General features: G+C 42.4%; 6 protein-coding genes across 10 annotated transcripts; 5 read left to right on the top strand and 1 right to left on the bottom strand.

Annotated features, from left to right (window-relative positions):
• Positions 1-24717: 24717 nt before the first annotated feature.
• Positions 24718-36668, top strand: LOC311139784 (uncharacterized protein). Its single transcript, XM_084174733.1, has 8 exons — positions 24718-24767; positions 30482-30659; positions 30891-31009; positions 31270-31411; positions 32105-32168; positions 32411-32552; positions 33173-33280; positions 34016-36668. Exons 1-8 carry the CDS (start codon positions 24744-24746, stop codon positions 35282-35284), a joined length of 2046 nt encoding a protein of 681 aa, XP_084030859.1. The 5' UTR covers positions 24718-24743; the 3' UTR covers positions 35285-36668.
• A 7434-nt stretch (positions 36669-44102) lies between these two features.
• LOC311139889 (transmembrane 7 superfamily member 3-like) lies at positions 44103-61265 on the top strand. The gene is made up of 12 exons (XM_084174886.1): positions 44103-44373; positions 50852-51006; positions 52283-52433; positions 52954-53074; positions 54387-54558; positions 54692-54869; positions 56561-56647; positions 57083-57163; positions 58316-58468; positions 58615-58712; positions 58889-59051; positions 59144-61265. Exons 1-12 carry the CDS (start codon positions 44301-44303, stop codon positions 59395-59397), a joined length of 1686 nt encoding a protein of 561 aa, XP_084031012.1. The 5' UTR covers positions 44103-44300; the 3' UTR covers positions 59398-61265.
• Positions 61266-61323: 58 nt separating this feature from the next.
• On the bottom strand, positions 61324-63947 carry LOC311139890 (FGFR1 oncogene partner 2 homolog). Its single transcript, XM_084174887.1, has 6 exons — positions 63898-63947; positions 62814-62967; positions 62572-62689; positions 62201-62343; positions 61974-62087; positions 61324-61879 (listed from the first exon to the last, which is right to left on the bottom strand). The coding sequence occupies exons 2-6, from the start codon at positions 62946-62948 to the stop codon at positions 61742-61744; spliced, it is 648 nt and encodes a 215-aa protein (XP_084031013.1). The 5' UTR covers positions 62949-62967; positions 63898-63947; the 3' UTR covers positions 61324-61741.
• A 150-nt stretch (positions 63948-64097) lies between these two features.
• LOC311139892 (mediator of RNA polymerase II transcription subunit 21) lies at positions 64098-66688 on the top strand. Its single transcript, XM_084174889.1, has 4 exons — positions 64098-64283; positions 64562-64676; positions 65260-65360; positions 65860-66688. The coding sequence occupies exons 1-4, from the start codon at positions 64242-64244 to the stop codon at positions 66037-66039; spliced, it is 438 nt and encodes a 145-aa protein (XP_084031015.1). The 5' UTR covers positions 64098-64241; the 3' UTR covers positions 66040-66688.
• A 2129-nt stretch (positions 66689-68817) lies between these two features.
• On the top strand, positions 68818-80434 carry LOC311139888 (serine/threonine-protein kinase 38-like). Its single transcript, XM_084174885.1, has 13 exons — positions 68818-69200; positions 70919-71058; positions 73621-73672; positions 73833-73955; positions 74151-74358; positions 76750-76904; positions 77013-77115; positions 77242-77303; positions 77528-77645; positions 77803-77926; positions 78448-78543; positions 78748-78839; positions 79194-80434. Exons 2-13 carry the CDS (start codon positions 70925-70927, stop codon positions 79316-79318), a joined length of 1392 nt encoding a protein of 463 aa, XP_084031011.1. The 5' UTR covers positions 68818-69200; positions 70919-70924; the 3' UTR covers positions 79319-80434.
• Positions 80435-87639: 7205 nt separating this feature from the next.
• Positions 87640-111956, top strand: LOC311140835 (basic helix-loop-helix ARNT-like protein 2). 5 transcript variants are annotated; one of them, XM_084176090.1, is made up of 18 exons: positions 87640-87655; positions 87762-87901; positions 99311-99473; positions 99583-99621; positions 99735-99776; positions 100571-100728; positions 101071-101159; positions 102189-102281; positions 103171-103288; positions 103648-103794; positions 104001-104232; positions 105666-105772; positions 108439-108586; positions 108818-108870; positions 108971-109082; positions 109401-109485; positions 109859-109964; positions 110172-111956. In XM_084176090.1, the coding sequence occupies exons 2-18, from the start codon at positions 87844-87846 to the stop codon at positions 110327-110329; spliced, it is 1908 nt and encodes a 635-aa protein (XP_084032216.1). In that variant the 5' UTR covers positions 87640-87655; positions 87762-87843; the 3' UTR covers positions 110330-111956. The 5 variants fall into 5 exon arrangements, with proteins under 5 accessions (XP_084032216.1, XP_084032217.1, XP_084032218.1 ...); XM_084176091.1 differs by having other exon boundaries at positions 87646-87901; positions 101074-101159; XM_084176092.1 differs by having other exon boundaries at positions 87646-87901; positions 103651-103794.
• The last annotated feature ends 30936 nt before the right edge of the window (positions 111957-142892 follow it).

Raw genomic sequence — 142892 nt, 5'->3', positions numbered from 1 at the left:
CCGTTTTGCCTCCGATGAGCAGAAGGGTCTTATTTGTTTACATGGTGGCAACGTAGCTAGCTACTAAGATGGCTAGATGTAACGGTACCTATTTTGCGAGCCAAATCTGAGGTATTTTGGTTTTGAACAGCTAGCTAACTACGTTAACGTCGTTCCTGAAAATTCAACTAATAATCCCCCACCCAGGGTTAGTTTGCTAACCCCGAGGGTTTATTTAAATAGTCTACCCATTATTTCAACTGTCCAGCTAATTTATCTAACAAGCAATTCGACTTTACTCACCAGAAGCTCTAGCTAACGTTAGCTAGTTAACGTTACGTAGCTGGCTAACGTTCGCTGAAGCTGGGATGGGCGTATTCGTAGTAATTTGTTAACTATAATCTCACAATGAATATTAACAACTTTAGCTAATAATGTCACTGTTTGACACAGACAGTTGCTAGTTACAACATGGAAGTGCCCTCCCACAGGCTGGCTAGCTAAAGATAAACTGAAAGGCAAAGTTTCGCGCGGTTAGCTAGCAGTACGTTCTCTGTTGAAATGGAACACATGGCCCTGGATTCGGATACAATTTGTAGTAAAATCTAGCTACTTGGAAGGCCTGCTAAAAATGTGTACTGGTGGCTGCATTGTAAACCATTCACAAAACTGATGGATCAGTATTGGAATTTACTTTTAGATACTGTATCAAGCTCAAATACAGACAGAAAAAAAATAGTCATAGCAAATGTGCATTAATTGTGTTAGCTTGGGGGGCTCAGGTCAGGATAATGTCATAAAAACATTTTCAAGAGGAATTGAACATGTGCAGATTTTTTCTCCTGTAAGGCCATTTAAACATGTATTGTAAAGTCTGTGTTGGCCCCCAATCACTGTTATAAAAAAAAATAATGTAAAGAAGCAGCCTTATAGTCAAGCCAAACAGACAAGGAAGGCACCGTAAGACCTTCATGTTGGCACCACCCATTTCACTACAGTACATTTTATTTCATTTAACCTTTATTTACAGTAAATGTTATCATATTATTTCTCAGTAACTTCTTTATAGCACAGTACTTTTGTAATGCAATGTCTGTGACATGTAGGCACGCATTGTAGGGTTTATAACATGTAATTATATATATAAAAAAATGCATATATCCAGTCAAACAACTGCCTGTTATCCTAGGCATGAACGTTTTAAACAATCATGTCCTCTTTGTTGAACAGGATACTGCTTAAAAAGAGATTTCAGATGCCAATATCATTTTATAAGCGAATACAGACAGTGATACAGTCCCCAGCCATTTTATATGTTCACCATTAAATAAATAAATACAATTCTCCTCAAAATCCCTGACAAATTGTAAACTTCACATGAATGGACTAGTCAAGGTAGTAATATTGGCCAATTACCAACGTTTCTAATGTCATTATTTACTGTATGAGCACTGCTTTCTAGCTTTGTATGGGTTTCAATAAATAAATTCAGGTGCAATATTTTGCCTGACATTAAAAAGCAGTACAGCCATCACTGGTGTGAGACATGAAGATGAAAGCAGTGTCCATCCAGTGGTGAACTGCATGCATGGTCAGTTGTGATGTCACATTTTGGTCTTCATTAGGTCTGACAGGCCTTTTATATCACATAGCGTAAATGGAGACAATGGCCCACGCTGCCTCTGCACACCTAGACAAAAGATCTCAGCAGGGTTCTAATTGCATGTAACGTCCTTCTGGTCTTCCAGGTCCTTGACATTTCCTGGATCTCAACTGGAATAGATTTGATTAGTGCTGGTAAACCCATAACGTGGAAAATAGCTCCCCCTTGTGGAGATCTTACTTGTACGAGATTACTTGAATATTTTGTAATATGTTGTGTTTCATGTTTACATTTACATTTACATTTTAGTCATTTAGCAGACGCTCTTATCCAGAGCGACTTACAGTTAGATGTTGTATGTTCAAAAATATGAGGAGTTCTATGTCCTATGTAAGAAACGTTACTGACAAAGATCAAACCAATACATTATCAGAAAACAAAGAGAATGAGCAAACATTTATTGATTTGTTTTAGACATACCAGGAAAATGTACAGTTACAAAGGCCATCTGTCATTTAAGAAAAGGGTGCACTGCATAGATCAGAAATGTATGAACGGGACATACAGTCCCAGTCAAAAGTTTGGACACACCTACTCATTCCAGAGTTTTTCTTTATTTTTACTATTTTCTACATTGTAGAATAATAGTGAAGACATCAAAACTATGAAATAACACATATGGAATCATGTAGTAACCAAAAACATGTTAAACAAATTAAAATATATTTGAGATTCTTCAAAGTAGCCACCCTTTGCCTTGATGACAGCTTTGCACACTCTTGGCATTCTCTCAACCAGCTTCATGAGGTAGTAACCTGGAATGCATTTAAATTAACAGGTGTGCCTTGTTAAAAGTTAATGCGTTTGAGCCAATCAGTTGTGTTGTGACAAGGTAGGGGTGGTATACAGAAGATAGCCCTATTTGGTAAAAGACCAAGTCCATATTATGGCAAGAACAGCTCAAATAAGCAAAGAGAAACGACAGTCCATCATTGCTTTAAGATATGAAGGTCAGTCAATCCGGAAAATTACAAGAACTTTGAAAGTTTCTTCAAGTGCAGTCACAAAAACCATAATGTGCTATGATGAAACTGGCTCTCATGAGGACTGCCACAGGAAAGGAAGACCCAGAGTTACCCCTGCTGCAGAGGATAAGTTCATTAGAGTTAACTGCACCTCAGATTGCAGCCCAAATAAATGCTTCACAGAGTTCAAGTAACAGACACATCTCAACATCAGCTGTTCAGAGGAGACTGCGTTAATCAGGCCTTCATGGTCAAATTGCTGCAAAGAAACCACTACTAAAGGACACCAATGATAAGAAGAGACTTGCTTGTGCCAAGAAACACGAGCAATGGACATTAGACTGGTGGAAATATGTCCTTTGGTCTGATGAGTCCAAATGTGAGAATTTTGGTTCCAACCGCCGTGTCTTTGTGAGACACAGAGTAGGTGAATGGATGAACTCCACATGTGTGATTCCCACCGTGAAGCAGGAGGAGGAGGTGTGATGGTGTGGGGGTGCTTTGCTGGTGACAATGACAGTGATTTATTAAGAATTCAAGGCACACTTAACCAGCATGGCTACCACAGCATTCTGCAGTGATACGCCATCCCATCTGGTTTGCGCTTAATGGGACTGTCATTTGCTTTTCAACAGGACAATGACCCAACACACCTCTAGGCAGAGTAAGGGCTATTTGACCAAGAAGGAGAGTGATGGAGTGCTGCATCAGATGACCTGGCCTCCACAATCACCCAACCTCAACCCAATTGAGATGGTTTGGGATGAGTTGGACTGCAGAGTGAAGGAAAAGCAGGCAACAAGTGCTCAGCATATGTTGGAACTCCTTCAAGACTGTTGCAAAAGCATTCCAGATTAAGCTGGTTGAGAGAATGCCAAGAGTGTGCAATGCTGTCATCAAGGCAAATGGTGGCTACTTTGAAGAATCTCAAATATAAAATATATTTTGATTTGTTTAACACTTTTTTGGTTACTACATAATTCCGTATGTGTCATTTCATAGTTTTGATGTCTTCACTATTATTGTACATTGTAGAAAATTGTAAAAAAATAAAGAAAAACCCTGGAATGAGTAGGTGTGTCCAAACTTGTGACTGGTACTGTATATTTTCAAGTCCTTCAGCACCTGATTCCCTTTTTGTTCAAGCTGGGCTGAAGAGTGTTTGGGTATACTTTCTTTACACTATATTTCATGTTATGTATAGAATTAAATTTTGACATATTTTATGGGAAATCAAATGTATCTTCTTATTTCTCGTGTTTTTGTATTTTTTTGTATTGCATTGTTATTGATTATTGCATTGTTGGGGTTTGAGTTTGCAAGAAAGGAATTTCACTGTACTTGTACATGTAACATAAAAACTTGAAACTATTCAGAAAAAACATGTTTCATGTTTTGCATAAGGGTGAAGGATGCTGCTTTTGTATGGGTGTTTGTGGAGACATAGCCCAACCTGTATCATTTTACAGACAGTACACCATCTAGAATCATTGTGTCTGCAGTCTGCACTGTGTGAGAGTGCTCATTGCCCATCCAGCCACACTGGCCCAATTCCCTGTCCAAATTAGGTCTCCCACAAACCAGATGTCTGCTGAACCTGATTCAAGTCCCAGTAGTTGTTCCAGTGGTCTCTCTCTCTCTCTCTCTCTCTCTCTCTCTCTCTCTCTCTCTCTCTCTCTCTCTCTCTCTCTCTCTCTCTCTCTCTCTCTCTCTCTCTCTCTCTCTCTCTCTCTCTCTCTCTCTCTCTCTCTCTCTCTCTCTCTCTCTCTCTCTCTCTCTCTCTCTCTCTCTCTCTCTCTCTCTCTCTCTCTCTCTCTCTCTCTCATTTAAGGGCTTCATTGGCATGGGAAACGTATGTTAACATTGCCAAAGCAAGTGAAGTAGATAGTAAATAAAAGTGAAATATACAATAAATATTAACAGTAAACATTACACTCAGAAGTTCCAAAAGAATAAAGACATTTCAAATGTCATATTATGTATATATACATTGTTCTAACAATGTGCAAATAGTTAAAGTACAAATGGGAAAATAAATAAACATAAATATGGGTTGTATTTACAATGGTGTTTGTTCTTCACTGGTTGCCCTTTTCTTGTGGCAACAGGTCACAAATATTGCAGCTGTGATGGAACACTGTGGTTTTTCACCCAGTAGATAAGGGAGTTTATCAAAATTGGGTTTGTTTTCGAATTCTTTGTGGATCGCTGTAATCTGAGGGAAATATGTCTCTAATATGATCATACATTTGGCAGGAGGTTAGGAAGTGCAGCTCAGTTTCCACCTCATTTTGTGGGCAGTGTGCACATAGCCTGTCTTCTCTTGAGAGCCAGGTCTGCCTACGGTGGCCTTTCTCAATAGCAAGGCTATGCTCACTGAGTCTGTACATAGTCAAAGCTTTCCTTAAGTTTGGGTCAGTCACAGTGGTCAGGTATTCTGCCACTGTGTACTCTCTGTTTAGGGCCAAATAACATTCTAGTTTGCTCTGTTTTTTTGTTTGTTCTTTCCAATGTGTCAAGTAATTCTCTTTTTGTTTTCTAATGATTTGGTTGGGTCTAATTGTGTTGTTGTTGTTGTCCTGGGGCTCTGTGGGGTATGTTTGTGTTTGTGAACAGAGCAAATTTTTATAATTAGCGGATATTAGCCTAAATCTGCTTTGCATGCATTATTTTGTGTTTTTCGTTGTACACAGAGGATGTTTTTGCAGAATTCTGCATGCAGAGTCTCAATTTGGTGTTTGTCCCATTTTGTGAATTCTTGGTTGGTGAGCGGACCCCAGACCTCACAACCATAAAGGGCAATGGATTCTATAACTGATTCAAGTATTTTTAGCCAGATCCTAATTGGTATGTCGAATTTTATGTTCCTTTTGATGGCATAGAAGGCCCTTCTTGCCTTGTCTCTCAGATCGTTCACAGATTTGTGGAAGTTACCTGTGGCGCTGATGTTTAGGCTGAGGTATGTGTCGTTTTTTGTGTGCTCTAGGGCAACGGTGTCTAGATGGAATTTGTATTTGTGGTCCTGGCAACTGGACCTTTTTTGGAACACCATTATTTTTGTCTTACTGAGATTTACTGTCAGGGCCCAGGTCTGACATAATCTGTGCAGAAGATCTAGATGCTGCTGTAGGCCCTCCTTGGTTGGTGACAGAAGCACCAGATCATCAGCAAACAGTAGACATTTGACTTCAGATTCTAGTAGGGTGAGGCCGGGTGCTGCAGACTGTTCTAGTGCCCTTGCCAATTTGTTGATATATATGTTGAAGAGGTTGGGGCTTAAACTGCATCCCTGTCTCACCCCACGGCCCTGTGGAAAGAAATGTGTGTGTTTTTTGCCAATTTTAACCGCACACTTGTTGTTTGTGTACATGGATTTTATAATGTTGTATGTTTTTACCCCAACCCCACTTTCCATCAATTTGTATAGCAGACCCTCATGCCAAATTGAGTCAAAAGCTTTTTTGAAATCAACAAAGCATGAGAAGACTTTGCCTTTGTTTTGGTTTGTTTGTTTGTCAATTAGGGTGTGCAGGGTGAATACGTGGTCTATCGTACGGTAATTTGGTAAAAAGCCAATTTGACATTTGCTCAGTACATTGTTTTCACTGAGGAAATGAACTAGTCTGCTGTTAAAGATAATGCAGAGGATTTTCCCAAGGTTGCTGTTGACGCATATCCCACGATAGTTATTGGGGTCAAATTTGTCTCCACTTTTGTGGATTGGGGTGATCAGTCCTTGGTTCTAAATATTGGGGAAGATGCCAGAGCTAAGGATGATGTTAAAGAGTTTAAGTATAGCTAATTGAAATTTGTGGTCTGTATATTTTATAATTTCTTTGAGGATACCATCAACACCACAGGCCTTTTTGGGTTGGAGGGTTTGTATTTTGTCCTGTAGTTCATTCAATGTAATTGGAGAATCAAGTGGGTTCTGGTAGTCTTTAATAGTTGATTCTAAGATTTGCATTTGATCATATATATATATATATTTTTTTTTTGCTGTTTGTTCTCTGTTATAGGGCCAAAAAGATTGGAGAAGTGGTTTACCCATACATCTCAGTTTTGGATAGATAGCTCTTCGTGTTGTTGTTTGTTTAGTGTTTTCCAATTTTCCCAGAAGTGGTTAGAGTCTATGGATTCTTCAATTACATTGAGCTGATTTCTGACATGCTGTTCCTTCTTTTCCATAGTGTATTTCTGTATTGATTCACCATAGTGAAGGCGTAGGCTCAGGTTTTCTGGGTCTCTATGTTTTTGGTTGGATAGGTTTCTCAATTTCTTTCTTAGGTTTTTGCATTCTTCATCAAACCATTTATCACTGTTGTTACTTTTCTTCGGTTTTCTGTTAGAGATTTTTAGATTTAATAGGGAAGCTGAGAGGTCAAATATACTGTTTAGGTTTTCTACTGCCAAGTTTACACCTTCACTATTACAGTGGAACGTTTTGTCCAGGAAGTTGTCTAGAATCGATTGAATTTGTTGTTGCCTAATTGTGTTTTGCTAGGTTTCAACACTACTTTCCTTCCATCTATAGCATTTCTTAATATTATTCAGTTCCTTTGGCTTTGATGCCTCATGATTGAGTATTGCTCTGTTCAAGTAGACTGTGATTTTGCTGTGGTCTGATAGGGGTGTCAGTGGGCTGACTGTGAACACTCTGAGAGACTCTGGGTTGAGGTCAGTGATAAAGTAGTCTACAGTACTACTGCCAAGAGATGAGCTATAGGTGTACCTACCATAGGAGTCCCCTCGAAGCCTACCATTGACTATGTACATACCCAGTGTGCGACAGAGCTGAAGGAGTCGTGACCCGTTTTTGTTGGTTATGTTGTCGTAGTTGTGCCTAGGGGGGCATATGGAGGAGGGAATGCTGTCACCTCCAGGTAGGTGTTTGTCCCCCTGTGTGCTGAGGGTGTCAGGTTCTTGTCCAGTTCTGGCATTTAGGTTGCCACAGACTAGTACATGTCCCTGGGTCTGGAAATGATTGATTTTCTCCTCCAGGATGGAGAAGCTGTCTTCATTAAAGTATGGGGATTCTAGTGGGGGGATATAGGTAGCACACAGGAGGACATTTTTCTCTGTTGAGATAATTTCCTTTTGAATTTCTAACCAAATGTAAAATGTTCCTGTTTTGATTAATTTAATAGAGTGAGTTAGGTCTGCTCTATACCAAATTAGCATACCCCCTGAGTCCCTTCCCTGTTTCACACCTGGTAGTTTGGTGGATGGGACTACCAGCTCTCTGTAACCTAGAGGGCAACCAGTGGGTCCGTCTCCTCTATACCATGTTTCTTGTAGGATGACAATGTCTGTATTTCCGATTTCTTTGGTGAAGTCCAGATTCCTGCTCTTTAGGCCAAAGGCAGATGACCTCAGGCCTTGGATATTCCAGGATGAAATAGTGAACGCTTTGTGTTCCATAAAGTGTCTAATGCTGTTGGTTGTGTGGTTTGGCCTCAGTAATTGTGAGCAGAGCCTGCTGAGCATCTGGTACATGCCATTGGCTTGGGATAGTGTAAGAGTGGGTGTTGGGCCTGTTTGCCTGCTCACGGCCTGGGCGTATGTGTGACTTTCATGTTGAGGCCCTCTTTGTGGGAGTGGGGGGCTTGGGGTGGGTAGGAGGGGCATAGGTCTGATCTGAGGGGGCCTAAATGGGATGTGGGCATGGTTGACTTGGGGGGGAGTTAATTGGTGGGGGTGGGGGTGTAGATGTGGCGGATGGTGCTGTGGTCTGGATGTAGGTCCTCTCTGCGGGGGTCCTCTATGTGTAGGTCCTGGGGGGGGGGGTCCCGCAGATCTGGGAGAGTGTCTCGCTGGTCTGGGCGGGGTGTCTGTTGATCTGTTGCTCCTGTGTGAGGTGTTGGGTCTGCGGTTTAGGGCGATATCCTTTAGGGTCCGGGCGAAGGTGGGCACTGCTGCCTTGTCTAGGTGGACCTGGTCATAAAGGCTGTTCACGTCCAGGGTGGAGTGGTGGGCCAGGTAGACATTTGGTTTTGATGCACAGTCACGGGAAATACTTGCGTTTACCCGCTGTATGGTAGTAGGGTGGAAGTATTTTCGTGGTAACAGGGTTGAGATAACCACTTGTGCGTTGGGGAAAGTAGAAGAAGCTTTTTCTATCACTCCCTTGAGTGCTGTGGCCACCCTTTCCTGCTGTGTTCTCAGGTCGTTTGTGCCTGTGTGTATTATTATGTGGCTGGGTGATCCTAGTCGGCGCGCTGGGTGTTTGGACACCAGAGTTTAAACACTGTGTGTTTTGGAAAAAGTTTATTTTCTTGTATGTATTTCCCGTTTGAGTCCATAAGGAGTACAATCTGTTGCTTGTGTATGTCCTCAGTGGGTGTGGGGGGGTCGTCATGAGGGCTATCAGGGTGTCTGACAGGGGGGTTGCTCAGAGGGGTTAGGGTCCCCAGGGCTTGGGGTTCTTCATTTGTTTGTCTGGCTGTGATGTCGAGGCTAGGGTCTAGGGTGTACTGTTCTGCTGCGGTGTCGAGACTTTGGCCAGGATCTGAGGTGAGTTGTTCTGCTGGCTTCTCTGCGGGGGTGGCCAGCTCTCTAATAGGTTGTTCTATGTCACCTGTCATCGTTCTCACCTTCTCATTTTACATTTTACATTTTAGTCATTTAGCAGACGCTCTTATCCAGAGCGACTTACAGGAGCAATTAGGGTTTGGTTCAAGGCAGCACCAAACAGTTCCACCTTCTCCTCCAGCACTTTGATCCTCTCCTCTAGTGCTCTGTTCTTCTCCTGCTCCTTCTCTTTCTCCTGTTGATGTTGTCTCACCACAGTCCAGAGTGCAGACATGTCTCTCTCTACCTCCAGCTCTCCAGGTCTAGTTAAGGGGGTGTTGTTGTGCTGGACTGTTGTCTGGGTCTGTGCTGACTGGAGTGTGTTCACCTGCTGTTCCAGCTCCACCTGCCTTACCTCCAGCTGGGTGAATTTATCCTTCATTTCAATGAGGGAGTAGTACTCTGTGCTGGGAAGTTGACTTTCTGCTTGGGGTTGCTCTGTGGGGTTATTTAATGAAGAGGTCTGGTCTGACCCGCTCGGGGTGGGGGTATCTTTCTCAAGGGAGAGCTTCTCCTGCTGAGCTATTTCTTTGATTAGGCGAAAGTCCAGGTGGAACTGTTTGGTGCTGCCTTGAACCAAAACGGTTCCAGATTTATAGAGATTAATATTAGACGACTCAGAGTCCTCGTTGTCCAGTATCCTGAGTTTCCACCCATCGCTAACACCCCCCCCCCCTCTTAAAAGAGGGATAGTGTGCTAGTATAGCACTGTGCCACGCCAGGGGATGGTCTGTGTGGAAGATAAGGTTGCTTATGTTCCCATTTTTATAAAAATCAGCAAAAAGTGTCTCCTGATTCCCCATAAGGAGTTTCATTTTGTACTCTTTTTGTGTCTTGTTGTTTTTTACATTCAGAGGGTACTGTATTTTAATTACCTCTGAACAGCGGGGGGTGCTTCTAAGGCCTCTCCATTTGGTTGGGGTAGACTGTGCTACTCTCCTGCCATTGTTGGGCTCAAGGGCTTTGACACCTCTCACTTCACACGTCAGTGCTCATTGAAATTGTATCTCTTTGTACTAGCAAGCTTGGTAGCCTTAGCATTCAGTCCTTATAAAGTAAAATATATCATTGTAATGTATTTTTCTTCTTGGTTTTTGAAAGTAAAAAATTGCTTCATACTAAACATTACTCACTCAGTTCCAGGTTGGATGGTGTTTTCAGGTTTCTGTTTGTTTGCCAGAGCATTTGCTGTATAGTTTGGGAATAGTAATCCTTGGTAGTAGAAAGCCTTCCAGGTAATTCCGTCCAAAATCAGGTTGTAGGTTTGGAGTTTTGGTTTGGAATGAAGGTTATGTTGTGGAGGGTAGCATCCTGTATATGTCCCTGCCAAAAAATCCTACTTTATCTAACTCTAAATCTATATTTTTTGTTAAAAATGCAGGAGCAGTGTCTTTGAGCTCTCTCTCTCTCTCTCTCTCTCTCTCTCTCTGTCTCACTCACACACACACCAATATTGAAATTGGTGGGCCCAATTTCAATATATTTTATCTTAGCCTATCTTTAACCAAGAGCACATATTTTATTTTGGTTGACTTAATAAAACGACATATGAATCTAATACTGCAAGAAGTAGAGAATATGTCATTTGTTAATTGAGTTCACTCAATTGAAATTACCCCCAGAAAACATAGGTCTTTAGCCTGCAGTAACGACTAACAGCCTGGCAGGGGCAGTATATTTCTGCTGTTTGATCCAGAGACAGAGATGAGGAACTTTGGCCACTTTCTCTCTCTCTCTTTCTCTCAATTCAGTTTAATTAAAAGGGATTTATTGGCATGGGAAACATATGTTTACATTGCCAAAGCAGGTGAAATAGATAATAAACAAAAGTGAAATAAACAATGTAAAATTAACAGTAAACAGTATACTCACAAAAGTTCCAAAGGAAAAGCGACATTTCAAATATCAGATTCTCTCTCTCTCTCTCTCTCTCTCTCTCAATGCAATTAATTCAATTTAAGGGCTTTTTTGGCATGGGAAACGTATGTTAACATTGCCAAAGTAAGTGAAGTAGATAGTAAACAAAAGTGAAATATACAATAAATATTAACAGTAAACATTACATTACTCAGAAGTTCCAAAAGAATAAAGACATTTCAAATGTCATTATGTATATATATACAGTGTTGTAACAATGTGCAAATAGTTAAAGTACAAATGGGAAAATAAATAAAAATAAATATGGGTTGTATTTACAATGGTGTTTGTTCTTCACTGGTTGCCCTTTTCTTGTGGCAACAGGTCACAAATCTTGCTGCTGTAATGGCACACTGTGGTATTTTACCCAGTAGATAAGGGAGCTGTAATCTGAGGGAATTATGTGTCTCTAATATGGTCATACATTTGGCAGGAGGTTAGGAAGTGCAGCTCAGTTTCCACCTCATTTTGTGGGCAGTGTGCACATAGCCTGTCTTCTCTTGAGAGCCAGGTCTGCCTACGGCGGCCTTTCTCAATAGCAAGGCTATTCTCACTGAGTCTGTACATAGTCAACGCTTTCCTTAAGTTTGGGTCAGTCACAGTGGTCAGGTATTCTGCCACTGTGTACTCTCTGTTTAGGGCCAAATAGCATTCTAGTTTGCTCAGTTTTTTTGTTAATTCTTTCCAATGTGTCAAGTAATTCTCTTTTTGTTTTCTCGTGATTTGGTTGGGTCTAATTGTGTTGTTGTTGTTGTCCTGGGGCTCTGTGGGGTATGTTTGTGTTTGTGAACAGAGCCCCAGGACCATCTTACTTAGGGGACTCTTCTCCAAGTTCATCTCTCTGTAGGTGATGGCATTGTTATGGAAGGTTTGGGAATTGCTTCCTTTTAAGTGGTTATAGAATTTAATGGCTCTTTTCTGGACTTTGATAATTAGCAGGTATCGGCCTAATTCTGCTATGCATGCATTATTTGGTGTTTTTCGATGTACACAGAGGATATTTTTGCAGAATTCTGCATGCAGTCTCAATTTGGTGTTTGTCCCATTTTGTGAATTCTTGGTGCTCTCTCTCTCTCTTGCACACACACACACACACACACACACACACACACACACACACACACACAAGTATGTGTGTAATTTACAGTATTCAAATCAAACCAGATCTGTGACAACTTGTCGATATCAATATTGATAGCGTATTTGTGAGTTAAACTCTACCTGGAGCGTAATTCGGATCCCCCTTCCTGCACTTCCCGCGGGAGCTTCACCACGCCTCTTTTCCATGAAGAGCTTCGTCTGTGCTCTGGTTGGCTGTTTCGAACAGTGCAGGACAAAAACACGTTTGGAGAGAACGATAACTGACAACTAATGACAGAGAACTCAACCTTTTGGACACTTCAAAGAAAACTATACGAGAGACGGAACCTGTAACTTCTATGCTGGTGAGTTAACTCTAGACATCATTGTTTCCGTGGCGTGAACGAATGTGTCGTTTCTTCTCTCCAGCCCACGAGGAAGCAACAAGTGCCCCGTGGCTGATCACTCTCCCGAGTGGAAGACTATTTCATGTAGTTTCTAAGTTCGTAAACCCCTATTATAGTCTACACAATAGACTAGATTTTGCTGCATGGTTTTTAATGATAGGCGTGTATTTTGGTAGCATGCTTAGATGACTGAACTTGTTTTACATTTAATGTACAATTAGGCCTACACCTCTGAAAAACCGTGGTAAAGGGCTTCAAACAAAAAACGTATCGGTGTGTCCATGTATGAAGCTGCATAATGACCATCATCATGTCACACACAGGTGATAGACGCGCTACTAATGACTGCGTGTTTGTAAATGTAGGCATGGATACAAACTGCAAGGGACAGACATGCTTGGCCTTGGACAACCACCCACCTTGCCAGAAGATACCGACCCTACCGTTATGTTTGTTTACACTGAACTGCACTGAGGTCGGAACACAATCATGGTTACATTAAGTATGGAAGTCAAACTTTCATCCTGCTACACAGACCCAATGGACGCTCTAGTCTAGAGTGCCTTGTTAAATTGTGTTGAGGAGTATTTTTAAATGCTCTCCATGGTTAAAGTAGTATGATCATTTATGAAAGTATTGAATTACTTTGACATATTGAATTATGTTATATTACGCTAATTTACCCATGGTGGACATAATGTGTTAATACATTATAAGACTAACGTTTTCACCACACAAGAATTACAGGAAATACCCATCCTTCTTACCTCAGATTGGTGATGTTAGTATTAAAGTTTATAGTCAATAAAGAAATCACAACATCTATTGATTAAAAGAGATCAATGTCTGTATTTGTCATAAGCGCCAGTCCATAGTGGGACTTAGAACGTAGCTGTCATTTTCAGGCCATGGTGGCTAGAAAAAAAATTGCGCGCTCCTCCCATAAGTCTGGCCTCAAATGAATTAATGGATTTGAGGGTTAAGCTATCATTGAAATGAAAGCCAACCCCTGTCTCTATTTAGAAACCGATGTGAGGTGGTGATTCGTTGACATTATCCAGTCAAACATGTTTGTTTTTCTCCTTCTCTGTATAGGCCATCTACCAAAATCATTTTCTCACAGAGATGTTGATAAATGGCTACGACGGGGGGGGGGGGGGACTAGGTCAAATCATGTCAGTGAACTTCAGGTCGGAAAGTCGGAGCTCTATAAAGATGCCAGAGTTTCCGAGTTGGATGACCGTTCAAAGACTATTTTCCCCAGTCTGATCTTTTTTATTTTTTTCAGAATTCCCAGTTGTCTTAAACGCGCTGAAGTCTGAGATTTCCGAGTTCCCAGTTGTTTCGAATATGACATTAGTCTCAGCGGAGGGAGGGAGAGAGCAGCAGAGGGTCCGCCTCTCACGGTCCCTGCTCTCTCCTTCCTCCAGTGAGACTGACCAGAGAGAGGGGACAGGCTTCCACCTGATGGCGAAACTCGATTCGCACCGCATCTGCCTCAGGCACAAATTAATGTTGTTCCTATGACCATAGAAAGTTAAATACTCCTCAATATTAAATAGACACAATGAGCTGCTAATAATAATAAAAATGCAGGGCTATCGATACACTTGGCTACTTATTCATTGCAGCTGCAGCTCGAGTGGAAGTAGAGAGCGCGTTTTATGTTTTGTAATATTGTTGAATAAAACTTAGACATGAACTCATAAAAACAGCAGCTCTATGCTCTATTCTTTGACAGTCTCTCTCTCTGGTCAGGGTTTTAAAAGTTATGAAGTCTCACGTAGGCTAGTATAAACATTTTCTGTGGCAGAGGTCATGGAAGCTGTAGGTAGACAGTGATTTGATCTATCGGATTGGTCAGCACAGTAGGCACACTTGATTTAGCCACAGATCTTTTCAGACAAATAAAATGGAAACACTTTGCCTACCTGGTGCGGAGGGCTCTTGAATCAAGTGCACCTGCCACCAACAGCGCAACACGAAGAGTGCAAGCCTTTATACCTTTATTGTTAGCTTTTCTACAGAAATGACCACTGTTTTAGGAATATAAATGGTACTTTCGACATAATTATACTTTATCAGGTAAAAACTACTGAATAAGCCCAAAACTGTGCTATGATTTATTGATTTCGATGATATTAGTGAAATCGTGAAAATCTCTTTGTCCTGGCTACATTCATGACCCTGAAGAAGGCACAGTGATGCAGAAACATTGCTGGTTTACCCAATACATTACTGGGAGCTTCTATATCGAGTGTGCGACTCTCTTTTATTAATATTTATGTCCTGGCTACATTGACACAGTGGCGTGTGATATGTGTCGGAAAACGTACCTCAATGCAGGAATGGGATATGCCACTGTACTCCAAATTGTACCTTTATCCACACTGCTCCACTGAGAAGATTGAAATACTACTTGTGTTCCTGGAAAACTGCCCTTTTCGTGGTCATGCTAGCTACCAGTAGTCACAGCAGCCATTATGGAATGGCACATCATGTTGAACAAGAAAGGACTTGGGAGCTGATTGGCTGACACTGCCATTTCAAAATGGCTGCTGTGACTACTGGTAGCTAGCATGAGGATGAAAAGGGCAGTTTTCCGCAGTATTTCTATCTGCTCGATGTATCATTGTGTTCGTCAGCATGCTTCAGTTCGATGTATAATTGTGTTCGTCAGCATGCTTCAGTTCGATGTATCATTGTGTTCGTCAGCATGCTTCAGTTCGGCTAACAGAACAAGTGTGCTCGCATACTCCCTTAAAAGACCTTCGCTTGAAAAACGAGAAAACAGAGAAAAAAGTGACAGTAGTACTTTGTCCATTTTGAGATGCTGTAGCCACTTCCTCAAAAGAGTCAGAATTAATCTAAGATAACTGAATAAATCTGTTATTAATTTTGACGTTTTTGTCGAAGATTTTACATCTAACTAAGCTGTTTGGAGTATTTTTCAATGGAAACAATGTGCATGAAAACGAGTCGTCTCTCATTAAATGACAAAAAAATACTTTATTGAAGAGTCCGTACTGTTGACCAGTCACAGACGAAGGGACGTAGACTTCGGCTCCGAACTTTGGCTTGCCTCCAGAAAATGTTTTGTGTGCCCGAACTGCCAGAAAAAACTCACGGAAGTCTAAAACTGAAAAAAACCACCACAAAATGTCATCATAATATATGCACAAACTCTACCGAATTGTTTCGGCTGGGAAGCATGTGGACACCTTTAGGAAGCTGTTGCGCCCTCTTGGCAAGAGAGGTGGTGGTGTTGGTCCATGACAAGTCCTCAGTGATGTGCACTCTGAGGAACTTAAAACTCGTGACTGTCTCTACTGCAGTTCCATTGATGTGGATCGGGGCATGTTCCCCCCTCTGCTTCCTGAAGTCAACAATTAACTCCTTTGTTTTGCTGACGTTGAGTGAGAGGTTGTTATCACGATGCCACAATGCCAGTTCACTTACCTCCTCCCTATTGGCTGACTCGTTGTTGTTTATCAGGCCTACAACCATGGTGTCGTCAGCAAACTTGATGGCGTTGGTGTCGTGCAACCATGCAGTTGTGGGTGAAGAGGGAGTACAGCAGAGGACTGAGGACACACCCCTGGGGGGCCCCTGTGTTAAGAGTCAGAGAGGAGGAGGTGTTGTTGCCAATCCTCACAGCCTGTGGTCTACCCATCAGGAAGTCCAGGATCCAGTTGCAGAGGGTGGTGTCCAGACCCAGGGCTTTGAGCCTTGGGTCGATATCTTCTGGCAACCATCCACCCATCATGTCTGGAAATGAGATGCCCTTGATTTTATGGCTTACTTTTAGGCTACATGATGTTAGGCTGTACCAGAAAATATATGGCTCTGGCTATGTAGCCTACCGTTACAACTTGAGATGGATAGAACATGTTTGACTATAGACTGATTTATGTCCATTTAAATCTCCTGTTCCTGGTTTCCTGCTACAGGAATACCATAAAATCAAGGTTGTGCAGGTGCTTCCCTTTGCTTAAGTCTGTGCTGCTACCACATAGGAAGACAATTTCCCCAGCAGAAAAAGGGATCCAAAATACTTTTCATTCATGGATAAGGGATATACCTATTTTAGAAACTCAAGTAGACCTGCCCATTGTTTCTTTAACATACCAATTTCTACATCTGAAGTGAGCTGTAACATCAAAACAAATCATTTTCATAGGCATTTCTCATAATTTGTAGGCCGTCCACACAAAGATTGGTATTTTTTCCCTTTGTGCTGCTTTTGTCAGACAACTGTATTTACCATCTTGTGGTAGCTTTTGTGACAGAAATAATACAAATCAGGCATAGGGTCATACTTGAGCTCTGGACTGGATCCGACTGAATGAAGGCATGCATGCGTGAGGAGGAGTGCGCCCCCAAAACAGCCCTGATACTGCCCCTCTACCCGCTAATCACCATCTGGCTGATCTCTGGCATTATGCCTCACATTTTGGGGAAGTGGAGTCTCCAGAAGGAGGCCAAACCAAATAAAACCCTGTGCCACAGATAAGATATGAACAGCTTAATGGGTTAAACCCCCACGTGAGCCCATATGTGCTGCTATCTCGCCCGTGGACACAATGGAGATCATAATGACATCTTGGTTTTCCCCTCATTCATTTAGGGTAAAAATGACTAAGGGACAGACTGGGACCAGTGGGAGAGGGGCAGAGGAATGGTTACAGGAGAGGGAGAATGGACTGAAGGAATAAAATCATACACATATTTTGCAGGTGCAGTGAAATGCTTATGTTTCTAGCTCCAACAGTGCAATAATACCTAACAATACACACATTAATTAAGAAATATCAGCATGTGCAATGTCCGAGTCTGGAATATATACACTGAGTATACCAAACATTAATATTGAATTGCACCACCCTTTTTGCCCTCAGAACAACCTCATTTTGTCTGGGCATGTACTCTACAAGGTGTCGAAAGCGTTCCACAGGGATGCTGGCCAATGTTGACTCCAATGCTTCCCACAGTTGTGAAGTTGGATGGATGTCCTTTGGGTGGTGGACCATTCTTGATACACACGGGAAAATGTTTAGCATAGAAAAACCCAGCAGCGTTGCAGATCTTGACACAAACCGGTGCGCCTGGCACCTACTACCATACCCTGTTCAAAGGCATTTAAATATTTTGTCTTGCCCATTCACCCTGCACTGAGAGCTTTGATGCACCTGTCTCCGTATTCTATATGGTAGCGGGTTGAACAGGCCGTCGCTCGGGTGGCTGAGGTCCTTGATGATCTTCTTGGCCTTCCTGTGACACTGGGTGCTGTAGATGTCCTGGAGGGCAGGTAGTGTACATGCATACATTCATGATTATTAAATTTTTTCATAGCCAGGATGGGTTTTGGTGTGATAACTCGGGTGTGTTGCCCTAGGGCAGTCATTTAAGGGCACTTTGTTCAGCAGCAGTTATTCTCTTTCTGCCAAACATATGCATGCCAGACTACTGGTTCTCAAAAAAAGCACACATTCAAAGGATGCATTCACCAAGGGTTTGAATATTTCATAGCGTCGCCAGCACAAACGTTCCTCTGTTGGCTTAAATGTCTTCTCCATTGGCCAGGTTTCAGCCAGGCTGTGGCCTGTCTGGCTAACAACGAACGTCTCCATTGTCTCACCCTCCACCTGCCGAACCCTCTCATGGCTAATGACCTCATTCAATATTAGATTTCTCAGTTCTGATATAAAAACATTATGAGTCAGTCGTATTTTCCTAGAGTCTTCTATTACAAGAGTTGACATACTTGTATAGGTAGGGCCTTACAGAAATTACCTCGCTGACCTGAATCAATGAAAATTGACTAATTGACTGAGAGTGAGAGGGGTCTATCTTTTATGCATCCTGTGAATATTTCCAGTTTAATTCTAGATGTCTTTGGACTCTTACGATAGTTGATGATGAGTCCCAGTTGTAAAACAAAGAACAGGATGAGAGGAGGATGCTGAAAGGGTGTTTGTAGGTCTTCGTTAATGACAGCAGGTCATTAGTGAATGACAACAGGATCTATGGTAGCTTTTGTTTTTACTGAGGGCTGAGGTCTTATGTTATTAAGGTGAAACCTTTACCCACTCCCCTCCTCTCTATCCCAGGGATTATAATACAGGCAAGTCACCCTCCTTACCTCTCCTTGACCTGACCTTCTGTGAGGGTCTTCTTCAGGGGCTCGGACGTCTAGCAGCTTATCTGACCACTTTGATAAAGCCGGTTACAAATTAGCCTACACGACTTAGGCCCATATTTGGTATTCGCATTGTGTTCCAATTTCATTTAGGATTTTCTTTTTTTGAGATTGAGGACAATGGAGAACACAAGTCATACAATATGAAAGGTACAACTAGTCTTGTTTACCAGCAGATAAAATAAATATGTCTGTGTTCCTGTCATAAGAGGATTTCAGCGTACCCTACTACACACAGAACATTTTCTCAACACCCTCTTTAAGCCAAATCCTTTTTTTATTCTGTTGACATCCAGTCGCAGTTTCAGATGAGGTCATTAACGGCCTTGTCCTTACAACTGACCCATTTATGAATACAGCAGCTTCTGCGGTTGTTGCCATCACAGCAATGATCAGATCACAACCCTCTCCTCGATAATCAAAGACGCTCTTCCTGATGATGACTTTGTCAGTATGGCAATTCATTCTGGAAAATGTATTTAAAGCAAACGTCAATCTTTATGACGCTATCAGGTTAGATCAGTGCTCTTGGCGGTCTTTGGGCCATTCTTAGGTACTTCAGTTGGGACTGTTGGGATATTGTTTTCTGAAGGGATGATGTCATCTGCGTTGGCTTGCAATTCTGTGGCCTAGCCTATGTTAATCAGCGAGAGAACTCCCACAAGGAATGGGAAAGCTACCAGCCCTGCCTGCCGCAGGCACCATCACTCTATAGGAGACTTAACTCAATGCCAGCTCCCTTTGACAACTTTTATTTGGTTCCCTCAATTTCAGACTTCAATAAATCCACTCGTTTTTTTACACCTTACCAGAAGTGTTGACTGTTTCCAAAATACCGTTGTTTTTTTAACAAGACAAACTTCCCAGCAGCCTCGTGAAATGCGTGTTGTGGAGCAGTAATAGACTAATCAAACCAGGATGAAGTGGGATTGGCAGGCGTCTCCTCAGTTCACACCTAAAAGCCGATGAGGGGCTTTCCTGGCAACCCGTCATTCAGGACAACTCCTCTTGAAGGACATGGGTTGAGCCTAAATTATGTACGCTATGCTTAGGCCTAATCCTGCCTGAATGCACCTACTCCCATAATGTATACAAGGTCCATTTCCAATGGAGAGGCACCAAATGAAACATTCAACTGACAGGCCAATTAAGTTGAGACACAAAGGGCTCAGCAGGAGAAGTTAAATGAAGGAGGAGTTGGTATTCTCTGGGAAGAGTGGAGCAGACCCCATTTGGCAGGAGGGCAGGGTAAAAAAAAAAAAAAAGAAACGCCTGGCTTACAGCCCTTTTACACTCCTACGTTAGACTCGTGCAGCTGTTCCATGCTATTGGTAAATAAGCGAATCATCCCCCCCAACTCACTAAATTGCACTGGAAAACAAATGAACACGCAACCCACTGACATTGTGTGGTCTCTCGCTGTGCGCTTGAATGCACATCAGACACATGATGTACACATCGACTGCAGCTCCATTCATGTGCCACGAGCTATCTGTAGTGTTGTGATCGGTGAGGGTGGGTTGTCAATGTCTGGAATAGCCCCTGATCCTCTTAAATGATTACGGAGGCAAGATGATGACCTGCGTGGGGAACATGTGGCCAGTCTCCCCCTGCTCCCTCATCCTCTGTGTGTTTATCTTCAGGACTATAGAGGCTTGGCTAATGTCCCTCTACTTCATTAACCTCTTAAGGATCGGACCCTTTTTTTCAATTTTCGCCTAAAATGACATACCCAAATCTAACTGCCTGTAGCTCAGGACCTGAAGCAAGGATATGCATATTCTTGGTACCATTTGAAAGGAAACAGTTTGTGGAAATGTGAAATTAATGTAGGAGAATATAACACATATAGATGGCCGGGCGGGGTGGGTGTGGAGCCAGAGATAGCAGGGGTTCAAACTGTAGAAACCAGTTATTTTGAATATAAAAATGGATTTTATCAAACAAAACTATGCTACATTTGATCTCTGGGACCCTTAGGATGACAAATCAGAGCAAGATTACTGAATGTAAGTTCATTATTTACCTTCAGAGGTGAATGTATCAAACCAGTTGCCGTGATAAGTGTTTTGTTGTTGTGCACTCTCCTCAAACATAGCATGGTATTTTTTCACTGTAATAGCTACAGTAAATTGGACGGTGCAGTTAGATTAACAATAATTTAGGCTTTCTGCCCGTTGAAGACATGTCAATGTCCTGGAAAGTTTGCTGTTACTTACAACAGTCATGCTAATCACATTTGCGCACGTTAGCTCAACCGTCCCATATACGGGACACCGATCCCGTAGAGGTTAAACCTTCCCATTACTCCCTCACAAAGGGAGACCCACTATTTCAATTCATTTAAAGGGCCGTCTTGGCAGGAAGCCAATAAAATTGTATTTGTCATATGCTTCGTAGACAACCGGTGTAGACTAACAGTGAAATGCTTACTTACGGGTCCTGTTCCAACAATGCGGAGTTAAAGATTAGATCAAAATATATATATATTTGCGACGCAGTGAACAATGAGTAAAAATAACATGGCTGTATATAGGGAGTAGAAAATAACATTGCTATATACAGGGAGTACCAGTACCGAGTCAATGTGCAGGGGTATGAGGTAATTGAGGTAGCAATGTACTGTACATATAGGTAGGGGTAAAGTGACTAGCAGCAGCGTGTGTGTGTGTGTGTTAGGGTGTGGGTAGAGTCCAGTGTGTGTGCATAGAGTCAGTGCAAAAAAGGGTCAATGCAGGTAGTCCGGGTAGCCATTTGATTAGCTATTTAGCAGTCTTGCTTAGAAGTCTTATGGCTTGGGGGTAGAAGCTGTTCAGGGTCCTGTTAGTTCCAGACTTGCCGTACGGTAGCAGGGAGAACAGTCTTGGCCCTTCCTCTGACACTGCCTGGTATAGAGGTCCTGGATGGCTGGGAGCTCAGCCCCAGTAATGTACTGGGCTGTACGCACTACCCTCTGTAGCGCCTTGCGGTTGGTGCCAAGCAGTTGCCATACCAAGCGGTGATGTAGCCAGTCAAGATGGTGCAGCTGTAGAACATTTAGAGGATCTGAGGGCCCATTCCAAATATTTTCAGCCACCTGAGGGGGAAGAGGCGTTGTCGTACCCTCTTCACGATTCCCATTGAGAACTTGTAGTCAATCCTCAAGAGGCGGGTGGACAAACAAAAACCCACAAATTCTGACAAACTCCAAGCATTGATTATGCAAGAATGGGCTGCGATCTGTCAGGATGTGGCCCAGAAGTTAATTGACAGCATGCCAGGGCAGATTGCAGAGGTCTTGGAAAAAGAAGGGTCAACACTGCAAATATTGACTCTTTGCATAAACTTAATGTAATTGTCAATAAAAGCCTTTGAAACTTATGGAATGCTTGTAATTATACTTCAGTATACCATAGTAACATCTGACAAAAATATCTAAACACTAAGCAGCAAACTTTGTGAAGACCAATACTTGTGTCATTCTCAAAACTTTTGACCACGACTGTACAGTACCCTTGGAAGAATGTACACTATGTAGGAAGATTTTCCTTAAAAATAACACAATTCAAACATTGGCTTAAAAAAAAGGCCACAAAACAACTTGGGGTGGTCAGTCCATTGGTTAGACTTTATTGAAAAGAGCCCACACTTAAACCAATCTGCTAACCAGGATTAATAACTGAGCTAGAAGATTGTTGATTTGGATTAATTTACCCAATGTACCATGTACAATAATGTACCAAACAAGGTTTACATTGTGAAGCAAAAACAAGCTTGACTGCATATTCATTCCAACATTAATTTTTGCAGGACCCAAAGGTCATTGTTGGAAGACTTGTCCATGAAACTCTGTAACCGGTTTTGATTGGACAGGGCTGCCAAGAGAGAACGGGCATTGTTCGAGTCTTTCAGCAACCGCTGGAGAATGTGCGTGGCAGCGCCCCATGTCAAGTGTCGAGCCTTGCCATTTCCTCAGTGACACTTGCACATTCATATCAGCCAACCCAGCAGCATAAAACACATTCTGTTTTTCAACTCCTCTCTTTTCATTTCTCTCTCCCTCCCTCGCATTGACATTTGGTGGTGGTGTGAACGCGCATGCTGCCCTTTTGGTCCCCACAGGGAGGCATTCTCTCAGCTTGCGCATTGGGGCCCCAGATGCAGTGCATTCTAGAGACGAGTGCTCATTTTGTTCACTGCTGTCAGCCCCATACGCCTCCCTACTCAAATAAAAAATAAACCCCTTCTCTCTTTCTCCCCCTCTTTGTTGTATACTGTCCACAAGTTTAAGTCTACTGATCTCCTCCAGGAGCAAGTCTTGCCAAGGTTCCAACTATGGCAGTGCTTGTCACCTTTTTAGCAAATCAGGACATGTGCACTGGCCTGGGAACCCAGATAAGCATTAGACAATACTAACTTTGGTCCAGCCACTACTCTGAAGGAATCCCAGATCAGGGACAGTCACAATGTGTCATTTGAACCCTGGCCCTTGCCCTTTTCTCTTCAGGCTTCCCCACACCAAACTTTCCCTTTGGGTTCATGTTTTTTTTGGGGGGTTGGGGAAGGAGGATGAGATGAGGAAGTGGCTGGTTCCCCTGCCCCCTAGCCCTCTCCATTTCCACTAGCTCCTCGCAGGGAGCTCCCAGGGCAGGCTGCAGAGTTGGGGGATGACGGACGCAAGGGGGGTGGTGTGTGTAACAATGGGCGCTTTGTGAGAGGGGGACTGGCCGTGGCAGGAGTGGGGGGCCTCCGCAGCGCTGAGCTGAGCAGAGCCACTTCATTAGTCAAGGCTCTCCCTCCTCCTCCCTCTATTCTCTCTCTCCTCCCTCTGTCATTCTCTCCCTCGCTGTCGACATAACACACTCTGAAGTCTGAAACCAGCCAGTAGGAGCCTGCCTGGTTTGCGCTGCGCTTTCTGCTTTCCGGTCAGAAGCAGGGTGGAGACTAGTTTTTCAGACTATCTGGGGGTTCTACGCAGCTCTTTTCGTACATGACTACTGTCTTCCTCCTGTCCTAAGGTAATTCTGCTTGTCTGCACTGCTGTCATCCTGTCCTCTGCCGAGAGCAAAGCATCACAGATGAGACATGGATTGATTTCTTTCACGTGTCAGAGTAACTGAATGCAATTTTTTTTGTGCACGTAAAGAGCTGTCTATCAAATGACAACGGCGTATTAAGTAGCTGAAATGTGGATCTATGATTAGGGTTGCAAAATTCCGGGAACTTTCAATAAATTCCCTAGTTTTTCAGAAATCCTGGTGGAGGATTCTGGCTTTTCTGCTTCTTCCCTTCTGAATTCTATATATATGCTTAGTCATAACATAAACATGTAGATCTTTGAGTTGTCATCTCTTTTAAGTTACAGTGCTTTACGGCTAATCTAGATCGTTTCATTCGTTTGTCACTAACCTATATCATGTCATTTACTTGACACATGGTCCCTGGCTCATGTCCTTTTGTTCTGGCTGGAAGGTGCAATAGATAACATGGACTGATGCTGAATCAATATTGTCCCATCCCATTCCGGAACTTTGCAGACTACATGCTAAACAGCCCTTTAGCAGAATGCATTTCAAAAGGGTTCTTTCCTAGACGAGAGAGAACCTCTACTGTTAACTGGGCAAAGTTACAATGATGAATGATATGGAGATGGTTGCTACTGCCAGATGTTTCTCAGCCCTGTGGACTGTATCATCCTCACCATGTGTGTCAGCTGCAGATGAATCCGATGTTCTGGTAGTGCTGTCTTTGTTAGCACGTGGTGGATAGGACATGATGATGCGTGTGGATGCCTGAATGTGTTGCTATAACGGGTATATAATCACAAAGCAAGATCAAGGAGCCAGCGAACTCTCCTTAATGTTCTTCTCAAACAACTCCTATATTTCCTATAAGAATGGTGATTTGATACCCTTAGTACTGTAGCCCATGTTCCAATGCTGTCTGTTTCAGGATGAAGAGGTGAATCTCCTCTGATTGCAGTGATGGCAGTGCAGGCTGGCATACAGGTAAGGATATTACTTATTATCATGAACATACAAGGATTTTTGGAATGTTTTGTTTTTTGTTCAGAAGGGGTAACTCCTTTTCCCTCAAAGGGCCAGTCCAAATACCGTGGCCCCTATCCCTCCTGTATTTGCATATCTAAAGGATAGGAGTAGCAGTCAGGTGGAAACAAAGTGGCTCGGCTACAATGGCAAAGCAAAATCGTGACCTTCCCGTCAGTTTATGACCCCTCACGAGTCATTTAAAACCTCTAATGCTTTCCTGGTTTAGCTAGTCTATTCAGGAGGCGGATTGACACCAATCCAATTGATTTACTGGTTTTCCTGGTCTATTATCTCCAGCAACATAATCTGTTTGCTCTCAAGGCTGTCTGATATCTGAGGAGGCCAATAAGACGCTGTGGGCTGGGCCGTAACTACATATGAGTACACCGAGGTCTGGATCTCGTATAAATAAAAATACTAATATTTTATTTTCTTGAACTCAGTCAGGGTCTCAACTAACTGTTGAGTTAGAATAGTAGAATACACAAGGTGTAATTTCGAAACTTGGTTGTGCATCAGCAGTTTTCCAGTTATGTTCTCCTGAGTGGCGCAGTGGTCTAAGGCACTGCATCGCAGTGCTAGCTGTGCCACTAGAGATCCTGGTTTGAATCCAGGCTCTGTTGTAGCCGGCCGCGACCAGGAGACCCATGGGGCGGCGCACAATTGGCCCAGCATGTCCAGGGTAGGGGAGAGAATGGCCGGCAGGGATGTAGCTCAGTTGGTAGAGCATGGCGTTTGCAACGGCAGGGTTGTGGGTTCGATTCCCACGGGGGGCCAGTATGATTTTAAAAAATAAAATAAAAATCTAAGTCGCTCTGGATAAGAGCGTCTGCTAAATGACTAAAATGTAAATGTATGTTACTCAATGATAGTCACTCAATTAGCCCATGTCAGTATTTTTTAATTTTTTTATTGGATAAGTCTAGTTCGTTTAGCCAACTATCTAATCATGGCCGAATTACCGACTGGGCACGCAGGGCACGTGCCCAGGGGCCCTGACTTCCAGGGGGCCCCCATAGATTTGGTTAGTCACTCTCACTAAGATATTATATTAAGATGGCATAAATTATGGCAAAATGTGTATAATTGCAGGAAATTTGTAAATCTGCCCAAAAATCCTCCCCACCCCATGGCAAAATGTGTAGAATTGCAGGAAAGTGCCTGTAAAACTAAAATATTAATTCTGTACAGTAAACTAATTGGGTGAGTGGTAGCCTAGCGGTTAAGAGGTTGGGCCAGTAACCGAAAGGTTGCTGGTTCGAATCCCCTAGCTGACCAGGCGAAATCTGTCTGTGCCCTTGAGCAAGGCACTTAACCCTAATTGCTCCTGTAAGTCGCTCTGGATAAGAGTGTCTGCTAAATGACAAAAATGTTTACTTTTTGTTAATAAAATACTTTTGCTGCTGATAGTTTTTAATCCCAAGGCTGAGTTAATGTGTAGGGGCTAATTGTATAGCTAATAGGCTATGTGTTTGTAGATCGACTGAGGTGAATGAAGCTACAGCAACCAATGTGATAATGGCTGGGGTCATTTTTGCTGTTCTTCAAATAGCATTTTTGAGTTTTTAAATGGTATAGAAATGCAGTAAATGAGCTTCAACTTTCCCCCCTGTCCGGACCTCACTAAAACCCAGAACCTGGTTACGGCCCTGCCTGTGGGGTTTCTGCTCTCTGTTTTCTAAAAGGGTCAAAGGTCAACACGAACCATGGGAAGATTTCACAACTAGGAGGAGCATAAAGAACTAGCAGGCGTAGCTCTGGCCCTGTTTGAATCCTTCCTTCTCTTCCTTGAAGTTAGCACTGATCTGATGTAGGGCTGGGAATTGCCAGGGATCTCGTGATACGATATTATCATGATACTTCGGTGCCGATACGATATGTATTGCGATTCTCACGATTCTATATGTATTGGGATTCGATACTGTGATTTTATTATGCTTTGATGTTCCAAACATATTGCTCACTATAATTCTGCTGCAGAGGGACAAGAGAGCCATGAGAAAAGAACTGTTGGTCAGTCATTTAAATAAAAGTTCTGAAAACATGTTGGCTTACCGGAGTTTTGGTGCAGGTACAGCTAAAATATACAGTGCATTCAGAAAGTATTGAGACATCGTTTTTTTCCTCAATCTACACACAATACCCCATAATGACAAAGCAAAAACAGGTTTTTAGAACTTTTTGCAAATGTGTGTGTGTGTGTATATAAAATAACTGAAATCACCTTTACATAAGTATTCAGACCCTTTACTCAGTACTTTGTTGAAGCACCTTTGGCAGCAATTACAGCCTCGCGTCGTCTTGGGTATGAAGCTACAAGCTTGGCACACCTGTATTTGGGGAGTTCTCCCATTCTTCTCTGCAGATCCTCTCAAGCTCTGTCAGGTTGGATGGGGAGCGACGCTGCACAGCTATTTTCAGGTCTCTCCCGAGATGTTCAATCAGGTTCAAGTCCGGGCTCTGGCTGGGCCACTCAAGGACATTCAGAAGCCACTCCTGCGTTGTCTTGGCTGTGTGCTTAGGGTCGTTGTCCTGTTGGAACCTTCGCCCCAGTCTGAGGTCCTGAGCGCTCTGGAGCAGGTTTTCATCAAGGATCTCTCTGTACTTTGTTCCGTTCATCTTTCCCTCGATCCTGACTAGTCTCGCAGTCCCTGCCGCTGAAAAACATCCCCACAGTGTGATGCTTCACCGTAGGGAAGGTGCCAGGTTTCCTCCAGACGTGACGCTTGGCATTCAGGCCAAAGAGTTCAATATTGGTTTCATCGACCAGAGAATCTTGTTTCTCATGGTCTGAGAGTCCTTTGGGTGCCTTTTGGCAAACTCCAAGCGGGCTATCATGTGCCTTTTACTGAGGAGTGGCTTCCGTCTGGCCACTCTACCATAAAGGCCTGATTGTTGGAGTGCTGCAGAGATGGTTGTCCTTCTGGAAGGTTCCACATATTCACAGAGGAACTCTGAAGTTCTGTCAGAGTGACCATCGTGTTCTTGGTCACCTCCCTGACCAAGGCCCTTCTCCCCCAATTGCTCAGTTTGGCCGGGCGGCCAGCTCTAGGAAGAGTCTTGGTGGTTCCAAACTTCTTCCATTTAAGAATGATGGAGGCCACTGTGTTCTTGGACTTTCAATGCTGCAGAAATGTTTTGGTACCCTTCCCCAGATCTGTGCCTCGACACAATCCTGTCTCTGAGCTCTACGGACAATTCCTTTGACCTCATGGCTTGGTTTTTGCTCCGACATGCACTGTCACCTGTGGGACCTTTATATTGACAGGTGTGTGCCTTTCCAAATCATGTCCAATCAATTGAATTTACCACAGGGTGGACTCCAATCAAGTTGTAGAAACATCTCAAGGATGATCAATGGAAACAGGATGCACCTGAGCTCAATTTTGAATCTCATAGCAAAGGGTCTGAATACTTATGTAAATAAGGTATTTCTGTTTTTTATTTGTAATAAATGTGCAAACATTTCTAAACCTGTTTTCACTTTGTCATTATTTTACATTTTAGTCATTTAGCAGACACTCTTATCCAGAGCGACTTACAGTTAGTGAGTGCATACATTTTTCAAACTGGCCCCCCGTGGGAAACGAACCGACAACCCTGGCGTTGCAAGCGCCATGCTCTACCAACTGAGCTACAGGGGAGTTTTGTGTGTAGATTGAGGGGCAACAATTATTTAATCAATTTTAGAATAAGGCTGTAACGTAACAATGTGGAAAAAGGGAAGCGGTCTGAATACTTTCCGAATGCACTGTATATACATCGATACTTGGAGTCAAAGTATTGATATAATATCGTCCAAAATATTATCGCGGTATGTAACTGTATCCATTTTTCTGATGCGACATGATTAGTCAAAGTAGTGGGAATGTTGTTTTTTGCACTCAAATCATGTCATGTGATTACGTTAAGGAAGGGTGAAAGTATTCAAACTCATTGGCTTGGTGTCTGTCTTGTGATCACACCAACAAACAATCGAGAGGCTTAGTATCTGTACATGTATGCGAGCCACATCATCCTAAATGGCTATTTGGTGGATTCATTAAGAATGTGTTGGGAATGTAGATTTGCTGTGTTAAATCCCTTAACTAACTATGTTCCAGTAAGAAGGAGCTTTAAAGTCCAATGTTTAAAACTCTTACAATCTCCCCTATGTACCAGATTTACCATGATTATGCTGTATTTGTTTACACAATTCGTCTACTTGCCTGTACACAGGCTACCCCTACACCGTTATTCTGAAAACTTTAGTCTCCTCTCAAGTATAAATGTAGTTTTCATAGTACCCAAAACCATTTCAAAATTGTATTTGAACACAGGAAAGGTGGTAGGTAATCTACTGCACAAATACTACCATAAAGGATCAGTTGAATTGATGTCTAACTAGTATAAGCCCACGAGGGCTACTAAAGCTTTCATTTCTGTGAAACCTGCATCTAGTCAGGTGACGCTGGAGAGGCCACCATGGGTCATCTCCAATGGTATGGTGGTAATCTCCACATGTTTCTGTAACTCAAACACTCCCCTCCTCCTCGCCTTTTCTCTAATTAGCTGTATTTGGTGCGAGTAAGGCGGGAAACAACATATGTTGTGGGGTTGCCTTGCCCAGAGCGCCTGCCAGGCTCCTTATCCTTAGAACACAGTTATGTAAGGGAGAGGGGGTTGGGGAGGAGGAGTTGTGAGAATTTCTTCTAATTTTGTAGGCCTATTTCTGTGTTTTAATTAAATGCATCCCCTTTTGAGAACCAGGCAGAATTGTAAGTACTTTCTACTGTGCAGGGCCTTTTACGATCTCTCACACCCTCTTTCCATCACTCTCACATCTTCTTTCTCTCTCACATCTTCTTTCTCTCTCACACATTCTTTCTTGTCAGTCTGGGATGTTTTCTCCAACAATGATAACTTGACTCAGCCCCATTCTCTACCGCCACTGAAGTTAGGGAGTCACTAAAACGGGGTCGAGGAAAACTCCCAAAGAACAACCAAGACCTTTCTGTGAGGCTAAACCCAGGGAAAGTCTCAATCTTGATATGCAAATGAGAGTGTGGGAGAGAGGAAGCGATAGCGGATATACTGTCAGCTGTGTGTATGATTGGAGGTTAATCTGATACGACATCAATGGCCACTGTAGGATACAAGGCTTGTTCCAGCCTCCAGGCATTCTCCTCCCCTCAGCTGATTTTCTTTCCCTCACTGCGAGTGGAATATCAAAACAGACTAGTAGGCAGTCTCAGAGGACTTGGTTGTCTCCACAATATTCTGTTTCTATTCTTCTTCCATTTTAGAGTCCTACACAAAACGCTTCTCATTCTCCAAGGCAACCTTTTCTCAATCTATTTACACTTCAATCTTATTAGTGTAGCTGTATAGGGTTTTTGGGCCAAAGGTCGAAATTGTATACTGATGAATATTAACATGTTTTTGAAAATTGATACACTTGAATCATGTTATTCTTGCCCTGACGAAGGCATAGTCTGTGTGCCAGGGGCTGAACTGTAGTAGCCTGTGTGAGTGAAGGATTTCTCCCTCCCCCCGTCCTATCCCACTGCCAACAGAGCCTAAACCCACTTCCAGTGATCCGTGCAGCTCCTCTGGTCTACGGCCATTTGAATACACTCTCTCTCTCTCTCTCTCCCTCACTCCCTCTCTCCCTCTCTCTCTCTCCCCTGCAGGTGTGGTTCGGGGAGAAGTTTGACGCACCCCTGCAGAGTCCACGCAGCCCTTTGACGCTGCGCCATGGGCCGGGCTTGGCCGATGTCTTCCAGTATGACCAGTGGCTGGCCGTGCGCCACGAGGCAACGCTGGTACCCATGCAGGAGGACCTGGCCATCTGGCTCACCGGAATGCTGGGTAAGACCAGGAGGGTGATGGGGGGGGGGGGGGGGGGAATAATTCAAACAGTATGTCGTTGTCTTGTTCCTGTGGCATTATTTGTTTGTTTGATGTGCAGGCTAGAATTCTTCCTTCTTGTTATTCATTTGGCCTCAAATGTCTCGCCCTGTCACTCACTCCCCATTCCCAACAATACACACTAACACACTTGTGCTAATCTTTTCCTCTCGGTCTTTCTCTGATACACAGGAGACGAGGTGAGAGCGGAGTGCTTCATGGCGGAGCTGAACAACGGGGTGAAGCTGTGTCGGCTAATCGGAGCTCTGCAGAGCAGGATCTCTCAGAGCGGGGCCTCTGATATGGGCAAGGTGAGCTGAGGGGAGAGGAATGGCAGGGAGAATGGGATATTAAGGGGAAATAGGCTAGTGGGTACAGAATGGTAAGGATGGGGGAGTTTGAGTTGGCGGTCTGTTTCCCATCTGAAACGAGTTGGTGCGTTTGGTTCTGATGTGATTTGTTTTTCTGTCCATTTGAAAATATCACCTAGCCAAGAATGCTCATATGTCAACTGTGATGCAATGCATGTGTGGTTAATTTGTAATACTTTTTTGAATGCCTTTCCCTGCAGTTGTTTCCCATGAAGAAGGTGGCATGTAAGTGCAATGCCTCTCCAGGGTCCTTTTTCGCCCGCGACAACACTGCCAACTTCCTGGGCTGGTGTCGCCACATAGGTGTGGAGGAAACGTACCTGTTTGAGTCGGAGGGCCTAGGTACGTGTTTTAGTTTGGTGGGGAGACCGTACTGACAAGTAGGCACAGCAAGTAGGAGTCCATCACAAATGGCCATCGCTCCAGACAGTTTTGAAGTGCATATTTGGGTTATTTATTTTGTCTCAGCATCCTCTAGTTAGCTTAGCATTCTAGCGCAAATGTCCACAAGTATCAATCAAACCAAAACCCATTCAGTCTTGTGTAATCAGTGGAGCAGTACCATGGTAGTACAGTTGAGGTAGGGTCCGACTCATACCCATCCCACCACTATTGTAACATTACTACATTATCCTTGGAGTTGATTAACACATTACTACATTACCCTGGGAGTTGGTTAATACATTACTATGTTGCCCTTGGAGTTGATCAATACATTACCCATTGAGTTGTTTGATACATTACTACATTACCCTTGGAGTTGGTTAATGGCTCTTTACCTTAATCGGTTCAAAAGAACATGGGCTGAGTTGTAAGCCTTTAAAGACTGAACGGAGCAGATGCCTCCACTATAGCCATTGTCTGGCTTTTGTTTAAGCCATCCTCCTTAATGACATAATAGGATCCACCATAGAGAGAAATTAACGTAAGTTCTCTATGTGGACACCTCCTCATTATAAGTAATGGGTTTGTGACACTGCTGCTATAGTGTACAACCATGTCTTCTCTCTACAGTATGTATTTTCTGTCTCTCAGTTCTGCACAAGGATCCCAGGCAGGTGTGTCTGTGTCTGCTAGAGATCGGCCGCATCGTCTCCAAGTAAGTTTCCCTTCGTAGAGAGATGGTGTTGCACTATGACAAATGTAAGATGAGATCATTCTAGAACATGACCACCACGTTTTGTTTTGACCTTTCACTGATCCTGTAGTTATGCAATGTGGTATGTTGCAGCTGTGTTGGGGTAGAAAGATGGACCAGGCAGCAAAAGTGAATGTGTGGTATCTTTTTTCCAATCCTAACAGTCACTTTAGAGCACTGAGCTGATCTGTTTTTCTCCATAGGTATGGGGTGGAGCCTCCGGTGCTGGTGAAACTAGAGAAGGAGATTGAGCTGGAGGAGACCTTGCTGAAGTCGACAGAGCCTGCTCCTGCAGTCAAAACCTTCACTGTGTGCTGCCAGCATGGGGGACTCTATCAGCCTGGGGTAAGTCACTCCAGGAATTAGAACTGTGCTATCGTCAAACTTGTACTGACCAAATGGAGACTTGACTCTCCACTTCCCTCTCATCTCTCTTGTTGTTCTATTCAGGCTTAAACTCTAGTTGTTCTATTAAAAGAGTTAGTTGGTGACCCAGTTCATCAGAAGCAAAATGGCAGCAGCAGTGGCTCTAGTTGCCTCGCTGCTCAGGGCTGTATGAGTCATTATGGTCCTCGTGACGCTCCATCCATCCGGGGTCATGTGACTCTGTAGCTTGTGGCACCAATGCAACTCAGTCACCACAACAACAAACATCAGAACGCTTCCTGTGTCCACAGCCTAAGCTGCATGACTCTTAGCCTTTGATGGTTAGTGTGTTTGCCAAAGCAGTCCTCTTCAACTACAGTATTCAGAGGCTGCTACTGAATGCTGTCCTAAAGCCTTTCAACTTAAAATTTGTTCATTTGAGTTCATTGCGTTTACCTGTTAGCAACTCTACTTTATCCTTAGGCGATGGGTTAATGAAACAGGGTTTCTCAATGTTTTAGGGAATTTCTTTCCCATGTTCTTGCTTCCTTAGCCAGGACTCTATAGGCACATGTTAATTCTCCCTCTCTGTGTTACAGGAGCAACATCTGATGGACGAGCCACCGTGTAACTGCTCCCAGAGAGTATCTATTGAATACCTGTCAGAGGGCCGCTACAGACTGGGAGACAAGACCCTCTTCATCCGGGTGAGCAGCACTCACTGTATAGGGACACACTGAACACTCCCAAGCATTGGACACCAGTGTTAGGGTCAATTCCACTGCTAAGTGAGCATTAGGCCTGTAGCTAGTGACACACCCTTTCTGTCCTCTGCCAAGAGACCAGGAAACATCTCTCCACCGTAACCTCATTCATTACCTGGCCCCTAATCCAAAGGTTCAGTCTCGGTGCCTGGCACACTTGAGAGTAGTAAGTAAGCTTATTATCGATGTTGGGTATTTAAGGCTGATAAAATGCTTATACAACTGAAAAGTAAAAAAACATGAAAAGTATAAAAAGCAGCAGTGTAGATGAAGGACGGAAGAAAGGTGTGTCTGTTGCTCGCGGTTCCACACAGCAGCGGATCACTCCCGAAGCTCATTAGGGAAGCAGAGTAGATCCCGTTAGTGCTGCACCTACAGGAGGGATCACATCATTATTGGCCAAGCTACTGAAGTGGAGCTAATGGTACAGAGTTAACACTTCCATCAAACTGCAACTGAAAATAGATGGTAGCTGGCAGCACTGTAGATATGAGTTGTTGGTGGTAGTAGTAGTAGTAGTGGTAGTGGTGAGCAGTAAGTAGTATTGGTGGTAGTAGGAGTGAGTGTAGATGCTGTTCTCAAGGAATAGTTAAGTAAAAATAAGCATGTTAACCCTTTAAAGAGACCAACTGCAATGTCTCACATGTATCTCCCTCTGCCTCTCTCTCACTGTGGTAGATGCTGCATGGGAAGCATGTGATGGTGCGTGTGGGGGGTGGCTGGGACACCCTAAGGGGTTTCTTGCTCAAGTACGACCCCGGCCGAGTGCTCCAGTTCACCACTCTAGAGCAGAAGATCCTGGCATATCAGAAGGGCCCACCGGGCCACGGCGGCCATGGCTTTGCAGCAGCGGCTCCTCCACCTGACATGGACCCTCTCGCTGCAGTCAACCTCATCTCCTCGTCTTCTTCCTCGTCTTCCTCTGGTTCGGCCTCCAAAGCCACCTGCACCCCCGTCTCGACCCCTACTCTGCCCAGGAAAGCAGCCGCAGCCCCCAAAAAGACCCTGCAGATGCTCCTTCCCTCCCCCAAGAAGCCCACCCAGAAGCCCTTGCCAATCCCCAAGAAGGTGGCTGCTGTGTCGCCCACCCTGTCTTCGCAGCAGGGCCCCAGCCCTTCCCTTCACAGTAGCAAGAGCCAGCAGAGGGCACCACTGCTCCATTCCTCTTCTTCCCCAGCCGTGGCTTCAGCCCCCAAACTGAAGCTCAGGCCGTCCCCTCGCGGCGCTCTCTCCCAGCCCCGCAGCCCAGTGTGCCCCGAGCCCTCTTGTAAATGTCCTAAACCCTCCTCCACTTCATCCACCCACACCTCCATCACAGTGCCTCGCCCCACCACAGCCCCATCAAGGGTCCCCTTCCAGAAAGAGGGCCGACCCCCAACCGGCGCCACCCAACGCCGCCTGTCTCAGAGGCGGCCCGCCTCCCCTGCCTCGCGCCTTCGTCTGGATGCTGCCAGACGGGTCTGTCCAACCCCCCGGGTAGCAGTGCCAACACCCAGGCTGGCAATGGCCCAGCCCACCAGGACACTAACCCATACCTCCAGGACTGCCACAACAGCCCTGCCCAAATCCACCATCTCGCTCCCCAAGAGCAAAGACACCACAGCCAAAAGCCAGGCCCAAACCAGGGCCATCCCCAAAGTGGTTGTGCCCCCACGTGGCGGCACCCCTGGGCGGGTACCAGGGGCCCCTAGTGGCTCTACCGCTGTTGGCAAGATAAACCAGAGAACAGTACCAACTGCACAGAGGACAGGATGGAGGCAAGCGCTCACCACCAACACCCCCTCTCTCAAACCGGAGTCCACCAAAACTGCCCCCCAAAAAACAAGCCCCAACATCAAAGCCCTCCCCTCCCAAAAGAACACTGCTCTCACAAAGAAGACCCAACTCAAGAACAAAAGCGAGGACCCTTATTTTGAAATGAACGGTAAAAGGCATCAGAAGACGTGAGACGTAGTTGGGGGACGTAGTAACGTGACGGGGAGGGACTGTACTGTCCTACTGAACATTAGTGCTTCCATCACGGTATTTGTCTGAATAAGTCCCCAACCAGGATTCAGCAGAACACCAATTTCCACACAAAGATATACCCAACCGGGTATAGATGCAGCAACTGTCAAGCTAGTGCGTAACTTTCAAAACGCCATTTGCACCGCTACCATTTTTACGTTTTTGTTTCTGTTGGTCAGATTTTTTTTGTCTCCTTTTATTGTCCTGTTGTCAAAAGGTCATGCCTCAATTGCATCTTACAATAAGTAGATTTTTACAGTCTTTGAATGGGTTGAAAAGTGAATGATACTGATTTTATCTGAGGTCAGCTCAACTCAGTCTTCAGCCTAACACAGAAACACTCAATGGAAGCATTGTAAACCAACATCCCATCAAGTCTTTTGTTTCTTATCCTTTTTCCTTATCATTTTGAGTGTTTTTCAACGCTTTCTAATGTCCATTCGTATGACTTTTGAGGTTCCAACTGTACTTCCCTAGAGAGGGCTCTATCTTTGGCCATCTGATCTGATAGAAATTGTCTCTGCATATAACAGTTCGACTTTTTAAACATTGACATTTTCTTTTCAGAAAGGGTCATTTCTGTGCAAAGCAGAGCTAAGGCAGCACACTTTGAACATTGCTTTTTGAGTTAATATTCCTTACAAGCAGGTTACTGTAACCAAAGTTTCACATCTTTGACAGGAAATATAACTGGACTGAATGTTTGTCCTCGGTGTGAATAAGCATTCCATTGATGGAGGTGTGATTGAATATAAACGTTTGTTTCTCTTTTTCACAGATGATGATGGGTAGTTTTCAATTTTAGAGGTCAAATTAAGCGCTGTTGGAATATTTCTCGTGTGCCTTTAGAAATTACTGTTGTTGCGGAGTGGCGTTAGAATGTACTAGAAACTAGGGTTTTAATATTTGTTTTTACAAATGAGAATTGCACAAAATACAAGCACTCGGACTGAGTTTTTTATTATTACATGGTGAAATCTCAAATGAATTACTACTGATAATAATATGCCTGTAACATCCTTTGAACACGTAGTAGGCGATAGCAACTAAGGGACAAGCGAAGCCCTTCATCATTTTACAGAGGGGGAAGTTATCGTGAGGTAGATTTTAATTTGTTGTCATCTGAGTCTTTCTGTTTATCATATTTTTTAGTTTTCTATGTGGTCTTCATGTCGAAGTTACTTTATCTGTTTTCTTGGTCAGCACTTTATGAAAACCTCTTGGTGTGTTTCACTTTGAATGTTGATTCTGTTGATTTGTGTATTGTCTGATCTACCTTTGTTACATTGTCCAATAAAAGGCCAAACGTTGGCAGACTTCCTGCAAAACATGTCTGTGCTTCATAATTGACAGTAACATTTGAAGTCAGTGGAAATGATATTGACTTAATGTCCAGGAACTAAGCACACTCATACCCTTTTCACTCTTGTGCTAACCCCAACCATACTGCGCTGGCTTTCACATTGTCCTTTCCAGCACAGTTTTAGCAACTACAATGGATGCATAACCAGGCTGGCACAGGAGAGCTTGGCCTCTGATAATCCTAGGGTTTGGCTCAGTAGTGTGACAAAGGTATGAGTAGATGTACAGTATAAAGTACTAGAAGGTCTTTGTGAAAGTTGCAGTCAGAGTAGAGCAATATACTTAGTTCAATGGGGATTTATATAATTTCCACCATAGTCCTTACAAGACTTAAGTTACTTGATCAGCTCAGTGATGGCTGCTTTATTGAGGAACACTTTTACTTACAATGTGATGGGTGGTTGTCTCAGCTGGTGACCTCAAAGCAGCAATCAGCAGTTGAAACGATAAATCGTCCTCCCTGTTTTGGTAAAAAGCTGACTGCTGGGGCTGGAGAAATGTAACCACTCAAATTCATAGAGCTATGGATACAAGGAGTGACCATCCATGATATAAAAATTATAGTTTTAACCATGTTTTGAGGCTATATAGTGTTTACAACTGGAGTAAAACAAGCTTCTTTTGGGATTCTAATGGGGTATGACAGTTGAACTAAGCTCATGAGGCATTGACACTGAGTGTACAAAACATTAGAAACACCTTCCTAATATTGAGTTTCACCCCTCTTTGCCCTCAGAACAGCCTCAATTCGTCGGGTCATGGACTCTACAAGGTGTCAAGTGTTCCACAGGGATGTTTACTCCAATGCTTCCCACAGTTGTCAAGTTGTCTGGATGTCCTTTGGATGGTGAACCATTCTTGATACACACAGGAAACTCTTGAGCATGAAAAACCCAGCAGCATTGCAGTTCTTGACACTCAAACCGGTGCATCTGGCACCTACTACCATACCCCGTTCAAAGGCACTTACATATTTGGTCTTGCCCATTCACCATCTGAATGGCAAACATATACAATCCATGGCTCAATTGTCTCAAGGCTTAAAAATCCTTCTTTAACCTGTCTCCTCCCCTTCATCAACACTGATTGAAGTGGATTTAACAAGTGACGTCAATAAGGGATCATAGCTTTCACCTGGTCAGTCTGTCATGGAAAAAGCAGGTGTTCTTAATGTTTTGTTCACCGTGTATCTACCAAATCTATTAATTTGAATATATTGATTACTTATCCTTGCCATTATCATTCACCTGTTGATAAGACAAGACGTGAAAAAATGTGTTGCTAACATATGATGGGGGGGGGGGGGGGGTTAAAGATACCTGCTCTAGATGTCTCCATGTACAATGTGTTATGAGACTATTGTTTTCCCAGTAATTATATCTAATAAAACTTTATTTTTTTATGTCATTTGTGGAGGGAGACTGTTGCGTTACAGCCTGAATTTAAAATGGATTAAATAGAGATGTTTTGTCACTGGCCTACCAACAATACCCCATAATGTCAAAGTGGAATTATGTTTTAACTGAAACCTGAACTGTCTTGAGTCAATAAGTATTCAACCTCTTTGTTATGGCAAGCTTAAATAAGTTCAGGAGTAAAATGTGCTTATAAAGTCACATAATAAATTGCATGGACTCACTCTGTGTGCAATAATAGTGTTTAACAGGATTTGTTGAATGACTACCTCATCTCTGTACCCCATGGCTGAGATAGGGGAAAACTGAGGATGGATCAACAACATTGTAGCTACTCCACAATACTAACCTAAATGACAAAGTGAAAAGAAAGAAACCTGTACAGAATAAAAAATATTCCAAAACATGCATCCTCTTTGCAACAAGGCACTAAAGTCATAATGCAAGAAACGTGGCAAAGCATTTACATTTTTGTCCTGAATACAAAGTGTTATGTTTGGGGCAAAACCAATACAACACGTTACTGAGTACCACCATTAATATTTTCAAGTATAGTGGTGGCTGCATCATGTTATGGGTACGCTTGTAATCGTTAAGGACTGGGGAGTTTTTCAGGATAAAAAAAGAAACGGAATTGAGCTAAGCACAGGCAAAATCCTAGAGGAAACCTGGTTCAGTCTGCTTTCCAGGAGACACTGTGAGATGAATTCGCCTTTCAGCAGTACAATAACCTAAAACACAAGACCCAATCTACACTGGAGTTGCTTACCAAGAAGACGGTGAATGTTCCTGAGTGGCCGAGTTACAATCTACTTGAAAATCTAAGGCTTGACCTGAAAATGTTTGTCTAGCAATGATCAACAACCAATTTGACAGCACTTGAAGAATGTAAAATAAAAATAAAAAATAATGGGCAAGTGTTTCACAATCCAGGTGTGGAAAGCTCTTAGAGACTGACCCAGACAGACTCACCGGTGTAATCGCTGCCAAATGTGCTTCTACAAAGTATTGACTCATGGCTCACATCAACAGCATAATCCCAGAAACCCTAGACCCACTCCAATTTGCATACCGCCCCAACAGATCCACAGATGATGCAATCTCTATCGCACTCCACACTGCCCTTTCCCACCTGGACAAGAGGAACACCTACGTGAGAATGCTATTCATTGACTACAGCTCAGCATTCAACACCATAGTGCCCTCTAAGCTCATCACTAAGCTAAGGATCCTGGGACTAAACACCTCCCTCTGCAACTGGATCCTGGACTTCCTGACGGGCCGCCCCCAGGTGGTAAGGGTAGGTAACAACACATCTGCCACACTGATCCTCAACACGGGGGCCCCTCAGGGGTGCGTGCTCAGTCCCCTCCTGTACTCTCTGTTCACCCATGACTGCATGGCCAGGCACGACTCCAACACCATCATTAAGTTTGCCGACGACACAACAGTGGTAGGCCTGATCACCGACAACGATGAGACAGCCTATAGGGAGGAGGTCAGAGATCTGGCCGTGTGGTGCCAGGACAACAACCTCTCCCTCAACGTGACCAAGACAAAGGAGATGATTGTGGACTACAGGAAAAAAAAGAGGACTGAGCACGCCCCCATTCTCATCGACGGGGCTGTAGTGGAACAGGTTGAGAGCTTCAAGTTCCTTGGTGTCCACATCACCAACGAACTATCATGGTCCAAACACACCAAGACAGTCGTGAAGAGGGCATGACAAAGCCTATTCCCCCTCAGGAGACTAAAAAGATTTGGCATGGGTCCTCAGATCCTCAAAAAATTCTACAGCTGCACCATCGAGAGCATCCTGACTGGTTGCATCACCGCCTGGTATGGCAACTGCTTGGCCTCCGACCGCAAGGCACTACAGAGGGTAGTGCGTACGGCCCAGTACATCACTGGGGCAAAGCTTCCTGCCATCCAGGACCTCTATACCAGGCGGTGTCAGAGGAAGGCCCTCAAAATTGTCAAAGACTCCAGCCACCCCAGTCATAGACTGTTCTCTCTGCTACCGCACGGCAAGCGGTACTGGAGTGCCAAGTCTAGGTCCAAAAGACTTCTCAACAGCTTCTACCCCCAAGCCATAAGACTCCTGAACAGCTAATCATGGCTACCCGGACTATTTGCACTGCCCCCCCACCCCATCCTTTTTACGCTGCTGCTACTCTGTTAAGTATTTATGCATAGTCACTTTAACTCTACCCACATGTACATATTACCTCAACTACCTCAACTAGCCGGTGCCCCCGCACATTGACTCTGCAACGGTACCCCCCTGTATATATAGCCTCCCTACTGTCACTTTATTTTACTTCTGCTCTTTTTTTCTCAACACTTTTTTTGTTGTTGTTTTATTTTTACTTTTTTTGTTTAAAATAAATGCACTGTTGGTTAAGGGCTGTAAGTAAGCATTTCACTGTAATGTCTGCACCTGTTGTATTCGGCGCATGTGACCAATAAAATTTGATTTGATTTGATTTGATTTGAATACTTATGTAAATTAGATCTTTCTGTATTTCATTTTCAATACATTTGCAAAAATTTCTAAAAACTTGTTTTCACTTTGTCATTATGCGGTATGTGTAGATGGGTGAGAAAAACTATATATTTCATCAATTTTTAATTCAGGCTTCAACACAACAACATGTGGAATAAGTCAAGGGTTATGAACACTTTCTGAAGGCACTGTATGTCATGGAAAGAGCAGGAGTTCATAATGTTTTGTACACTCAGTGTATAAATTATATTCTTCAAGAATCAATAGGTACATATCATTAATTTCAAAGTCCAAAAATGGATGTAGCAATTACATATTTTCTATGGATGTAGCAGATTACCCCTTTAAGATAAGTGCACTAACGGTAAATCGCTCTGGATAAGATAATCTGCTAAATGAATAAAATGTTATGTAAATGTAATACCCAGTGCCATTTCTTGAAAGTGATGAGATTCAATCCATTCACATTTGCTATGGTATGCATGCCCTAATGAATACGACCCTGATAACCATATAATACTCTTGCAAACATTCATAGTGTAAAACAACAGACTGTCTGAATCAACCCAACTGAAACAAATTCCCAGGGCAATCAATGCCAAAATGCCTGTGCCTCAACTATGTTACGCTTATGCCTCCTGGTGGCTTGAATTGGAGGTGAAATAGGACTGAACTTGTGACATTGAGAAATGAAAAACACAAATTAATATTTATCATACCCCAAGAATTCCAACATATTGCACAAAATAATATTTCCCACTAATAATATTACTTTTTTTCCCAATAAACTGTAGCTTGGTCATTCTCACGAAACTGACCAAAAAACTGTTAACTGTCATTTTCCACTAAATTTCCTCTTGGATCACTGAGGTTAGGATCTGTACTTACAGTGCCTTCAGAAAGTATTCATACCCCTTGACTTATTCCACATTTTATTGTGTTACAGCCTGAATTAAAAAAGATTACATTGAAAACATGTTTGTAGAATTGTTTCACATTTATTGAAAATGAAATACCGAAATATCTAATTTACCCTTGAGTCAATACTTTGTAGAAGCACCTTTGGCAGCGTTGACAGCTGTGAGTCTTTCTGGGTAAGTCTCATAGCGCTTTCCACACCTGGATTGTTCAACATTTACCCATTATTCTTTAAAAAAGTATTCATGCTCTGTCAAATTGGTTGTTGATCATTGCTAGACATTGAGACAGCCATTTTCAGGTCTTGCCATAGATTTTCAAGTAGATTTAAGTCAAAACTGTCACTCGGCCACTCAGGAACATTCACTGTCTTCTTGGTAAGCTACTCCAGTGTAGATTTGGCTTTGTGTTTTAGGTTATTGTCCTACTGAAAGGTGAATTCATCTCCCAGTGTCTCCTGGAAAGCAGACTGAACCAGGTTTCCTCTAGGATTTTGCCATTCCGTTTCTTTTTTATCCTGAAGAACTCCCCAGTCCTTAACGATTACAAGCATATCCACAACATGATGCAGCCACCACTATGCTTGAAAATATGAATGGTGGTACTCAGTAATGTGTTGTATTGGTTTTGCCCCAAACATAACACTTTGTATTCAGGACAAAAATTTACTGCTTTGTCACGTCTTTTTGCAGTATTACTTTAGTGCCTTGCAAACAGGATACATGTTTTGGAATATTTTTATTCTGTACAGGCTTCCTTCTTTTCACTGTCATTTGGGTTAGTATTGTGGAGTAACTACAATGTTGTTGATCCATCCTCAGTGTTCTCCTATCACAGCCATCAAACTCTGTAACTGTTTTGAAGTCACCATTGGCCTCATGGTAAAATCCCTGAGCGGTTTCCTTCCTCTCTGGCAACTGAGTCAGGAAGGAAGCCTGTTTCTTTGTAGTGACTGGGTGTGTTGATACACCATCCAAAGTGTAATTTATAACTTCACCATGCTCAAAGGGATATTTAATGTCTTTTTTTTTTTTTTTTTTACCCATTTACCAATAGGTGCCCTTCTTTGCGAGGCATTGTGTTCTATGTTTGAAATTCACTGCTCGATTGAGGGACCTTACAGATAATTGTATGTGTTGGGTACAGAGATGAGGTAGTCATTCAAAAATCATGTTATCAAGTCCCCTGTTCAGTTGGTAGAGCAGTTGGTAGAGCATGGCGCTTGCAATGCCAGGGTTGTGGGTTCGTTTCCCACGGGGGGCCAGTATGAAAGAATGTATGCACTCTGGATAAGAGCGTCTGCTAAATGACAAAATATATATATATATATATATTTAAACACTATTATTGCACACAGAATGAGTCCATGCAACTTATTATGTGACTTGTTAAGCACATTTGTATTCCTTAACTTAAAATGTTAACTTATTTAGGCTTGCCATAAAAAAGGGGTTGAATACCTATTGACTCAAGACATTTCAGCTTTTCATTTGTAATTCATTTGTAAAAAACAAAAAAACATAATTCCACTTTGAAATTATGGGGTATTGTGTGAAGGGCAGTGACAAAACATCTCAATTTTTTTCCATTTTAAATTCAGACTGTAACACAAGAAAATGTGGAAAAAGTCAAGGGGTGTGAATACTTTCTGAGGGCACTGTATCTATTTCATAATTATTATTATGTTTTTTAAAATCAGATATTGTGCATTTTACCACAATTTCCACAAAATTCTCATTACTGTAACAGTCCAAAAAAGTAATAAACCAATACATTTATTATATATTTTTCACATTTCTCCCCAAATGAAAAAGCCTGAGTTAAACATAACACTGAAAATAATATTTCAAATGAAATTATAAAATAATTATATCTAACTTTTTGCCAATTTGAGCGTTTTAGCCATTTTGGTAATGAGAAGGTCAAGTGAGGTAAAGCGGGTGTTTGAGAATAAGAACCTAATTCTGAAGGCTTTAAATGAATAAATTAACTTTACCTCTACTACTCCTCTAGATTATGCATCATGGGTTAATAATACTGATTGGAGTTTTACACGAACTTGAAAAAGTGTTACAGTACCTAATAAATATGATAGTTTAATGTAAATTTCAACTAGCATTCCATTTTTATGATTGATGGACAAACTACAGCAACATATTTTGTGTTTTATTCAAATAAGTTTGGTTTTTCTAAAGTAAAATTGTATACAATGTGGGCCTGAGAATCTAATCTGCATGCATTTCGGTAATGAGAATTTGGTATGTACATTTTCAAAATCCTGGCGAAAATTACAAATGTATTTAAAATAAGACACTTTGCCAAAAACGAGACATCTTAGTCCTCAGAATGATAGTTGATTTTTGCAGATGCATCATGGTTTTGTAACTCAATTTGCTACAGGCATGTTTAAAACTGGTTTCATGAGAATCACCCAGTTGCTGTTTTGTTCGGTGAAAGGTTACAATCTAGGCGCTCTGGAACGCACACTCGGACTGGGATTGGGACCTGCCCCGTTTGTTTTGACGTCTCGCTGGAGAAAGGAAGTGGCTGGCAGCAGTTGACATATCGGCAGTACGTTTGAGCGGCCGGACGTGGTTGGAGTTGTTCCGCTGAAGCAACAAAAGCAATGAAAACGAATTCGTAGGCACGCTATGTTGCACTGGCCTGTTGCAGGAAAGCCTTTATTGAATATCTCAGCAACTGTGTTTCCATTGAATGTAGAAGACTACTAAGTAGGAACGTGGGCCTGAAGAAAATGCTGTCCTCCTGGCTAATATACATATTTGTATCTTTCTTGGTCTGTGATGGAGTTGTAGCACAAGTGGAAAGTAAGTCATGTTATGCTTTTGTTTTCAAATAAAATTGGCATTAGATTAACTTGAATAACTTTTAGATTACGTCAAGGCTGCTGGCTGAAAGCCAATCAAACTCTAGCTAGCGTCTTATTGTTTTAAATGAAGAACATACATTGCGTCTTCTTTGAATCAGAGATATCCACTCCACTAACTTTATGAATTGTTAACCATTCCTATTTTGGGGATGTTACCTATTGTTGTAGTTAGTCTTCACATTCAGAGGCTGGAGAAGTATGAACCACTCTCAAATTCATAGATGGAACTGTGGATGCACGGGCTGATAGTCCATGTCATGGACTAACTAGTTGTATTTTGAAATGGCATAGTGTTTTTTGTTTTTTTACAACGACTCAAATGTCAACAAAAACATAAACAGTGGAGTAAAACATCCTTATATTTTGGGTTATGATGAGGTGAAGACAGTTGTACTAGTTGCTGGAAAAGTGGAAGAAAAATATTCAATATGTCTTCAACAGTAAAATAGTTATGTGGAATTAGTCTGGGATTTCAAAATATTATTGTTCATGGTAAAAAATAAAATAAGCATTATCTCACGCTCAATTTCATACCCAGGTTGTATAGGCTATGTATATGCTACACTAAACATAGGATAAAATGCTGATTGTATACACCCACCCTTGAAATGCCAAGATGCACAGCATTCAAAAATAGATTTTCCTCTCATGGAATGTAATTCCTTTACTGCTACATATAATTGAAATGTAGGTCTATTTGCACTGCAAGGCATCTTCGGATTGGCCCTAGTGAACAGGTTGGATGCCATTGACAGATTTAATGCTTGAGAAAGAAGTAGGCATTAGGAATTGGCTGCTTAATCCCCCCCTCATCACATGTTAAACGAAAGGAAAAGAACCCTCCATGGCAGTCATGCTTCTTTTTCAGTCTAACCTTTAAAATCGGTCACGATGAGAATACAGTTGACAATGACGTAGCGAGTTCTGGGCGTACTCTGCCCATGGAAGTAATCGTGCCCACTCACCCTGCCGGTCCTGACAGTGACTCCTCAGGAACCTCCCCAGCTACTGGTTCATCCTCACCACCTGCCCGTTGGACTGAGGCTGGTACCTGCAAGTGAGGCTGACCGTGACCCTGAGCATCTACATGAAGGCCCTCCATACTCGTGATGTGAATTTGGGGCCACGATCGAAGACGATGTCCTCCGGAAGGCCATAATGCCAGAAGACCTGCTGGAAGAGTGCCTCAGCGACCTGGAGAGCAGTGGGGAGACCAGGAAGAGGATAGAAAATCTATCCACTACCACCAAAATGGTGGTGAAACCGTCAGAGGAGGGGAGATCGGTTACAAAGTCAATGGATAGATGTGACCAGGGTCGCTGAGGCACGGGAAGCGGCAGGAGCTTCCCTGCTGGAGCGTTCCGGGGGTACATGGTTTGAGCACATATGGAACAGGAGTTGACATAGCGAGTGACGTCCTGCGCTAAGGTGGGCCACCGGTATTTCCCAGAGATAGTGTGAGAAATACCTGGATGTCCAGCGATGACAGCTGTGTGCGCCCAGGTCAGCAGCCGATCCCTTATCCCTGTGGGAACGTAAATGCGCTCCAGGGGACAATTAGTGGGTGCGGGCTCCCTCTCCAGAGCCTGGCGGATGTCCGCATCAACGTCCCAGACCACAGGAGCTACGACTCGGGAGGATGGAATTATGGGCGCATTCTGGGCAGGACCCACCCCCGTAGAGACGGGACAGAGCATCAGCCTTGGTGTTCCTAGAACCTGGGTGATAGGTCAGCGTGAAGTCAAACCTCGTGAAGAAAAGGGCCCACCTTGCTTGGCGCGGATTCAGCCTCCTCGCTGTCCGTATGTACTCCAGGTTCCGATGGTCGGTGAGAATGACGAATGGTTCCTTGGTGCCCTCCAGCCAGTGTCTCCACTCCTCTAATGCCACTCCTCTAATGCCAACTACGATGTCGTATTTCCTCTCCGCAGGGGACAGTTTCTTAGAGTAAAACGCACACGGGTACAACTTCTGTGGTTACCCTGTCGTTGAGACAGAACTGCCCCCACGCCTACCTCTGAAGCGTCCACCTCCACCACAAAGGATGTCGTGGGATCTGGGTGTTTGAGTACTGGGGTAGAGGTGAAACGTCCTTTGAGTAGACAGAAGGCCTCGGCTGCTGGGCTCCACACCAACCTACGGGGCCCTCCTTTAAGGAGGTGAGAGGAGCGGTGACAGAGCTGAAGTTCCTGATGAAGCGGCGGTAGAAGTTGGCAAACCCCAAAGACCGTTGTAACCCCTTTATGGTAGTTGGAACTGGCCTTCACCTGACTGCATCTACCTTCTTGTCGTCACACCCTGCAGGCTGATTTGGTAGCCTAAGAAGGAGACTGTCCTCTGGTGAAATTGGCACTTCTCAGCCTTGACGAATAGGTGATTGGCGAGGAGGCGTTCCAGGACTGCTCGAACGTGAATGATGTGATCCTCCAGGGTAGCCGAGTAGATCAGGATGTCATCGATATACACGACCACCTGGCGGCCGAGCATGTCCCTGAACACCTCATTAACAAATGCCTGGAACACTGACTGAGCATTGGCTAAGCCATTTGGCATCACCAGACATCGTGCTAAATGCAGTCTTCCACTCATCCCCCTCCCGGATGCGGATGAGATTGTATGCACTCCGCAGGTCCAGTTTGGTAAAGAACCTGGGCCCCGCGGAGCTGCTCGATGGCTGACGGCACCAATGGAAGAGGGTACCGATACTTGGTGGTGATTTCGTTGAATCCTCTGTAGTCAATGCAGGGATGTAACCCTCCATCCTTCTTGGCCACGAAGAAGAAACCAGCCGACGCAGGGGAAGTGGACGTGCGAATGAAACCTTGTTGGAGCGCCTCTTGGATGTACTCCTCCATGGCCTGGGTCTCAGCCACCGACAGAGGGTAGATGCATCTGCGCGGAGGCGCAGAACCTGAAAGCAGGTCGATGGTACAGTCCCAGGGGCGATGAGGAGGAAGACAGGTGGCGCGGGTCTTGGAGAATACCTCCCGCTGGTCCTGGTATACCTCCGGGATGTTGGGCACAGGACTCTCAACCGACTTGGAACCACAGGGGACAGGGAAGCAGGTCCTCCGGCATTCGGGTGACCAGTCTATAATTCTCATTCTCGACCATGAGATGGTAGGGTTGTGGCGTTGAAGCCAAGGGAGGCCGGTGAGGGTGAGGGTGAGTGGTTGAGTGGTTGAGTGATGTGGGTGATTGTTCCGGGTCCTAAAGGCCGACTATCCAGGGCTTGAACCGGAAAAGGAGAGGAGAGCGGGTATGAGTTGATGTTAAGAGAGGAGGCAAAGGTATGGTTAATAAAGTTCCCTGTGGCACCGGAATCCACAAACGCTGTAGACACAGTACATGAGGGACAGTCAGATAGTGTAATGGACACCAAAAAGAGCCTAGTAGACAGTGATGAAGATGGAATACTCACTCCTGCCCTAGGGGGTGGAAGATCACGTGACTGTCCCTCTGCTCTTGTGGATCCTGGATTCGGACATGCCAGACACCTCTGGAGCTTGTGCCCGCCTTGTTCATAGTACAGACAGAGCCCCAGCTGTATCCGTCTGCGGCGCTCTGCCGCGGGGAGACGAGTGACCCCTACCTCCATGGGTTCAGACTCTGATCCCGAGTGTTCACTGAGGGAGGGAGAGAAGCGATGAGAGTACCGGCGCTCCCGAAGTAGGTTATCCAGACGGATGGCCATCGCAATGAGTGCTTCCACGGTGAGGTTGTCGTCTCGACAAGCCAGTTCCATCTGGACCTCTTCACACAAACCTCTTCTAAATAGCGTACGAAGCACCGGCTCATTCCATCCACTGGATGCTGCTACTGTCCGAAAGGTGAGCGCGTACTCAGCAGCTGTCTGGTTCCCCTGCCATAATTGCAGTAGCCGCTCACCTCCCTCTCTGCCCTCCGGGGGATGATCAAAAATACATTTAAACAGAGCCATGTACCCCTCATAAGAATCAAGCTCCTCCTCTCCTCTCTCCCAGACGGCCGTAGCCCATTTCAACGCCCGCCCAGTCAGCAAAGAATTCACCGTGGCAACCTTGGACCTCTCGGTGGTGGGAGCTCCCCTCTGATGTGTAAAATAGAGGGAGCACTGAAGTAGGAAGCCACGGCATTTGGATGGTGTACCGTCATATTTATCCCGGGAGGGATAAATGGGCATCGCTGACCTGAGCGGGTTGCTGAATGGGCTGATGTGCTGGCTCGCTGGGTCGGCTGGTTGTAGAGGATCCTCTGCTGGATGAAGGCAACGCCTCCTGGGTGTGTTCGAGACGTTGCACACTGAAGAACCTCCTCCATAGCCGATCCCAGTTGTGCCAGCTGGTCATGGTGTTGACGTAGAAGATAACCCTGTTCATCGACCGTCTGAGAGATATTCGAATTTCCTACTGCTTCCATGGTTAGTCGGTATTCTGTAGCAATGACGCTGTGAGTCGAGAAGCAGGTGCAGGTGAAACGTTTAATAAAACAACAAACATGAAACGAGACAGCGTAACAGTGGCGATATAGCATGGACACAAGAACAATACCGACTAAGGACTAAACGTAAGGGAGGGACATATAAAGGGGAGGTAATAAGGAAGGTAATGGTGTCCAGGTGTGAATCACAATGATCTGCAGGTGCGCGTAATGATGGATGCCAGGTGTGCGTAATGAAGAATCCCAGGACCGGTGGTTAGTATTCCGGCGACGTCGCACGCCGGAGGGGAGGAGCAGGAGTAGACGTGACATCATGTGTTTGAATATTCAACAGCGAGAGAAAAGAGACCGGTGAGAAAGACAGGTGACAATTCAGGAGGTATGGACAGACAGAGAGACCAGAAAAGTAGACAAAAAGGCTGTACAAAGGAAGGTGAGCAAGAGAGTAGAAAGTGAAAAAGCCAAGTGTAATACACAAGCAGTGAGAACAACCAGTAGCCTATTTGGAGATTAGCTAAGCAGTGTCACAATAGTTACAATACAATAGTTGTTTTGTGTGAGGATCTGGCCTGGCTTGTTTTTGGTATATGTTGTGGATTGAAGGTGTCAATTCTCAGAGGTACATACAATAGGCCCACATCCTGGATGATGTTTTCACAACCACAGGTGTAACCACATTGTCACGGGTCCCTGTGCGAGATTTATCAGTGGGCCCTCAACAGAAATCAGAACAGCAGAACTGGAAAGACATTCACACTTACGGCTGGCCAACTCATAAAACATTTTAGAAAAAGGCTGTGCTGTTATCCTTGCAAGGTGAGGTATTGAATGGTATTTAAATATTTTTTACCCCTACCTTTTTGAGAAAAAAAGTATTACTCTTTCTCTGAGCAATTGTATTAGTATAAAATAATATAATTTCAAAAAAAATTGAGCATAAAATATAGCTCAGTATTCGGACCCCACTGTATATAAATTAACCTAGTAACAGGTTGTGGATAGCCTAGGATGATAAAGGTGGCATTCTATGACGGTGCCACGTTGAAAGTCACTGAGCTCTTCAGTAAGTCCATTCTACTGCCAATGTTTGTCTATGGAGATTGCATGGCTGTGTGCTCGATTTTATACACCTGTCAGCACGGGTGTGGCTGAAATAGCCGAATCCACACATTTTAAGAGGCGTCCACATACTTTTGTATATATAGTGTATGTCATATCACCAATATAAAGTTTTGTTTTGTTGCTACAGCATCATGCTGTGGTAGTAGCAATGTTCACCATCTTTCTTTCCAGAGCCATAGTGAAATGAAGAATGGGACCATCCTTCGATTAGCCGTATCTCCTGTGAGACACTTTCTCTTCTTGTACATGCAGTTACTTTAAATTTCTTCAAGTAAATGACCAGTATTTCTTAGGTAAATTTTATTAACTCTATATAATGACTGCATTGCTGAAAAGCTCATAGTTTCACCAATGATAAACAGGGAGAGGCTATACAGACACGCCTTGTACCCAAAATTGATAACGTATGTCGGGCAGCGAGAGTTGAGTGGGTGGATTCGGTTCAGTCAGTCGTCCTGATGAGCCCTCCCCAGCTAACTAGTTTATGCTTTTGGCTAGAAACTTCAGTGAGAATGTGAAACTTGTCTGCCGAAGTTGGGACTTGGGAGTGTTAAGAATCATTCCGTTTTGACCGGACTACAAAATCAACAAATGTGCTTTAGCTACCTGTCACCCTGGCCTGATATTAGCTACTCTATAGCTACTTCCCTCAAAGTGAGTTACTGCAGGACAGCCAGAAGGTAGGGAATTGCCCCGTGTAGCTCAGTTGGTAGAGCATGGCGTTTGCAATGCCAGGGTTGTGGGTTCGATTCCCACGGGGGGCCAGTATGGAAATGTATGCGCTCACTAACTGTAAGTCGCTCTGGATAAGAGCGTCTGCTAAATGACTAAAATGTAAATGTAAATAATGCTGTAACATCTATTTCCTCTCTCAGATCGCGTGGTTTTCCTGTTTAACACCTTTCAGAACGTGAGTATGAATGAGAACGAGACGGTGCAGGCAGTGGTCTCCAGAATCCCCCCTGAAGTGGCCTTCATCACCCTCCAGTTCCACACACAGCACAGCAATGCTACGCTGTCCTACAACAAGGTAAGACACTGGCTCGCGTACAAACACACATGCTCACAGTAAAATAGATTTATGTAATAGTCTAATTCAGGTCAGTGTTCATTCATTCAATATTGCCTATTACCATATCAAACACATGCGTACATACGAAAAAACGCACACACACACACACGATTGGCACTGATTGGTCCGCTGACTTTTGGAGGGAAGTCAGATGATGTGCAACCAGACTGGTTGCACATCATGGGAGGAAGGCGGGGCATGAGGCAAGGGTAAGATGGGTTGACCAATCCTGGCCTTGGTCCCAGAGAACCTAAGGGTTGGGTGAAGAAACAATCGCCTATTTCCCTATCACACACACAAACCCCTTCTACTGACCCACTTGTGGTGGAGTCTTGTGAGATTTGCAGACACTCTGACTGAGTAGAGCTGTCATGTGTTGGGCTGATCACAAGCTCTTTGGTCTTGACGGAAACCTGTGTGAATGCCTTTCCCTCTTACAACTGAAAACACTTTGAACTAGCTCAAAGTAGTCCTAAATTAAAGTAGTCCTAAATTAAAGTAGTCCTAAATCAAAGTAGTCCTAACTCATAGTGGGAATAGGCTAAAGCAGTAAACATGCTCTGACTGTAGTGAAGTCAACATGAAAACTGGCCCCAACTGTGGCCCTGTTTAGCTCAGTTGGTAGAGCATGGCGCTTGCAACGCCAGGGTTGTGGGTTCGATTCCCACGGGGGGCCAGTAGGAAAATGTATGCACTCACTAACTGTAAGTCGCTCTGGATAAGAGCGTCTGCTAAAAAAGGGCAAATGTACCAAACACGGCATAGACAGTTAATGAGTGTCAGCTGGAAGTGAATATCACCACAAGTCGTTCTTTCTCCACTGTCTAAACCATCTGGCAGGTATAGCCTACAGCTATGTGAGAACAGATGGTCAGCCGGGCGACTGTGCACGTTTCAGTAGTACTTTACATTACAATACGGAGGAATAAAGCAGTAATAGCATGGTGGTAGTATGGTAATTACTACGTTAGAGTTACTCACAATGGAGACATTATTTGCCAGGATACGGAGAAAATTGAGAGTAACTGAAACCTTCAGGCAAATCAGTGCATTCAGTGCATTGTAATCAACTAAAGATTGACTTAGAGCTTTAGAACATGGATCTTCATGGGATTTCAGGCTTTGTTTTTGTGACCGATTTGGATAGATTAGGGATGTGTTGTTGGCTGACTATTTGAGTGATTTTCTGGTTGTCTGGTTGACTGACAGCTGCATTCCTTCCTACTTTGGGCAGATGCCAGGGCTGGGCCTCTCTCTAACAGCGGTGGACTCAGGCCTTCTCTCACCCCTGATCCCCGGTCAGACCACGCTCTCCTGGTTCCTGCTGGCCGCTGATGGGGACTCTGTGTCCGGCACAGGGGTTATCCTCCCCTACACCAGCTCTGGTATGTATGCCCTTCCATCATCCATCTCCGCTTCCCAAAATAATACACCAATTCCTCTACAGTTTTAGGTGACCTCCCACTACCTGTCAAGGGGCTATGTTACCTTACATCACTGTTAGCATTCCAGGATATTTTACCTCTCACTACTCACCCTCAATCCACCATTGTTTTAACCACTCCATATACCATATTAAAGCAATAGCAAGTGTGTCTAGTAGACCTAGAGTCCGTTTCAAACGAACCCCAAAACAAGAATGTCAGTTGGATTACTGAACAAAACAAATAGAAAGTCAACTGAGGACAAACTTCAAAGCTGTTTTGCCTTCCACCAAACTGATTGTATCTGTGTAGAGTAATCTGCACTCTACAACTTCTCTAAAGTCACCAGTAGGCCATCTGCATAGACCAATGGTACTAACTCAGTCTACTACTGCTACTACTGCACTGTTAATGGACTTCAAGAAAAAACAATGACTTGATTGGCTGGTTTTAATTAGATGTGTTTTCTCTCTCTCTGCAGACCCAGTCCCTGGAGCTTGTAATCTGGAGTTTGACCTGGACATTGACCCAAATATATATCTCCACTACAACCTTTTTGAGACTACTATCCGCTTTGCACCTGCAAATATTGGATATTCAAGGTAACAACACACTAGAGGGTTTATGGATTTAACCACTTGGATTTAACCACTTCTGTCTCACTGCAAACACATATGAGGCAGGGCACTCTCTGCATATGTTTTGGTTTATACATTTTAAAGTTAACCCTGGTGAAAAGCCAACAATTAGTCAAAGAAATAGTCATGTGACTGAAAGACAAAGCAATCTTATGAGTGCACTATGTGCTGTCTTACATTAGTGTGTTTTTCATTGTTGTGGAAGCAGAGTAAGAAATGTCTTAATGGCAGGGCTCTGGCTAGGAATGTGCTTTAGTGGAGAAAAGAGCTTTACCCACAAGTGGCGAGGTACACTGAGTGGAACCCAACCTCTTCAGCATTTTGGGATAGGGAAATCATTGATATTTCTTTATGGAAATAAATAAAATACTTTGTTGCTATTAATCAGGCTATGGTGAGATGATGATCATAGGAGTTGCCAATATGGCACAAACCGATCTAGTGACCAGGCTATGGGAAGTGCTGTCTTTTAGTATTTCCACATACAGTACCTACTCGCATTACGTGGACCACAGAGAGGAAACACACGCACTTCTGTCAGGCCCAAGCAGACTGCAGAGAGGAAGCACACACACACACAATCTTCCTGTTGTGCATCAAGCAGCTTCAATGTTACATTGGCCTGTGGTCTGTTGACAGAACTGTATCTGAATTTACCTAGAAGAAAAAGAAACTAAGATTTCGAATAGCAGTGATTCAAAAAGCAAAAGACCAAAGAGGTCTGGGGAGGTCTGTGGCGAAACCAAAAAGAGTCACAAAGATTTTGAAAGATTTTGAATAAGATAAAAGTGATGGAGACACTTGTTTTGCGTAGTCTCTAAATTGTAATTGAGACTACTGCCCTTTCTGTTGCATTTTCATATTGCTGTATTATTATAATTATTTGTGACGGCTCTTCTGAGCCATCTTATTTAATTGTGAAAAATATTTTAATTTTTTAAAAGTAAAATAATCTACAACATTTCTGTTTAAAGCTAGAATCCTTAATGGTGAAACAGCCATGTCCGTTTAGGATATTACAACAACAAAGAAGTTACTGTAAACAACGAACACTGTTTTCCCCTCTGACATCATTGCACACGCGATAGAACAGCAGAATATGTACAGCAATTATTTTTACCATGCTGCCGGACGCTTCTCTGCTCTGTTTTCATCAACTAAACAATAACAAAGTCACTGGGGCGAACAGTGGCGCAGTTTCCCCAAATGCGCATTCGTACTTTAAAGCAAACTTTCAGAATCCATTGTGAACTGACCTCTGTTGGCACCTCCTCAGAGGCTCCAATCCGCCCGCCTGTGACACTGAAGTGGGTGAAAACACTCGCTGGCGCCTGAGGTACGACATCTACCAGTACTTCCTGCCTGAGAGCGACCTATCAGAGCAGAGCCTCATCACCAGCATCCAGAGTGTGGCCAACGTCCAGACCATGACAGAGCATGGGAAAAGGGTGAGCTGATGACAGCGTGAATGTAGTGCAAAATGGATATGTATAAAAATACAGATTGGGATCGTAGACTGTAAACTTGCTGGTTGTGGTGTAATGGTATGGTGAGCTTTTCTCCTTTTTTTTCTCCCTGTAGCTCATGACACTTTCGTCCAATGATAAGACGGAGGTAGTGTTTAGCTCCATCCCGGGCCAGGGTGTAATCTACTCCGTCATAGTCAGAGACCCAGTGATTAACACCTCTTCCTCGTATATCCCTGTCCACACCTACGCCTGCAGCTTCGCCTCCACCCTGGATGGCTGCGACACTCTGGGTAAGTGGGACAACCAGCACAGGGCCAAAAAGGTATTTTTGCAGGGAAACATCAGTCAATATACACTACATGACCAAAAGTATGTGGACACCTGCTCGTTGAACATCTCATTCCAAAATCATGGGCATTAATATGGAGTTAGTCCCCCCTTTGCTGCTATAACAGCCTCCACTCTTCTGGGAAGGCTTTCCACTAGATGTTGGAACATTGCTGCGGTTACTTGCTTCCATTCAGCCACAAGAGCATTAGTGAGGTCGGGCACTGATGTTTGGAGATTAGGCATGGCTCGCAGTCAGCATACCAATTTATCCTAAAGGTGTTTGATGGGGTTGAGGTCAGGGCTCTGTGCAGGCCAGTCAAGTTCTTCCACACCGATCTCGACAAACCATTTCTGTATGGACCTCGCTTTGTGCATGGGGGCATTGTCATGCTGAAACAGGAAAGGCCTTCCCCAAACTGTTGCCACAAAGTTGGAAGCACAGAATCGTCTAGAATGTCATTGTATGCTGTAGCGTTAAGATTTCCCTTCACTGGAACTAAGGGGCCTAGCCCAAACCATGAAAAACAGCCCCAGACCATTATTCCTCGATTCGCCAAACCCAGATTCGTCCGTCGGACTGCCAGATAGCGAAGTGTGATTCATCACTCCAGAAAACGCGTTTCCACTGCTCTGGAGTCCAATGGCGGCGAGCTTTACACCACTCCAGCCGACGCTTGGCATTGCACATGGTGAACTTAGGCTTGTGTGCGGCTGCTCGGCCATGGAAACCCATTTCATGAAGCTCCCGACGAACAGTTATTGTGCTGACGTTGCTTCCAGAGGCAGTTTGGAACTCAGTAGTGAGTGTTGCAACTGAGGACAGACGATTTTTACGCGCTTCAGCGCTCGGTGGTCCCGTTCTGTGAGCTTGTGTGGCCTACCACTTTGCGTCTGAGCCGTTGTTGCTCCTAGACGTTTCTACTTAACAATAACAGCACTTACAGTTGACTGGGGCAGCTCTAGCAGGGCAGAAATTTGACGAACTGACTTGTTGGAAAGGTGGCATCCTATGACGGTGCCATGTTGAAAGTCACAAGCTCTTCAGTAAGGCCATTCTACTGTGAATGTTTGTCTATGGAGATTGCATGGCTGTGTGCTCGATTTAATACACCTGTCAGCAACGGGTGTGGCTGAAATAGCCAAATCCACTAATTTGAAGGGGTCCACATACTTTTGTATATATAGTGTGTCTATAATGGAGACATATCTGAGTATTCCTGTCTGATTTCCTGGGACCTTATTCAACTAAACTTTCTGTTGAGTGGAAGGAGAGTATAATGTCATTCTACACAGAAGACATTTACTGTACTGCAATCGTTCTGGCTGAGACCTTCAGGGCTATTTGCGTGGAAATCTTCTGGAATGCACCTTGAAGGACAGTGTGCATTTCAGACCAGGGAAGATCAACACCAGTCCCCTAGGAATATGTTGTCAGCTGATTTCAGTCTCTATTTTGATTAGCAGCTGACTTATGAACCCATATGTCAACTCTAATCAACAGTAACAAACTGCAATGGAGCAATTTCAGAGCAGGAGGAAAAAGACAAACCGTCGACACAGGGTCTGCTGCTCTTATTAGACCAACAACAAGTTAGACCAATTATGGGGAAAGACAGAATGACTAAAGGCTGATGTACTTATTTTCTTCTAGGGAAGATATCCACAATGATCTTCTTCACCATCGTTGGTTTAGCTGGCCTCTTCGTGTGCTTCTTTGGGCACCACTTCTTCAAATGTGGTGAGTAACCAAGGGAAACAAGTGTTGACTTACCGACTTTTCCACTACACCACTGGAAGATACGTTTGGGAAGTCCAGGACTTTTCCTCCCCATAGAACACCAGTAATAAATAGCTGCTTTATCCCAGCTATTTATGGTGTGTTAAAGTCCAACTCTCATTCAAAGTTCATGCCAGCCAGCTAATGGAAATATGGGCTGGAGGTTAAAGGTCTTGTTGTAAACTGTTGCTCCCACATAATGGGCAAAAATAATTTGAAAGAAAAATTATAAATAGACTGTTCGCTGGTCATGTTTTTAGACCAGTACCAGGTTTAATCTGGGTCTGGGAAACCAGTCCTAGATGTCATGCTAGAAAATAGAGGAGTGTTTACTGTGTTGCTTTCTCATATTAAACTTTCCTCCCTTGTTCCCCTCTCTATCTTCCTCTCTCTTAGAGCTATTCTGTATGGGCTTTGGCTTCACAGCGTTTTTCTTTTTTATCCTGATCACAAGAACTACAAAACTGGACTATGACAGTAAGTTCAAGTGATTTCAAATGAAGATAAGAAGATTGTTGACATTGTCTTATCTAATGTACTTGCCTTTTTTGGCAGCCAGGTTGATAAGGATATTAATTATGTTGTTTTTTATTTGGTCATATGCTTGTTCAGTTATCTCTATACTCCCTCTGTAGTTTTTAATGCGTCTCCAAAGCATACAGTATTTTGGAATGAAATTAGCCATACAAATTGGCTTTGCTTCCAGCCAAATTGCATTAATCGGCACAGGTCTCTCATTAATGCGAATTAGATAGTCATGCCATATCAATATGATTTCCCCCAAAACATTATCCTATTTTAATTTGGAAGCTCCAGTCGGTGCCTCCTGAAAGCACAGAGTTTTTCTGTGATTCAATCAGGTCAGCTCAGTTGAAATAAACTCCTGTTGGTCTTCTTAACTGGGAAATTAAATCATATTAGACAGTGCTAAATCAGTACAGTTGTTATAGTATGGAGATAATTGATAATATGGGACATGTGCCCCACATGCAATCTAAAAGGTCTAGCAAAACATGTCACGTATGCATTTTATGCTTATGTTACAGTTTGTGTATGTTGATTTGGGTAAACCTAGAATGACTTGCATGGGTGTTCGCGCTCCCCATATGCAAGGTGATGTCAGCGTTGGCTTGTATGTGGATGCGACTATGTGTTAGTCATAGAGGATGGCGGTGAGTGTATTAATTGAGAATTACACACCCTAACCCTAACCCTAATGTGATTTGTTCAATGGTGGAGCTGATGGATGGATGCCAGAGAACTCATCCAGGACGCAATGGGAAACTTCCCCTGTGCATAGCACACAGTTCAGTGTGAAACAACACATTTCTGCATAGAACAAACATAATAATAAAATAATATGCCATTTAGCAGACGCTTTTATCCAAAGCGACTTACAGTCATGTGTGCATACATTTTTACGTATGGGTGGTCCCGGGGATCGAACCCACTACCCTGGTGTTACAAGCGCCATGCTCTACCAATTGAGCTACAGAGGACCACTTACATCTCACTGTAAAAGCACATGTTCCAGTAATTAAGTTGGAGCACGGGTTCCAACATGCTGAAGAGCACATGCTTTAGTGGAAAGACAGAACAGAAGTGTGTGTGTGTGCTTCCTCTCTGCAGTCCGTCTGACCCTGACAGCAGTGATTGGCGTAGTGGGGGGAGTTATCCTGGTGATGAGCTGGTGGCGCTTCGGCTCGGTCATGTCCTGTGTCATCGTAGTCGGTCTCATGCTGGGGTTCCTCATCTCCTCCACTGTCTTCTTCACGCCTATCGGTAAAAGAACCAAAAAAACACCTACGTCAGATTATTATTTATTTGATTTACAAGTTCAAGCAGGATAATGCTCAGTCAGACGAAAGTTGTATGACACAAAGTATTGTAACGACGTGGTAAAGAAGTTATCATCACCACTTCCTCAGGTGACATGGAGGTGTTCCGTTCGAATGTGGTGTTCTGGGTGACGTTCAGCTGCATCGTGGTCGTGGTACCGCTCTTCTTTGTGCGCTGGCCAAGAGAGGTAGGCCCTGATCCCCACCCTTCTGCACTTTCTTTACAGTGGCTGTCCAACTCTACGTCATAGTCCCCTCCCACTTTAAACTCAAGAAGGGCTTAGAACTTTCAACGCTTTGGGAGGACAAATGTGGAAATGGAGCCTCTGGGTAATATTGCTGTGTGGGTGTTGTCTTTCTGCAGGGTAACATCACTACGTGTGGTGTTGCTGGAGCCTATGCTGTGGTGCTGGCTGTGAATGCTTACATCTATACCAGCCTCTCGTACATCACTCTTAACATCCTCAAGCGCTTCCTCAACGACAACTTCAGCAAGGCCTTTACTGATGTGCCTTTCCAGGACATCGGTGAGTAAAATCTTTTCTTCCTTTTTTCCCCCCCTGATTCTGACCTTTCACCCTAACATCCTTTTTGTCCTCTCTCATTCTTGGTCTTCCAGATTTCATCATGATCACAGTGTGGGTGGTTCTGGGTGTGTCTGGTATCGTGCTACAGTTCTACCGGGAACGCACACGGGCCTTCTTCCCCCCCAGCCCTTACCTCATGTGGCTGCAAGAGCGGGAGCGCCGCAAGACCAACGTTCTGGACCCAAGCCACCACACGTCCTCACTCCCTTCCCGTTTCCTCGCCCGTGCCCGACAGTTGACTAGCCGGAGAGAGTCCGCTGGCGAGTGCACACCCCTCCTCCTTTAAACCCACCCACTCGACCCAGACCCATTTTACCCAGCCAGGTAGACCGATTCACCCCACTAGGAGGGTGCTATGGGGCATTGTCTCTGTATCTACAGTACAGGGAAAGCACCATTGCGTTGGAGCATTTTTATTCCAGATTATGGATTTTTGATTCCATTGATGATGGTAACAGTCCAGTAAGGTAGTGTTTATATGCCCGGGGCGGAACTTTGGCATGTCACTTCTGCAGAATGTGTCCCACAAAGTGCACACAGAGAATTTTCAAAGCATTGTTTTTGAGCATGATTTGTTGCACTTCCTTAGTCTTGTGGTATTTGGCTGCATGTTCTTAGAGGGTACTGAGGAAGTTGTTACCGCTGCCACTTAATATTTGTCCCCCCAGTTTTAATGGGTATGACACCACTGTCAGGGAGTTCTGGGTATGCCCATTTCAGCTCCAATGGCTATGTTGTTTTTTATGTTTTGTCAACATTTTTGTGTGCAAACTCACTTTTACACCATGTTTTATAAAACTGTATGTAGATGCCACTCTTTTTCATTTTCTTTTACAAATATGAACAATTAGATTTTTAAGAAATATGAGAGATGTTATATTGAAATATGCATGTGTTTTGGGGACCCATTTTGCGAAACGTAGTTGTTGCATCGAACACTATTACTGGTATCGGTGGGAACTTGCAGCCTAAAATGTTTGACAGCACTCTAAAATCATAAACCACAAGTGGCAGGTGTAGGTGGATCCTGGGCACTGATGTTTATAGGAAATGGTGATCTAGCCAAGCCCTTCAGGATTTCCTCCGTGTTGAGCAGTAGCAGGAAGAGGAAACGACAAGTGTCACAGCCTCTTGCTGTCAGGTGGCCTAACACTTCATTAAAGTGGGCCTGCTGTTGATGTTCCTTATTGCCAGCTTTAGTTTGGTAAAGCATTTGTGTTTCCCCTATGACAATGTCCTGCTAGCTGTTTCCATAGACTTCCAATCATTGAGCCAACGACTATCCATTTAAAAGCGTGTCTCGGCAGAAATATATTAATAAAAAAAAAATATATATATATATATATATATATTTATTTATTTTTGCAGCAGTGGCAACAATTTAGCCACCACTGCTAAATGAACATAGGCGAAACACTGATTTTAAGGTAGTCCAATATGTGTCTTGTGGGACTTTTCTTTAGGTTCTTTCTCTCTTATTACCCACCCAGTATGTGTTTTGGTTTGAAAAGCTGTCTTATTGAGGCATTAATAATGTGTACAGGAATTTGCCTGCAGAGTCACCTGAAATGGTTTATTAATGCATTCCATGACCGATGTCAGTTTTTCCTCCAAATGTTCAGTATTATTGAAGCTTGATTAAGTGGATAATTTAAGAGATTATTTTCCCTCTTGTGCTGAACAAGGTATCCTCAGATGCAGTGTAATATCCCACAAGTGATTTTGTAAATCCTCGCCATTTGCACACGACAGGATGTTTTGCTCTTTTATGATTAGCAGAATCACCTGACAGGATTCAGATTAGGATTACAATGTCAAGGATGGGAAAGAGTGAAATGCAAGTAGAAATGGCCATTTATACTTTTCTCAGTTTCCAAACCAAAACACACAGGGGTGTGAGGAGGCAAACAAAGTTATAGCCATACTGTTGAAATTCCTCACTTGGAAATGCTTCTATGCACTAAGATTACTGATGAAGCTTTCTTAAAGGTCAAGGTTGCCTTTCAGTATTTTTCACTACAGCTCTTAGGTACTTACCGTACCTTTTCATGTGCCATGTCATGTTTTAAAATGGGCTGTTTGTCTACAGTGTTTCTGTTTTGTTGTGCGAGAAATTTAGTTAATTATTTAATAAATTGTTTTTCCTAAAAATCACTTGTGTTCGTTTCTCTGCTCCTCTTGTCCCAAAGTGTGTCATCAGTGAAGTTGTGATGCATCATGGTGCAACTAGTAGGTCCAATTTAGTCTACATACTGTACGTTGTGCATTCAAACAGTCCTGTTTATGCATACGGTATTTCCACCACTGGGTTTCAGCTGGAGGGCACTCGCCAAACTTTAACATGTTTCTTTCAAGTGTTTTATTGTCATTCAAGAGCAGCACTTACTTTCACTCATTCACACTCTAAAAACCCACAGCCTCATCAGGCAGCATAATGCATGCCAAGACTAAAAAGGCATGACCGACTAAACTGCTGTAGCTGGAGGATTTTCCCATTTGTCGCCGAGGCTTCCTCCTGCATTGTGGCAGTAAGACCTGGGGCATCGTTCGTTGTTGAGTGCTCTCTGGGAGTCTGGCTGGGCGGGGGGCATATATATATATATATACAGTCTCTCCAAGCTGGTGTGGGCCTAACTCTTCCGGAGGCTGATGTCGGCGCTGGTCAACAGGGCAGACAGGGATGTGTTATCCGAGGCCTCCTCTCTCGTCAGAACTAGGAAGGCCTCTCGACTGATCCCTAGCAGCTCACGAAGACCACTGTTCTCCAGCTGCCCAAAAAAACAGTATGTTTGAAATAGTAGTACTGTTAGTACTCAATGCTTTTAGTAAACAGAGAGAATACAGACAACCTGTGAGACTCACCTCTAGTTGCTTGATCCTCTCCTCGTCTTCACACAACCTCCCATCGTCCACTTCGATTGCCTTCCTCATCACCGTAGCCATCTCGTTGATCTTGTCTATGTGCACTTGCATTTCCTGCAGAGTCATAGAATAGAAACAATTAAATATTTGCTTTGAACTTCCTGGATGCAAGAGGAAAGGGTAGCTCCTGAGTGTAATGTGACAGTAGTAGAGGGTCCGTCACTCACTGTGGAGTGCTGCTCCTTTAGTTGGGTGACGATGGCTGGGTCGTCCTTCTTACTGGCCATGAGGAGTCTGAAGACCTGCTCCCTGTATTTAGTCATGATGAGCTCTATGGCCGACTGGTGTTCCTCCAGGGATGTTCTCAACTCTGCAGGGCGAGAAGACATGGATAAACACATTATACTCACATTTCTGTGGATTTAACCATACATGGTACTTTTTCAGCCTGTATTATGAAACCAATAAACAGAGTAGCTTCATTTGTTTTTCAGCCTCTCTCTCTCTCGCTCTCTCTCTCTCCTGTATCTCTCTCTCTCTCCTTTATCTCTTTAGCTCTCTCTCTCTCTCTCTCTCTCTCTCTCTCTCACAGCTCTACCTTTGTTTTCCTGCTGTAGGTCACGGATCTGCCGGTTTTCCTGCTGGATGCCCATGACGAGGTTGGAACGGGGCCGATGCCGGGCCACCTGGTTCAGCGATTCAATCTCCTCCTGATACTGCAAACAGACACACAGAACTCCAGTCAACTCAGTTCAACTCAATAAAGGTCAGTTAAAGGCAAGTGCATACGCTTTCGAACACCAATCAAAAGAGCTGCACCACCAGTGACATTGGCATTACCTGTTTCATGGCCTCCACCCTCTTGTTAAGGGACGTTGTCTGTTCAATAAGTACCTCTGCTGCATTGTCATGGCTGCGAAGTCTTTCCACCAACGACTTGGCGTCTGACAACACATTTTCTAATGAACACGTCATCCCTGTTTGAAAAAGTACACTGGAAGGAAAATAAATAAGGTTAAGATGCCGCTCCAAAGCCTCACCAAACTCAAATACATCATTAAATTTCTCCCCCTTCTCCCTAGAATGTGCACTTGCTCACTGCCCCTCAAGGATTTGAAAGCAATGGATTGGTATAAGTACGTGCTAGACAACCATATTTATCAAATCAGTCCTAAAGTAACTTTTCAGATCTTAGGCAAAGTTACTCATCATGCAAGGCTACACCTTGGCATCCATTACATAAACACCTGACTCAGATCTTGGCACATATGTCCTGAGCTTGTCAAAATGAATGGACTGAAATCCTGTCAGAGTCACCAGATCCAAACAATCCTAAACATGATAATCTGATCTGGACCCTCATTCATGTACCTTTCCTGCCTAAGTAGCTAGCTAACTCGTATAATCTCCTGGTCAGCAGGGGCGTATTCATTACGTAAACCGTTTACCCTTTAAGAACCAAACGGAAGCAAACAGAGAAAAACGAATGTTTCTACTGGACAAATTCAGGTAGGTCCCGCCCCGTTTGCTTCCGTTTAGGAAACGTTTTACAATAGAATCCCAGTGACTGAACAGTGGACACCAGAAGGATGTTTGCGTTTGCAAAGTATTCGAACAGGGTACTTTAGCTAGCTGATAACCTTCCTTACAAGCAGACTGTCGTAATCGGAATGATGTCGTTAGGCAGTTGTCTGTCAGATACTAGTTAGCTAGTATCCTTACAGCTAGTGAATCAACAAGGTTAGCTAGCTACAGTAGCTAGTTAAATGCTACGGAAATCAGGTGAATCGGTCACTGAAAATACAAGCAAACAAAAGCTGCAAGAGTCTCATGTTGGCATTGTATTTGCTGAACATTTGATATACTTAGCTGTAAGAAGAAAAGTGAAATTACACATAAAACAAACCAATACTCGTAGATTTACCTTAGCGAGAAACTCCTTAGCCAAGCTGTACACTTCCTGTTGTTCCTGCTGCAGTCTGGGAAATGTATGGGCACGTTCCGGATCCTTTAGATTAGAAGCGCTGCGCTGCTGTCCAACTGAATAGCCTCCCCTCCTTCTATATTCCAGTTAGGATAGCTAGGTCTATCAGACACTTTTCCCAATCAGATACTGATTACATTATATAAAATCTCTGATACTCCTTTCCCAGTTTTGTTTTCTTTCTTTCACTGTGTGCGTTGTGTACTCCAACCTGCGGGTGGCAACAACACGCTAAAAAACGTCTAGTCTGCCCGGAAATCCAAGGAGAGGGAGAAACAACAAAGATGGCGGACAGGCTAACGCAACTTCAAGATGCAGTGAATTCGGTACGATACATTTTTAATTTAGCTATTATTACACCCCACAAATGATTTAATGGTCAGCAAATTGTCATGTCACGTTTAGGTTGACTGACTTCTTAGTATTTGGAAGTGGACTAGGCTGAATAATGACAGTTAGCTAGTTGGCTAAGTTCTCGGTTGCAAGATTTGCTGAGCTAACGTTAGCTATCTAACAAACAATCACGTTATTTAATGTCTTATGTTTTTGTTTAATCAATATGCTCATGACAATATTTTCATGACGTGTTTTTGATGTCATTCAGCTTGCTGATCAGTTTTGCAATGCAATCGGGGTGCTGCAGCAGTGTGCGCCGCCTGCTTCGTTCAACAACATTCAGACAGCAATCAACAAGGACCAGCCATCTAACCCCACTGAGGGTAAGGACCTGCCCTAAGCTCAGATGTTAACTGTAATATTAGATCCAAGTGGGATACCATTGGGGCATGTTTGCCTTTGGGCCGGGCAACCTGAGTTCAAGACTTAAACCCACCGTTTGCTACACTGGTGTCAGAAGTGGGATGTACTCCACAGAAATAGAATCATTAATTCTATTTCTATGATGTACTCTCCTGTGATGCAGTTGGAGGCAAGGACGGACGTAGGAAGGCACTTGCAAGAAAGTTGGAGTGCTTCCCGTTCTGAGGGGTTTGTGTAATGAACCTAGCCAATGTAAGTCTGTTACGACCTTCCCCAAGTTGGAGCAGTGGTCAGTGTGTTTGCCTTCGGACGGGGTGACCTAAATTCAAGACACACCCTTGCCATTCGCTTACATTATATGTTAGCCACCAGCAATGTGAAAGTCATTTTTGACACTTTGCTGATACAAATTGAATCTCATGTTGCCCAAATATAATACAATTTGACGGAAATCACGACATTGACCGCACAGCGCTATTTGCATATGAACATTTTACGGATTACACCTTTCATTTGTAATGGGGTTGTTTTTTCTTTCCTTAGAGTATGCACAACTATTTGCTGCACTGATTGCCCGGACAGCTAAGGATGTGGACGTGCTGATTGACTCACTGCCCAGTGAGGAGTCCACGGCAGCTCTACAGGTATGGAGGTTGAATTGACTCCTGTGATTCAACAGGAGTGGAAAACCTCCAACTAGAGTGCCATTCCCATGTTGAAAGTTATTATAGTATGTTCTTTCAAGTGAAAGCGATAGTTCACTTCTAATTCTGTATTGCTATACTCTTACTTTGAAAATAGCATATGGGGCCTGGGGGAGGACTGGCTGGAATCTGTAACTACTTTGGTTACAATCCAAGTCAGACTTGTAAGTGGCTATCATTAGCATTGGTTACTATAGCCCTGCCCCGGACATACAAACAAATAGCTTGGGTAAATCGCCTTATAAGAAGTGTACGTGGGAGTATTGACACTCCACTCTCACTTTGGCACACATTACTTCAATGAGTTCAGCCTCAAATAACTACAATTTCTTTACATTTTGTATGGAGATTTGATGGACTTTCTTCCCTCTCTCTTTTTCCCCTCACCCCCTCTCCCCTCCTCCACCTTCCTTGTCTTACTCCCTGCCCCTCTCCCTAGGCTGCCAGTCTGCGGCAGTTGGAGGAGGAGAATCATGATGCAGCGGCACGTCTCGAGGAGGTGGTATACCGAGGGGACTTGCTACTGGAGAAGATCCAAGGTGCCCTGGCTGATATTGCTCAGTCACAACTTCGTACTCGCAGTGGAGGGCCCAGCCAGCCCACACCGCCCGAATCATGACCCCACACAACATGGGGCAAAGACATTCTCACATCACATCACTTTCTCACATAAACACACCAGAGGGTGCCAGTGTGTACAGGAAATCAAATAAGGAGCCCATTGGGTGGACCTGAACAGCTGACCTCTCAAGGAGCTGAATCTATTGAAAATCCTTCTCGCAATATGTGAGTAGGACATTGGGAAGTTGGTGCTTGGGGAATTCAGTGAGGCAAGCTATAAACCCACATGTTCCTTTACACAAGGACCTTGAGTTCTGCCAGCAAGGAACTGTTTACTCTGTCCTTTTCTTAGCACACGCTATTTTGGATTAAAGAGCACTGCTCCGGAGTCAACATCTGCTGTCATTTTCTTAACCCTGGTTATTTTGAGGATGCTAGTTAAGGGTCTGCTGACTTCTGTTGGTAGCCATTTTTGTACATACTGAAAGCAGCTGGTAAAAAGAACAACCATCCTAAATTGATAGAAGCCCATTTTACATGCTGCATGCCAGCAAATAATACCATTATAAAAGCAAGCCCTGTCGTGTTTGTATTATTTTATACCAATGTGTTTTATTTGGTTTATGAACATGTTTTTATCAACTGTTTATACTTTTCTGGCATAAATGGTATTTTAAAATAAAGTCAAGCGTTTGCATTTTATGTGGATTGTTAGTGCTGCACATTTTGATATGGAACACAGACAAACCTTGGCCCCACAGAAAAATGGCTTTCAGAATGCCCTGAATTGAAAGTGTTTTTTAAGTGTTATATATTGAAGGGATTCGATAATGCAGCCTGGGTTGAACCGGGCAATGGCCTGTCACGTGACTGGGCGAACTCGGTGAGGGAGGCGCACCCTGCTCAAATAGAACAGTAATCTGCGCCGCTCGGTGATATTGCCAACATCATACATCATTCAGAAACATACAATTTTTCCATAAAATTTTCATTGGTACGGCAGATAAAGCCTTTTAATCAAATGCAATATATTTTGCATGTGAAAAGACAGAATCCTACTCATTACTCCACGTGCTGAACATACAGTATCAGTCAAAAGTTTGGACACACCTACTCATTCAAGGGTTTTTCTTTATTTTTACATTGTAGAATAATAGTGAAGATATCAGAACTATGGAATAACGCATATGGAATTATGTAGTAACCAAAAAAGTGTTAAACAAATCTAAATATATTTTATATTTGAGATTCTTCAAAGTAGGCACCCTTTGCCTTGATGACAGCTTTGCACACTCTTGGCATTCTCTCAACCAGCTTCATGAGGTAGTCACCTGGAATGCATTTCAATTAACAGGTGTGCCTTGTTAAAAGTTAATTTGTGGAATTTCTTTCCTTAATGCGTTTGAGCCAATCAGTTGTGTTGTGACAAGGTAGGGGTGGTATACAGAAGATAGCCCTATTTGGTAGAAGACCAAGTCCATGTTATGGCAAGAACAGCTCAAATAAGCAAAGAGAAACGACAGTCCATCATTCCTTTAAGACACAAAGGTCAGTCAATACGGAACATTTCAATAACTTTTCAAGTTTCTTCCAAGTGTCAAACCACTACTAAAGAACACCAATAAGAAGAAGACTTGCTTGGGCCAAAAAACACAAGCAATGGACATTAGACCGGTGGAAATCTGTCGTTTGGTCTGATGAGTCCAAATTAGAGATTTTTGGTTCCAACCGCCGTGTCTTTGTGAGACGCAGAGTAGGTGAACGGTTGATCTCCACGTGTGGTTCCCACCGTGAAGCATGGAGGAGGAGGTGTGGGGGTGCTTTGCTGGTGATACTATCTGTGATTTATTTGGAATTCATGGCACACTTAACCAGCATGGCTACCACAGCATTCTGCAGCGATACGCCATCCCATCTGGTTTGCGCTTAGTGGGACTATCATTTGTTTTTCAACAGGACAATGACCGAACACACCTCCAGGCTGTTTAAGGGCTATTTGACCAAGAAGGAGAGTGATGGAATGCTGCATCAGATGACCTTGGCTCCACAATCACCCAACCTCAACCCAATTGAGATGGTTTGGGATGAGTTAGACTGCAGAGTGAAGGAAAAGCAGCCAACAAGTGCTCTGCATATGTGGGAACTCCTTCAAGACTGTTGGAAAATTATTCCAGGTGAAGCTGGTTGAGAGAATGCCAAGCGTGCGCAAAGCTGTCATCAAGGCAAAGGATGGCTACTTTGAAGAATCTAAAATATAACATATTTTGATTTGTTTAACACTTTTTTTTGTTACTACATGATTCCATATGTGTTATTTCATAGTTTTGATGTCTTCACTATTATTCTACAATGTAAAAATAAAGAAAAACCCTTGAATGAGTAGGTGTGTCCAAACATTTGACTGGTACTGGACATCACTTTTGTTTTGAACTGACCTCGCCATCTGTCAAAATGGGGCACCTGACTCATGCCCGGGAGGTAGCCCAGTTCCAAAACGAATGCAATCAACGCTAACCCGATTCACCCCGGACATTAATAGAAATCCCTCACTATCTGGGAAACAATAGACGTGAGAAGTGTTCCAGGCTGCCTACATTGCAGTCCTGTCCGATTGTTAAAATAGGTTTCCTGTAATGTACTGTACTTTCAATTACTACAATGTAAGCAACCATGCTACAATGAACGCAACCATGCTCCGCGTAAACCCGTGGACGGACCTGAAAGAAGGCATATTACTTTCATCTGATTGGTAGATAGCTAGGTTACGTCCCCCAATATTTCCACGACCGATTGGTTAAAATGAACATTCGTTTAATTGTATATTCTTCTATTGGCTAATCTAGGTGCAATTTCTGTAGCATTAATTTGTGTGGCGTGTGAGCGTTATGTTTTTAGTGCATCCATTCCGGGAGTAATTGGTTATTTTACTATTTACAGGGAGGATTCGAGGTCGAAGATGGATGAATGGAGACGAGCAGCGCTTACCAAACCCTTGTAGTCTTGTTAAATGTCAGAAATAGTTGTCATTGACTCGAGTCTTTTATTTTCTCCATACACAGTCCGTGTTTGCAGTGTGTGAAGCTAGCTAGATAGCTAGTACCTAACGTTGGGTCTTTCCCCTCATCCCCTAGCCAAATTTACGGACCTATATTCTGTCAAATTGGAGCAGGGCTGGGCAACTAGCCTAGCCATCAATTGACTCTGGAACAGGATACTGAGGTAGGTAAAAGCTATTATTACACCCAAGTCTGTCTGTCTACTGAGAGGGCTTTTCGGGATAGTTTTGACATTATGGTCAACGTAGACCGGCAACTATCAATACATAGACAGCCTACACCTAGCCTACACGTTAAAATGCAACGACAGCATTAAATAGTTATGTTCTCTTTGGCAGACCTGTCTCGTTGCATACATACCTGTGTTTTGTCATGTTTACGTCTGTTGGTTACGCAACACAATGCACAAATCATGGCAATGACGTATTCATCATCACCTGCTCGTACAGTCCTTATTATAAACACAAGCGCCACATAAGCAACATCCTCATCATGGGCATCCTCTTATAGACTTTGAGTCATTGGAATTGAATTGAATGAAGGAAAATCTCCCTACATTACAGTCCAATCATTTTCTATTTTGGATCTAGTTATGCATCAAATTCAATAGTTCAAAATTCTCAAAAAACTATGGGACCTCGGAAACACTTGTATCAAATCAAACATCACAATTCACAAGCTTTGGTAAGGCCATCAGAAATATCCCAATTTCAATCATGCCTGAGTAATAGTGATGAGATACAGAATGTATGAAATCCACACAATAAAGGACATTACTACTAGTATTAACCATTAGCTTAAATCTCAGAAAATACAATATGTCATGCTTGCTAAATTGATATGCCTAATAGTATAATTAAAGATGGCCTTTGCATAGGTGAAGCAGAAGGAAACTGACTATGTAGTGCACATTTCAAGGGTGAAGTATTAGGCAGCCAGATCCTGGTGCACAACTCATGAAAACAGGCATTGGAAATTCTGTTGTGATCCATTGGACTGGTACATGAGCTCAACCCCAGTGACCAGTCCCCCAAGACACTCTTCCTCACTGCCTATTGATATGTAGCTGAGGGCATGGAGCTTGGTGTTGTTCTTGGCTGTGTGTGTGTCCCAGACAGTCCCCCCTCCCTCTGGCATCATGACTGGGTCTTTTCATGCTGAAGGGGAGTTGCTTCCTGTCCGGTGCTGACTCACAGGGTGGAGACCACTTGGTTTCTTGATTGCATGTTTGTTAAGTTTCCTTTTTTCCCCACTGCACACAATGGCCTCTCTATCTGCACCTGTCTTTCAAGAAACATAGTGAACTTGCTTCAAATCAACGTTTTTTGGTTGCGTACACAGTTTAGCAAATGTTATAGCGGGTGCAGGGAAATGCTTATGTTACTAGCTCCTAACAATGCAGTAAAATGTCAAACAAGTACACAAATAATAAAAGATTTAAACAAATCAAGAAATGTCCAAATGAATCCAATTAACCTAACAACCCAAATAGCACTAACATTTTTTAAATTTATTTATTTATTTATTGTCATTTTTAGCAGACGCTCTTATCCAGAGCGACTTACAGTTAGTGAGTGCATACATTTTCATACTGTCATCCAGATGTAATCTATACGTATAGACACCGAATGAATTTACACAAGATATACTAAGAATATGTACAGCAGTAACATTAGATGTATTAGAGTGGCCATCACTGGTCTGTATTACACAAAGACAAGTTAAAACAGGCTTCTCACTGCTAGTAAGGGACTCCGTAGCAATACAATGTCTCTCAGATATTACTAAAATAGAACTAAAAGCTATTGGATGTACAGTAGGCTTATGTTGAATATCAGTAAATGTGTATTGGGCCTCAGTCAGTCATTGTTTGCTCAACAGGATAGTATGGCCATGACGGGAGGGACTGCAGCTGCCCTTCCCATGAGCAACCACACCCGAGAGAGGGTGACCGTGGCCAAGCTGACACTGGAGAACTTCTACAGCACTCTGCTGACACAGCACGAGGAGCGAGAGACGAGGTACGTGTCTCCTATAGGCCACCCATGCATGTGACAGCCAGGTGTTCAGAATATTTGCATTTGGCAACGCAAGCTTGTTTAGGATCATTTTAAGAGGACCCAAATAGTGGGTTGTTATGTTGAAAGAACGAGAGAGACTTTGTTCTTTATAAAATGGCTGGGGTTTATTCTAACCCGAGCATCCTCACGTTCGTGAGCTAGCATCACAATCACAACTGTTTAGCCAAAGTACGGTGGCTCCCATAGGACATTTCTTCTACGGTGGGTGAAACTGTAACAGACAACAATAACTCTCAGGGTAGGCTATATAGCGACCATAACATTTGGAGTAGAAATGGCACTTTAATCATTAACAATCATCACAGTTTTATGTCTGAAAAATGTTGATAGATGATCATGAAAGACAACGCCGCCACCACCGCCTAGACGGGGTAGACTGTTTCAGAATAACTAGACTGGGTAGACTGTTTCAGAATAACTAGACTGGGTAGACTGTTTCAGAATAACTAGACGGGGTAGACTGTTTCAGAATAACTAGACGGGGTAGACTGTTTCAGAATAACTAGACGGGGTAGACTGTTTCAGAATAACTAGACTGGGGTAGACTGTTTCAGAATAACTAGACTGGGGTAGACTGTTTCAGAATAACTAGACGGGGTAGACTGTTTCAGAATAACTAGACGGGGTAGACTGTTTCAGAATAACTAGACGGGGTAGACTGTTTCAGAATAACTAGACTGGGGTAGACTGTTTCAGAATAACTAGACTGGGGTAGACTGTTTCAGAATAACTAGACGGGGTAGACTGTTTCAGAATATCTAGACGGGGTAGACTGTTTCAGAATAACTAGACTGGGTAGACTGTTTCAGAATAACTAGACTGGGGTAGACTGTTTCAGAATAACTAGACTGTGGTAGACTGTTTCAGAATAACTAGACTGGGTAGACTGTTTCAGAATAACTAGACTGGGTAGACTGTTTCAGAATAACTAGACTGGGTAGACTGTTTCAGAATAACTAGACGGGGTAGACTGTTTCAGAATAACTAGACGGGGTAGACTGTTTCAGAATAACTAGACTGGGGTAGACTGTTTCATAATAACTAGACTGTTTCAGAATAACTTAGACGGGGTAGACTGTTTCAGAATAACTTAGACGGGGTAGACTGTTTCAGAATAACTAGACTGGGGTAGACTGTTTCAGAATAACTAGACGGGGTAGACTGTTTCAGAATAACTAGACGGGGTAGACTGTTTCAGAATAACTTAGACGGGGTAGACTGTTTCAGAATAACTAGACTGGGGTAGACTGTTTCAGAATAACTAGACGGGGTAGACTGTTTCAGAATAACTAGACGGGGTAGACTGTTTCAGAATAACTAGACTGGGGTAGACTGTTTCAGAATAACTAGACTGGGGTAGACTGTTTCAGAATAACTAGACTGGGGTAGACTGTTTCAGAATAACTAGACGGGGTAGACTGTTTCAGAATAACTAGACGGGGTAGACTGTTTCAGAATAACTAGACTGGGGTAGACTGTTTCAGAATAACTAGACTGGGGTAGACTGTTTCAGAATAACTAGACTGGGGTAGACTGTTTCAGAATAACTAGACTGGGGTAGAGTGTTTCAGAATAACTAGACTGTTTCAGAATAACTAGACTGGGTAGACTGTTTCAGAATAACTAGACGGGGTAGACTGTTTCAGAATAACTAGACGGGGTAGACTGTTTCAGAATAACTAGACTGGGGTAGACTGTTTCATAATAACTAGACTGTTTCAGAATAACTTAGACGGGGTAGACTGTTTCAGAATAACTTAGACGGGGTAGACTGTTTCAGAATAACTAGACTGGGGTAGACTGTTTCAGAATAACTAGACGGGGTAGACTGTTTCAGAATAACTAGACGGGGTAGACTGTTTCAGAATAACTAGACTGGGGTAGACTGTTTCAGAATAACTAGACTGGGGTAGACTGTTTCAGAATAACTAGACTGGGGTAGACTGTTTCAGAATAACTAGACGGGGTAGACTGTTTCAGAATAACTAGACGGGGTAGACTGTTTCAGAATAACTAGACGGGGTAGACTGTTTCAGAATAACTAGACGGGGTAGACTGTTTCAGAATAACTAGACTGGGGTAGACTGTTTCAGAATAACTAGACTGGGGTAGACTGTTTCAGAATAACTAGACGGGGTAGACTGTTTCAGAATAACTAGACGGGGTAGACTGTTTCAGAATAACTAGACTGGGGTAGACTGTTTCAGAATAACTAGACTGGGGTAGACTGTTTCAGAATAACTAGACTGGGGTAGACTGTTTCAGAATAACTAGACTGGGTAGAGTGTTTCAGAATAACTAGACTGTTTCAGAATAACTAGACTGGGTAGACTGTTTCAGAATAACTAGACTGGGTAGAGTGTTTCAGAATAACTAGACTGTTTCAGAATAACTAGACTGGGTAGAGTGTTTCAGAATAACTAGACTGGGGTAGACTGTTTCAGAATAACTAGACTGGGGTAGAGTGTTTCAGAATACCTGCATGTTCCTCTATTTTTCCAGGCAGAAGAAGCTGGAGAAAGTCATGGATGAGGATGGCTTGATAGATGAAGAGGTAATCCTCCACTCCTGTGGAATGATGGCTTTAATTCTAATAATGGATTGGATTCAATATCATGGGTAGCACTTTCTTTACGTGTTTGTCATGTCTACTATTTTGGAGGAAACCAAATGGAACTGATCATCTGTGTCTCTGTGCCCATGTTTCTCAACAGAAGGTAATGCGACGTTCCCAGCACGCCAGGAAGGAGACAGAGTTCCTGCGGCTGAAGAGGACCCGGCTGGGCCTGGATGACTTTGAGTCACTAAAGGTCATTGGTAGAGGCGCCTTTGGAGAGGTGTGTTATGATAGCTCTCTCTCTTCAGTTTATTTTCTTTATATGGACCTTTGAGTGTATGCTGGTATTGATTTGTGGATTAATATGGTCTTTACTGAGAAGTTTGCAATGCATAGGTTGGTCTGATCACTCGTTTATAAAGCAGCTAGCAACTAATGTGGCATACTCATGTGTGACTCATACGTTTGTCATCAGGTCCGCTTGGTGCAGAAAAAAGACACCGGGCACATATATGCCATGAAGATCTTGAGGAAAGCTGACATGTTGGAGAAGGAGCAGGTGGCTCATATTCGGGCAGAGAGGGACATCTTGGTGGAGGCAGACGGGGCCTGGGTGGTCAAGATGTTCTACAGTTTCCAGGATAAGAGGAACCTCTACCTCATCATGGAGTTTCTACCTGGAGGTGGGTTTCTCTTGCTGGCCAGTCTCCCTCCACAAATTACATTTAAAAAAATGTTTTTTTAGATACAGTGGGGGAAAAAAGTATTTAGTCAGCCACCAATTGTGCAAGTTCTCCCTCTTAAAAAGATGAGAGGCCTGTAATTTTCATCATAGGTAAACGTCAACTATGACAGACAAATTGAGGAAAAAAAATCCAGAAAATCACATTGTAGGATTTTTAATGAATTTATTTGCAAATGATGGTGGAAAATAAGTATTTGGTCACCTACAAACAAGCAAGATTTCTGGCTCTCACAGACCTGTAACTTCTTCTTTAAGAGGCTCCTCTGTCCTCCACTCGTTACCTGTATTAATGGCACCTGTTTGAACTTGTTATCAGTATAAAAGACACCTGTCCACAACCTCAAACAGTCACACTCCAAACTCCACTATGGCCAAGACCAAAGAGCTGTCAAAGGACACCAGAAACAAAATTGTAGACCTGCACCAGGCTGGGAAGACTGAATCTGCAATAGGTAAGCAGCTTGGTTTGAAGAAATTTAACTGTGGGAGCAATTATTAGGAAATGGAAGACATACAAGACCACTGATAATCTCCCTCGATCTGGGGCTCCACGCAAGATCTCACCCCGTGGGGTCAAAATGATCACAAGAACGGTGAGCAAAAATCCCAGAACCACACGGGGGGACCTAGTGAATGACCTGCAGAGAGCTGGGACCAAAGTAACAAAGCCTACCATCAGTAACACACTACGCCGCCAGGGACTCAAATCCTGCAGTGCAAGACATGTCCCCCTGCTTAAGCCAGTACATGTCCAGGCCCGTCTGAAGTTTGCTAGAGTGCATTTGGATGATCCAGAAGAGGATTGGGAGAATGTCAGATGAAACCAAAATATAACTTTTTGGTAAAAACTCAACTCGTCGTGTTTGGAGGACAAAGAATGCGAGTTGCATCCAAAGAACACCATACCTACTGTGAAGCATGGGGGTAGAAACATCATGCTTTGGGGCTGTTTTTCTGCAAAGGGACCAGGACGACTGATCCGTGTAAAGGAAAGAATGAATGGGGCCATGTATCGTGAGATTTTGAGTGAAAACCTCCTTCCATCAGCAAGGGCATTGAAGATGAAACGTGGCTGGGTCTTTCAGCATGACAATGATCCCAAACACACCGCCCGGGCAACGAAGGAGTGGCTTCGTAAGAAGCATTTCAAGGTCCTGGAGTGGCCTAGCCAGTCTCCAGATCTCAACCCCATAGAAAATCTTTGGAGGGAGTTGAAAGTCCGTGTTGCCTAGCGACAGCCCCAAAACATCCCTGCTCTAGAGGAGATCTGCATGGAGGAATGGGCCAAAATACCAGCAACAGTGTGTGAAAACCTTGTGAAGACTTACAGAAAACGTTTGACCTGTGTCATTGCCAACAAAGGGTATATAACAAAGTATTGAGAAACTTTTGTTATTGACCAAATACTTATTTTCTACCATAATTTGCAAATAAATTCATTAAAAATCCTACAATGTGATTTTCTGGATTTTATTTTTCTCATTTTGTCTGTCATAGTTGACGTGTACCTATGATGAAAATTACAGGCCTCTCATATTTTTAAGTGGGAGAACTTGCACAATTGGTGGCTGACTAAATACTTTTTTCCCCCACTGTATAATTACAGGGAATAAAATATAGTCACATTACACATTGTACAGAGAGACATCTAGAGCAGGGTTCTTTAACCTTTACTTTCCCATCATTTTAGCAATAAAAACTATTTTCATATCTTATCTGGTGAATGATAATGGCAAGGAGAAGCAGTCAATGAATAAATTTGGTTGATAGTATTTCATTATTCTGACCTCCCCACATTATAATTGAAAGAGGAAGTGTAAACTCTAAGTCAAGAACGTTTACCAGCAGCCTGCGGCATTTGCCGCGACTGGTATTCCTTGCCGCGACTGGTAAGCCTATGTCAAATACTCCATTGAGTGTAATGAAGAACGAGTGTAATTTGGTGAGACAAATCCCGGTTCCTGTTACGTCATGCTGATGGTAGTCAGGTTTTGGCATAAGCAGCATGAGTCCATGGCCCCATCCTCCCTGGTGTCAACGGTACAGGCAGGTGGTGTACTGGTGTGGGGAATGTTTTTCTTGATACCAATTGTGCGAAGTTTGAACGCCACACCTTGTAGTATCCATGCCCCGATGAATTCAGGCTGTTCTGGAGGCAAATTGGGGTCTGACCTGGTACTAGATGGCTGTACCTAATAAACTGGCCACTCAGTGTATACTGTTATTATATACTTTAATTTAATTGGCCATCTGTTACCTACATCATGTCAAAAACGAGGGGGTTAGTGGCATAGTGTCACAGTGTTATTAATATCAATTCGATGTGCAGGTGACATGATGACCCTGCTGATGAAAAAGGACACCCTGTCTGAAGAGGCCACCCAGTTCTACATTGCTGAGACTGTCCTGGCCATCGACTCCATTCACCAGCTGGGATTCATCCACAGAGACATCAAACCTGATAACCTGCTTCTGGACTCCAGGGTGAGACACTGGCCTGGTCCAGGCCTACCACTGTACACAAACAGATACAGACACATGCTCAGAGACTAACACACAGAGAAGCATTCACTTACAAAGTTCGTATTGCAGGGCCATGTAAAACTGTCTGATTTTGGTCTGTGTACGGGACTGAAGAAGGCCCACCGTACAGAGTTCTACAGGAACCTCACACACAACCCTCCCAGTGACTTCTGTGAGTCACTCTTTACAACCTGTGAATCATTAACTTTTATTTTCATTCAGACAAAATAGAATTTGTTTATTCAGTCGTTTTTATGGTAGAACACTGCCATGTCTTTGAACTTGCAATATTCCACAGCCTTCCAAAACATGAACTCAAAGAGGAAAGCAGAGACATGGAAGAAGAACCGGAGGCAACTGGTAAGAGTTTGTGCATGTGAGAGACTATATATTGTACCGCCCATTATATCTTTCCCATTGGTCCTTTGAGTAGGATCCCTCTCAGGGATCTCATGGATGTTTTATTAAGGATCCTCTGAGCACCACAGACCTTGTGCTGTGAAACAAGCACAGCCAATAATATAGCCTTTGGTTTTTTTTTCTTCTTATTAGTGTCTCCCCATCTGTTTGTGTTTTACCAACAGGCCTACTCCACAGTGGGAACACCGGACTACATTGCCCCAGAGGTGTTCCTGCAGACGGGATACAACAAGCTCTGTGACTGGTGGTCTCTGGGGGTCATCATGTATGAGATGCTGATAGGTATGTCTATGTAACCGAGTCAATTACACCATGCCCAAGTCTGTGTTTCATTATGAACTCCTATGACGTTATTTAAGAATATTTAAGGAAGTTAGCTGGCTAACTCATTGGTCCTAATTTGTAACAAACTGACATTCTCTCCTGGTGTCTCTCTCAGGGTACCCCCCGTTCTGTTCTGAGACACCCCAGGAGACTTATAGGAAGGTGATGAACTGGAAGGAGACCTTAGTCTTCCCCCCCGAGGTGCCCATCTCGGAGAGGGCCAAGGACTTGATTCTCAGGTTGGTGGTCATATGAAACCTTATAGGATATCCGCTGGTGTGTGTGTGTATATATCAGAGTTTATTGTCCTCTTAGGAAAAAAATATTATAAAACTTTACTGGTATAATGCTTTAGTACCTGTTATAAACATGTATGAGCCTTTTATAATGTCTTATTATAAATCTTATTAGTTAGGCCTATGTATCCCTACCTAGCAAATTTGAAACTGACTCAAAATAGCTGTTACTCAATCATGATCATTATAAGATGATAATAAGACATAAGGGGGTCATACATGCTAATGACATGTCCTCTAATGCATTATAATTAGATTGTAAGTCACATATCTGCAGGATGAGTTACTGAAATGCTTTTCTCAGTCTGGTACACCATCAAATGATCACACAAATTATTCCATTCACATCCACAAAAACACGCAGTATCAAACTGCAGTGAAGTAGACATTTTATTTCAGCGCAATGGATTTCCTCTTTTGTGAAACAAAGGCTTTGGTGTTCCAACAACATGAACCCATTGCAGGTACTGTAATGATGCTGAGAACCGTGTTGGTGCTGTGAGTGTTGAGGAGATGAAGAGTCACGCCTTCTTTGAGCCTGTGGACTGGGAACACATCAGGTACGTGTTTGTTCTTCAGTACTTGTGTGTGTGTCTAAGCATGTGGGATGGCAATATCTTAAATGAGGTATAACATGCAATCACAGCCAAAAAAAAGACAAGTCACTTAGCCTTCATTGGGTTGTCTTTGATGCGTTTCAGCAAAATGCATTAGGAAAAAGGTTTTAAATAGACCAACGGCTCACATTTGCCTTCCTTCCATAGGGAAAGACCAGCCGCCATCTCCATTGAGATCAAGAGCATCGATGACACATCGAACTTTGATGAGTTCCCAGAATCAGACATCCTTCAGCCAGGTAATAATAATCACTTTGTCTCTATTACACCTTTTCATACATAAAAAGCAGCTCAAAGTTCTTCACAATCAGCATGAAATGAATGATAAAAATGTAAAAACTATTAAAGCAGAAGAAACATTTGTGCTGCAGTGCAAGTTTGCTTTGGTGCACAGGAATCTGAGTCATCATCTCCAGCTCATCTCTAATTTAGATTAAATAGGACCCATATTCCTGTTGTTATTCACACATTCCTACAGCTGAGATCTAGATTAATGTCCTATTCAGTGTTGCCCTCTAGTGGCAGGGAGGAGACTAACACTGGTATTAACCGTAATACACTGTTGTATATCATTTACAATCTTGTTGTTTCAGTTTCCAACGTGACTGAGCCAGACAAATCCAAGGACTGGGTGTTCCTGAACTACACCTACAAGAGGTTTGAGGGGCTGACTCAGCGAGGCACCATCCCCACCTACATGAAGGCAGGGAAGGCCTAATGAGGGCATGGGGGAAAATGGGAGAGACAATGTGGACACAGGGTTGGGCGGTAAACCCCTGCTGTGCTGAAAGCACAGGATCAAGAAGGATGAGGAGCTTCTTGGTTTCATGCTTCACCAGGGCTTCCCTGATTGACCAGAGATCCACCAGGCACCAGACAATGGCAAGAGTCACAGGGATATAAATAACACATGTATCGTCTTTTGTCTTAGGCCTCTTGGGCTGTTAAAGGGGAAGTTTGTGTTTTACAACTTAATGTTAGATGGTTCCTCATCCTGAAAAAATGGAACTTCCCCCTTTGAAGCGACTACTACTAGGTGACTAAATCAACGGACGCGTTCCTCTGCCCAGGCGTTGCTGACGCATGCCAGATCTTACAACACCTGGATAAGTATTTTACCTATCGGCTAACCACATCATATGTTATAGCAATCTGGTGCCCGGCGACGGCACAGTCAATTATGTGGTACACAACCATTGGTTGATGCATGCAACGTCTGAGCGGGGAACGCAACCATCGTATCTGCATGTTTACACACTGATTTGCAGGGTCTAAAATGCTGTAGAAGGACCCCCACACACAGGGTATTCGTTGGGGGGAGCGGTTGGTGGTTATCCTAGTGACCTCATATGACTGAAGAAAAATGCATATAGTTAATGTTAAGTAACGTTGTTTGCTAAACTTGTAGATATACAAAGTTCTAAGGTTTCAAGTCTTTTATGGGTGCCACGTTAGTCAAAAAGTTTCAATACTGTTTTCATTCTAGTTACAATGCAAATAATAATCCTTCTGTCATGGAACGTTCGCTGCCAACATGGAGTATGGTGAGCCATACGTACATGTATCTATTGCTCTGGGATTAATCCATTGTATCTATTTAATGCCTTGATAATCTGGAATTAATAGATCTATAAATTATTTAATGGTGTGAAAGATTCATAGAAAAGTGTTGTATTCTAGTGGTTGAGATTAGAAACTAATGTATAAGCAGATTTGTTTTTGCAAGTTAGAGGACAAGTCATGGATGTCAATTAAAATGCAATGCTATTAATGCTTAAAGGTAGCAATATGACGTAGATGCAGAAAGTAAACGGCATATTGGGTCAATTTCCACAACTAAGAGCGTTGAAGCGTGAGGCTCAACTTCTCTGCTTTTTTGGTCCCGTGGCTACCACGCTGTATACGGTATGAAGCGAACCCCGGCACATGTGCAGATGCTGTGTGTGACTGCGGGAGAGTGACATCTTGCATCTCGCTCATCTCAATATCTGCGGTGCTGCTCGTGGCAATGCCATTTCGCTGAGTCTAACTTTACAGTAGTTACATTTCTGTTCAAATTTATTGACAAATATCAGATGGCACCTTTTTTTTAAAGTACATCGGAATTCATGTTTGATCTCCACTTCACATCGCTCACCTAAATTCATCCATTTAAGATAGGAACTACATTTTCAATTAAATGTACGTTTTATAGTCAACATTTCCTAAACTTTACTGAACCCCCGCTGTGTGTGATTTCATATAGATATTCAAATATAGGTGTCAAACATTTCAGCGATTCTGATTTAGTTGTGCTGAGGTGGTCAGCACAACTTGCATATTCAATAAACTAAACACATGTAATGTTGCCCTGGCTATCTGGCACAGGTCAAAGTTCAAAGGCTATGTGATCTGGAGCAGGTGTAAAATATTATTATTATTATAATAAAATCAATGTATCAAATGATTTATTTTGACAATGAACAAATTGCTAAATCCCCAAATGTTTGCAGTAGTGAACACCCAAACACATCACAAATTAGGGTGTCATGACAAATTAAAGTGTTGATGACTAAAACGAAATACCTAAAATATAACAATGCTAGCAGATACCCAATTCCTTCCAGTCATTGCGCTAACGCTAGTTAGCATTAGCTCGCGAAACTACCTCTAACTTCCTTCATTCTGGACACAGAGGCATAAAAATGGTATCCACGACTTAATCTGACTCTGGGGAAGTAGATAAAGGGCCTCATTGACAAAATCCCGAAGTTACCCTTTAACTTGTAAATTATTCAAGAAGGGAAATAAAAACTAATATTGTTTACATAGAGAAGAAGAGTTAATGTACATTTTATAAAAAGTAGTTTCCCTCAAATTCATTATTTGATGCATTTGTTCCTCAGTCTTTAACCGGAACATGTTGCAAAATATATTAAAGGGGTAGTTCACCAAGATTACAAAATGACACATTGGTTTCCTTACCCTTCAATAAACAGGCTATGCTTTGGTTTTAATTTCCCTGGGTTGGCACTGGGAGGGAGCAGGAAGGGGTTGTGTATGTGTGGAAGAGGATTTGCACAAAATGCTGACAGTAGCTAGGTTTCCATCCAATTGGAGACAGATTTTCATGCGATTATTTTCAAGTCCGCATAAAAACAATGTGTATTTTCCCACCTGAGAGGTTTCCATCAAATTGACTTGTGGAGAAAAGGCTGTGCGTGATGACGTAGGGCACATAAAATATTTTTTGCTGGTTAAATTGCCATGTACGCATTTTCAGCTGTGCTGATGGTTTTGTCACAACAAATGTTGCGTTATTTTACATTTTAGTCATTTAGCAGACGCTCTTATCCAGAGCGACGTACAGTTAGTGAGTGCATATATTTTTTCATACAGGCCCCCCGTGGGAATCGAACCCACAACCATGGCGTTGCAAGCACCATGCTCTACCAACAGAGCTACAGGAGGCGTTATGTAGTGAATGTGCCCACTCTGGTCTTGGCACGTGCGCTCTAGCCAACAGCTTGTATATACCTACATGATAACATTATTATGGATAAGAGCAAGATGTGTGTGTATATGTATATATATATATATTAATGGCAGCCAAGCATCGATCGTCTTTCCAGAGTAAGACCCTCGATATTTATTGGAAAGGAGGATCAAACTCATCATTGTGCACTTTCACCACGGGTTTAGTTCATAATTTATTTAATCTGTAGCGTAATAAACTGCATGCTTTCCCGTGTCGTATTGGGAGGACCACGCAATATCATCGCGTGACTCCAAGTTCACTTCGATATGATGTTCATTATATCAATACATGCCCATAAAGGGGTTTCCGCCGCCATTTATAGCTTAATTAATTTTACCCGCACAAAGATCTAGCGTATTTTGTTTTGTCGACATTTGTAAAGTTTACCGTCAAATGTGTCGTCATATGTTTTATCCAACATTTACTTTACTCGCATAAAAAGGTTGGATGGAAACCTGGTTATTTTGCCAACAATTTTTTTCCTGTGAGGTATGTGCTAGTGTTTTAATGAACCCTGTTGTTTCCTATTCCTGGAAAAGGAGACCGCAAGAGGATTTCCTTGGATGGAAGATAATTATTTGGTATCGAATACACAAAAAATATATATTTGTGTAGATATGACTTGATATCCATCGAGTAAATAATTAGTTAAACTGTCTTTCACAGCAAACAACAGTATATTCCATAGGTACATTCTCATAATATAGGCAACTCTACATTATGGTCTTGAAGACAGTTGGACCAAGCGATTGTAGTGCATATTGTATAACTGCAATAGATACTTGCAATAGATTGCTTGTTTGTTACATTCATAATCACTGTTTTGATGAAATAGTTAGGGAGCCACACAGAGGATATGACTGAACTGGAAGCCTACCGTGATGTCTATTTCACTAGGGGATAAATTGTACTGACAAAGTGTACCACGCTAAAACCAAATGAACTTCATATAATGGCCTCTGTCTCAGAAGGTCTTACACAGGCAGCCCAATTCTGATATTTTTCCTACTTATTAGTCTTCGGACCAATCACATTAGATCTTTCACATCAGATATTTTTCAGAGATGATCTGATTGGTTAAAAAAATACAAATTAGTGAAAAAATGATCATAATTGGTCTGCCTGTGTAAACGCAACCTTAGTTTTATAGATTTGTTTTCTTCAATAGGTTCTAATCTTAGCGTTAGTCGGCCATTGTTTTGCATGCCCATTACCTGTTGCCTCAGGACAATGATCCAGTGTAACTGAATGGTAAAGGGAGTAACTGTCAGTGAACACTGACTAAGGATGTGATGAGTGTTTTATGTTGTTTGTGTGTAATAGGTAGAGTAAGGATGGATGGGCTAATTAATATATTCACTGTAGAACTATATATGTACAAAACCTTTTGAATATTTGAGTTCACAAATACTGAAAATAAACGATTCCAAAACTACAAAGCCCAGAATGATTTAGAACTTTGGGAACCAGGCTCCATATTGGTACAAAAAGGATACAAACTGATTAGTCACGATATCGGTTTCCTATCTTACTGTGACCAAAATGTTAAGGATAAGAAATAATGAGCATGCAGTCAGATTTCTGCAGCTGAAAATGATCCTTATGCCAGTAGGGTGCGCCATTGACTTGCGCTAAGACCAACATCAGTTGAGTGCAGACAATTCTATCAAAAGTGTCAACTTGTTTCTGAATGAAGTCGTAGTTTTCATTTGTCAGGTGCTTGTGAAACATGTTCTGTATGTATGTATACTGAACAAAAATATAAACGCAACATTTAGAGTGGAGTGTTGTAGAGAATCGAAGGACCATGAATGTAATAGAAACCTTAGGTGCTGTTTTAAGGCCGGTAGCAACCACTACAGAATGTCCGGTCAGAACAAGGATGAGGCGGATGTTCAGGTTAAGGGGAGTTTAATGGAAGATGTCCACATCCACACACACACACCTGACCACTCATGGTTCAGATAACTGAGAATCATGTCCAGTGATAACTGACATTAACTATGTGGTTCTGAAAGGAAAGCAGAGAAATAAAATGTCTGCTATAGCACTGCTATAATATGAATGCCATGGCTGTATAAGCTAGCACAGGTAAGTATATAACAGCAAGGGCTATACACTACAGCATGCATAAGGCCTATATATATATGTATGTATGTGTGTATATATATATATATATATATATATAGATATATATATATATATATATATATATATATATGTATGTATATGTGTATATGTATGTGTATATATATGTATATGTGTATATGTATGTGTATATATGTATATGTGTGTGTGTGTATATATATATATATGTAGGTTCACTTTATAATAACTCATGAATAAGCTATTATACATGTTTTATACTGTATGCTTATACTACTAGCCCAATGGCCGGCAGATGGCGATATTGAGCCGTTCCATCTTAAGGGCATGTATACACTTGTATCCCCATGGACCGGTTCGTACATTAAACATTCTCCATTCAGGCTGCAAAGGCGCAACGTTCCCCCTTAACTCGATTTAATGGCGAAAAGGTGAGAAAAAAACAGGAAAAATATGCTGCGACCTGATTGGCTGAACGCGATACACAACATCCAGGACTAGCCCCTCTAGCAAGGTGGTGGAAAATAGTGTTTCATAAAGAAAGTGCATATTTTTCCTGTTTTTTTTCTCACCTTCTCGCCATTAAATTGAGTTAAGGAGCCTGAATAGAGAATGTTTTATGTATGAACCGGGATACATGTGTATCACAGGAGGTTGGTGGCACCTTAATTGGGGAGAACGGGCTCGTGGCAATGACTGGAGCGGAATCAGTGGAGTGGTATCAAATAGATCAAACACATGGTTTCCAGGTGTTTGATGCCATTCCATTTGCTCCGTTCCGGCCATTATTATGAGCCGTTCTCCCCTCAGCAGCCTCCACTGATATTGTGTATGGCCTGTGCATGCATTCCCTTTGGACAGTAAAATGAAACGACTCAATATCTCTATCTGCCGGCCTTTGGGCTACACTACTACTGAATTGTAGTGCTTATAATGCTTTTAAATGTTCACAAATAACAAAATGCATGTATTAATGCTATATACACTATTTATACATTATTAATTACGCTTATTAAAAAGTATTACCAATATACTTATCTCCCCCCAAAATATTTTGCCTAAATTTTTACCGTAGCCTATATATTCTATTGATGGTAGCCTTTGTTAATTTCCAAACATTAATGTAGGAAGTTCATGCACTTGTACAGATGGGGTGGATCTTCTTAGCCACTGATGACACAAATACAGTTGTGCCTTTTTATTCAAATGACGAATGTCAACACGGGGGCCCCTCAGGGGTGCGTGCTCAGTCCTCTCCTGTACTCCCTGTTCACTCATGACTGCATGGCCAGGCACGACTCCAACACCATCATTAAGTTTGCTGATGACACAACAGTGGTAGGCCTGATCACCGACAACAACGAGACAGCCTATAGGGAGGAGGTCAGAGACCTGGCCGTGTGGTGCCAGGACAACAACCTCTCCCTCAACGTGATCAAGACAAAGGAGATGATTGTGGACTACAGGAAAAAAAAGAGGACTGAGCACGCCCTCATTCTCATCGACGGGGCTGTAGTGGAGCAGGTTGAGAGCTTCAAGTTCCTTGGTGTCCACATTACCAACAAACTAACATGGTCCAAGCACACCAAGACAGTCGTGAAGAGGGCACGACAAAACCTATTCCCCCTAAGGAGACTGAAAAGGTTTGGCATGGGTCCTCAGATCCTCAAAAGGTTCTACAGCTGCACCATCGAGAGCATCCTGACTGGTTGCATCACTGCCTGGTATGGCAACTGCTCGGCCTCCGACCGCAAGGCACTACAGAGAGTAATGCATACGGCCCAGTACATCACTGGGGCCAAGCTTCCTGCCATCCAGGACCTCTATACCAGGCGGTGTCAGAGGAAGGCCCTAAAGATTGTCAAAGACTCCAGCCACCCTATTCATAGACTGTTCTCTCTGCTACCGCACGGCAAGCGGTACCGGAGCGCCAAGTCTAGGTCCAAGAGGCTTCTAAACAGCTTCTACCCCCAAGCCATAAGACTCCTGAACATCTAATCAAATGGCTACCCAGACTATTTGCATTTACTGCTGCTCTTTAATTATTTGTTACTTTTATTTAGTATTATTTTATATTGTATTTTTTGTGATTTCTTTTGGTATTCTATCTTAAAACTGTATTGTTTGTTAAGGGCTTGTAAGTAAGCATTTCACTGTAAGCATTTCACACCTGTTGTATTCGGCGCATGTGACAAATAAAATTTGATTTGATGTTGTGAAATCGCATGTTGAACTACAATGCGCAGCCTAGGCTACACAATAATAAATAATGTCTCACGGTTGTAGCCTATGATTTACCCGTCATTGTATTTACGTATTGCCAATCAGAGACAGGCCTATGATATTCGCCAAGGGAAGGCAAAACGTTTTGCCAAAACACAGCCTATTTAGCATACTATGACAATCTTTTTTAGGCTAGATAGTAGCGTAAATACATGTAGGCAAACGTGTGGTTCAATGTATTAATTCGCAGTGTCGTGACAATATAAGATATCACAGCGACCGGTGGTCATGCGTAAAAGGCAACTCGTTGTAGATGCCCTCGATCCATGACACTCAAGACTAACCTACACAACGGGTGCGGGGCTGTAAAGTGCACTGGGACGCACGTTAACTTTAGCTGTAGACAGGGGTGTATTCAATTCCGCCGGTTCTGTTGCAAACCGTTTCTTAAACGGAAGCAAACGGAACGAAACGTGGAGGGATTTACCTCAATTGGTCGAATAGAAACTCTCGTTTTAGTTGCAAACGGAATGCAACTGTTTGGACTAATGATTACACCCCGCGCTTCAGACGGGGTAATGAGACAGCTGCTACACGTGACGGTTACATGGTTGTATAAGGCAAAAATATTTAGGTCAACACGATTCTTGTTTGGCACGTACACTTACATAAAGTATCGTGCAGAGATCTCGAATAACACTAACCTGAGAGACAAAAAAATAAGTTCGAAAGAGGGGGGAAAAGACCACTTGAATGAGTTTACTTATATATATATATATATATATATATATATATATATATATATATATATATAAATTTTACACTTTTTTACACAAAATTACACTTTGTAGCCTATTATTTTAGAAGATAAAAGGAACGTTTCATTCCAAAATCGGGCTGTAATATAATGAGCTATGCTATTGCCTATTGATAAGGGACGCATACAGAAAACTCTTTACAATTGTAATGAAAGTGAAATGTTGGTGTTGGTGTTTCATCAATGGTTGTCCTACTGGCTCTGGGCTAGAATATAGCCTACTAAACGATAGCCTCTGTGTATGTGTGTGTGAATGCAATGGACAGAGTGTACCCTTCTCGGGTGGTTTGTGTGAATGAATGCGAGTGTAGAGGAGGAGCCAGATGGACCTCTTCCGCGTTTTACTGGAGTTGTGTTCTCATTACTCAGGAGACTACTTTGTCCTCGCACGTGTAGGTCTACGTTTCTATGTCTACCCCCCTCCCCGCCTTAGAAAAGAGAGAGGAGGAAAAAATAAAGTAAATTATACAACAATACCCCGCCTCTTCTCCCCTACAGTAGACTACTTCTACAACATCTAAGCTACACTACCACTTCCTCATGTTCTGCGGCGCCGGGCTCCTACTGACCGGCTCCAGCCATGTCCGTAGAGAATTCAGCGGCCGGCGGCAATGACTGGACCGCGGACAAACGAACAGGTACCAGTAGACCTACTTGTACCGTGTTCAAGACAACTCGGAAAGTCGTTCGGAAACTCGTAAGATGAGCTCCACGTTTCCCATTTGGAATGTATCAGAATCAACCAATAGGAACCTCTAAGCAAAAATCGTACCCATATTTTCACTCGGAGGTTCTGATCTTTCCGAGTTGTCTTGAAAGCATCACGTGTGAGTTCTAGTCTATGAGGTAATAATAGCCTATTGCAGTCGATGCTATGTGCCGGGAGGAATTGAGGGGAGCTGTTTCCATGTCTTTCGCTTTGAAAACAATTGTGGTTCTACCCAAAAATGTAGGTCAGTAGATCACTGGAGCAAACGCACACTCGAGGAAGTCCTGGGATGCGCTCGTGAGAGTTTAATAATTTGGGGCATATTTGTGGCATTCTACCATTTAATTTAACAGGTATGAGTTGGCGTGCTTTTATTAGAATTTGTGCATGGTGGAATTGTGTTTATGGTAAACCTGGTGTAAAACCATGCAGCTGCCTTTTCATAGGCGGTCAACAGATCTTCTGTTCATCCCTTTGGTATTTTGTAGGCTATTATGCAGGCTATTATAAAATAAGATAATCAATTAAAATGGCACCAATCACGCATTTTATGCATGGATTATGCTTGTACCATATCTTGTTCAGTCGGACGTATAGCCTAAACTGTATTTTAAATATGTGTGTTGGGTAGCCTAGCCTACATGTTTTCATAGTTGTGAGTATCTTGATAGTATAATTAGAATCTATCGCGGCAAGTTTGTACTTTTGGCGACGAGAATTTCCCATGTCTAAAGCATTCTGATGCATTGCCACATGTTTCGTAGACTGATCCCCATAACCCCATTGTGATTTTGGGATGCATGGTAAAATGTTAAAGAATATTACCAAGAAGTGGGTTATGAAACAGTTTCCAAATTCTCAAGGTGGGTGGGTGGATTTATTGGAATGCAGAATGGGACATTTTTAGTTCTCGAATGTGCATGCTAGGCTAATATACAATTTACATTTTCGTCATTTAGCAGACTCTCTTATCTAGAGCGACTTACAAATTGGTGCATGCACCTTATGATAGCCACCATATATATATATATATATATATATTTGGGGGGGGGGTGGGGGGGGAGGGAGGGTAGAAGGATTACTTTGATCCTATCCCAGGTATTCCTTAAAGAGGTGGGGTTTCAAGTGTCTCCGGAAGGTGGTGAGTGACTCCTCTGTCCTGGCGTCGTGAGGGAGCTTGTTCCACCATTGGGGTGCCAGAGCAGCGAACAGTTTTGACTGGGCTGAGCGGGAACTGTGCTTCCGCAGAGGTAGGGGTGCCAGCAGGCCAGCGGTGGATGAACGCAATGCCCTTGTTTGGGTGTAGGGACTGATCAGAGCCTGAAGGTACGGTGGAGCCGTTCCCCTCACAGCTCCGTAAGCAAGCACCATGGTCTTGTAGCAGATGCGGGCTTCAACTGGAAGCCAGTGGAGTGTGCGGAGGAGCGGGGTGACATGAGAGAACTTGGGAAGGTTGAACACCAGACAGGCTGCAGCGTTCTGGATGAGTTGTAGGGGTTTAATGGCACAGGCAGGGAGCACAGCCAACAGCGAGTTGCTGTAATCCAGACGGGAGATGACAAGTGCCTGGATTAGGACCTGTGCCGCTTCCTGTGTAAGGCAGGGTCGTACTCTGCGAATGTTGTAGAGCATGAACCTACAGGATCGGGTCACCGCTTTGATGTTAGCGGAGAACGACAGGGTGTTGTCCAGGGTCACGCCAAAGTTCTTTGCACTCTGGGAGGAGGACACAACGGAGTTGTCAACTGTGATGGCGAGATCATAGAGCGGGCAGTCCTTCCCCGGGAGGAAGAGCAGCTCCGTCTTGCCGAGGTTCAGCTTGAGGTGGTGATCCGTCATCCACACTGATATGTCTGCCAGACATGCAGAGATGCGATCCACCACCTGGTTATCAGAAGGGGGAAAGGAGATGATTAATTGTGTGTCGTCTGCGTAGCAATGATAGGAGAGACCATGTGAGGATATGACAGAGCCAAGTGACTTGGTGTATAGAGAGAATAGGAGAGGGCCTAGAACTGAGCCCTGGGGGACACCAGTGGTGAGAGCACGTGGTGCTGAGACAGATTCTCGCCACGCCACCTGGTAGGAGCGACCTGTGAGGTAGGACGCAATCCAAGAGTGAGCCGCGCCGAAGATGCCCAACTCGGAGAGGGTGGAGAGGAGGATCTGATGGTTCACAGTATCAAAGACAGCAGATAGGTCTAGAAGGATGAGAGCAGAGGAGAGCAAGTTAGCTTTAGCAGTGCGGAGAGCCTCCGTGACACAGAGAAGAGCAGTCTCAGTTGAATGACCAGTCTTGAAACCTGACTGGTTTGGATCAAGAAGGTCATTCTGAGAGAGATAGCAAGAGAGTTGGCTAAAGATGGCACGCTCAAGAATTTTGGAGAGAAAAGAAAGAAGGGGTACTGGTCTGTAGTTGTTGACATCGGAGGGATCGAGTGTTGTTTTTTTGAGAAGCGGTGCAACTCTCGCTCTCTTGAAGACGGAAGGGACATAGCCAGTGGTCAAGGATGAGTTGATGAGCAAGGTGAGGTAAGGGAGAAGGTCTCCGGAAATGGTCTGGAGAAGAGAGAAGGGGATAGGGTCAAGCGGGCAGGTTGTTGGGCAGCCGGCCGTCACAAGTCGCAAGATTTCATCTGGAGAGAGAGGGGAGAAAGAAGTCAAAGCATAGGGTAGGGCAGTGTGAGCAGGACCAGCGGTGTCATTTGACTTAATAAATGAGGATCGGATGTCGTCAACCTTCTTTTCAAAATGGTTGACGAAGTCATCCACAGAGAGGGAGGAGGGAGGGGGAGGAGGAGGAGGATTCAGCAGGGAGGAGAAGGTGGCAAAGAGCTTCCTAGGGTTAGAGGCAGAGGCTTGAAATTTAGAGTGGTATAAAGTGGCTTTAGCAGCAGAAACAGAGGAAGAAAATGTAGAGAGGAGGTAGTGAAAAGATGACAGGTCGGCAGGGAGTCTAGTTTTCCTCCATTTCCGCTCGGCTGCCCGGAGCCCTGTTCTGTGAGCTTGCAATGAGTCGTCAAGCCACGGAGCAGAAGTGGAGGACCGAGCCGGCCGGGAGGATAGGGGACATAGAGAGTCAAAAGATGCAGAAAGGGAGGAGAGGAGGGTTGAGGAGGCAGAATCAGGAGATTGGAGGGAGAAGGATTGAGCAGAGGGAAGAGATGATAGGATGGAAGAGGAGAGAGTAGCGGGAGAGAGAGAGCGAAGGTCGCGACGGCGCATTACCATCTGAGTAGGGGCAGAGTGAGTAGTGTTGGAGGAGAGCGAGAGAGAAAAGGATGCAAAGTAGTGGTTGGAGACTTGGCGGGGAGTTGCAGTGAGATTAGTAGAAGAACAGCATTTAGTAAAGATGAGGTCAAGCGTATTGCCTGCCTTGTGAGTAGGGGGAGACGGTGAGAGGGTGAGGTCAAAAGAGGAGAAGAGTGGAAAGAAGGAGGCAGAGAGAAATTAGTCAAAGGTAGACGTTGGGAGGTTAAAGTCACCCAGAACTGTGAGGGGTGAGCCATCCTCAGGAAAGGAACTTATCAAGGCGTCAAGCTCATTGATGAACTCTCCAAGGGAACCTGGAGGGCGATAAATGATAAGGATGTTAAGCTTGAATGGGCTAGTGACTGTGACAGCATGGAATTCAAATGAGGAGATAGACAGATGGGTCAGGGGAGAAAGAGAGAATGTCCACTTGGGAGAGATGAGGATTCCTGTGCCACCGTCCCGCTGACCAATGTTTCCAGGAATAGACTTAACTTAGTTTATTCAGCTAGCTAACTTGGTACAGTATCCGACCAGGGCACCGTATCCTATGACGCCATAGCTAACTAGCATGCTAGCATCCAATAACACACGGTTTAGCATCAATACTTGGTTACAACAAACTACCAATGGATCATTCATGTCCGTGTCTAGTTCCTTTCATAACGCAGAAGTAATTAAAAGTTGGCTAGCTAGCACAAAGTCAGTCATGCTAGCTACACAAGTGGACTACACATCTCGAATGTTCAGAAAGTGAAACTTACGTTGCAAAGTTCTCATTGACTAAAATGATACAGTACTGCTAGCTGGTAATGTTGGCTAGCTAGCAGTGGCTGCGGTGTTGACTGTTTGAAAATGTAGCTGGCTAGCTAACCTCGATATTTTCTTTATACTACACCTTTGTCTTTGATACCAAGACAACTATGTAGCTAGCTAACTTTACACTAATCAAATCGTTCCGTTGAAATGTATTTAGTTGCTACAGTACTGCTAGCTGGATAGTTGGCCAGCTAGCAGTGGCTGTGGTGTTGCTACCCGCTAGCTAGCTAGCTTTAATGGTCCAGGTAGTGGGTTAGCTAGCTAGCCTCGTGCTTCACCGGGCTCAGCCGAATACACTACAATACTTACCTACAATAACTACCTACAATAACTACCTGGATAAACTACCTACAATACCTACCTACAATCTAAATGCATGGTTTAAGCTTTACTCGACACATATAATGAAGAAGGCAAGCTTACCTCCCCGCTTAGAGGAACACAACCTCACCCCATCGCTCCTCACACCACTATGCATTAAGCATGCATGCTTAATAACACAATTTCCCATTTGGAATTTGTCCATAACATCCAATAACGGACGTGTTATGAATTTAGTTGAATATGGTCACCGAGGACGCTCCTTTGAAAATAATACCTATTCGCAGCATTAAACATTTGTAAAAAATGTATAGGCCTGCCTGACACATTTTAATTGAGCCTATGCTACTTCAAGTAGGCTAGGCTAGCTGCGCTTTGGCCAATATTACCTTACAACTTGTTTAGGCTAATTAGGCCTATGTGTTCAGTTATTTTGTAAAACACCATAGCCTATAACTTGATATAACTCTTCAAAGCAAGCTGCACGTGAACGTTTGGACGCTTATTCAAGAGGTAGGCTGTAGGTCAATCAAGCTGCAACACTTGGGAGTTTTTCTTCTTGCCACTCGTCTTTACGCATTAACATCACACACCAATAACATGTCCTGGGTTGGCTTATATATGACTATAGTTTCAAGTTAACAATATGAAATGCAAAAGGACTATCAGCAAATATGGTGTGAATTTCATTTATCAACATCAACATTATCCTTGTTGGGAGACTACAAACAGTCTTGCTCTGGACTGTGGCCCATGTCAAATATGAGGCAAACATTTTGACATTAGTTGACGATTCTTAATGGTGTTGTAGGTTTATCACTCAATTGCTGTAACAGTATTTATTTATTCCTGACCTTAATAATTATTGAAAAAACTTAAAGTACTACCAGACCTAAAGGTGTTCTAGGATAACAAACTGGAATCGATAAAGAGGATGGACAGAGAAAATAATGTATTACATCGCACTCAGTCAGGCAACCAATTGTTAAAACCATGTTGCCAACAACAAACTGTACTTCACCTGAATAGGATAGATTTCCCCATTACAAGATGTAATCCCTCTGTATTGTATATTGAATAAACCAAATGTATTCAGCTGTCAGGCCTCTTTCTTAATATTGTATCAGATACGTATCTCATCTCACGTATGCATGTGTTCAACCTGATATCGCCTGGCCCCTAGTATTATTCAAAACCAGTGCAGAGGTTTGTAGGTGGGTGGTGGTGGGGGCGAATCCTGTGGGAGTGGGAGGGGAATGGTCCTCAGGTGAACTAGTCAGATTGGCCAATGTGACAGGTGTAGAATTGCCTCACTGTTGCCTTTCTTTTGTTGGCTTAAAAGACAGCCAAAGGATTGGATTTATTTTCTGATAATAAAAACAAGCTTCCTTAAATGAAGTGAAGTGTAAAGCTCAGATTCCTCTGAAAGAAAATGTGCAAACACAAGGAGGTATGATTAGCCATTAATGATTAACCCATAATTCATTCTAGGCTTTTACATGAATATGTTTGTGGAGGACAACTTCACTGGAACCTCCCTTTTTCCATGAGGGGGAGATGAGAATAAAGTGCATATTGGAAACCTGGACACCAATAGACACCCGATAAGCTAGTTATCATTTTCTACAAGTATAATATGGAATTTGAACGGAGAAGGATGTGTGTAATGTAAACAAGGGTACTTACACTAATTACTAGTTTATCAGGTGGCAAACTACATACGTTTTTTCAGTGAATATAATAGGGAATCTGAACTCGGTTACTCACCACTCACCAATACTGCCTTACCTAGATACTGCCATGACTTCATACTGCCATAACTAGATATGGCCATAACTTCATACTGCCATACAGTGGTGGGAAAAGTACCCAACTTCATACTTGAGTAAAAGTAAAGATACCTTAGAAAATTATTTAAGTAAAAGTCACCCATTAAAATACTACTTGAGTAAAAGTCTAAAAGTATTTGTTTTTAAATATACTTAAGTATCAAAGGTAAAAGTGTAAATCAATTCACATTCCTCATATTAAGCAAACCAGACGGCACGATTTTCTTGTTGTTTTAAATAGAAATAGTCAAGTAAAGTACAGATACCCCCAAAAAACTACTTAAGTAGCACTTTAAAGTATTTTTACTTAAGTACTTTACGCCACTGCTGCCATAACTATATACTGCCATAACGTCATACTGCCTTATCTAGATACTGCCATAACTATATACAGTGGGGGAAAAAAGTATTTAGTCAGCCACCAATTGTGCAAGTTCTCCCACTTAAAAAGATGAGAGAGGCCTGTAATTTTCATCATAGGTACACGTCAACTATGACAGACAAAATGAGATTTTTTTCTCTCCAGAAAATCACATTGTAGGATTTTTCATGAATTTATTTGCAAATTATGGTGGAAAATAAGTATTTGGTCAATAACAAAAGTTTCTCAATACTTTGTTATATACCCTTTGTTGGCAATGACACAGGTCAAACGTTTTCTGTAAGTCTTCACAAGGTTTTCACACACTGTTGCTGGTATTTTGGCTCATTCCTCCATGCAGATCTCCTCTAGAGCAGGGATGTTTTGGGGCTGTCGCTGGGCAACACGGACATTCAACTCCCTCCAAAGATTTTCTATGGGGTTGAGTTCTGGAGACTGGCTAGGCCACTCCAGGACCTTGAAATGCTTCTTACGAAGCCACTCCTTCGTTGCCCGGGCGGTGTGTTTGGGATCATTGTCATGCTGAAAGACCCAGCCACGTTTCATCTTCAATGCCCTTGCTGATGGAAGGAGGTTTTCACTCAAAATCTCACGATACATGGCCCCATTCATTCTTTCCTTTACACGGATCAGTCGTCCTGGTCCCTTTGCAGAAAAACAGCCCCAAAGCATGATGTTTCCACCCCCATGCTTCACAGTAGGTATGGTGTTCTTTGGATGCAACTCAGCATTCTTTGTCCTCCAAACACGACGAGTTGAGTTTTTACCAAAAAGTTATATTTTGGTTTCATCTGTCCATATGACATTCTCCCAATCCTCTTCTGGATCATCCAAATGCACTCTAGCAAACTTCAGACGGGCCTGGACATGTACTGGCTTAAGCAGGGGGACACGTCTGCACTGCAGGATTTGAGTCCCTGGCGGCGTAGTGTGTTACTGATGGTAGGCTTTGTTACTTTGGTCCCAGCTCACTAGGTCCCCCCGTGTGGTTCTGGGATTTTTGCTCACCGTTCTTGTGATCATTTTGACCCCACGGGGTGAGATCTTGCGTGGAGCCCCAGATCGAGGGAGATTATCAGTGGTCTTGTATGTCTTCCATTTCCTAATAATTGCTCCCACAGTTGATTTCTTCAAACCAAGCTGCTTACCTATTGCAGATTCAGTCTTCCCAGCCTGGTGCAGGTCTACAATTTTGTTTCTGGTGTCCTTTGACAGCTCTTTGGTCTTGGCCATAGTGGAGTTTGGAGTGTGACTGTTTGAGGTTGTGGACAGGTGTCTTTTATACTGATAACAAGTTCAAACAGGTGCCATTAATACAGGTAACGAGTGGAGGACAGAGGAGCCTCTTAAAGAAGAAGTTACAGGTCTGTGAGAGCCAGAAATCTTGCTTGTTTGTAGGTGACCAAATACTTATTTTCCACCATAATTTGCAAATAAATTCATTAAAAATCCTACAATGTGATTTTCTGGAATTTCTTTTCTCAATTTGTCTGTCATAGTTGACGTGTACCTATGATGAAAATTACAGGCCTCTCTCATCTTTTTAAGTGGGAGAACTTGCACAATTGGTGGCTGACTAAATACTTTTTTCCCCCACTGTATTGCCATGATGTCATACTGCTGTGCTGTCTAATCAACTTTTCGACATTCATGTTCTAGTTTTACCATAGACCCTATCGACACAATGGCTTTATAACACTCCCAAACATAGAGGTGTAGTGAGTTCTTGTGTGAGAGCGACGGGTCAGTAGTGAGGGATAGGGGAGGGTGATTATGGGGCACCAGCACCTGTAGCACCAGCCACAGGAAGCTCATCTGATGAGGGAGAGTCCTTTTGAGGGTCTGGTTATATTGGCTGTGACTGCCAGGGTCTTCATCATTATCAGCTGAAGACCTGGACCAATGGAGTAGTGCGATCCTCACCACATTAATCCAGCCAGGAGAGAGCATCATCCATGGAAGGTTCAGTGGCTGCACTATCAAGCTCCAATGCAGAGGCTTCTCACTCCGTCACACAGGCCTCACTCGCCATACAGTCATCTCTTAGGAAGCCAGGACCAGAAGTGTAATCTTGTGTCGCATTCAAGGTGATTCAATTGACCTGGTGTCTGCACCACCCACTCATGTCCTGCACAACCAGGGATCTTGTTAATGTCTGGTTCCCAGTTGTCAGTGAGTTTGCGTTTCCTTCTGCATCTCCTATTAGCCACAAGAATTGGATCAACATTTAAGAAGAATACTTTACAGTCAATTTTTTCTTTCAGAAAACAGAAATGAGTTCCAATCCCCCTGAGACACACACACTCTAAGGGGTCGGAAGCACACTGAGAATTTAAGGGTTAACTGCCTTGCTCAAAGGCACAACGGCAGGAGATGACATGGAGAGAGGCTGGCCTAGCCAGGAAATGACTGCTGCGTATTTACCAGGGGTTGCTCTGGTCCCCCTGATGAACTTTGATCCGAAGTGGGTCAACCAAACGGATGTGTAGCACAGCCATTTCCCTACATAACTACCTAATTGTATTTGATATGACATTGTCTTCCCCTTTAGTTAGTTACTGCAAAATAGGGATCTCCACTCTTCCCTTTACAATTGTGTTGGATTTTATGAAATGTATTATGTTGTTCTAATTTATATCACTTTTCAATTAATACATGTTAGTGTGTACCAAAGCATTCTTCTAAATTTACCTCAACCCTGAGCTACTCTCTGTCTTAGTGTCACGCCCTGACCTATAGAACTCTTGTTTGTTGAGTCAGGGTGTGGAAATCTATGTTATATTTTCTATGTTTATGTTCTAGGTGTTGTATTTCTATGTCTGGCCGGGTATGATTCCCAATCAGAGGCAGCTGTCGCTCATTGTCTCTGATTGGGGATCATACTTAGGTAGCCCATTGCCTACTGTGTATTGTGGGATCTTGTTCCTGTTAGGCTGGTATGTGTATAGCCTTTTGGACTTCACGTTACGTTGTTTCTTGTTTTGTTGAATGTTTATTTAGTTAATAAACATGTACGCTTTTCACGCTGCACCTTGGTCCGACCCGTCTCTCAACATTCGTGACACTTAGTCAAACATCCAAAAGCCACAATGTTTCTACTTTGATTGGGCAACAAACTTTGTCAGATTTGTCTGAACTATTTTCATGAAAATTGAAAAATAAATAAATGGAGATTAAAATAAAGTAATAACTGGCTAACCCTACATGATGGTACAACTACAGAATTAGCTAAATTATTAAAATTACTACCATTTCTCTACCTGTGGAATATTTCCACCTGTTTTGATTTTATGCTACTACAGTTTCTCAATGCTTGGTGAGATGCCTGCAGGAAAAGGAAGAGCGGGAGGGCAGGGGTGGAGTATTTTGTGCATTCCACCTCTGTCAGAAATGACCCCCAAATTCCTAGAAATAGCCTAGGTTAGTTGATTATTCATTATTTGTAAGCATTAAAAGCATTAGAATCCCAAAATATCTTCCCCCTTTTTCAACAATATTTCAAATAAAATGTCAACTCTTAAAGTATAATGGGAGTCATGTGCAGGAAGTAGGTCAATGTTACAGCATTTATATAAGCAGTGAGGTAAGGCGATAGCAGAAACCATCACGTGCCACATGCTGGGGGGAAACTGGGAGAAAGCCAGTGGTTAGACGCCCTCTCATGGTGACTTGTACTAGGGACATGGAAACTCATCACGTGCTGCGTGACAGCCGGGAGAAACTGTCTGAGCCAGAGGTTGGTGTCTGCTAGGCTGATTTAGGTTGATGAGTTCATTCACCTCACCTGCCAGGCTTATAGCTTTCAAGATGATCAGTTACAAGCTGGAAGGTCATTTCCAGTTAGCTGAACTTAAAACTGATTTACACTGAGGAACATTTGTCAATAGGCATACAATGGAGAGTTTATTTATAGTCCTCTCAAGTGGATGTTAGTTAGTGCATACACACTTATCATGTGACTGATCAACACAATAACATTTATATTTATAAGATGTTTTAAAATTATTTATCTTTTGAAACTTTTTACACAATATTGAGTTACACTCCCAGGCACCTTGTAATTATACAAGGTTCCAACCATATGTATGGGTTGCTTGAAGTCAACATCCATTGAGTTGGTATTTGTGCCATCTTCTGGGCAAAGCAAGTAGCTGCAAGCATCCATTCATTATTTTCTCAGTCCTCAGTTGAGTGTTTCAATTGAGGATCGGGGATATGTGAATGTCTTTTATGGAGGTTGTCAAAATTGGCAAATATAAAAATCAGAGGAATTCAACAAAACACCAACCCATTTTGTCTCTAGGTCCTCGAGTGGCGCAGTGGTCTAAGGCACTGCATCGCAGTGCTAGCTGTGTCACTAGAGATCCTGGTTCGAATCCAGGCTCTGTCGTAGCTGGCCGCGACCAGGAGACCCATGGGGTGGCGCACAATTGGCCCAGCGTTGTCCAGGGTAGGGGAGGGAATGGCCGGCAGGGATGTAGCTCAGTTGGTAGAGCATGGTGTTTGCAACGCCAGGGTTGTGGGTTCGATTCCCACGGGGGTATAAAAAATAATGTATGCACTAACTGTAAGTCGCTCTGGATAAGAGCGTCTGCTAAATGACTAAAAATGTAAATGTCTCCGTAAGGGTGTCAGTGCTACAATAATGCATCGATTTGACCGTGGAGGAATTACAAATGATGAGAAATCAAAACTAATGTGTCAGTTTTGTATGGTTCTTGTGCCTGTGGTTTAGGACCTTTACCCATAGGAGAAAACAATAGCCTTCCTGTCTCTCGGCCTGACGTCATAACCCCACGCCTGGCAGGAGCCATGCCTCATGTCATAACCCCACACCTGGCAGGAGCCATGCCAATCCAAGAGCTGCCTAGGAAACGGAAGGGGGATCTAGACAACAGGTAAGAGCAGAGAGACCTCACCTATCATAAAGTAGCATAAAAAGAACAACATTCTTATTTTTGTCTCTTACCCGGTGGACTTATATTTTGTGTTCTCTATGTCTTGCAGGGAAAATGGTGATGCTCAAATGGAGGAGGAACAGAGCAGGTATTTGAATTCTTTAGAAATTCTTTTTTATCTTGGCAAGATCTCTCAGGGCCAGGCCAGGTGATTAAATTAATCATTTTAAATAATCATATATATTTCCCATTCCAATTTAGATCGGAAGACGATGATCAGCAGGTCAAAATGAAATGCTTCAGGTAAGAGCCTGGGCGTACATATTCATTTGGTATATTGAAAGGGAGTTAAAGGCCCAATGCAACCGTTTTTATCACAATATCAAATCCTTTCTGGGTAACAATTCAGTACCTTACTGTGATTGTTTTCAATCAATATGGTAAAAAAGAAACAAAAATAGCTTCTTAGCAAGAGCAGTTTCTCAAGCAAGAATTTTGCTAGGACTGTCTGGGAGTTGTCTGAGTGGGGAGGGGAAAACCAGCCGGTATTGGCAGAGCGGTTTGGAACTCTCTTTCTTATTGGTCTATCAACTAATTTACCAACAGGCAGGCCAAAACTCCATCCCACCAAAACAGGCTGAAATTTCAGGCGGTCATTTCAAACAGATCTTACACTAAAAAGGCATTATCATAATTTTCACAATTTCACAGTATTATTCCAACCTTTGGTGTGGAAATATATATAAAACACAGGAAAATCACATTTCTGGCTGCACTGGCCCTTTAAAGTATGCTTTAGGCCTATCCTCTCAAGTTCAGTAAAAAACAAGAGGATACTTTAATATTATAAATGACCTAATACTACACTCGGGTGTGTTTTTTGTGTGATTATTGGCACTCTATGAAGCTGGTGGTACGATGCGAGCGACCACATCACCATAACGCCAATAATAACAATAACACACACCCTCTCATGTGTTGTTGTTTTAATAAATGATATCATGCTGACTTGATAGCAACAAGCTTCACCTTGCCTCAGCCCGTAGTGAGATATGTGTGTGAGAGAGAAATATGTGTATTTGTGCCCTCACTCACAGGGAGCCACACAGCCAAATTGAAAAGCGGAGGAGGGACAAAATGAACACCCTTATCGACGAGTTGTCAGGGATAATTCCCTCCTGTAACCCCATGGCCAGAAAGCTTGACAAACTCACGGTGCTGCGAATGGCTGTGCAGCACCTCAAAGCCCTGAAAGGTAGGCCTCATTATCCCAAAACTGCCCCTACAACACGGTACCACACCAGGCAATCTGTGCAGCACCACACATCTCTTTAAGGTAGATCTCATAAAGCTACACTAATGCAGTTAGTCTTGGACACATGGTGGCTGCAAAATACACAGCTGTGCACAAATAGCTTGGTTCATTGCTGATAATATATATATATATATATATTTAATATTTATATATATATATATATTTAATATTTATATTTAATATTTATATATATTTTTAACTCAAGTTGTGGTATAAATGTCAAGCTCCTAAGGGACAGGTACAACACAGACTAACAGCTCAGTGCTGTGTTCGTCTCCTCAGCAGGTGCCAGCAGCTCCTTTACTGACGTTAACTACAAACGCAAGCCTTCGTTTCTGCCTCAGGATGATCTCAAGCACCTGGTGCTCACGGTAGGCCGCCCTTCAATCTGTCTCAATCTCTTTCTCAATCAACCAAGAGCAATCCCATTTGGTATTGTGGCAGCAGTCACAACAGTGGGGTAGGATTATGTAGTATGTCGATTTACAGTTTTTGTGTGTTGGGTCTACTAGGCTCCAAAAATAGCTGAGAATCTTGGTATTAATATGGGAAATATAATATCTACAATTGTGTGGTTTTTACTTTAAAAGTGCCGCATTTTATCCAAAGTTATGAGAGACTGGTGGACATGTTTGTCACGGTTTCGGCCGAGACTGCTCCTCCTCCTAGTTCGGGCAGGCTTCGGCGTTCGCCGTCCCCGGAGTACTAGCTGCCACCGCTCTATGTTTCGTCGTTTGATTGCTTTTGTCTGTCTGTTACACCTGTGTCCATTTGTGTGTTGATTACGTGTCTTATAAGTTCCTTGTTTTGCACTAGTATGATTGTGTGTTGTTATGACTGCCACTGTGTCGGAGCTACGTGTTTGCACCCTGTTTGTTTTGTGTTTAGTGTTTACGCGTGTGCGTAATTTTCCCTCGCCTCTTGGTGTATGTCGAGGTCGGGGTTTTCTCGTAAGCATTAGACTATTAAAGTCTGTTGGACTTAACCTCTGTGTCCTGCGCCTGACTCCTCCACCACATCCACATCGGTTCTAGTGACAATGTTTCTCCTTTAGACTTTAAGTCTACACTTTATTTTAAGGACAGTACCTCAGGCATACCCTCTGGGTTTGCTACAGTATTTTTTAAATTCAGTTGTTAACTCATTTCACTCTGGGAAATCCCTGTTAAGAACAGGATGTGTCAACGGCTCCAGTTCTTTCCCCTCGCTTGGAGTGTTCTGTTGTATAACCTTTGCCAGCTCTGATCTCCCACAAGTGTGCATGTTTGTCACACACAGTCTGCCATTTTGGAGTAAACAGAGGGAGTGGATACACACTGATGGTTTCAAAATACTGTAGCAGTGTCAGTGTTTTCATGGATTGAAATATATTGAGGTCGTGCCGTGTCTCTTTTTCCCAGGCTGCAGATGGGTTCCTGTTCGTGGTGAGTTGCGACAGGGGGAAGATCCTCTTTACCTCAGAATCCGTCTCCAAGTTCCTCAACTACAGTCGGGTCAGTGAACTGGTTATACTTAACCCTCCCGTTGTCCTAGGGTCAAAATGACCCGCCACTGTGTTGAACCAACTTTATTAAATGTTTATATTTTTGGGATCATTTGTGAGAAGGAGGCAGTGAGACTTTAAAGAAAGTATCACTGCCTCCTTCTCACAAATGATCCAAAAAATATAAAAATTAAATAAAGTTGGTTCAACACAGTGGCGGGTCATTTTGACCCTAGGACAAGGGGAGGGTTAAGCAATAAGGCCCGAGGGGGTGTGGTATATGGCCAATATACCACGGCTAAGGACTGTTCTTAGGCACAACACAACGCGGATAATTACTAAATTGAGCTAATTATTGAGGTCACTATCACTCAATCCTATTTAGGAAGAGTCCATTACTTAACAGTGCTATCCCATTCATTTAGTTCCATGGTTCGGTTTTCTTTGGCCATTTGTAACAGGCAGCCCATGCCCCTACCACTCCCATTGATTTTTAGCTAGCGGTGGCTAAAGTTATCTGAAGTTTGTAGTGGCTGTCTAAAGAAAACCGAGCCATGGATTATATTTTCTCCTGGCCCATAGACTACTTACAGGGCGAGGAACTATCTAAGATTAAATTGTAAAATACTAAATTCCCCTTTAATACCTTGTAATTTCTGTACCTTAGTAAAGTTATACCTGAATCTGTTTCATGCTTTATATTGTGGAGGTGATGCTTGAAGTGAAGACCGGAGGTTTAACCAGAAAGTTCCGGTGGTTCTGAAGTGGGGATCTGAATCAGTTGTTTCCCCTAGTTCAGAAGTATAGTTGGCTAGCTAGCTAGCTCACACAAGATTTGGTTCCGGGTTCTGAGATGAATAGTTTGGTTCTGATAATTAAAGTGCTGTTTTTGTTTACAGTTGGAACTAATTGGACAGAGTCTTTTTGATTATGTCCACCCAAAGGACATTAGTAAAGTGAAAGAGCAGCTGTCAGCCTCAGGATTATACCCTCGCGAACGGCTCATAGATGCCAAAAGTAAGTCTGCAAAGACTTTATTTAAATGTATCTGTTGCTGGGATTTTCCTATTTTATTTCTCTCTGTGTTTTGTTTTGTTTGTGTCTTGTTGAAATTCAGTTTAAGCTATCTCACTATAACGGTATTACTTTAAAGAAAGCTACAGCTGTTATTTCAGTTCTATTAGCACAGGGGAAAGAGCAGAGAGCCTGGGTTCTGTTTGTTGTTGCTTTACTGGTTTCCACTTTGACCTCGTTCTCTTTTGAGGTCACAGATTTGTACTTTTTATGTTCCGTCTTCAATGTTACGTTGTGTTTAAAAATATTTATTATAAATATAATGTGATGTTGTTGGATCATAGGCTCTCCCGGTTCTTTAGCAGGGTTACAGGTCCAGGACCTTCCTGTGGGAGCAGTTCAACTGTGTACAGGGGCACGGCGCTCCTTCTTCTGCCGCATGAAGCACAGCAGAACAGTTATGAAGACAGAAGACAAAACCATCCAGCCCAGCAGCTCCAAGAAAAAGGGTGAGAGAGCCATGCAGATAGAACTTTCACTAAATACATCGTAAGAGCAGAGAGGAACGTGGTGGTCATCAACCCAGAAGCACAATGTATTTTTCTTGATTCCACCTCACTGAGGTAGTTGGTTAGCCCTGATAGGGCCATGATTGGAATTGCATGTGGGGGTTAAATGTAAACATGTGTTTTATGTGCACTGTCTACCCCTGTAGAGTCTCAACGATACTGCACTGTCCATTGCACTGGTTACATGCGGAGTTGGCCCTCCACCCAGCTGGATGCTGAGAGCGACGATAACGAGTCCTCCCATCTGTCCTGCCTGGTCGCTGTGTGCCGCATTCACCCTAACAATGCCTGTCAGCCCTCACGAGAGGTCAAGGTCAAACCCACCCAGTTTGTCACTCGCTTTTCAATTGACGGCAAGTTCACCTTCGTGGACCAACAGTAAGTGGTGTCTCTTACACAACCCTTTTTGCGATTTTCGCTCATTATTAAATATTCTTGGCAGGTGTTGGCATAATGTTGAACCAATACTGTTCATAAGGGGGCATTGTGGGCATAGCCTTCACCTGGTGAAAAACACTGGGAGGAAAATAAAACCGAATCTATACCCTGTGAAAGTAACCACACCTTTCGCTTTACTTCTGGATCAAGTCCGCTAATCTTTTGAACGGGCTTCACGGTTATATAATCAAATTCGAAATATATATATATATACAATTACATTCGCTTTTACAGAGTTTTTGCACTTAAGACCATTGCGCTATGTTTTTACCCATTGAAGACCATTCAAAAAACCTACAAAAGTTTTTAAAAAACTACAATGCTGAGGGGCAGTCACTTCCTGGTAACTTTCATAGCGTATTGTTCTCAGAGTTTTGTTCAGATTTGATCTCTTTCAGCTGAGTTGAGTATGTTTTGATACATACTGTAATGTTAGCCAAGGCTACGGTAAGTTAAAATGGCCTTGGCTAACATTACAGTTATACCCTGGGTAACCCAACCTGTGCTTGTATTAACAGCCAAAGAAAGAAACAAATAAAGAGAAAAGCAATGACGTTGGTTAAGGCAGGCCTGGCAGGCAGTCATCTTGGATAGGGTTTGCCATGGCACCCCCTACCATACCACAGTGGCTGTAAGTGTAATGGGGTTACCCCAAGTTTTCCAGCAACTGGTCTGAATGCATTCCAAATGAGACAATATACCCCTTGAAGAGATGACTGTACTGATTATTTCAAGAGATGGCAACAGTACATTACTAGTACTATTGGTTTGAAATATTGATAATAGCTTTGCTAACTAGTGAGTTGAAAAATGTTTACTTGGAACATTGTGTTGGAAATATTCTTTTTTTATATAGTAAGCATGTCAAGATAAATACGTTTTTACTTATCGGTTGTCAAATAGGCAGCTCCATTTCACAACAGGAGCCCTTTCACGTATGTGAATTTGTTATTGTGACCCAGGCTGTCCTAAAATTTTACACTGGTGGTGAGATCTTCTGACTAACAGCAGAGAGTGCATTGAACGCGTCAGTCCAATTTGATTTATGTTTACAGTATAATTCATATTATCTGTCAGTAGTTTTATTTTTGTTGCTTTTTAGTGAGATTCTTTCTACTTTGGCATTTGATCCCAATTCAGAGAACAACAACCCAGTTCACTTTACTGTGGTCAGATGTTTGACAACCATTCCATTTACTCATTTCCATAGAAACAGAAAGGCTGCATCATGTATATTGATGGTTATAGTTAGTATTTATTGTGCCATTCTGAAATGATGTACATAGTTAGAGCTGGTAAGTGGACAGAAGATATCAACCTGGTACTGTAGTTGGTTTATAGAGAATAACAGCCTCCTTGTCTCTGTCCTTCAGAGCCACTACTGTTCTGGGCTACTTGCCACAGGAACTACTGGGGACGTCGTGTTATGAGTACTTCCACCAGGACGACCTGCAACAACTTGCAGAGACACACAGGAAAGGTAATGGAGAATAGTTTGGTTGTCTTTGGTATCTACTTATAGGTGAGAACCAAATGTTCTCCAAATGTGCAGGTTGCTCAAACAGATATGAAAGATATTTCGGTTGCAGATATTGACCAGGTTCTTACTTATGTTGCATGGTAAAATGGTAATTACTATGGCTGTGGCGGTCATGACATTTTGTCAGCCGGTGATGGTCAAGCAAATAACTGCAGGTCTCACAGTAATTGACCGTTAATTAACATAAACATTTGTATCATCTCCTGGCTTCCACACATAGCCTGCAAGCCACTGATGCAGACCTTTGGAACATCTACATTTAAAAAAGTCTAATAAATCCATTATTTATTTAAGACAGGTCTAAAGAAACATTTTATAAGAAAATGTAGCCCATTTCAGAAGAACAGAATATCATACACTGAGTTGTCCTTACAAGCATTTCGCTACACCTGCAATAACATCTGCTAAATATGTGTATGTGACCAATACAATTTGATTTGATGTTAGGTCCTGATCTGGCTATGCCATATGGCTGTAGGCTACACTAGTTCATTTAGCAGACAAGATTTGCTTAGAATTCCGTGTCATTATTTTATATAATTTTATAGTATGAAGAATACAATTGAACGTAGCTGAATAAAATATAAATAATATCTTCTCCAAACGATTTGAGGGAGTGCACACATGCGGCTATTCTGTGTTGAGAGGTTAACAAAGAAACAGGTACTCCTATATGCTTAATTTAGAGTTATTTATGTAACTTTAGTTGTGATACAAATGTTGGGTTATATGTTTTGATTTTTTTATATATTCTAAGGCTGTACACACTTCATCAGTCTCTCATTCACAATTTGACAAGCACTTGATAATGCCTCGAATTTCCTGGCTGCATCCCCTTTGTGTGGCTGTAATGCCCCCTAAAAAAATCCTTGCCTTTTTCGGCCAGTGGCCATTGTGCCCTTGGGTTGAATTTAATAATTATAATTCCCTTCTCCCGGCTGCGTGCTGAAGCACCTCTCACTCACATGGAAGCACCTCTCACTCACATGGCTCTCTGTCATGTGATCGTGTCTTTCTCACAGGCTACAAGTGGTCCTCTGTAGCTCAGCTGGTAGAGCACGGCGCTTGTAACGCCAAGGTAGTGGGTTCGATCCCCGGGACCACCCATAGACAAAAAATAAAATAAAATGTATGCACGCATGACTGTAAGTCGCTTTGGATAAAAGCGTCTGCTAAATGGCATATTATTATTATTATTATTATAAGACAGACACATTGGGGACGCAACTGCTTGTGTCTTTATCCAATTTCGAGGCGCATATTGGAGATATTGGAAGAACTGTCCACTTTTCATCAGCCAACCAGATGAGTAGGCCTAACGAACAGCAAAAGCACTAGCCTATGTCAGTCTACTATCCCCCATAGTACAAAAGTTGAGCTATTCTATTCTGTGAGAGAAATAAATATTCCAAACATAGTCTGGGACATTTGTGGGATGCGATAGATCCCAAATTAATACAACCACTTGCATCAAAAAAACTGTTTTAAGCAAGGCGCCTGATGCAACAGATGAGAACATTTAGCTTAAAATGCTGATAAAGTATTATTTTCTTCACATTATAAGTGCAGCAATGTGCACACGGCAGTAGGCTATAAGCGCAAATGTTCCATTAGCAGGAAAACACCATTCTAAAAAGTGACCACAAATGCGATTATGCATGTAATACTTTTTATTATAAAGGTGCATTTTTATGGTGGAAATTATCTTCCCCAAACTTGAAACTCACGCGCTGCGTATGTATGCCAGTTAGGCTCTATACCCGTTGTAAAGCGGATTAATGTGCTTCATTTTAAGAAGTTATTTGGCCACTTTAGTTGTGATACAAACCTTATCAAAACATTTAGGCCTATGGGCTAGGCTACATGAGGTGTGGGACTATGATTTGAAAAAGTTGCAAAAAAAACATGCGCTGTTTCTTGCCTTAAACTGGTCATCATTCACAAGTGATAGGCTAATATTTTCACCCATCACACTATTCTTGATTTAATCTTGTCTTTACATATATAAAATAATATATGTGTGAAATTTGTTATGATTTAGAATGGACCATTATCATGCACCTGTTTCGAAACAGGGGCAGCGGAAAAAAATACATGTAATCTATGCACTTAAATAGCGAATGGAGGACGCTTTTCCTGTGGTTCATTTTCATGCCAGCCAGGTAGGCTATACTCCTGTTGTAAAGAGAAGCAATGTGCTTAATATTAGAAAGCTGAGAAATAACTATAGTAGGCCTAGCCTATAGAAAGCTGATGGGTTCCTCCTCTTTTTAGTAGAGGCCATCACTCTGTGTGATTAGATTTTCGATGACGTTTGCATTGATGTCAGAGTGATTAGAGGGACAATGGAGTGCTGAGTACCAGGCAGTTAGCAAGTTTGGTAGGCTACTAATGACCATCAGCAGCATCAGAGCTTGGAGAGGCCTAATTACCGTGACTAAACGGCACGTGGAATTTGACTGCCTTCATGATTCGTGACCGCCGGTGTGGCGGTAATACGGTCACCGTAACAGCCCTAGTAATTACACCATAATAACCAATGCTTACTTTTTTTTTTATTGCGGGGCACATTGCAGTGACATAAATGGCGTTTTATGTCTCAACAGTTCTCCGCAGTAAAGAGAAGATTGAGACCAGCTGCTACAAGTTCAAAACAAAACATGGCTCCTTTGTCATGCTTCAAAGTCAGTGGTTTAGTTTTATAAACCCATGGACCAAAGAAGTGGAGTTTATTGTGTCAACCAACCAAGTTTTGTGAGTGCCTTTTCACATTAGGTCTAGATTGTGGGTTGAACGATCTATAATGATATTCAGTAAAATACATTTAATTTAATAATCTGCTTCGAATCAAGACACAAGTTCAGTCAAAATTGTCCCATTTTGGTCCCAAAATGTAGCTGTTGTTCGAGAGTCCTCTGTGTTATACTAATGACATCATACAAGGGATGTACAATAATTTGTCGTCTGTTCCCTCTCCACACACAGGGGACCCGGTCACACAGAAGCTGAACAGCCGAGCAGCTCCAAGCTGTTGGAGGGTAAGGAAAGGAATATTTGTCCTGGTCATTTTGGATATAACTCAGTTTGGATGTGTGGACCGACCTCAGCTCACTGTCCTGACCCCTCCCTCTGTTACAGAAGATGGCAAACGTACCATACTTATCCCTGGCATCTCCAGTGGCATGGCCACTATGATCTACGCTGGTAGCATAGGGACCCAGATAGCAAACGAGCTCTTGGACTCCAACAGGTGTGTTCCATGTATTATGGCATTGTTTTACAATGCAATAAATGTACCGATCTTGGATGTTAATTGGTCTCCACGTAGGCAACAGCATGACCCATAATTCTGTGGTGGCAATGGTTTGATTATTAAAACCATTTTCACTGAAGGTTTCTGTCAGAGCTTTCTTTGGCAACCAGGAGGAAGCTGGTACTTGTACAGTCAGCTTACATCGTTTTTTTGTTTTATTGGCCCATGACCTTGAACATTTTGTTACATTAGTTCTGCTTTCTTTCACTGCCAAAATGTCACTGTTTCATAGACGATGTCTCTGTGTCTGTGCAGGGTCAACTGTTCTCCATCCAGTGGAAACTCCAGTCCCTTCTGTCCACCTCAGGACAGGTCTCCAAAGGTCTCCTCTCATGCCAATGTGAGTCACCTTACCTACCTCCCCTCTCATCCTACAGTGTCTTTAGGACCCTAGGTAGTAGTTGCATGTTGACTATAAAACTTTAAAAAACACTTTTTCAAAACTATTTTCATTACGGCATAAAGGGAGAGAGTATGGTGTTTTTTTACATGCATAACCACTGGAGGTCTCCCTATGAACACATGCCTTGCGTAGATTAAACACTTTTAAGCTGAATGTAATGTTTTGATGTACTTTAACTTACCAATTACCAGGGTAAATATTACCCCTCATATTAGGTGCGCTTGAAAAGTTTTGTAAATGGAACTTTGTATCAAAAAATCTAGAGGAAAAACTGTTCTGTATTATTATGTACCCACTTGTCCTCTTGCAGATGCCAAATGAGGAGGTGACTGACTCAGATACAGTGAGCAAGTCTGGATCAGAGTCTGCTTCAAAGGGGGCCACATACGCTGGCAGCGACACACATATGGACACAGGTAGTTACCATTCAAAGCATATACAAAGTAAACTTAAAAGCAATGCATTTACATGATCTTTAATTTACCTAGACTGTTATCAATCAGACAATTTTAAGTGTATATTTGGGTTACTTAGTTATACTTAGAGTTATACTTTGTTAGCATACGACTGACATAACTTTGAGTATTGGTTGATTTTGATGACAGCCCGTTCTCCTCCCCCAGGAGAGAGCTCCCAGATGGACCTGGACAGCATGGTGGGACCAGGCCTCGGTACTCTGAGCAATGATGAGGCTGCCATGGCCGTCATCATGAGCCTGCTGGAGACTGATGCCAACCTGGGGGACGCAGTAGACTTTGACAACATGCACTGGTCTCACTAGCAGAGATTCAAATGCCATCAATTCAGGAGAAGAATTGAGATTCCAATTCAAGAATTGAAAAATGATATTTATTCTTAGGTACATTACTTCATTTATTTATTTAAGCATTTTCAAAGAGGATTTCATTGAATTTCTGAATTGGGATTTCAATTCACTCCCAGAATTGAAATGGAATTGACCCCCAACACCATCAGTCCTAAACTCTGTAGTTTATGGTTAGACAAGCTCCATCCAGGGACTATATTTTTGTGTGCTCCGCTATCAAGGAAACAGATTTATGTGCTTCTGAGGGACTTCTACGGCTCGGCTCTCTGTTCATGTTTCAGGAAGAGATATCCAGCCTGGGCTAAAACCAGCAAACTCTTTGGTGGCTTACACAGCTGTTTCAATTTTGGTGTGGATTTTTTTGATCAATTTTTCAATGTAACTGAATGTGTACTAAAACCACCCTAGTTTGCCTATATCTGGGGAGTCACAGATCGATAGTAGTTTGGTACTCTTGGGGTTCCCGCCGGTGTGAAATTGATCAACTCAAATTCAAGGGAGTAGACGGCGGCATATGTTAATCCATTTCAAAGTATATGAACTCTGAACACTGATCACTTGTGTGAATAACTTCAAATGAACCATTGCAGCTGTGTCTTCACTCAAATTGTCATCGTCTATTATTACAAAGTTAGATTGTATATTGTTCTGTCTTTTTGCTCTGCATTGTAGGCTTTTGTATAGGTGAATCAATATTGCTGCCATGTCTATTGCATAGACAGCAGCATAACTTTTTCTGAAGTCACACAGAGGTAGAGCTGCTTCTCTTGAAATGTTTTTATTTACACTGAAACAGAACACCCTGAAGGTGCACCTGCAGGGATGTAATGGAGGCTAAATGCACAAACACCTTTTTATTGTGCGAAAAGCATTTACGCATTTATTACGCAACGTCTGCGTTGTTAGCAATAGCGTATGCATTGCCTATCCTAGAGGACCACAATGGAAATAAGCTCTCAGGCTTTATTGTGTTTTGTCCTCAATGGTTTTAAATGTAATTTATAATGATACATTTAAATACTCACTGCCCGTCATCACGACCAGCGTTCAGCGCTTACCCACTTTAATCCTTTAACCCCTACATCTTAGTGTGTTTGAAATGTGGAGATGTGAAACTAATCCAGACAAGGAAAACTGCTTGCAAACAACCTTTTGATCCTCGCTTTAGCAAACTATTGTGAAAGCCTCTTTAGAACCAATCTCAATACCATGTCTGCTTTTGCTATGAACAGAGCATTACTTTCTCTCTGTGTGAAGTTTGCACAGTCTCTTGCTGGAATTCAATCTAAATGCACTGTACATTTAGTTCTGCAATTGTGATTACCACTTGAGGGACAAAAAGGAGAAATATCAGTGAATCCGTAAAGACTTGAATTGTAATGCCTGTGTGCACTCCTGCAGTGTTGATTTTAATTAAATGTTTTGGGTGAGGGAAGATCATGGCTTCATGTGCATAGAATCAAGTAATCTGGTACAGAAAAGCAAATTAATAGGCTGCATGTCAAACTTTGATATTCTTTGGCTCTGACCAATGCATCCACGCAATACAATTAAACATTAAAAACAAATCTGAACCCATTAAGTTGAATATGAAACGTATGTTTTTATCTTGAAAGTTTGTCAACGTCATTTATAGGCATGACTTAAATATTGAAAATCTGGAAACTGCATTTCAACTCTGAATTTGAATATTAAAAATATATGTACAGTGAGGGAAAAAAGTATTTGATCCCCTGCTGATTTTGTACGTTTGCCCACTGACAAAGAAATGATCAGTCTATAATTTTAATGGTAGGTTTATTTGAACAGTGAGAGACAGAATAACAACAACAAAATCCAGAAAAACGCATGTCAAAAATTTTATAAATTGATTTGCATTTTAATTAGGGAAATAAGTATTTGACCCCTCTGCAAAACATGACTTAGTACTTGGTGACAAAACCCTTGTTGGCAATCACAGAGGTCAGACGTTTCTTGTAGTTGGCCACCAGGTTTGCACACATCTCAGGAGGGATTTTGTCCCACTCCTCTTTGCAGATCTTCTCCAAGTCATTAACGTTTCAAGGTTGACGTTTGGCAACTCGAACCTTCAGCTCCCTCCACAGATTTTCTATGGGATTAAGGTCTGGAGACAGGCTAGGCCACTCCAGGACCTTAATGTGCTCTTCTTGAGCCACTCCTTTGTTGCCTTGGCCGTGTGTTTTGGGTCATTGTCATGCTGGAATACCCATCCACGACCCATTTTCAATGCCCTGGCTGAGGGAAGGAGGTTCTCACCCAATATTTGACGGTACATGGCCCCATCCATCGTCCCTTTGATGTGGTGAAGTTGTCCTGTCCCCTTAGCAGAAAAACACCCCCAAAGCATAATGTTTCCACCTCCATGTTTGATGGTGGGGATGGTGTTCTTGGGGTCATAGGCAGCATTCCTCCTCCTCCAAACACGGCGAGTTGAGTTGATGCTAAAGAGCTCAATTTTGGTCTCATTTGACCACAACACTTTCACCCAGTTCTCCTCTGAATCATTCAGATGTTCATTGGTGTGTTACCAATTGTTTTCTTGGTGACTATGGTTCCAGCTGCCTTGAGATCATTGACAAGATCCTCCCATGTAGTTCTGGGCTGATTCCTCACCGTTCTCATGATCATTGCAACTCCACGAGGTGAGTTCTTGCGTGGAGCCCCAGGCCGAGGGAGATTGACAGTACTTTTGTGTTTCTTCCATTTGCGAATAATTGCACCAACTGTTGTCACCTTCTCACCAAGCTGCTTGGCGATGGTCTTATAGCCCATTCCAGCCTTGTGTAGGTCTACAATCTTGTCCCTGACATCCTTGGAGAGCTCTTTGGTCTTGGCCATGATGGAGAGTTTAGAATCTGATTGATTGATTGCTTCTGTGGACAGGTGTCTTTTATACAGGTAACAAACTGAGATTAGGGGCACTCCCTTTAAAAGTGTGCTCCTAATCTCAGCTCGTTACCTGTATAAAAGACACCTGGGAGCCAGAAATCTTTCTAATTGAGAGGGGGTCAAATACTTATTTCCCTCATTTAAAATGCAAATCAAGTTATAACATTTTTTACATGCTTTTTTCTGGATTTGTTTGTTGTTATTCTGTCTCTCACTGTTCAAATAAACCTACCATTAAAATTATAGACTGATCATTTCTTTGTCAGTGGGCAAACGTACAAAATCAGCAGGGGATCAAATACTTTTTTCCCTCACTGTATGTGAATGCAATAGTTATCAAGTTTAATTGACGCTAGGAGTACTATGGTCCCGACACCACCCTCTTCCTTTAGAAAGTGAGTCCCTCTGCTTCACTCTCACAAGTCTCTTGTGCCCGTACTGATGGGAAATTATTTTTATGACCTCCCATCAGCGCTATCCCACTTCTGACACCCAATGGAGTTAATTCAGGGAGTACCGACCAAGAGTCGATCCCAGGTCCCTGTGACTGTCAGTTCAACATCTTAGCCAATACTGTATGTGTACCACCTAAATAATGACATCCATAGAGATTCATATTTGTTGACTTAACAGACAATTGAAAAATAATTGGCTCAGTTGGTAGAGCATGGCGCTTGCAACACCAGGATTGTGGGTTTGATTCCCAGGGCCACCCATACGTAAAATATATGCAAGCAAGACTAAGTCACTTTGGATGAAAGCATCTGCTTAACGGCATATATTATATTACTATAGACCAGTCAGAGGTGTGAGGCAGATATTTTCTTATGAACTAAATCAAAGGACAAAGTCCATGGTCCATTTAGAGTGGAATTTTTGAATTATTCTTTGGCTTAACTTGCGGTAAGCCATTTGTCATTTCCTTGTACGAGTAACACAGCATTTATCTTAGTGTCATAATCTCTGAGCACACTTGAGGCTGTATCTCCCTACAAGAGGTAAGCATTCTCACTTCTTCCTGTTTTTAGGCTCCTATTGAATCAGATGTAGTTGCTGACTTACTTTATTTTGTCTGTATAGAATCAAGATGTCTATGGTACAGTACCTAATATCTGACAAAGGATAAGAGTACGTTTACGTCATTTAGCAGACGCTCTTATCCAGAGCGACTTACAAATTGGTGCATTCACCCTATAGCCAGTAGGATAACCACTTTACAATTTATTTTTTTATTTTTTATTTTTTTTATTTTTACAGTCTTTAAGTACAGGCAATGCCCTCTCCAAAGATGAGTTTTACATAGCCAAAGCTAACACCTGTACACAGATCTCATAGTAGGTAATCAATAGCCAGTATATATTTCCGTGGGATCCGTGTTACGCTTATCAATGATCTAATACTACAGTCGAATTGAATAATATAATTTTAGTTTCAATGCTTACATTTCAAATTTTTCCGACCCACTAATTCAAATGTTGTAATATAAATATTTTTCCATTCTTTTATTTGGAATTTTCTAACCTGTAAAATTTAGATTTTGATAACGTTTTTCCAATTTTCTGATGTACCTTTTGCTGTTTGAAAAATGTAAGTTGAAATATTGGTGTGGTTGGTTGGGAAAACAGTGATTTCTAAGTCTGTAGTCCAGGTGGATGCTACCTCTACAGTGCGGAGGGAGATCAACCTAGCTTACCTACACTGTAGTGCAATCTTGCCTGTCCAAAGTGCACTGCAAAAAAATAAAGGTTCTTAAATGGTTCTTCCTCAGCTCTTAAGGTTAATTGGAGAGAACTCTTGCCCGATAAATAACCTTTGAGTTAAGTGGGGGGTTCTTGACGTAGCATGTTTGGAAGTATGCAGAAATTGGCCAGTGTTAATTACCTATAGAGTTAATTTTTCAGTTTAACATTTATAGTGTTGATTCAGGAGTTAAATTAACACTTTAAAGAGTTAAATTAACACCCAGTGTTGTAAAATAACACCCGTGCTGGTGTTAATAACCAGACTTGAACCAAAACCACGCCATTTATTATATTTCCCAGCATGCTCTATTGCAGGTTTATTTTTTATTTTATTTTCCAAGATCTATGTTTTTGCATGTAATTGATTGATTAATTAATCTTATGCTACACCAATTATAAATAACAACAAAAAAATTATATAAACTAATCCAATCTGTTACTTGGACTTACTGAAATGGTTGTTCCAGTTTAGAAGTTTTAGGTAGTCTCATATGATAGTCTTCCCAACCCAGGCAGTCATTCTGAATAAAGGGGTAAATAAAAATTCAAAGTGTTGGATATCCCTGGCTGGATTCCAATAGGAATTACACATCACTGTGAAAGCCAGCATAATGTGACTTGCAGGCCATATGTGGTTAGTTTCAGGCCACTGTACTAAGGCCCTCAAAATAATTTTATTTTAATGATACCATATTCACTTAGGATCTCACTTGGTGAAGGTCACAGGACTGAAAATTAATGAATGTAACAACCATGTCTCTGTCACTAGCAAACACAGTCATGGGTGGTACTGATAACTCGAAAATTCACTCGAAAAGCACGCTGGGAAATATGCAAATAAGGCTTAACTCCCTACAGTGTTAAAACAACACCCAATTGCATTTATCAATGCAGTTCCACAAAGAACCATAAAAGTTTTTTGTAGAACCTTATATTGATTTGTGTATGGTCCTTCAAAGAACCATCCCATTTAAGCTTCCCCTGTGGCATCGCTCTGAATAACCTTCCAACTGGAACCTTTATTTTTAAAGAGTGTAGATGAGTAAGCTACCTTAACCTGTAATAGTAGGCTACAATGGGCAAGTGAAAGTAAATTAGACTATAGACTATCAGCATTATAGGCCTATCCAATGGCTGCGGGAGGAGTGAAACGTGTTGTTGTGTGAGGCAGATATTTTCTTATGAACTAAATCAAAGGACGAAGTCCATGGTCCATTTAGAGTGGAATTTTTTTATTATTCTTTGGCTCAATTTGCGGTAAGCCATTTGTCATTTCCTTGTACGAGTAACACAGCATTTATCTTAGTGTCATAATCTCTGAGCACACTTGAGGCTGTATCTCCCTACAAGAGGTAAGCATTCTCACTTCTTCCTGTTTTTAGGCTCCTATTGAATCAGATGTAGTTGCTGACTTACTTTATTTTGTCTGTATAGAATCAAGATGTCTATGGTACAGTACCTAATATCTGACAAAGGATAAGAGTACAGTCTTTAAGTACAGGCAATGCCCTCTCCAAAGATGAGCTTTACATAGCCAAAGCTAACACCTGTACACAGATCTCATAGTAGGTCATCAATAGCCAGCATATATTTCCGTGGGATGCGTGTTACGCTTATCAATGATCTAATACTACAGTCGAATTGAATAATATAATTTTAGTTTCAATGCTTACATTTCAAATTTTTCCGACCCACTAATTCAAATGTTGTAATATAAATATTTTTCCATTCTTTTATTTGGAATTTTCTAACCTGTAAAATTTAGATTTTGATAAAGTTTTTCCAATTTTCTGATGTACCTTTTGCTGTTTGAAAAATGTAAGTTGAAATATTGGTGTGGTTGGTTGGGAAAACAGTGATTTCTAAGTCTGTAGTCCAGGTGGATGCTACCTCTACAGTGCGGAGGGAGATCAACCTAGCCTACCTACACTGTAGTGCAATCTTGCCTGTCCAAAGTGCACTGCAAAAAAATAAAGGTTCTTAAATGGTTCTTCCTCAGCTCTTAAGGTTAATTGGAGAGAACTCTTGCCCGATAAATAACCTTTGAGTTAAGTGGGGGGTTCTTGACGTAGCATGTTTGGAAGTATGCAGAAATTGGCCAGTGTTAATTACCTATAGAGTTAATTTTTCAGTTTAACATTTATAGTGTTGATTCAGGAGTTAAATTAACACTTTAAAGAGTTAAATTAACACCCAGTGTTGTAAAATAACACCCGTGCTGGTGTTAATAACCAGACTTGAACCAAAACCACGCCATTTATTATATTTCCCAGCATGCTCTATTGCAGGTTTATTTTTTATTTTATTTTCCAAGATCTATGTTTTTGCATGTAATTGATTGATTAATTAATCTTATGCTACACCAATTATAAATAACAACAAAAAAATTATATAAACTAATCCAATCTGTTACTTGGATTTACTGAAATGGTTGTTCCAGTTTAGAAGTTTTAGGTAGTCTCATATGATAGTCTTCCCAACCCAGGCAGTCATTCTGAATAAAGGGGTAAATAAAAATTCAAAGTGTTGGATATCCCTGGCTGGATTCCAATAGGAATTACACATCACTGTGAAAGCCAGCATAATGTGACTTGCAGGCCATATGTGGTTAGTTTCAGGCCACTGTACTAAGCAGTGGCGGCTCCTGAAAAAATTCTCAGGAGGGGCAATTTTTCTGATGATTTAGGTGACCTACACACATTTTTAAAAAGATATGTCCAGCAACAACATGAAGACAGGGGCAGCATATAAGTCAATACCAGAAGCATTTATTGACTGATCTCAAAAGTGTTGGCTTACAAAAGCAAAATAAGTTATCACAGTAAAAATAATCAAGGGTGTTCTTTCACATTCCTCAACACTGCATAAACAATATGTATGGCTTTGTAAAAATGAACAACCATATTCTGGCCAATTGTATAGATTTGTAAATATGAACAACCATATTCTGGCCAATTGTATAGATTTGTAAAAATGAACATGAACAGATTTTTTATTTTTTTGAATGGCAGTACCTTTCAAACATGTCTGCTTGCAGTAAGGTAGCACTCACAAGGTGGCCAGAGAAAGAGAACCTTTCTTTGGTGTGATCCAGGATGGTGTTGCAGACCTCTTCAGACAGCCTCTGCTTCTCCTCTTCTCTCAAAGCTGTTCTGGGTCTTTTGGCTCCTGTTGCTTCTTGCAGCTGCTGTTGAGAGGAGTCCCTGAAGGCAAACAGACCAATGTGTTTGTTGGCTTTGTACAGTATTGTTGTCTATGTGATGCACAGGTATATGCAATGTATCCATGTATAGTACAAATACTTCAGTTCCACTTAAAATGGGCAGGGATGCATAAAGTCTTTAGTGTTTAAGTTAGCCTTTGTGTCTCACATAGCCTGGATGTTCAGCACAGTATACAGTGGTGCTCATAAGCTTATGATCCCATGCTAAAGTTGACTAAAAAGAGGAATAAAAAATAAAAGAAAATTGGTGTCCTTAAAGGTTGGATTTTCCAACTTTTTTAATTAAGTCATTAAGATCAATTTCCAAAAGATGATTTTTTTATTTTTTTATTCCTCTTTTTAGTCAGCTTTAGAATGTGTTCATACACTTATGAGCACCACTGTACAGTACACATAGTATATAAAATAAGATAGATTACACCACTGGCCATATATAATGAAAATAATGTAATTTCAAACACAAATGCAGTCTCCTTTCATGCATACATTTTCAAATAAAGCTCTGCTTTGAGAAAGATCGAATGATATTGTTTAATCTTTATCTTACCTTATGGCCTGCACACTGCTTGCGAAGCTGTCGAGGGCACGTTTGATAAAGACAGCATCGATGTCCTTATTCTGTAGCTTCTGGTACGGTGGGCTGGTCAAATGAACCCAATGAACCCGTCCGGATGGCTTCAAAACATTCTATGAGGTCGTCTCGATTCTCGTAGACAGTGTTCACGACTCTGCTGTTGCTAACCTCATCGTTGTGGCGGCGGACAGCTAGCCTGTATCCCTCATCCAGTTGAGTGGCAATATTCACTCTCACCAAAGCAGACAATCTCAAACAGCTATCAATGTGGGTCTTTGACAGCTCATTTTTCTTAATCTTTTCTGAAAGATGGTGCATGTCGGTTACACCAGTCGCTGTCCAAGCGTTGCTGTCTGCCGTTCATGGTTACGTTACGTTACGTATGACGAAAGCGCGTAAGTGCAAGCCCTCAGACACCCATAGAGAATGTATTGAAAGCTCAGAAATTTGAAAAAAAAATATTTTACATTAGAGGCTATGAGAGACTTCTGGGCGATTTTCAACCTGACTGAAATCGCCCCAAAACGGGCGGGGACATTTGAAGCACGACTTTAGCCTGATTGGACATTTAGTGGCTGGCAGATCAGACGTGAACACTGAACTACTGTTGCCATGATATAATTGATTAGAAAAAAAATCCCTTCCTTTTCCCGTTTGGCAGTGCGTCGCCCATATCGCCCTATTGAACACACCGCCCATGGTACTAAGGCCCTCAAAATAATTTTATTTGAATGATACCATATTCACTTAGGACCTCACTTGGTGAAGGTCACAGGACTGAAAATTAATGAATGTAACAACCATGTCTCTGTCACTAGCAAACACAGTCGTGGGTGGTACTGATAACTCGAAAATTCACTCGAAAAGCACGCTGGGAAATATGCAAATAAGGCTTAAAACAACACCCAATTGCATTTATCAATGCAGTTCCGCAAAGAACCATAAAAGTTTTTTGTAGAACCTTATATTGATTTGTGTATGGTTCTTCAAAGAACCATCCCATTTAAGCTTCCCCTGTGGCATCGCTCTGAATAACCTTCCAACTTGAACCTTTATTTTTAAAGAGTGTAGATGAGTAAGCTACCTTAACCTGTAATAGTAGGCTACAATGGGCAAGTGAAAGTAAATTAGACTATAGACTATCAGCATTATAGGCCTATCCAACGGCTGCGGGAGGAGTGAAACGTGTTGTTGTGCTTCCTTCCTTCCTTCTTTCTTCTTCTTCTTGTCTCTCTATACACAGTTTGTCTATATGTGTTTATCCTACGATGGAGGATGCAGACCAAAAGTCCATGGATCTTGCTGAAATTTTCCAACAGAGTTTACAATTTTTCAAAATCATGGAAGGTTCAGCAAATGTGCCCAACTTTGGTAATGATCTAAATTATATTTAATTTTCACATGAGGTAATGCAATACACAGAATTACAAAATCATTATTATTGTGAAATACTGCATAAACCTTTATGTTGAACCTATTGGTCACTCACATAACTGTTGAGAGTTTAGATTGTCATGCTTTGTTTACTTTACTGTTTTGCTGCTTTTTGGCTTCACGTGGTCTTCAAATAAATTACAAGCTTACTTTGCAACATAATGTGAAATTAAATATGAAATCTTACATTGTCCACAGAAAAAAAATACATTTGTCATGACTTCATTTTTGGACGCTGCTCTCAAGGAGGTACAGTAACTGCTTGCTTAACAGTATAGCTTCCTTTCTCACGTCCTTACTGGTTAGTGATCTCAAGTCCTATGTCTTTCAAACACAAGTGATGGCCCTCTTGACAACTTCTTAGCATGTTGCGCAACCAAAAAGTTAGGCATTCAATGGTGTGGCTGGAGGCATTTCAAGCTGAGGAGTGAGGTTATCAATCCAACTCAGTTACAATAGCACTGTTGTATTATCAGTGGAAAAGTACCATTCACACTGTAAATTATTCTTTACAGTATTTTGAATAACACATTACTGTTCTAATTTCCCAGACTTAATCAGCAAGGTCTATTGAACTGATATTGATTTATATTTAAGCTAAGTGCATGGGCGTCCATTCTACTATGCCATACCAATGGGAGGTGGAGAATGGATGTGGCTGGTCACGTATCCCAGATAATGAGGGTGTTGAAAGGGACTACTGTGACCCAGCAAAGACCCAGAGGTATGTATGTCCACAACGTGTAGTTAGGATGCAGTGAGACAATGAGGATGTGTAAAAATGAAATAAAAGCATTGAAGATGCTCCTATGTCCTGCAGTTGCAGGATACCACCGGTTAACTTTATCACCATGACCTGTGGGCACCGCAAAGTTCGCCGCCTTGCTACGGTTTCCTCCCTGGACCAGCCAGATGCTGTCCTTGCTACCAAGTGGACCTGGTACTGGGAGGAACACCAGGATGGCTGGACTCCATATTTGTCATCTGTATGTAGTGAGGATACCTAATTTCTCCCTCTAATATGGCACAAAGAAAATGTGTCTCTAGTGTTGGTGTGTGTGTGTGTGTGTGTGTGTGTGTGTGTGTGTGTGTGTGTGTGTGTGTGTGTGTGTGTGTGTGTCTCCTAAGATTGTGGAGGACCTAGAGAGGGTGTACAAGGATCCCTCCCATGGCTCAGTGATTGTGTTTACCGCTGGAAGATTCACCTATGAAGTCAATTTGGAAGGTAGGCAGATATCAGATGTGATTCAGTATGGTGTAGATACAGCACAGTTAAAATACTGTTGATAAAAACAGGTCTTCAGAACACTACAGATTGAACAATGAAACCTGTTGTCCCATCTGAAACTCCCAGGATAGTCAGACGTCATTGTTGATAGAGAGTACCTTGTATGTTGTGTCTGTAGGTTACTCATCCATTTTTGTATACCCGTTTTATTCACTGAACTGAGAGATATATATTTTTAGTCTTGATCCAGATAAATACAAGCTCACACACCCAAAGACTGGTAAGAAGAAGGCCGATCTTCAAATCATCCAGAGATGTTCAGAGAGTTACTGGGTAAGAGTGAAATACAGCAAACTCAATAATGATTGGTTTTCTAGGGGAAGGATACAAGATGATGTCATTTGATTTTGGTTCATTGAGTGTGATATTGGATCTCTAGATTTGTATTATCTTTGTGGTATGATGAGGACAATATGGTCATTGATGACACTGTATCCCTTCACTTCTTCCTTAAGCATATCTAATACCAAAACTTCATCTGTGCCACCTTTCTGGGACCAGTCTCGGTTGCCTGGGATTGGCTTTGAGGTAATACAAAACACTGAACATTGTGTCAATACTCACTGACTGTGAGTCTGACCTTACATTGAAAGAGCATTGAATATGAATGAGCTTATGAGGAGTTTGTCTTACTGTAAATCTGTCTTCACAGAGAGTTATGTTGCCAAACTCAGCAAAGGAATACAAAGACATCAAAGCCCATTTTGAGAAAACAACAGTGGGGTTTCACATACTCACCATCGAGAGAGTGCAAAACCCTATCCTATGGAAGTTCTATGTGCTGTAGGTTTCTTAAAGACAGTTCCATCAAAAACAAATGTATTTCGTTTTTTCTTTAGTTGGGTTTTAATTGACTCAAGTATATTCCTTTTTAGGCAAAGAGATCAGATGGAATCCTCAGGGACAAGCATCAATGAGAAGCAGCTTTTCCATGGAACTGACTCCAAACATGTTGACAGCATTTGCAGAAACAACTTTGACTGGAGGCTATGTGGAACAAATGGTACTTCATTTGGAAAAGGTTGGATGCCAGTATAATAGTATACTTTGTGTATGCAATGTTTCAATGAATCCAAATGAATAACAGTTGTTATTCACAGGCATAAAGGCAGTTATGCCTGTGAATATCATACACTATTAGGGTATGCCCAATGGATAAACATTATAATTTCAAAGGTTCAAATGGCCAGTTACATATTCTTAGATAGAAAAATGTCCCAACTGGTTTATTAACGCTTGTAATATCCTTCCCTTACTGTCAGTAAGAACAAAGGCAATTTATAGCTAAGATTTAATAAATGAAAGCATCTAAACATTGGGCTCATCATGGTCAATAAATCTTATTTTCAGGAAGTTACTTTGCCAAGGATGCTAAGTACTCACACAGCTACACCAGCCAGTCAGGAGTGAGGTCCATGTTTGTTTGTCAAGTGCTGGTGGGAGACTACACTGTGGGAAACTCCAGCTATGTGAAACCACCTCCTAAAGAAACCGGAGGATCCATCTTCTATGACAGCTGTGTGGACAACATCCAAGACCCCAAAGTATTTGTAGTTTTTGAAAAGTATCAGGTTTACCCCGAATACCTCATACAGTACAGTGATACTGCTTCTCCACCAAACAGAACACCCCAGACAAATCCCGTTGTCCAACCAAACAGAATACCCCAGCCAAATCCCGTTGTCCAACCGAACAGTACTCCCCAGCCAAATCCCGTTGTCCAACCGAACAGTACTCCCCAGCAAAATCCCGTTGTCCAACCGAACAGTACTCCCCAGCAAAATCCTAATGCCTCAGATTCAGAAGACCCTGAATGTAATTGTTGTTGTTTGTGTTTAGGCTATATCTTTTGTTGGCCATGTGGCATCTACTTTTATTTCTGTCACGATGACGATTGACCAGGCCTTGATGTATACAGGTGCACTCTAGCAAGGCACTTAAGCCCAATTCCTCCAGGGGTGCTGATATGGCTGACCCTGGCCCTGACCCCATCTTTCTGAGGGTCAGGGTTTCTGTTAGCCGAAAAATGCCAGCTTTTGGCCGAAAACAAATGGAAAGCCGATAAATAAAATGGTTGCTGGCCAAATTGACCAGGAGAAAAAACAATAGTAGGCAGGCTATCAGCGGGTCACCCACCACTTTACAATGTGAGCTGGAGGCAGTATGCATTTTGAAAACATACAAATTGTTTTAAACCTGAACTTTTTACTTCATATTATGAACCATGTCTTACCTTGCTTGGAAATCCGACCATAGAAAGGTGGACGCAATTATTTTATAAAGACTTCATAGGCATCATGTGAGTCTCAAGTTTGGGGAAGCATAGGCTTACAATTTATCCCACCATTTCTACTGATCTGGGTGTCAGTTATGATTTTCACATGTGCATTTTCATGGATCAATTTAATTTCAATAATATCGTTTTCCTTTCTCAAAATCATTGTCAAGTGGTTAATAATGCAAATCAAAATTTAAATGATCAAAATATAAAAGTTAGAATTCAACTAATGCTAGAGCACCAGCCTCGCCATATTATGGACACATTGATACACCGTGATCATTTGAGGATAAATAGACTAAAGAAGCACATAGGACTCAGAGAATGCCAATGCAGCCGTTGGCCTTTAATTTCCATTTTCAACTATAGTAAAAATACATAAAGCCTACAAATAAAAACAGTAGAAAATATAAATTCTGTTTTTTTTCATTCACAATCTCTCTACTCAACCTGTCTGCCTCACTTTCTATCTGTCTTGACTTGAGCTATTGCTAGTGAAGTGCAACATTGTATCAAATCAATCAACTGGATCCTGCCCGAAGCTGTCTCTAGCAAACAACTAGCCTATTCTAGGCTCTCAGAGTTTCCTGCGCCAGTGAGCTCAGGTATTTTATGAAATTTCCACTGGATATATGGGATCATCAGATAATGATATCTTGCTCACCGAGGCAATTTATTTGTTTGTACTTATACCCCTTTTTCTCCTCAATTTTGTGATATCCAATTGGTAGTTAGTCTTGTCCGATTGCTGCAACTCCCCTATGGACTCGGGAGAGGTGAAGGTCAAGAGCCATGCGTCCTCCGAAACACGACCCTGCCAAGTTGCACTGCTCGCTTAACAAGCGACCCGAAGTCAGCTTGCAGGCGCCCGGCCCGCCACAATGAGTAGCTAGAGCACGATGGGATAAGGAAATCCTGGCCTGCCAAACCCTCCCCTAACCCAGACGATGCTGGGCCAATTGTGCGCCGCCTCATGGGTCTTCCGGTCACGACAGGCTGTGACACAGCCTGAGATCAAACCCGGGGCTGTAGTGATGCCTCAAGCACTGCGATGCAGTGCCTTAGACAGCTGCGCCACTCGGGAGGCTGGAGGCTTGGTGATTATTGAGGTGGAGATTGTTGGAAAGATTTTTCAAATTGGCCTACTGTGAGGAACTATTAGATTATCATTCACAATGGATGTTAAAAAAACAGACTTCATTGTCTTACTCTGTGAGATGACTGAGAAGCTCAGTTTATTAGTAGTGGACGTGGTGACTAAGACAATCAGAAATCCAACATCCCCAAATGGGCTTTCCTACATTTGCGCGCAGCAGGCCAGGTAGGCTACTTCTATGTGTGTTCAGGTGCATGCGCTCCCTCAACATTAAGAAGACAGACAAACCAGACCCATGCTTATTGCTCACATGGTGCACTCCAAACAAAAGACAATGAAAAAATTGACAACTAGTAAATTATGTTATGAAATAAACCAAAACTTGTTTCTCACAAGTGTAGCAGGTTGTGAACTCTGCAAACAATGTTTCCACTCTGAGAATGAGAACGGTAAATGACTGTATGCCTAGTTAGTAGTACCATGCATTAACAGCAATTAATGTAAGCAAACGAAGGGCATTAAAAGTACATTTACTGCTGGTGACATATGTAATGGGGAATTTATCAAAATAAACAATCAAAGTGAAAACAATGCACATGAAACAATGAATGGCAAGAATTGGCGGGAGACAACTGAGTGGATTCTGGAGAGCTGAGTTTTAAATTCTGGAGAGAGATGCACCTATAGGCTGTCTGCGCCACACACCCCTCCCCTTCTTCTTGTCTCAACATTTTAAATTATACTCAAGACACATTATCTTCACACATATTTTAGATTCACTGACAGCCACAACTCAATAATCAGCTAAGTCGTTTGCCACGTTCACTGCCTGCCATTTCTCTCCTGTTCTATTGGTTTTCATATCAACTTTCTTTCATTGTCCAGAAGCCAAATGCACAATCCTAGTCATAATAGCAACCCATCCTAGTTGTTACAGCTTTAGATTCACCCTCTTTCTAAGTTCCTAACGGAGATTTTCATCTCTGCCGTAATATGATAATGATGAATATAGCCTACCGCTCGCTTCAGGTGCGCTGTTTAGAATAGTGTTTCCTCTTTTCCAGCTAATTGCATTTTGCCAAATGTTTGAAAATTATGTTTTATTGGCTGTTTCATTACAGGAGTTGCATGCTTTGTTAAGATGAATTACCATAATCGGAATGTGATTTCTGTCATTCTGTGCACCATGGGTGGACCCCCTAATGAGTTACACACCCAATGCATATACTGTATGTGTTGGTCAATTTCTCAAATGGCGGGTAAATTAAAATATTCCCGGTCGGCGCCACATTTTCCTAATGGAAACCCTGCCTCGGGTGTCTCAGGGGAATTCTGTGTTTATGCAGGGAGTTTTGTTTGTCAGCATGTGTCATTGGTATATTTATTGTTGTGATGTTATTTTCTCCCCCATGGCGTTAGTAACAACTTACTCGCTCTAAAAAGAAAAGGTTCCTGGTGGATCCTTTAAGGGTTCTTCAAATCGAAACTATGGTTCCTCAAATAACCTTTTTGGGTTCATTTTTTAACCCCACCCCCATTAATAATAATAATAATAATCAGCATAACAATAACAACAATAAAACCATATTTTAGTTCTCAGTGTTTATTTATATTTTAGTGGCAAAGCAGAATTAAAAAATCAAAATATGAGGTAAACTCCCAGCAGAGCCCCAAGTCAATGGGTATATCCTCTGGCATGGTGATGTCTTTTGTATCCATAGCCAGAATGATTTTGCAGTGCATGGTGATCGAACCGGTTTCTGGTTATATTCAGAGGTGTAGGAAGGGTGAAGTCTGTGAATACAAAAAAGTATTATACAGATGATTAACAAAACGTGCACACAACAGTATTCATACCTTGGTTTTTGTGGTAAATGTGAATGAAAAAACTGTTAACTGTATTTGTATTTGTTAGGGATCCCCATTAGTTCCTGCCAAGGCAGAAGCTACTCTTCCTGGGGTCCAAACACATTAAGGCACTTGCATCACACATAAAACAAAAGATACGACGGTACATCATATAACATTATTACACTACTACATATCTACAATCCAAATGTATAATACCACCTTACAACAATATTACAATGTACGTCTGTGGAGAGTGCGTGTGCTCCCACAATCTCTTTATCAATTTCTCTCAGCCAATCACCAGTCATTTGTGTAAGTGCCGTGCTTGTTGAATGCCCTTTCCTATAAGCATGCTGAAAGTTTGTTGTCAATTTGTTTTACAGTAAAAAAGCATTGTATCTGGTCAAGCACCATTTTTTCCATAAGTTTACTAAGGGTTGGTAACAGGCTGATTGGTCGGCTATTTGAGCCAGTAAAGGGGGCTTTACTATTCTTGGGTAGCGGAATGACTTTTGCTTTCCTCAAGGCCTGAGTGTCACGTTCGTTGAATGACGGGTCAGACCAAGGCGCAGCGTGATATGCGTACATGTTTATTGAACTTAATAAACACACAACAAAACAAACGAAACGTGAAGTCCAAGGTAGCACACACAACATACCTTAACCGGAACAAGATCCCACAACTAGACAGTGCCAATAGGCTGCCTAAGTATGGTCCCCAATGAGAGACAACGAGCGACAGCTGCCTCTGATTGGGAACCACACCGGCCAACATAGATCCACACATACTAGATCGACAACATAGAAAAAGCACTACAAGGAAATATACACACCCTGACTCAACATATAAGCGTCCCCTGAGTCAGGGCGTGACACTGAGGGCACACACTTTCTAGTAGGCTTAGATTGAAGATGTGGCAATACTTTTTTCACCTCATCCTCACTTACTTTACGGAATTCAAAATTACAATGCTTGTTTTTCATAATTTGATCAGTTATACTTGGATGTGTAGTGTCAGCGTTTGTTGCTGGCATGTCATGCATAAATGTGCTAATCTTGCCAATTAAAAAGTCATTAAAGTAGTAGGCAATCTCAGTGGGTTTTGTGATGAATGAGCCATCTGATTCAATGAATGATGGAGCCGAGTTCGCCTTTTTTCCCAACATTTCATTTAAGGTGCTCCAAAGCTTTTTACTATCATTCTTTATATAATTTATCTTTGTTTCATAGTATAGTTTCTTATTTTTATTCAGTTTAGTCACATGATTTCTCAATTTGCAGTACGTTTGCCAATCGGTTATACAGCCAGACTTATTCCATTTGCCTCATCCTTCTCAACCATACAATTTTTCAATTCCTCATCAAGGGTTTGATGTTTTTACAGTAATTTTCTTAAATGGGTGCAATTTCATAAATGTGTCAAGTGCAGTGTCTGGTTGCTCCTCATTACACATCACAGATCAGCAAACATTCTTTACATCATCAACATTGGTTTTCCTAGATATGGCTACTATATTGTGATCACTACATCTGATGGATTTGGATACTGCTTTAAAGCAAATTTCTGCAGCATTAGGTAAGATGTGATTGATACATGTTGATGATTTAATTCCTGTGCTGTTTGTAACTACCCTGGTAGGTTGACTGATAACCTGAACAAGGTTGCAAGCACTGGTTACAGTTTGAAGCTTTTTCTTGAGTGGGCAGCTTGATGAAAGCCAGTCAATATTTAAATCACCAAGAAAATATACCTCTCTGTTGATATCACATACGTTATCAAGCATTTCACTCATATGTTATTTATGTTAGTGCAGGGTGAGCTGCACACAGTGGACTTCCTACTAGGGCACCCTGCCTCAGTGCTAACAGTATAACTCTGGTTCATAGGCACATGATTACTGCATACAATAGCTGTCGGATCAACAGAGGCATTCAGGGCAGTTAGAGGGACATACATTAGGTTACTTACATTGTGTCTGCCAACGCCCCTAGGATAATGTACATTTGCTGCAACATTATGACAATTCAGCGACACAATGGTAGGGATTAACTGAGCTGGGCTTGGGTCATTGTCTCAATGCAGCCTTGAAATGCGTGGACAGAGCCCAGGAGCCAATATGATTCGGATGGACTCCATAATTCCTGTAAAGCATCTTCTGTTTCCAGAAGGTGTCAAAGTTATCTATAAAAGTGATTCCAACAGAGCTACAGTAATCTTTTAGCCGGGTGTGTAATGCCAGTCGCCTGCTGAATCTTTGACACCTACGGCCCAACGATGGTACTGGACGTGAAATAATTGGCTGCTTTTAGGAATCTTTCAGTGCTAGAATCAGTTCTTTAGAATCCATTTTCAGAAGTTCCGAACTAGCTCTCCTAATGTAGTTTGACCCCACATGGACTATGACAGCGTCAGCTCTCGGCAGCTGTCATAGAACAGTCGGAAGCAGCCTTGTAATGTCCTGTACTCGTACTCTAGGATATCACAGAGTTTTTGCCCCAGGGAGGTCCAGCCGTTCTTTTGCCTCGAGTGGTTTCGCAAACCCCTCGAGGACCGAAGGGCGGTGGTACCCGATGGATCCGAGCCAGCTGTAGTATCCATCGTGGATGATGAATGGGCCGGAGTCTCAGACAGCCTCACGGTCTGATTAGGGTGGGAGCTCTGAGGATCTGAACCCGAGGTAGAAGCCACCAGAGAGGGAGACAGAACAGAGGATGAAGGCACAGGTACCTCCAGATCCGATCTCGAATCGGAAGCCCCCATGGAAGAAGGCGCTGGAGCCTCTGGATCCAGGGCGGCGAAGTTGTTTCTAGTCTGTGTCCGGTCCGGGCTTAACATCTCCAAGGAGGGCCCCGTTGCCAGAGGACGCTGTTTTCGATTTCCACGGCGAGTGACATATCTCCATGGCTGGTTGGTAGGATTGAGAACTGTTAACTTTTGACAACGGTTTTCATACACATACCTTGTCCATAATGTAGAAGCTTCTGGGATCTTCATTGAAGAGGTAATGGAGGAGGAAGATGGCTACAGTGACTGATTCCTATAAGGTTTTAGAGAAACCATTAATTAAAATGAACTGTAGATGATACATGTGATCTTTATGAGATAAACCAATACCAATTGTACATACCTTTGTGTGCCTCCTTGTCAGTATACCTGCAGACACAGACACACAAATAAGTGAGCAATTCAGTCATCTGCGCCCAATGCAGCTAGCCTTTAACATATTCTCTTACCTCTTTGTTGATTGATATCCATTAAATTGTATCCTTTTTCTTTTTTAGAAAGAATTTTAAAAGGGATAAAGTGTCAACCCATCCATTTGCACGAATATGAAAAGATAAATGGTATCTTCATAAAACAATATACATTTAGATCATACAAGGGAGAAACCTTTACCTTGAATTGAGGAGATCTTTACAGATACCTTTAAAAAAAGGTAGGGGCATGGATCAAAAAACCAGTCAGTATCTGGTGTGACCACCATTTGCCTCATGCAGCGCAACACATCTCCTTCGCATAGAGTTGATCAGGCTGTCGATTGTGGTCTGTGGAATGTTGTCCCACTCCTCTTCAATGGCTGTGCGAAGTTGCTGTATAGTGGTGCAGCGGTCTAAGGCACTGCATCTCAGTGCTTGAGGTGTCACTGGTTCGATTCCAGGCTGTATCACAACCGGCCGTGATTGGGAACCCAATAGGGCGGCGTACAATTGGCCCAGCGTCGTCCGGGTTTGGCCGGTGTAGGCCGTCATTGTAAATAATAATTTGTTCTTCACTGACTTGCCTAGTTAAAAACAAAATATTGGTGGGAACTGGAACACGCTGTAGTACAAGTTGATCCAGAGCATCCGAGGGGAAAAAACGAATAGGGAATGAGTGTAATGGTAAAGAAGGTGAGAGGTGTTTGAAATACAATTTTGTCATGGAGAACGGAGTACAGGGAAACGGTTAAACTGAAGTGAATGAGAGCAGAAGACTGTTAGAGGTTTGCGGCACCTATCCAGGTACTGGTCAGTCTGGCACTCCCCCTTGTGGAGGTTAAGATAATGACACCCTAATCCACAGAGACGGAGAACACAAGCCAAATAGAGAGTGAGATGGATGAACTGAACAGCTACAGAAAACATTGAGCAGGGGGAAAATGTGGTTTTCTGTTCAGATGGATAAGTGTTTGATATTAATAAATAATAACAGTACCTGCCTGTGCAGAAGAAGGAGGAGGGGTTGTCATGGCAGGTTGACAGCGATCCAAAAAGTGCTCCCTCACCTACATAAAGTACACAAAAGTCATACACACTAAACTTACTACAGACACAGACCAGATATGCACAGACTCGCTCTTAAAACACCTTACTGCTTTCTTTCTATATAGACTTCCTGTATAGTAAGAAGCAGATGCTTTGAGCTTACCCAAAGTGATGACCTAGCTATAGTTAAAGTAACACTGTGCAGTGGTTGTCCCTTACCCTCTCCCCACACCAGGCTCTGTGCTCGGCTGTGGTTGACAGAGTACCAGCCTGTGTACACCGGGTCCACCAGCCGGGTCCACCAGCCGGGTCCACCAGCCGGGTCCACCAGCCGGGTCTCCTAGGGTAGCCGCCATGATGGAACCCTTCAGAACCCTGGACTCCCAATGAGAAGGCAGACCACTAAAAGAAAGAAAGAAAGATTCCAACACCCCCAACCTCTCACACAGCACAGGAAATGATGCCCCATCATTCATTTTATTTTCATAACCCAGCCCTATTTATTGTTCTGATCATTATTTCTCCATGCTAACCCTGACACTATGCAGGCCAGTGAGTATATACAGGCTAGGAAAGCTAGCAATATTGACTACTGTTGCCTTTGATCAATGTGCAATAGCACTCTCTCTTCCTCTCACAGACGTGGGAAGTGTTAGTTCCTCCATTTCCTTTGTTAGTCTAATCTCTTTTGACCGAAACTGCTTTTGTTTTAATGATGAGTATTGTATTGAATAGCCTCAAAGTACCCATACAATAAAGGGATCTGCTGTACCTATATTGTGCAGGAAAAAGTCAGTTATAAATGATTTTGTCTTAATTAAGAACAAATTGTCATCCAGTAGGCTTTGATACCATTTCCAATACCCCGTCCACGTGGAAATTCTGTAAGAGTTATGTGGAGGCCAATTAGATTGTGGTCCAATCGCATTCTGTGTCCTATCAACGCTTTTTTTTTTTTTTTACTTTTGGTGCAAGCGAAAATGACACAAGATGTTAGTCAAGATGGCTAGCTTGATAAAGCCTCCTCCATGTACAGTGCCTTCAGAAAGTATTCACACCCCTTGTGGTCCTCTGTAGCTCAGCTGGTAGAGCATGGCACTTGTAACGCCCAGGTAGTGGGTTCGATCCCCGCGACCACCCATATATAAAAATGTATGCACACATGACTGTAAGTTGCTTTGGATAAAAGAGTCTGCTAAATGGCATATTATTATTATTGACTTTTTCCACATTTTGTTGTGTTACAAAGTGGGATTAAAACGGATTTAATTGCAATTTTTTTGTCAACGATCTACACAGAATACTCTGTGATGTCGAAGTGGAAGAAAAATTGTAACATCTGTAAAAAATGTATGAAAAAAAAGGACAGGAAATGATGCCCCATCATTCATTTTCTTTTCATAACCCAGCCCTATTTATTGTTCTGATCATTATTTCTCCATGCTAACCCTGACACTGTGCAGGCCAGTGAGTATATACAGGCTAGGAAAGCTAGCAATATTGACTACTGTTGCCTTTGATCAATGTGCAATAGCACTCTCTCTTCCTCTCACAGACGTGGGAAGTGTTAGTTCCTCCATTTCCTTTGTTAGTCTAATCTCTTTTGACTGAAACTGCTTTTGTTTTAATGATGAGTATTGTATTGAATAGCCTCAAAGTACCCATACAATAAGGGGATCTGCTGTACCTATATTGTGCAGGAAAAAGTCAGTTATAAATGATTTTGTCTTAGTTAAGAACAAATTGTCATCCAGTAGGCTTTGATACCATTTCCAATACCCCGTCCACGTGGAAATTCTGTAAGAGTTATGTGGAGGCCAATTAGATTGTGGTCCAATCGCATTCTGTGTCCTATCAACACTTATTTTTTTTTAACTTTTGGTGCAAGCGAAAATGACACAAGATGTTAGTCAAGATGGCTAGCTTGATAAAGCCTCCTCCATGTACAGTGCCTTCAGAAAGTATTCACACCCCTTGTGGTCCTCTGTAGCTCAGCTGGTAGAGCATGGCGCTTGTAACGCCAAGGTAGTGGGTTCGATCCCCGCGACCACCCATATATAAAAATGTATGCACACATGACTGTAAGTTGCTTTGGATAAAAGAGTCTGCTAAATGGCATATTATTATTATTGACTTTTTCTACATTTTGTTGTGTGACAAAGTGGGATTAAAACGGATTTAATTGCCATTTTTTTGTCAACGATCTACACAGAATAATCTGTGATGTCAAAGTGGAAGAAAAATTCTAACATCTGTAAAAAATGTATGAAAAAAAACCCGCTAATATATCTTAGCACTGCTAAGGTACAAAATAGTGACGCCTCAAGCACTGAGATGCAGTGCCTTAGACCGCTGCACCACTCGGGAACCCATGTCTGACTTGCTTAAACAAATGTGGTTTCTACTGACAATTGAGCTGTACAAACTATGGCATAAGGGAACGATGAGCGGATAAGAGGTAATCCGTCACTTCGATTAAGACATTATTGAGTGAGCTGAGATGGACGTAGTCAATATAACTATTTGTTCAGCACTTTTGAAATGTACAGCGACAGAATTCAGAACATGGGCCGTTCTTACAGTGTTCTCCCTGTACACCAAGTCAGAACCGTAGGATAAATAAAGGGGGCATATAAGCAGACAATGAAAGCTTTTACAATATTCGATGATTACATTTCTCTAAAACAGGCTAAAGGCTACATGTTCACCACCAAGTCAGAACAGTAGGCTAAGTTATGAAGGGGAAAGGGACCAAATTATTAGGGTGAGACACATGGGCAGATTACTACACAACATACACTTAGAATTACTTTCTAAGCGGCAGGTAGCTCAGTGGTTAAGAGCGTTGTGCCAGTAACCGAAAGGTCGCTGGTTCTAATCCCCGAGCCGACCTAGGTGAAAGAAATCTGTTGATGTGCCCTTGAGCAAGGCACTTAACCCTAATTGCTCTGGATAAGAGCGTCTGCTAAATGACTAAAAATGTAAGCTACAGTATACATATCTCCCTGGCATATAATGTAATTTATGCAGCAGAATACAATACATTTTTGGACTCACCTTGTTGTGCTCACTTGAACAGTAAGGTGGCGCGCGGTCCTTCCTGTGGGCAAATTCTGTCATTAAACTTTGTCATCAAAGTCTGGCATTCTCTGGATTGATGGTGCTTTCAAGACAACTGGGAACTCTGAAAAAAATAAGGTTGAATCATGATGTCAGTGTATTTCAGGTCGGAGCTCTGGAAAGAGGTCCGAGTTCCCGACTTGGAATTCCGAGTTGGATGAACGTTCAAAACGTATTTTCCCAGTCTGAGCTCGTTTTTTTCAGAGTTCCCATTTGTCTTGAACTCAATGAAGTCTGAGATTTCCCAGTTCTGAGTTTCCAGTTGTTTTGAACGTGGCAGCATGGCCAATGTGTTCAACCTTTTCTGGCCCATGGTATGTGAATGTTTATCCTTTTAAGCTTGGAAAAGAGACCCTTAAACCCAGATTTGGACCATACATCCACTCCACTGAATAGCAGGCGAGTGATTGCTTTGCTATGCTTGCAGTTAGCCACTGATTCCTTCAAAACCACTCATTGTTGAATTTGCGAATTCCAACTTGTTGTGTAATGTTTATGTCCAATGGCCAATGAGCACCGATATGTTTTATCTATAATTTCTCTTCATATGACAAGAGAAATTGTCATATTTGCCATTAGATTGTCAACTTGATTCATAATGATTCATGATGATGACTGCTTGTCTAGCTTGCTAGCTAAGATTTTGAAAGTATGATGTTGACATGATCAGTCCTATCAAAGCTACGGCCAATGACCTTGAGCCTTATTGGATGGGCACTTCTAATGTAAATCTATAGCAGCACCCAAGGGGCTTGAATTTTCAAGCTCTCCCCATAGATTTTTTGCGGTGACGTAGTGTCCCTATGATTGACAGAACACTGAGCCAATCATGGCGCAACTAGAGAACATTCCCAACCCATACGCTCCGTATTTTCCGCTGGCTGCCCCACCACCACAGAAAGCGCTGAGCTATGCTGAAACACCTGCATTTTGGAGCTGCCTTACTCAAGAAAGCAAAAAAGAGACCATGTTTGTATGTGGCTTTATTAACTCAATTATTATTATTTATACATTGTTTGCAAACTAATATGTGACACATATTAATGCCAAATGAACATGCATGCCAAAATAACATGCAAAACAGTCAAAAAACAACAACAAAAAAGCTACTAAAAAATTGCTAAACTGGCTCTGCCCCACCTGCCCCGAATGACAGGTCGCCACTGGAACTAATGGATATACTGTATTGAGGCTAAACTGTATTGAGATCTATGTTAGTGTATTTCTATGTTTGGCCGGATGTGATTCATACTTAGGTAGCCTGGTTGCCTACCTTAGTTGTGGGATCTTGTTCCTGTTAGGCTGGTATGTGTATAGCCCTTTGGACGTTACGTTGTTTCTTGTTTTGTATGTTTATTGAGGTAATAAACATGTACGCTTTTCACGCTGCACCTTGGTCCGACCCGTCTCTCAACGAACGTGACACTGTACCCCACACATATAATTATCTGTAAAGTACCTCAGTCTAGCAGTTAATTTCAAACACAGATTCAACCACATAGACCAGGGTGGTTTTCCAAAGCCTTGCGAGACAGAATGCGATCGGACCACCATCTAATTGGCCTCCACATAACTCTTACAGAATTTCCACGTGGACGGGATATTGGAGATTTAATCAAAGCCTACTGGATGACAATTTGTTCTTAACTAAGACAAAATAATTTCGAACTTACTTTTTCCTGTGCAATATACAGTACCAGTCAAAGGTTTGGACACACCTACTCATTCCAGGATTTTTCTTTATTTTTACTATTTTCTACATTGTAGAATAATAGTGAAGACATAAAAACTATGAAATAACACATATGGAATCATGTAGTAACCAAAAAAGTGTTAAACAAATCAAAATATATATATACTTCAAATAGCCACTCTTTTGCCTTGATGACAGCTTTACTACAAAATATTTTTTGTTTACTACATGATTCCATATGTGTTATTTCATAGTTTTGATGTCTTCACTATTATTATACAATGTAAAAATAAAGAAGAACCCTTGAATGAGTAGGTGTGTCCAAACTTTTGACAGCTACTGTACATTATTCAATCATTGCACCCACACTGCTCGCGAGGGTCTGCGTTGCCAGGCGCTAAATTAGAACTTGGTTCTATTTGTGACGCTTGACGCGCTGCAAGTCCTGCCTCTCCCATCTCCTCATTGGTTTTTAGGAGCATATATTGAAAGATGAACTGAGGTCCACACTCCAGTCCAGTTGGTAGTGGTAATGCACCTTAAAGTTGGTTGCCAACTGCCATATAAAGTCCAAAGAAGAAGAAGCCTGAAGGAGGAGAGATTACTAGAAACAAACTCTGTTTACCCTTGTATATGTTGATTAACTGTCGGAGTAGAGGACCTTCTGCTTTCAGGTAAAATAACAACCCAATGTTTATATCCCAGGACAAATTAGCTAGCAACAGCAAGCTAGCTAACTAAATTGCCATAAATGTTTAATGCTTTTCGACCTGTCCCCAAATTAATATAGATGGTTCAGAGTTTGTTTTGATATTTCAACCTGCATGTCCTGATCAAGTCTGGTGTGGGTGGACAAAATCAACATGCGCGTGCGGTCTGGTCATATTGGACTGAAGAGTACAGAAGGAGCCTAAATAGGGAAAAACGACAACTTTCGTTCAGAAATGGGGTGAAATCCTCAAATGTTCTTTAGATTTAATGCTACTAATCGTTCAACATGTGTCGAAGGAAGTAAAAGAGGTTGAAGTTAATGTCAGTGAACATGAGGTTATAATGAACGAGATTCTAGGCCCAGACATCACAGCCATAGACGACTCAATCAACCAGTCCATTGGGAAATACAGAGACTTCCTACAAGCAACAAAGATCAAGAAATATCAGTGAGACACAGAGGACTACCAGCTCAACCAGGTCTACGCATGGGAAGGCCCAAGGACGGGAGCACGAGAGGCCGAGGTATGGACGCACCACTGACCTGGGGACGCAGATACACAGCAGCTGGGGGACACGAAAACGCAGACACAACAGACAGCGACTCCAGCTACCATCGCACACAGACAGTTATTTTTTTGCCCAAAGCAGTACAACAAGGCTCCACGAAAGAAAATAAACGATGTAGGAGAGCGGTCAAAGAGGGGACCATGAACACAGGCCGTGGACACCGGAGCTACAGCAGGATGCCGTAATTAACCTCTCCAAAAAAGAGCTCACTGACGCACAAGTCTCAGTCTTATCTAAGGGCCTCTCTTTTGTACCTACATGTACAGACAAACCATTTGATATGAAAGTAGATCTGTTAATTTTTCGCAAGATTAAACTTAAACACGTGTTTTCCCAAAACACTGTTTCTGGCCTAGAAACCCAACAAAGAACTGTTACCCATTTTAAGCCCAAAAGCAAATTCTGTCCTATGGTTAACAACTCCTCGATTAATACCTATTGTAGGTTAGTCGAACAAAAAGCCATGTCTGTATATACGAGAAAAACAAACCATATTCAGAAGAACCTCACAAGGACAGAAGACCAGGCACTCAATGAGCTAATGAAAGACTAATCGTTGGTTATCAAACCTGCAGACAAGGGGGGTGCTGAGGTCATTTTAGACTATGAAAAATACAAAGAAGAGATTGAAACGACTCAGTAACGAACGTTTCTATAGAAAACTGAGTGTTGATCCCCACAGGTCTTCCAAAGGGACATTAGCTCAAATCTGGAGCAAGCCCTATTAAACAACCTTATCTCAAAACCTGAATATGAATACCTTTGCTGCAAATGTGCCATACGTCCATGCCTGTACATTTTGCCTACATTACACAACCCTAAAACACAACAAGGCAATTGTCCATGCAGACCAGTGGTTGCAGGAATAGGCTCAATGCTAGAGCCGTTGTCAAACTTTATAGGCTATTTTATTAAATCTCATGTGCAAGCATTGCCATCATATGTGAAAGACTCTATAGACTTCATAAATAAGATCTCACCAATAACGGGATAAATAGAAGACAATTTTGGTCACATTAGATGTCAAGAGTCTATTTACCAACATTCCCCACACGAGGGGGCTGGCAGCCCTAGCTCACTATTTGAAAGACTGAGATACTAACAAATACCCACCAACAAACTTTATTCTAGAGCTGGCTGAATATGTTTTGACATAACTATTTCAGGTTTGATGATGAATACTACCACCAAATGAATGGAACATCGATGTGCTCCACATTCGCTCCAAGCTATGCTAACCTTTATGTGGGTAATTTTGAAGAACGTTTTGTCGATGTGCCCTTGAGCAAGGCACTTAACCCTAATTGCTCATGTAAGTCGCTCTGGATAAGAGCGTCTGCTAAATGACTAAAATGTAAATGTTAACAATTAAAATCCATTATAGAATAAAATCCTGAAGTGGTATCGATATATTAACGACATTTTTTGCATATGGGGAGGAACGGGAGAACAGCTGCCAGACTTTAGGCATTACTCAATGACATTGACCCAAATCTCAAATGCACTATTGAATGTGACACTAAACGTGTTCACTACCTCGATATGTGGATTGAGAAATCGAATGGAATCCTGTTTACAACTCTGTACAGAAAAAAAACCCGGACAGAAATACACTATTACAGGGGGACAGCTTCCACCCTGAGCCATTAAAAAGAGGCCTTCCAAGAAGCCAGTTTTTCAGACTGCGCCGTATATGCCACTCCACAGACGACTATCTACAAAAAGCAGCGGAGATGCGCAATAGGTTTCTAAAATGAGGCTACTCTCCACAATGTGTGGATGAAGCTCTTAATTTGGCATTAGGGAAAACAAGAGATGAACTAATACACAAAATACCCACTAGAGCTAAAGAATACTGAAATGTTCACCACCACGTATACTTTGAACTCGCGCAAAGTGGGAGATGCTGTCAAGAAACAGAATGTATTATCATCGGACCCAGCTTTGTCACCACATTGTTTATAGGAGAGGTCGCAATTTACGCGACAAATTGGTCCATGCCAGCCAACAAAACAAAATGAGCCAGGCTCTTTTAGTCCCTCTTCCGAATGGTAGCTATAATTGCAGAGGTTGTGTAGTGTATTAAAATTATGTCTTTGTTAAATGTTTTTCATGACGAAATGGAATGTTGGTTGTTCAGGCCAGAGGGGGGATGTTTTATGATGTTATTTGAAATGTGCCGCTTGGAGGGTGACGCCCGAGGGGAGACTGGTGATTGGCCAGAAGAGGGGGTAACCCTTATTTTGGTATTGTCTATATAAGAAGGGTTTTAGACCATAAACCCCAGAGCGGTTATTATAATTCGAGGCCACTGCTCTCCAGACCTCGCGAGTCTGTCACCCATGCTGAAGCTTGTGATCTGAATAAACCTTATGATCAACGTGCAGTATGAGCAGACTCCTTTTGTTCATCAGCAATAATTGCCACCATTCATCCGATACGACAGTTGCACACAGTGCAACATTATGAAGTGTGAATATTTCTGCCACCCATATACAGGAAAACGGTTCCAAATAAATGACATTATTACGTGCTCCACCACCCATGTTATCTACACGATTAAATGTCCATGTGGGCTGTGTTATGTAAATACAACCTCTCGTTCTCTCAAACAGAGAATTAGTGAACATAAAAATTCAATCAGGAGAAACGACAGGGATTATCCAGTCACAGTACATTTTAATGACCAACAACTTGACGTTTCTACTTTTTAGATTTTGTGGCATAGAGGAAGTCAAGATATCAGACAGGGGAGGTGATATAAATAATACTCTGAACAAAAGAGAATGTTTAGGGATTTTCACCCTCCAGACATTATTCCCAAAAGGTCTTTGTAGTGTCTTAGCTCTTATTACTAATTTATATAATAAGAAAGACTCCGAATACAAGGAAGTGAACTGGAGCGTCACATTTACTAAAGCAAGTTAGTACAAGAATTACTAAAGCGAGTTAGTACAAGAATAACATAGAGCAACACTGCGCATGACCAAGGGCGCACCGTTCTTAAAGGGGACATCAGTAATTAACAGAACATAACGTTCCTCGTTCCTTCTCTTATACAATCAGTTACTTTTACCAAACCACAACCGAAACATATCCCAGAACCTGTTGTATTTATTTTGCATCTTTGATTTGAACAGTCTTAGTGATTTTTTTAGTTTTTTAGTTTGTTTATAAGTTCAGTCTGTCTGGTGGATGGTGCCTTTGTTCTGGCTAGCCTTGGAATGTCTGGAGGCTCCTGCACATCCTCAGTGTGTGCTTGCTCCATAATAGTTTCTGGTATCGCAGCACCTTCATCCACACGTTCCCATCTTTCAGCCTGGGGTCTCTGTACTGCCCCACCATCCTCTACAGTTCCCTGTGTGTCACTCCCAGGAGCTCTCTGTGCCTGTTCTCTCACGATTAGTGTGCCGTTTTCCGTAGAATGCATTTGGTTAATGTGACGCCGCCACATTATGTCTGGGCTCACTTGAACCTGGTAAGTTCTGGGTCCCGTTTGTGCGTGTACGGTCCCGCTTGTCCATTTCCCTCCCCTTCTGTAGTCTCGCACCATTACTTCCTGTCCTGTTCGGAGATGGCGCTCCCGGCCGCCGGAGAGCATCTTGGCTTGTTTGTTTAGTACTTCATTACGCCTGTTTGGCTTCATGATGTCCAGCTGTGTGCGGAAAGGCCGCTTGAACATCAGTGCTGCTGGGCTTTCATTTGTTGTGGCATGTGGGGTGTTTCAGTAGGAACCCAGGAACTTGGCCAGTTTTGTTTGCAAATTCCCTTCGTCTCGTTTTGCTGCACGGAGTCCTTGCTTTAAGGTTTGCACAAAGCGTTCTGCCAGCCCATTGGTGGCAGGGTGGTACGGAGCTGAGGTTGAGTGTTTGATTCCGTTTACTGACATGAATCTGGTAAACTCGTCACTTACGAAAACTTGCGCGTTGTCGCTTACCAGATGCAGAGGCAATCCGAAGCGTGCAAACATTGTTCTGAGACACTATTGTCTGAGCTGAGGTGGAGGAGTCAGTGCAAAACACCTCTGGCCATTTGGAATGGACATCAACTATAACCAGAAACATGTGCTTTTCAAAGGGGCCAGGGAATGGCTCTCTGGGCCATTCCCATGGGTGGACTGGGGCAGGCATGTGAAGGGTTTCCAAACATCCGCCATGTTTTCTATCTGTTGATCCAGACCGGGCCACCAGAAGTGGCTCCTCGCGAGCAGCTTCATTTTGACAACATGCCCTTTATGTAGTTGCTGCAAAACCTGATGTTGGCATTTCTGGGGTATCATGACTCTCATTCCCCACATCAAACATCCTTGGTACGTTGTAATTTCGTTTCTCTGCTGGAAATACGTTGTCAGCTCCTTTCTGCCTGTAGCTGGCCATTCTGACATGGTGTAGGTGTATACTTTTTACAATGTCACATCTTTCATTGTCTCCCGTTTGATAACTGTGCTTGTGACAGGTAGTGCCTCGAGCTGAGAGGTATAGAAAATGTCCACTGCGTCCGCACTCCTTTGTCTTCCTCTTGTACAGGGCAGTCTGGGTAATCCATCTGCATTTGTGTGGAGGGACGACGACTTAAACTCAATGTCGTACATATGACCGGCAAGGAACAAGGTGTATCGCTGTAACCTGGCCGCTGTCATTGCCGGAATGCCTTTCTTTGGACTGAAAATGGGAAGCAATGGCTGGTGATCAATAACCAGTGTGAAACGCTTACCATATACAGTTGAAGTCGGAAGTTTACATACACTTAGGTTGGAGTCATTAAAACTCGTTTTTCAATCACTCCACAAATTTCTTGTTAACAAACTATAGTTTTGGCAAGTCGTGCATGACACAAGTAATTTTTCCAACAATTGTTTACAGACAGATTATTTCACTTATAATTCACTGCATCACAATTCCAGTGGGTCAGAAGTTTACATACACTAAGTTGACTGTGCCTTTTAAACAGCTTGGAAAATTACAGAAAATTATTTCATGGCTTTAGAAGCTTCTGATAGGCTAATTGACATCATTTGAGTCAATTGGAGGTGTACCTGTGGATGTCTTTCAAGGCCTACCTTCAAACTCAGTGCCTCTTTGCTTGACATCATGGGAAAATCAAAAGAAATCAGCCAAGACTTCAGAAAAATAATTGTAGACCTCCACAAGTCTGGTTCATCCTTGGGAGCAATTTCCAAATGCCTGAAGGTACCACGTTCATCTGTACAAACAATAGTACACAAGGATAAACACCATGGGACCACGCAGCCGTCATACCGCTCAGGAAGGAGACGCGTTATGTCTCCTAGAGATGTACATACTTTGGTGCGAAAAGTGCAAATCAATCCCAGAACAACAGCAAAGGACCTTGTGAAGATGCTGGAGGAAACAGGTACAAAAGTATCTATATCCACAGTAAAACGAGTCCTATATCAACATAACCTGAAAGGCCACTCAGCAAGGAAGAAGCCACTGCTCCAAAACCGCCATAAAAAAGCCAGACTACGGTTTGCAACTGCACATGGGGACAAATATCATACTTTTTTGAGAATTGTCCTCTGGTCTGAATAAACAAAAATAGAACTGTTTGGCCATAATGAACATCGTTATGTTTGGAGGAAAAAGGGGGTTGCTTGCAAGCTGAAGAACACCATCCCAACCGTGAAGCACAGGGGTGGCAGCATCATGCTGTGGGGGTGCTTTGCTGCAGGAGGGACTGGTGCTCTTCACAAAATAGATGGCATCATGAGGAAGGAAAATGATGTGGATATATTGAAGCAACATCTCAGTTACACCAGCTC

This window comes from Coregonus lavaretus (assembly GCF_964263955.1).
Source record: "Coregonus lavaretus genome assembly, chromosome: 13".
NCBI classification, from domain to species: domain Eukaryota; kingdom Metazoa; phylum Chordata; class Actinopteri; order Salmoniformes; family Salmonidae; genus Coregonus; species Coregonus lavaretus.
The sequence above is the reverse complement of the archived record's forward strand: the minus strand, read 5'-3'. Positions and strand labels throughout refer to the sequence as shown.

What these genes read in the sequence shown, in the direction of transcription:
- LOC311139784 (XM_084174733.1), top strand. Translation starts at nt 24,744, where the DNA reads ATGGCAGTGCAGGCTGGCATACAG. An exon ending in CAGTGCAGGCTGGCATACAG is followed by an intron (nt 24,768 to 30,481) that starts GTAAGGATATTA and finishes TCTCCCCTGCAG; the next exon opens with GTGTGGTTCGGGGAGAAGTT. An exon ending in ATCGGCCGCATCGTCTCCAA is followed by an intron (nt 32,169 to 32,410) that starts GTAAGTTTCCCT and finishes TTTTCTCCATAG; the next exon opens with GTATGGGGTGGAGCCTCCGG.
- LOC311139889 (XM_084174886.1), top strand. Translation starts at nt 44,301, where the DNA reads ATGCTGTCCTCCTGGCTAATATACATATTTGTATCTTTCTTGGTCTGT. An exon ending in TACAAAACTGGACTATGACA is followed by an intron (nt 57,164 to 58,315) that starts GTAAGTTCAAGT and finishes TCCTCTCTGCAG; the next exon opens with TCCGTCTGACCCTGACAGCA. An exon ending in TTGTGCGCTGGCCAAGAGAG is followed by an intron (nt 58,713 to 58,888) that starts GTAGGCCCTGAT and finishes GTCTTTCTGCAG; the next exon opens with GGTAACATCACTACGTGTGG.
- LOC311139890 (XM_084174887.1), bottom strand. Translation starts at nt 62,948, where the DNA reads ATGACGTGTTCATTAGAAAATGTGTTGTCAGACGCCAAGTCGTTGGTG. An exon ending in GGGTGGAGGCCATGAAACAG is followed by an intron (nt 62,690 to 62,813) that starts GTAATGCCAATG and finishes GTCTGTTTGCAG; the next exon opens with TATCAGGAGGAGATTGAATC. An exon ending in AGAGGATCAAGCAACTAGAG is followed by an intron (nt 61,880 to 61,973) that starts GTGAGTCTCACA and finishes TTTTTTGGGCAG; the next exon opens with CTGGAGAACAGTGGTCTTCG.
- LOC311139892 (XM_084174889.1), top strand. Translation starts at nt 64,242, where the DNA reads ATGGCGGACAGGCTAACGCAACTTCAAGATGCAGTGAATTCG. An exon ending in TTCAAGATGCAGTGAATTCG is followed by an intron (nt 64,284 to 64,561) that starts GTACGATACATT and finishes GATGTCATTCAG; the next exon opens with CTTGCTGATCAGTTTTGCAA. An exon ending in AGTCCACGGCAGCTCTACAG is followed by an intron (nt 65,361 to 65,859) that starts GTATGGAGGTTG and finishes CCCTCTCCCTAG; the next exon opens with GCTGCCAGTCTGCGGCAGTT.
- LOC311139888 (XM_084174885.1), top strand. Translation starts at nt 70,925, where the DNA reads ATGGCCATGACGGGAGGGACTGCAGCTGCCCTTCCCATGAGCAACCAC. An exon ending in CACGAGGAGCGAGAGACGAG is followed by an intron (nt 71,059 to 73,620) that starts GTACGTGTCTCC and finishes CTATTTTTCCAG; the next exon opens with GCAGAAGAAGCTGGAGAAAG. An exon ending in GCCAAGGACTTGATTCTCAG is followed by an intron (nt 77,927 to 78,447) that starts GTTGGTGGTCAT and finishes AACCCATTGCAG; the next exon opens with GTACTGTAATGATGCTGAGA.
- LOC311140835 (XM_084176090.1), top strand. Translation starts at nt 87,844, where the DNA reads ATGTCCGTAGAGAATTCAGCGGCCGGCGGCAATGACTGGACCGCGGAC. An exon ending in AGTTCCTCAACTACAGTCGG is followed by an intron (nt 102,282 to 103,170) that starts GTCAGTGAACTG and finishes TTTTGTTTACAG; the next exon opens with TTGGAACTAATTGGACAGAG. An exon ending in CGACACACATATGGACACAG is followed by an intron (nt 109,965 to 110,171) that starts GTAGTTACCATT and finishes CTCCTCCCCCAG; the next exon opens with GAGAGAGCTCCCAGATGGAC.